The sequence below is a fragment of the Ictalurus furcatus genome, chromosome 16 (assembly GCF_023375685.1).
Source record: "Ictalurus furcatus strain D&B chromosome 16, Billie_1.0, whole genome shotgun sequence".
NCBI lineage: Eukaryota > Metazoa > Chordata > Actinopteri > Siluriformes > Ictaluridae > Ictalurus > Ictalurus furcatus.
In genome coordinates, this window is record NC_071270.1 from 12,592,754 (window position 1) to 12,705,846 (window position 113,093).

The following is a 113,093-nucleotide window of genomic DNA, read 5'->3' on the forward strand; positions in this document are numbered from 1 at the left end:
TCGACCATGGCGAGGCCTGTTCTGAGTGGAACCTGTCCTGTTAAACCGCTGTATGGTCTTGACCACCGTGCTGCAGCTCAGTGTCAGGGTCTTGGCAATCTTTTTATAGCCTAGGCCATCTTTATGTAGAGCAACAATTCTTTTTTTCAGATCCTCAGAGAGTTCTTTGCCATGAGGTGCCATGTTGAACTTCCAGTGACCAGTATGAGGGAGTGTGAAAGCGATGACACCAAATTTAACACACCTGCTCCCTATTCACACATGAGACCTTATAACACTAACAAGTCACATGACACCAGGGAGGGAAAATGGCTAATTGGGCCCAATTTGGACATTTTCACTTAGGGGTGTACTCACTTTTGTTGCCAGCGGTTTAAACATTAATGACTGTGTGTTGAGTTATTTTGAGGGGACAGCAAATTTACACTGTTGTACAAGCTGTACACTCACTACTTTACATTGTAGCAAAGTGTCATTTCTTCAGTGTTGTCACATGAAAAGATATAATCAAATATTTACAAAAATGTGAGGGGTGTACTCACTTTTGTGAGATACTCTGTGTGTGTGTGTGTGTGTGTGTGTGTGTGTGTGTGTGTGTATATATATATATATATATATATATATATATATATATATATATATATATATATATATATATACACACACACACACACAGTGAGGAAAAAAAGTATTTGATCCCCTGCTGATTTTGTACGTTTGCCCACTGACAAAGAAATGATCAGTCTATAATTTTAATGGTAGATTTATTTGAACAGTGAGAGACAGAATAACAACAAAAAAAAACCAGAAAAATGCATGTCAAAAATGTTATAAATTGATTTGCATTTTAATGAGGGAAATATTTATTTGACCCCTCTGCAAAACATGACTTAGTACTTGGTGGCAAAACCCTTGTTGGCAATCACAGAGGTCAGACGTTTCTTGTAGTTGGCCACCAGGTTTGCATACATCTCAGGAGGGATTTTGTCCCACTCCTCTTTGCAGATCTTCTCCAAGTCATTAAGGTTTTGAGGCTGACGTTTGGCAACTCGAACCTTCACTTCCCTCCACAGATTTTCTATGGGATTAAGGTCTGGAGACTGGCTAGGCCACTCCAGGACCTTAATGTGCTTCTTCTTGAGCCACTCCTTTGTTGCCTTGGCCGTGTGTTTTGGGTCATTGTCATGCTGGAATACCCATCCACGACCCATTTTCAATGCCCTGGCTGAGGGAAGGAGGTTCTCACCCAAGATTTGACGGTACATGGCCCCGTCCATCGTCCCTTTGATGCGGTGAAGTTGTCCTGTCCCCTTAGCAGAAAAACACCCCCAAAGCATAATGTTTCCACCTCCATGTTTGACGGTGGGGATGGTGTTCTTGGGGTCATAGGCAGCATTCCTCCACCTCCAAACACGGCGAGTTGAGTTGATGCCAAAGAGCTCCATTTTGGTCTCATCTGACCACAACACTTTCACCCAGTTGTCCTCTGAATCATTCAGATGTTCATTGGCAAACTTCAGACAGGCATGTATATGTGCTTTCTTGAGCAGGGGGACCTTGCGGGCGCTGCAGGATTTCAGTCCTTCACGGCGTAGTGTGTTACCAATTGTTTTCTTGGTGACTATGGTCCCAGCTGCCTTGAGATCATTGACAAGATCCTCCCGTGTAGTTCTGGGCTGATTCCTCACTGTTCTCATGATCGTTGCAACTCCACGAGGTGAGATCTTGCATGGAGCCCCAGGCCGAGGGAGATTGACAGTTCTTTTGTGTTTCTTCCATTTGCGAATAATCGCACCAACTGTTGTCACCTTCTCACCAAGCTGCTTGGCAATGGTCTTGTAGCCCATTCCAGACTTGTGTAGGTCTACAATCTTGTCCCTGACATCCTTGGAGAGCTCTTTGGTCTTGGCCATGGTGGAGAGTTTGGAATCTGATTGATTGCTTCTGTGGACAGGTGTCTTTTATACAGGTAACAAGCTGAGATTAGGAGCACTCCCTTTAAGAGTGTGCTCCTAATCTCAGCTCGTTACCTGTATAAAAGACACCTGGGAGCCAGAAATCTTTGTGATTGAGAGGGGGTCAAATACTTAATTCCCTCATTAAAATTCAAATCAATTTATAACATTTTTGACATGCGTTTTTCTGGATTTTCTTGTTGTTATTCAAATTAATCTACCATTAAAATTATAGACTGATCATTTCTTTGTCAGTGGTCAAACATACAAAATCAGCAGGGGATCAAATACTTTTTTCCTTCACTGTGTGTGTGTGTGTGAGTGTGTGTGTGTATATATATGTGTATATATATATATATATATATATATATATATATATATAATATATATATATATATAGTTATTAATGATGGCTGGTGTCTGCAGTGGTACAAAGGTGCGGTTGTGGAGTGAGGATGGTCCTGAGGTTGAGGTGGTGGGACTGGATGATCATGGCTTCCTGCAGGTGAGCTCTCAAGACCAGGGTCTGGTGTCTGTTCAGCCTGATGGAAACTCCTTCGACATGCTGAGAAACCTGGTCATCACCAAGCACAACTAGACTCTATATACGCACAATGTAAGCGCTTATTGCTGCAAGAAAGAACTCTCCACAGCAATGTCAGATTTCACTCATAACCGTTCTTCTTGTTTTGCTGTGTAATCTACTAAAAACTTGATTTGAATTGAATTAGATGTGTAAGGAGACCTCGGATTAGGATTATGGTGGGGTTTAATATAAAGCAACAGTTATAATCATTTCTAGGCAAATCTTTAATTTAAGTTGCATTTAAGAAAGCATTAGTATGATTCACGTAGATAAGAACATGTCTGGATAAGTTTTATTGTTTTTTGGGGGCTTCTGACTGTGTTGATTTGAGAGTCTTCTGTTTATTATAAAAAGGTTCAGCTTTCTAAAGAAACATTTTGCAAGTCTTTTATTCCCAGCACGCTATAATAAATATGGTGATCAGATTGTACATGTTTGCTCTGAAAAATTCCATAACAGCAAAAATTTAAAAAATCTGAAACTATTAGTAAACACAGCAGTGCACACTTGTACAACATGAATATAAATGTCATATCTGTCCCTTTTCAAAACTTTTTAGCAGTATATGTGGTTACAGTAATATGAGTCGAATTGGTTAAAGTGGTTTATTTTGAAGCCATTACATGTAAAATTGCAGCACTTATGAGAATATTTAGTTACTTGTGATGATGCATCAAAGAAAACAAGAGTACTTAATATTTTGTGATCCAGAGTTTGTATACAGATGTGAATTTCCATTCGATAAGTCTCTGAGAAGTCATTCCTGTGTTTTGTAATATTACTCATCCCAAATAAAAAGATTTTATTGACTGAATAACTCTGGAGTGTTAAGTAATCGATAGTAGCTATATTTTTTCAATTCTGCATTAGAAGACAAATATTTGAAAAGTGTGGTAGTGCAGTGAATAAGCGCTCCTCTATCTGGCACTCGCTGTAGCTCTCTCTTCACGTCTCAAATGGACTCGGCTTGGCCCAGCAAGCCAAAAACGTGTGTGTTCAGCCTAGAAATGTGTGTTCGTGAGCAGCTACAGTGTGGCCACTGTGTCCCACTGCTCCCTCTTCCTCCTCCTCGTCTTCTTTCAGGCCGAGCTGAAGTGATGAGGTGTGTTAGAGGCTGGTGGGCATGCAGGTGGACTGAGCGTGTGTGTGTTTTTGTGTATGCGTGAAGGGTTAGGTTTCCTGCGCTCAACTGGGTTCATCCTGGTCTGTTAAATATCACCTCATCTGTCTTTCACACCTCCTGTGCCTGAACCCTCCCTACGAGTCCTGCTAAACTGTCCGAGATCCTTCACCTCATTACAGGCCCGTTCACTTACTCCCACATTCTCAAATACACACACACACACACACACACACACACACACACACACACACACACACACACACACACACACACACACAGAGACAGCATGCTGTCCAGGGAGAAGTCTCTAGTAACAACACATTATATTCCTACAATTGCTTCAACATTGAGGGAAAGGAATTTTATATATCTGTGTAGTAAGTTAAAAAAGATGCTTGGCGGTAAATGCTGTCATTACAGAATGTGTAACAGTTGTAAATTATCAGTGATCCGCTGAGAGAGCTTTGTGTGTGCATGCGTGCAAGATAAAGAAGCAAATCTTTGAGCATAAACAGGGTAGATATCATATTACCCTCATCCTAATCCCCGTTTTATCCTTTCTTGTTTTTTTTGAAAGGTCATTAAGCAAATAGCTCCACTCAGATCCATAAATGCCACTTCCTCAATATCCTATTAAACAATTTCAGTGGGGAGGTCCTTACAGGTCAAACAGGATCTATCCTTTTTAATATTGGCTGCATGATTTCACATCTCAGTCTAATTCCCCCAGAGACAGCTGCCAGGGCCTCTGGCTCACCTTCAAGCACACGTATTTTCTAAAAGAAAATGCAGAAACTTCCATAAACAAATAAAGGAGCCTTCCTATACGTAGCGCACAACTGTGCTCACGCGTTGGCTTTATGATGGTTATGGAGGTTTCATAAACGCAGAAGTAAGGAAACAGACTGATGAAAATGCTTCTGGTGAAGCCGATGGACGGCTTTAATTTCATAGCTCTCTGTGCTTCAATAATAGAGGATCAGACCGATCATGTGCAGGTAGCAGAGGTGGGTGCTGGTGATCTTGCCCAGCTTCAGTGCCTTAAATGCTATAGAATAGATGCATGTCAATCACCGTTCATGTTTTAAATCCAGGGTTCTTACATTTTTATAATGGTGGATTATGATTTCCTCTGCGGTAACAAAGACAGGGTAAAAAAAAATCGCAGACCCCCTTAGTTATGTTTCACAGACCCCTGGAGGTCCCTGGACCCCACTTTGAGAACTGTTGCTTTATAAATAACCTGGAACTGTGGTAAGTTGGATGGAGTGATACAAATGGCAAAAATGAACAAACACCATCTGTCTTATTTCTTTTTTTTATTATTTTTTATTCAGACTCAAAGTACCTTTTCATCATTTCAATATCTTTTGGATGCAATTCATTTATTGCAGTTTCATTTATATTTGTCACAAATATGTCAAAGCAGTGGCAGAAATAAACATAGTATTATTTCTTTTTGATCAAGCAGAATTGGTATTTCCTGCACCTTATTGGCCACAATCTAAGGCTATATAACTTTTAAGCATGTGGGTTATTGGTTGTTCATCAACATAGATCTTGAAGCAGGAGCTGGGAAATTGCTAATATCTTCTGTCCATGAGCCAGTGAGCATATTTTAAAAAAAAAGATATTATGTTCTTTTGGTTTGTTTCAACTTAAAAATAAATCACATGGCAAAAACATTTAAATTCTTAATATCAGTACATTTTGTTTTCACTGTTCACATATCATACCCATCATGCTGTGTGTAAACTTTTTTAAAAAAATCATAATTCTTGAAAGGTTGTTAAGGTGGGGGTTAACAGTCTGTGCATCTTGACATTGATTTTAAATATAATATCAGGATTTTTATACTATTTAGGTCAAATCGAACCTACAGTTAGGTAAGTTTTCAGTTCACATTGAGCGATATGCTCTTGCATATTTAGTTGCTTGCTTTTTCAGCAACTAGGACGCCATTCAAATAAAAATCATAGATGATTATACCAGTTCTAAGCATTTTCACAAATATCACCAGCTTTGTCGTCTCACTATCGGCTATGCGGTTTGCAAAAATAGAATATATTCAGTACCTGAAGTAATGTGTTGCTCCATGCAGAGTCTAGCACTGGCTTGCATGAGTGCAGCTGTGTCTGAATCACTGTTCACTTGCAGCCTACTGGCACAAGAGTTTTAGCGTCCTTGGTATCTGACCCCTGACAACTGACCCTGAGCATGTCACCTCTCGTTGCTGATGATGACCGAGGTGCCGATGTAGTGCGGAATTTGGCTGTGGGTCTCAGGGGAAGGGCGGGAGGCAGGGCTCTGGCCCCTGTACAAATAGGGGTTGAGTTCCTCCCCCCGGTAGTTGTAGCTGTCCGTCAGGTGCCCAAGTGAATACGGCACAGCTGGGAAGGAGCTGTGCTTAGCCAGAACGTGGTGAAGGTTCAGCGAGACGTATGGAGCTTGTCCCTTCAGTACTGTCCTCTCCTCACCCCTGGTGGCATCGCAGTGCCCACGAGCCGTTTGCTGCTGCCCTTGGGGGTTGTATGATGTCTCAGTCATGTGCAACCTATGTTTCTGTTCCAGCATCATCTGCATGGGAAAGTTCTGACTAAGGTTCTGGAGTCCCTGGCACACACGTGGCTGATCATAGGTGCTCTTACTCAACAGCCGGCATGGCACTGCCATCTCGGTCCTCCCTGTGGGGTCTTTACTGAGTTTCCTAGCCTCAGTACTTCCCTGTATAGGATTGTGAAGATGGCTCTGTGGCCTGCTATGGCTGATGGAGAGATGTTCATATGGCTCCTCTTTGAAGCGGCTGCTAGGTCTGGAGGAAGACGAGCAGCTGCTGAAGTTTTCATGGAGAGACTCCCCGGGAAACCTCCTGGACACTGTAGCACAATCTGCAAGATAAAAGTACCCAAGGCAGTTAGTGAGGCACATAATAGTGAAGCACTATAGTTATAACAACACTGACATATGACCATTTTGGTGTCACTGTTGGTTCTAGAATGGTCTGAATATGGTGATGGACTAAATATGGATAAAAATGGTGGTCCCTTTCAAAGGTTCGAAGGAGTAGTGGGGGCTGACAGCACATGGCCTGTTTGGTGAATATGGTGCAGTTTTGATGCATTACAAATGGCCCAATGGTTGGATGTTTACAATGATGCTGATAGGATAGATGGCGTCTATATTATTTCAGAATGAATCCTTTACATCAGGCATAAAAAAAAATAACTTAAGAATTATAGGTCAAAACATATTGTAGAATTATCACTGACTAATTTACAAATGAAACTTGATGTTCATTCATTCAGAATTGGCAGAGTTATTTCTTATATCATTTGCAAAATGTTCAGACGCCATTCCTTTTGAAGCAAGATAGTTGATTTAGACAACGTCCTTCTCTTGTTCTTACCTGCGTAACTGTTGCCATACGATGAGGTGGTTGGGCTGCCGTTGTGCAGAGAAGATTTAGTGCTGAGTGTGTGTGGATTTATAGGGTGTTTGGGGGAGCCTGTGTTGCTCCAGTGTTCTTCTCTGTGGACCACTGGACCTGACAGGAGCTGACACTCATCCTGCTCTGGGGAACTGGTCACTGGCCGCAGCTTTCTGCAGTCCTCACGGAGGCGTGTGTGAGCTTGTGCGCACGAGTACCGCAGCGGCAGACTATAGGGCAGCATCTCGCCCGGCTCAGGGTTGGAAAGTGAGACAGGACTCTTTTCCTGGCTGGCTGAAAGGCTGCACGGAGGACTTGACTTCCAGCTACCTCCTGGAGGGGATTCCAACTTATCAGAGGACATGGAGAGCTGCAGGGGATAAATGCGCATCAATATGTAAACAGTTAAACTTTATAAAAATTGCGTTTTGGGTTTACACAGTACCTCCAGATTTATTGCAACCCGTCATGAAAATGAGCAAAATGAATATATAAAAGGAATAACACATGCACTGAGTGATACTTTGATCTCAGGGACATTCTATAGCTTGTTGCCACGAAAGTGCCATTTAACAGGTGATTTTGAAACTTGACAGCCTTAGAAATGAATTGAACTGGACCCATGAGAACATTGTACTCATGCATCTATCTGCTGCCAAACTTTCTGTTTCAGGCATATGAAACTTTTTTTGTATAATTGGACTTTTTTTTCCACATTTTTGTGCAGGTCTCCTTTGGTTTTTCCATGGTAATGGATTACAAAGGGGATTTAAAAAAAAAAAAAAATTTATTTAAAAAAAAAAAAAGTGTGCAACCTTATATTTATACCCCAGGGAAACAAGGAAAATATAATTATAAATATTATAAAATATCTAATAGTATAAAATAAATAAAACAAGTTTTTTAAGGATGACAATTTGTTTGTGTCAGTTTTGTTACATATATTTTTACAGAAGAAATAGCATGAGGGAAGAAAATTGGTTTCAATTAAAATGATTTTTTTTTATTGTTAAACCAAATATAAAGTGTTTTTTTTTCCTATAGTTTGATTAGTTTAATTGTTTTGTGTACAATTTATTTTATACAGTCATTTGTGCACATCCTTATGAAGGGTGCCTATAATTCTGGAGGGCAAAACATGTCTATGTGATTGTTTTCATGTACTTTGTTTGAATTCATATACTGGCATGTTTGTGTACAATAAGTGGCAGTGGTGTTGTACCTGTGGGTATGGGGACGTTTTGGGTTTGGTTTTGACTCTGGCTGTTTTGGTTTTGAACTGTTTGCGCAAGTCCTGTGGTGGAGAATGAGAGCTCTTATAGGACAGGACTGGTCTGGCCTTGAGCTGCTCCTGAGACAATTGCAAGTCCTTATACTCAATATCGCTGTAGAATAAATGCGTACACACTGGGGTTAGTAAAGGGGTTGAATCCAGATGTTTTTTATGCAAAATCAAAAAAGACTGCATGGCATCAAGAGAACTGCATTACGTGGCTATGGCCACATACTCGGGTCGCAGTAGAGTTCATTCAAAAAAGTATGCGTTCTGAAACATTTTACAGCCAGTGACCCCCTTTCAGTGTAAGAATTCTTAAAATCCCAGCAATACAAATATTAAACGTATAGAACAAGAAATGAACACCTTCCCATGCGAAAACCATTAGTGTCGCTGACATAATTCAAAAGTCATTTAATTCAAGTCGCAAGTCAAATTAAAATAATCAAATATGACTAAAAGCAACTTTAACAATAGTAGCTCATGAAAGTCATCTCCACGATCATCTCATATAAAAATAAATAAAATCACACACTCCAAAATGTGATCCAGAACCCCAATCATCTTTACACACAAACGAATTCCTATCATTTTAGTTTTGCAGTGGACATGCAGAAATATGAAAGAGCTAAAAGATGACATCAGGGACTCACGTGAGAACGTAGTTGACACTAACGATGCAGTGCGGCCGAGATGAGCGGCTGTTGTGCACGATGGTGGCGTAACTTTGGACCCAGACCCAGCCGCCATGCTTGGACAACATGCGGTAATACTTTGTGGTGACCTGCCCTTTCACCAGTACTGCAATGAGAGAGAGAGAGAGAGAGAGAGAGAGTTCACGATACACTGCCATCCTCTTACCGAGGACAACCTCTGCTACTCCGATTTCTCCAACCCTAGCGTGCTCATATCCCTGTTTACTTAATATCCCTGTGTCCGTGGTGACGGCATGAATCCATGGAGAACTGCATATGTCTAATAGAATACATACATTCATGCCCATATTTCACAGAAACCCAAGGACTGTATTGCTGCCGGTCATTAAAAGTGTTCCACGGTTCACTTCATTCCCATGAAGTGTTTAATGCTTCAGGGTCTATAAATATATGCATAGAACGGCACTAAACGTTTTAATCACGTTATCAGCACGCATCATATTCATACTTTTTTTCTGTCTTTACCCATGTATGCTTTATTAAGTCAACTCTATTTTTAATATGTCAACTCTCAAATTTCTAATAATGTGTTTACTGTAGTGCAGTTCATTTGATCAGGTTGTACAGGGACTCACGTAAGTGGTGTGCGTATCTCAGGTGGAACACGTCACAGCCGTGGACGTGATGGTAAAGGGTTTTCTCTATCAGGTCCTGCGGCTCATAACCGGTCAACTCAGCCACTCTGGTGTGGAGACAGAGAACATAATGAAGTCGAAGTAAAAATAAAGCAAATTGTGTGCATTTTGGAATTGGGTTACATTTGGACTTTTCCTTTAAGAATTGACTTTCTCTCCTTGCGATCACAGTTAAAAAACAAAAGTTCCAGAAACGAATATGAAAAACATCTGATTTGGGCAGTACAATTTGCTGAGTAAATGTAGCCTTTGTTTGAATATGCAAACTTTGCCTTCATGTTCAGCAACATCTTGAGAGTTGTGAACTTTTCAGGAGGCTTTGCTACATTGTTTTAACGATGTCACAGGAGGGGTCAGGATTTGATCTGGCTCTACACGTGATGATGATGATTGCCGTAGGCCTCACCTGCTGTCGAGGAAGATGAGCTTGAGGTCTAGGCTGGCGCGGAACATGAACATGTTGCTGTGGAGTTTGATCTCGGTGATGCCGCTGGGAGGCAGCGAGTGACCCACTGCCACCAGACCCACAATCTGATAGCAGGACTCGTAGAGACACACCTCCATCACATACTGCCGGATCTTTAGATAACCACTGCAGTGAATCACCTGCACGCACATGCAAAAAAAACAGACCAGGCTAAGTGCTATATGCCACAGACATAAATGCTATAAGTGTATCATTAATGTAATAATGGTAACTTTTATTAGATCCAGCTGCAGCTTAGTGTAGTGTAAAAATATGCTACACCACACTATTTTCATTAGCCATTGAAAAAAAAAACTTCGTGTAATTCCACTAACGGGATACCATGTGTATCCCACTGATATTACATTTACAAATATGCATGAAAAGTAAATATAAAAGACGTTTAACAAATTTAAACACAGGTAAAGTGTTCTTCATGGCAAACCTATGTGCATGTCTTGTATAAATAACCTAAAACCATAAAACATCTATAACACTTTGAAAACAGCGTTGTACTTGTCCCAGTCCACTATAACGACACTTAACCTTGATATAATCATTCAATTATTTTAAAATCTGTTGTTTTTTCCCCTTATTTTTTTCATTTCCATAAGTCATCCATTATAGATTAGGACAAATATACATGTTAGTCCTACAACAATGCAGAAATGCTATCTAAGCAACTAAAAATATTTTGAAAATCAATTAATATTTATCTTTATTAGCTTGTTTTCACAATTTATCTTTTTTTTACTCATTTAAAGCTTGTAATGGTCATATTCTCTTGCCACATAATTTTGCTTATTTCAAGAGTTAAGACCAGACAGAATAAGACCATTTAATGCTCGACATTAGCAAATATATCTAGAATCACTCACACACACATACACACATACATATATATATATATATATATATATATATATATATATATATATATATATATATAATTAGAATATCGTGGAAAAGTACATTTTTTCCCCGTAATTTTATTCAAAAAGTGGAACTTTCATATGTTCTAGATTCATTACACATAAAGTGAAATATTTCAAGCCTTTTTTTTTGTTTTAATCTTGATGATTGCGGCTTACTGGAACTCAAAATTCCATTATCTCATAATGTTAGAATAAAGAATTTATAATACAGAAATGTCAAAATTCTGAAAAGTATTTTAATTTATGCATTCTTGGTCGGGGCTCCTTTTTCAGAAATTACTGCATCGATGCGGCATGGCATGGAGGCAATCAGCCTGTGGCACTGCTGAGGTGTTATGGAAGCCCAGGTTGCTTTGATAGCGGCCTTCAGCTCGTCTGTATTGTTGGGTCTGATGTCTCTTATAGATTCTCTATGGGGCTCAGGTCAGGTGAGTTGGCTGGCCAATCAAGCACTGTAAAACCATGGTCAGCAAACCAGTTACTAGTAGTTTTGGCACTGTACAGGTGCCAAGTCCTGCTGGAAAAGAAATCAGCATCTCCATAAAGCTTGTCAGCAGAAGTGCTCTAAAACCTCATGGTAGACGCTGCAATGACTCTCAACTTGAGAAAACACAGTGGACCAACACCAGCAGATGAGTTAATTAGTTGATTAGAGTTCTTCTCAGGTCGACATTTCTGTATTATAAATTCTTTATTCTAATATTTTGAGATACTAGATTTTTGAGTTCCATGAGCTGTAAGCTGTAATCATCAAGATTAAGACAAAAAAAGGCTTGAAATATTTCACTTTATGTGCAATGAATCTACAATATACGAAAGTTACACTTTTTTAAGTTTTTGAGATGCACCTGTGTGTGTGTGTGTGTGTATATATATATATATATATATATATATATATATATATATATATATATGTGTATATATATATATATATATATATATATATATATATATATATATATATACACACACACACACTTATATTTGTAATATAATAAGCTCACAATAAGAAATATTAGCTAACTTTTCCCTTATTCAAGATATCCGCATTTGCTAAGACATCACTGTTTGCACGTAACACATTCGCCCCTTAAAATATTCCACAATTTACTAATGTTTCAATATTTAACATGAAGTTGCATCATCCAAATTTCCTGAAGATCACGGGAAGAAGAAACGTAAGTTCTCTCGTTCTCTATTTCTTTATTTTCAGTGATATTGTAAATATTGACTGACTAGGTACAGAAAGAAACCCGTTACCCAATTTATACTAACTATTAATAATTTAGCTAGATAAACCACATTTGTGTATTCCATAATTCTATGCTTAACTCTGCTACTTATGTAACAGCTAATTGCAGAAAAGAGAAAAAAAGGAGATATAAGATTAAAAAAAGATATTGATTCTTGACACATTTATTCATTGTTAAGTGCATGTTTTCTTTCATGTGGAAACGTGAAACTTATTCAAGTTAATATATTATTCTTTTTTTTATTTTAAATTGCATTAAAATGAAATGTTTGAGTTACAAGGGCTAAATACTGTGACGGAATCACTCTGAAACTGTGTTCAATATTTCAGTGTACATGACACTAAATCCAAATCACCTCCGTTGAGTTCACTCTCAGATACTTAATTCAAATGAAGTCAAATTAAATCTGTAAGAGTAAATTAGGTTTTTTTCTTCACAGATGTTACTGTGCATGTAGAACAAACTGTATTCATGCAGAATATTCTATCATTTAACCAGACTCAATCTAATGCATGCAACTTATTCTTGACATTTATTCTAAGTAGAAGAATGTGTGTGCTGCTGTAAGGCTATACATCACATCTCATCACATCTCACACACACACACACACACACACACACACACAAGACCAAGTACACACACTTTTCCCTACTGATCCTCTCCTCCTTCTACCTCTTCAAGCTCACCTCTTGTTGCCTGGAGAGCAGATCTTCCAGAGTGGGATATGCTGATGGATGAGGGAAGATCGTGCGGGGTGTGTGTGTGTGTGTGTGTGTGTGTGTTATGTGAGTATGTTCTGTCTGAGCTTATTTTGGTTAGATGAGCTCTGCCTAGGGTCTCGGTGCTCTTTAATAGGACACACACATGCTCTCGGCAGCAAAGATCCTATTTGGCCTCATTTATCTGGATCTGCAGCTCTGCCTCTGAATGCAGCACATGATTCATTCTCTCTTTAACATACCAAGCTTGTTTACTGCCAATGTAAATTTCAAACAAATCTCCAAAAGCAATCGGGGGGCGGGGGGTGGTAGTGGTGGGGGGGGGGGGGCGTGATTTATGAGTGAAGGAGGCAGGGAGGATTTCCCCAGCACCGCTCGTGTCCGTGCTCACACGAGCACAGAGAACAGAAACCAGCTGAAGCGATAGCTATGAGAGCTGTTACAGACACACGATCCTCATTTAATGAATGCAACTTGTCAGTTTTTCAGCATTTTCAAGATTTTCAGTGTCTTCATTTACTATCATACTTCAGACTAGGACTAGCCCCAATCTGCCTTTATATCTAACAAAGCATGAGGCCAAATACATTGTAGACAGTGTGCACAATGAACGAAGGGCTTTTTATGAGTCTTATTAGACTCCTAGGCGTGAATGGAGGAGGGAATTTTAAAAACGACACCCTTTCACATTTTAGACAGATTTTTGAGAGCGAAAAGCATTATCAGAGCAAAGGCTAATATACAGCGTGTCCTGAAAGTCTCCATACGTGGGGGAAACGAACCCTTTTTAGCTAAATGTAGCTTTATTTACAAAACATCATCTACGTGATTGCTGTTTCTTTATAAACACGCACGTCTCTTCTCCCACTCATGATGAACTCGTGTTAACACATCCCGTGTGATGCGTGTAATTGAATGTCCATTGCGACCTCGCTACAGCATCCCGATCCAGCCATGTGAATGATTTCAATATGCTTTTCTTTTGTCAAAGGCATTCTTAAAGGCTATCTGAATATAATAATAAGAAGAATAATAATAAGAAGAAGAAACAAAATATTAAACCGTTTGGAAGACATTTTGCTAAAGATTGTACGGAAACTTTTGGGGACACCTTGTAGTACTCAAAAATCGCTCTGTTTATATACGCAGAGTGTTATTACTCGCTTGCCGTTGTCAAGTTTTAAATTTGAAAGAGAATGTATGAGCCTCTTTTAGTCTTTCGACAAAGTTAATCGTGCTGATGATATTCTCAGGCCTGTAGCACGTTCATTCAGCGAAGACAGCTCTGAAATCATTTACAGTGTACATAGGCTGTTGAGTTGGGAGTGCGGTGCTTCTCAGCAAGATGTTTACAGTGAATGAGAGATTACCTTGTAACCACCGCACGTCAGCCCTGCGTTCCGCTTGGCTAATACACACTTCATCCTGAGGAAGAAGGATCGTTCCATCTCGTACTCTGACACACACACAGATATGACAGATCAGTGCTGTGTGTGTCCATATACACACAGTGTGTGTTTGGTGCCCAGTGCACAGGGATATATTTAGGTTTTTATCTGTGGGTGTATGTGTGTGTGTACTAACCTGGTAGAAGGTGCGGGTGAAGTGGCTGGTGAGCGCTCAGCACTGCAGTCATCTCGTCATGGTCAGACGGGTGGATGTATTCGAATATGCTGTTACCTGTCAACTCAACCTGTGAGAAAAGAAACAGAGAGGAGCTACAGAATACAGAGAATACAGTTTACATTTGTCAGGATTGTTGTGCTGGACGTGTTTCGGATAATAATTGCGCATTTAATTAATCAGATTACTACCATGTCTTTTTAAAATAAAATAATAATAAAAAAGAGTTAGAACCATTTTAGACAAATGTAACCAATTTTTCAGATCAGGATTAGTTGTAATCTCTGACGTTTAAGAAGATTACCTCAGCTCAGAGAAATGTCTATTTGGCGTTTGTGTGTGTGTGTGTGTGTGTGTGTGTGTGTGGTGTGATGTTGGTGGTGGGGCTAAAGCTAAGCTCCCAGTCCTCTGAAATCGATCTATGTCTCATTCAAAGAGATTCAGGCTGATTCAGTTGCGCTCTAAAAGGACACTGACACCAGCCAAAGCAAAGGGTTAACGTCTGAGGGGAGGGGGGAGAAAAAAAAGGGAGACGATTTGCATGTGAAAACAAAAGCCGAGTGCAGGCTGGACTTTGATCTATTTTGCTGCGCAAATTAGTAGGGCAGGTCGGAGACGGCGAGGGCCACCGCTCGCCACTTCAGCTACAAATTGCTTTCTAAGCAGCTGCGGCTCAGGATCTAAAGCTGAGCTTTGTGGGAGCTGCAGCTTAGTGACGCGTCCACGTACACAGCGCCCAAGCGGAAGGCACGCAAAGTACGCTGGACTACACACCCAAACTTTCTCCGATTAAGATAGCACCGATCGACTGAAGTGTGATTTCACAATTTTCACGAGACTTCACATCTGACTCTGATGCCATTTATGACATTTCTACACACTAGTCAAAAACTTCTCATAAAGAACTGCTCATAGGGGTTTCTTAATTATTATTTTTTTTTTTTTACTATTTTCTACTATATTATTTTGATTTTTTTTTATTTTATTTTATCTACTATTTTAAAAAAATAATAATGACAACATTAACACTATGAAATTATGCACATGGAATGATACAAAAGTGAAACAAATCGAAATTCTGTTATATTTTATATTCTTAACACAACTCCTGATTAATCTTTGTACACTCTTGGCATTTTCTCAGCCAGCTTCATGAGAGAGCTTCATGCAGGAGAGTTATGCCAAGCTCCTCACTGCTTCTCCTAAACAGAAATGAAAACGACTTTGTTTGTACTTTTTTTTTAAGGGAAACTATTTGATTTTAAGTAAAAAACAAACAAACAAACAAACAAAAAAAACCTTATTGAAATACACACATATTTAGAAAGACATTTGTACATGGGCATTAACATCACTATTTACTTTACATTTGCATTAGATGCAAATTTCTATCAGGTGCTTTTATCAAAATGTCTTTACAGGCCGTGAAACATGATGTATTGAATTTAATGTGTCTCATCTTTTGACTGGTAGTGCATGCTTATGAGCATGAATGTGCACCATATCATTGAATGTTCAATAGCTGGTATATGCAGGTGTTTCTACATAAACAGCGACTTGGTTATTTGCATAGTAGTGTGTGTGTGTGTGTGTGTGTGTGTGTGTGTGTGTGTGTGTGTGTGTATGTATGTGAGCCGTCTATAGGTAGTGCTAATTTGAGTAAAGTAAAAACAGCATTGTATATTAAAAGTACCTACAAAATCCCAAACTCGGTGTGTTACATGTGTATGTGTGTGAGTGAGTGAGTGTGTGGGTGACGCTCTGAGGAATCTCACCCATGTCAAACACACCCAACACATGTTCTGCATACCCCAGCTTTAATGTCTCATGATTTAATTTCATTTTAATATACAAATCGAAACAAAATTCCTCATTTGGTTTCAGTTTGTTGATTAAAAAATAAAACAGAAAAAAATCATTTAATGAAATGAAAAACACATGAAGGTTATTTTCAAAAACATGGTCTCATGATGAAGAGATACTCTTGGATGTACTTGAAAGAATATAATAATGCGTTCAAATCAAAACTGTATTACTTAATTTAAGTTTTATAGCACAGTACAACACATGGTGCGTGCTCGCTCTCTTACTCTCTTTCTCTCTCTCTCACACACACACACACATACTCACCAAATCACTTGCCTAGCAAATCTGAACAAATATAGAACAAATATATAAATATATGATTTTGCTAACTCCTAATTAACCCTCCTATTATGTTATGGGTCAAGTTGACCAATTTCCATATGTGTGATGTCTGAAATACTGATAAATATTTTGGCTCCTCATTTAGGGTCATGAACTTATATGCGATCTTTCTTCTTATGGCTTGTCTCAGACATAACAAAGTTTTACTGTTTTAAGCTGTTCTTAGCTGTTTTTGTGTGTGTGTTTAAACTGTGGAAGTCATTCTGACCCATAACATAATGGATGTAACTTCTTTTCCGCCCAAACATAATAGGAGAGTTAAAAGAAAGAAGCATTCACTTAGCATCAAACTTTTTTCCTTTTTTTTAAATTTTTTTAAAGTGAATGATATTCTAATATATATTTTGATATTCAGGTATTTCTCAGAGAGTCAAAACAATTAAAAACATGCTTTCCAGAGTCATATCTCATTGCTTTGTGCACTGTGCTGAAATACAAAAATCACTCCACAGCACACACACACACACACACACACACACACACACATATATATATATATATATATATATATATATATATATATATATATATATATATATCTACATATCGTCCATCACAATCCCAAAGACATTCATGTACAAGAATGCTAGCCGTTTTTTGGTGAATGAAACCTAGCAGTCTACACTTTTCATAATCGTCTTTGCAACACGCTCGTTAGTTACTTGGTCGATCTGTTCCTCTTTAGATTGAAACCCTGTTCGGTTGATGTCGATGGAAAATGCTCGCAGAGACGTGGACAGTATTACACATGCATGCAAATCAATTAAAAATGGCTATGCAAAGTTCATTGTATCATTGGTGAAAAGGTCTTTTGCCATTTAGATGACCTGTGCATCCTATATATATAAAAAAACGACTCATTTTTTTAATGCTGGAGGCAGGAAAGAGGGCGAGTCTTATTTCTTAAAGAAATGACCTTCAGGTGAAATGCTTTGCCTACATTTCCTTAAAGTAGTCTATTGTTTCATGCATTGGTTTTAGTTTATAGTGTGAACACAGAAATGGAAATTACTGTTAAAAAAAAACAAAAAAAACAAGATGAATTCCTAGAGTATATGGTATATTACATCATTTTAACATATTGACTATTTTAATTTGATTGTGAAATGCCATCCTAATACTAAAAACAACCCAAGAGGTTTTGCCTTAATGTATTTTATTGTAACTTTTATTGTGGACAAATCCAAATCAGAGAATAGCCTAGTATTCGTGTGCGTTTGTGTGTGCCTACATGCAGCACAAACACAATGTGTATCACTGCTCCCGCGAATAAAAACTCCTGTATCTTCTCAGAATTTCTCCGTCTCGCACGTCATCTGTTCAAACAGCAGAAAACTTCACAGCCAAACAAATCATCCCACAATTAACTGGATGGGGTTCATTTCCTCCTCCGATTGCACATCTTTCAGCTTATCTTTCGAAGCTTTAAGGAGTCCACAATTGCTTCATCTGTGTTTCCTTTTCATCAGCTAGCAGATTGAAGCTTACTCAACCAGATATACAACAGCTGAGAAATAGTGACATTTGCATGACCAAAACCTCAGTGTTTTCAGTGTGCTGAGCAAACACGCTTCGTGCTTTCACATCCCGCAAACTGGTGTATTGAACAAAACCAGACTAAAGAATCCCAGCAGGACACACACACACACACACACACACACCCCTACACACACACACACCATCAGATAATATTCTCCAGGTTAGACATTTACTTTCCATTGTTTCATTTATCACCACAGGGTAACAAATAAAATGTTTCAAAGAGCATATCAGCATGGCCCGGTTCTGAACGTGATCTCAGTTAGGTTATGAAGTTTGTTTAGAGTTTATACACAGGTTAGACGTGGACTCACCTGTGATAAGCCAAGGTGAACTGAGGCCGTCTCAGAGATATACATGATTTTGCCATCAGAGGCGACTACAAAGACAAAGCCATCCAGAGTCTAAAAAAAAACAACATTCAAAAGTATAATCAAGTCAGCTGTGATAAATCAACATAACGTATCATTACATTACGTCTCTTCATTAACTGTGACTGACTGCAGAAATGTACACTTTTATTAATACATATTTTCAGAAGCATTCATATCATTTAAATTCTTAAACTATGAACTATGTTATAGTTTGAGTTAGACCTCTCTCTCTCTCTCTCACTCTCTCTCTCTCTCTCTCTCTCTCAATATGCAACATACACACAGTCTTTCAATTAAATTCAATTGAACTCAATACGGAACAACAGCAACAACAACAACAACAACAACAACAACAACAATAATAATAATAAAAGTAATCACACGCACATGCGGGAGAAACACACCTGTGTGTGTGTGTGTGTGCGTGCGTGTGCGTGTGTGTGTGTGCACTGACCTGCAGCAGGTGCGCTCCGAGCTCTTTCGCCACAGAGTCAAGCGGACTACAGCGCGTTACCTCGTCCCATGCCTCCCCCACACCTTACACACACACACACACACACACACACACACACACACAAAAGTAAGTACTCATAGATATTCAGCGCTGACTCCGTGGTGATGACAATCAATACTTCAGGACTTTATAAAAAAAATTTTAAAACTGTAAAATATAAAATATGTAAATATAAAGCTGACTTTTATTCAGGCGACATAATCACACAGTCTATGTAGCTAGTAGTATCCACTCTTCTCATCATTGTCTAACAGGTCGGCTTTTGTTAGCTTCATCTAAATTCTGTTTCTTTTTTTTATTCATTAAATGTGCTTATCTGGTTTTAGGCTATTTCCCAAAATGCATTTTTGAAATGTGACTAGCATTTATCATAACCACGAGGCGCTGCTTGTTTAATGAAGAATATTTTTTTCCCGGTTTTGGGATTTTATTTACTGCGTGAAATATAAATTCCGCAAAGCTTTAGACATCATTTATTTTAACTGTACAACACTGTAGCGCATCATTAATGGTTTGGTCTGATGATAAATAAAACTATTTTCCACTAACGCAGCAGTAATGCAACATTACCAACCTGGGGCAACAGGAAACGCGCGAATTTCTCACAATAGACTCAATAAAATCTACACTGAGGAGATCCTAAAAAGTAGATTTTATTGAGACTATTTTGAGAAATCTGCCAATTTCCTGTTTCAACAATTGATAATGTTGCAGACACATAGATATATAGATAGATAGCTAGAGAGAAAGATAAATAGATAGATAGAAAATATGTTTTTTAAAATATAGATATTGATTTGACTTAAAAAAAAAAAGACAATTTACCTTTTTAAGTGGGTCTTAATGGTCAACAGATCTTCCGTCTTATGCACCATTTGCATACGAGTTATTTCTAAAAGGCGAATTTATTCTATTGTCAATTCTAAACAACGTATTTACTGACAGTATGCCACCCAATATCGTATTAAAAAATCATATCTAGAGTAGGCCTATAGCGATTTTTATATATATATATATATATATATATATATATATATATATATATATATATATATATATTTTTTTTTTTTTTAATATACAACTGGGCATAGGCATAAATGTATAACTTGTCTACCAGACGGGGTGTTCATGATATTTTTATGTGACTCTGTTCTTGGAAAAACACCACTGTATTTAGGCCAATAAAAAAAACCCACTAATTTGACTACAGGATTATCTTCTACTGTTTCATTGCGGGAAGCCTATAATTAACACTGTCATTGTGATTGTGAAATCTTTAACACTGCTGGCAATTTAAGTGTTAAAATGATAACACTTATCACTTGTCTATACCTTGTAAATCTTGAGAATGGACTTCTGCGAACTCAAATTAATGCGATATTTTCTAAGATTCATTAAAATGATAAAAACCTCCACATTTAAGAATATTTAACAGACATCTAAAACACCTTAAAACAACTATAATCTAATTGTAGGTTTTTAGTAACTAAAAAAAGTTTTTTTAAAGAGGCTATTAAGAAAATAAAATAAAATCATACAAATATATGCAAAATAGCTATTAAAATAGTTATAAAATCTTAGATGAAATATTTGCAGACTAGGCCTATTTCTACTACATCTTGGACTTGGACATCTCCTTTGCTTCGATGCTGAGGTTATCTTACATTTTTCAACCACCTGTAAAAAGATCGGCTTCTTACCTTTGCATATCTTCTAAGTGAAAACAAATGGAGTGGTTTTATTCTTCTGTAGCCTTCTTTCTCCTTTTTAAGTTTGGCTATTCATCTATTTTATTTATTTGTTTGTTTATTTATTTTTTTGTTCATTTGTTTGTTTATTTATTTAATATTTTCGTTTCTGGATAATAGTGTATAGCCTATTAATTTCCCGCATGTTCATTCATCCGAAGTTCATAACCTGTATCCTAACGCAAACACATTACTAAGGCGTTACAGCCAATTATAAACACAAAACTCGACAAACTCATCAAACCTACACATGTGTATCATGTGTAACATTAATGCCACAGCCTGTTACACTGTACAAACATACAGCAATCCTTTTTTAGCTTACAAACTAATAAACGCAAACAGAGATTTAAAAAAACAACTTTCTAAACATGAAGAGATGTATATCTTATGAAAATTATTTTCAACAGTTGCTATAGACTGATAACAACACTTGATTCATATCCCAGTAGTAACTAAAGCAGCGCGTGTGATGTACTATTTTACTCTGGGAATTTACTCTGTAAACGTTTCTGCTTTTGAATCAATGTAAACATGCAGGTGTTTAAACAGAAGGTGTCTATGTCTATATTCTGCTAGTGTAATAACAATGTATAGAGGCCGAGATTTCCAGTGACACGGAGTGCTGGACATAACACTATACATTATTATTATCATCATATAGGATTATATTATTATTATTATTATTATTATTATTATTTTCATTATTATTACAACACCAGTAAATCAGCTCGTACTGGCTTTTAAATCAGATAGACGTTTTTTAAATGTAAAAACGGGAATATTCGATTCAATGAAATTGTATTTGTGTAGCGCTTTTAACAGTGGTCACAGTATACATATTAAATTCAGGATATACATTTTAAATGTAGCCTATAAGTTTATGATGCTAAAAGATCTTTCTAAAATGCGCAACATAAGTAGGAATGAAGGCTAATTATTGAGGACATGGATAAGCAAAAATAAAAGCTAAATAATACTAATAATAAATACAGTAGCTCGTTTTTAGTCAAGTGAAACAGGGTAATACATTATAGCCTATATAAAATGAGGATACTGCTTTCTAAAAAAAAAAAAAAGTCATAGGCAATGTACATTGACTAATGCCGATTTGTACCAGTGAGGTGTTACCCAACAAGCCGGAATGGTAAAACGCTTTCTCTGGGTGTCTGCTGTAAATCTTACCGTCGGGAAACACGGCCCTCATCTTCAGGTAGCTGGAGGTCAGCCTGATGATGGAGGCCTTATCCAGTTGCGAGGTGATGGCCGAGGGCAAAGGCAGGAGCTTGGCAAGCTCGTAAAACTCTCCATTTTCTTTTTCTCGTCTCGTTTTTGCCGCATTCTTGGACTTTTCCTTCATCTCTGACACGTCGCAACGCCGCTTCGCATAATAAAAGCCCACCTCAAACTTCAGGGTTGTGCTGCTGCGCTCCGGTGAAACGGTGTTACAACGCGCTCTGCGTATGGAAACGGTGCCGATTTCTCCTCTTCAGCGCCTCATCACACCCAAGAGCACGTCTGATCTGTTTTACCGTCTTCTCTTTCTGAGTTACTAAACACTGCACTGTAAGTTTGCCTGCTCAGTTACCAAACTGGGGTCATTAGAGAGTAGTTCAGAAAGACTAACCATAACACAAACAGTGCGCCTTTACATGATACAAACTCCATTTTGCACTTCTATCAATAACATCAAGCCTGAATTTGCAAGCTTTTTTTTTTTCTTTTTTTTTTTTTTTACCAGGCTAAATGTTTTTAGTTTTGCAAAAAATTACACGTAGGGTATTTATATTACGCATGTAATATAATACACACTAGCTAGTTATATATAATATAACCTACCATAAGGCCTCGTTGACATATAGAATACGCCTACATGTATACTGAGAATCGACCAGAGTTTATACCATATATTAATTCTGCTGTATCATCTTTTAGGTAGACCTGCCCATGGTGGACAGAACTTCTACTGTGGTGCATGTAGTCTGTCATTTGGTCATCGCAAAGTTCTAATACTGGCAAATCCATCCAAAATACAAGTTTTTTTTATGTAAGCTGTATGAAGAAGCTCTTGTCATCCGATGTGAGACTGCACAAATCATCCATGCATCATGCGTAAATCCCACTCCTGAGGATTTCTGTTAACAACTCGTTGAAAAAGTCGTTCGGTTATCATCAGAGTGTGTATTCCTCATTCCCTCTGCGATTTCTCCACCACTGGCTGCATTGTTCCGAAGTGATAATCCTAGAAGATAGAGTGATGATATTCGGAGTGTGACCCACTAATAGACCTCTCGAGGTGTGTGTGTGTGTGTGTGTGGGAGAGAGAGAGAGAGAGAGAGAGAGAGAAGGAACATGGACTAGGAGGCAGACTCTCCGGTGACGTCACACGCTCCCAGTAATGAGCCCTTGGAGAAAGCTGCAAATGGCACAACGCGAAGTTGAATCTCTTCATTCCACACAGACTCGCGCTATCTAAGTACGGACCGTCGTATTTATGCGGAGTTTGGAATTTATGTAAGCTGTGTATGCGCAAACACCCCGTGCGCCCCCCCCCCTTGTGACTAGAAGAATGGGTGTAAAATGCTCAAATAATGGTTATGCGCCTTTGCGCATAAATGCTGCGCACCAGAAGCGCAAAACTATCTTCCACATGCAAGTGTTGACGGAATATATGCGGGGTTTAATTCGCTTTACCGTGTTCATTTGTGCTCTATTCGACTTAATCTATAAACACGATATACCAGAGCAACCCGTTTATTCACATCTCGTGCCATGTTGTTGTTGCCTTTTTTTTAATTACAATCAATTTCTGAAATTTCTCATAACGAAAAGAGTAAAGAAAGAAATATAATTCTGTGCTTTCGTAAAACAATTACAGCAGCAAAGTTATTGGAGAAGACTGTACCGCCTATAGGCCTATTCTTTCCTTGAAGTTTATAGTAAATCTGGACCTACTGGAAATCTAGAAACACTGGCATGTTGAGTACAGAATATAGAATGAATTACAAACACATATAGCCACGGAGGTAAATTCTACATAGGGTTTTAAAATAGAGTAATTCTAAAAATAAATAAATAAATAACACCTCTAATGTTTAGTATAATTTATAATTCACCAGAAACAGAATAGGGATAAAGGGAAAGTGCAGGTATTGTGGAGTGAGCAGTGTGAGATGTGTGTGTGAGTAATCAGAGTATTTATTTGAATAGGAGAGTTGGCTGTGATACTCAGGCTATCATTTTCTCTATGCCTGTCTCTACTGATGGATTATCATGGAGAGCTCAGTGTGGAAAATACGGAAACCTTGCCTCTCTCTCTCTCTCTCTCTCTCTCTCAGCATGTTGCGTGTTGCGCGCTTACAAACTGTTTAAGACAAAATCACATATATGGTTGCTAAATTTAAAAGACATTAAAACCACAATTTAAAAAAAAAAAAAGAGTGGAGAGACATAGGGTTCTGCATGATACAATTTAACAATTCACATCCTATCATGCTCTATGGCATGTATAAACAATTTGGAACAGGTCCTGTTTTCATCCAATTTTGCTCTTTTGAAAGAGGGTTCATTATTGGAGAGGAGCTTCAGCCTCAAACATTAAGCAGCTGGCTGGGTTGCAGACATCTGTATTTCTATGGGAAATGGATCAGTGCTGGAAATGGTAGTAGGAATTCCCATGATGCTCATGCATTAGTGTAAAATGAATAGAAATGAAAATCAGAAGAGTGAGCAGTCTTCAGGTGACTGGGAATGTCAGTGGAAGACGTTCAATTCAATTCAATTCAATTTTATTTGTATAGCGTTTTTTACAATGGACATTGTCTCAAAGCAGCTTTACAGAAACATATAAACACGGTATACAGATTTTAAGTGTGTGGATTAATCCCAATTGAGCGAGCAGGAGGCGGTGGAAAGGAAAAACTCCCTAAGATGTTAAGAGGAAGAAACCTTGAGAGGAACCAGACTCAGAAGGGAACCCGTCCTCATCTGGGTAACAACGGATAGTGTAAAAGTAAAGGAAAGTTCATTATAAATCAAACTGTGATCAAACTGTCAGAAAAAACATTCTGATAACACAGTGAGGAATATTATACAGTAGTAGAGCTGCAAAGCATAAACCCTTCCTTACAAAGACAAATGCACTTTTGAGAATTAAGTGGCACAAAAAACAACAACAACAACAACAACAACCCACAAGCGCTGATTACAGAAACGTGAAAAAAAGACCAATATGGTCAGACGACAGAGTTTTCACCATATTTTCGACAAGTGACCTAGTGCACGTGGCATACATCACTGCAAATCAATAGAAAGTTTTCTGACTTTATCACCTTTATCCTATGATGAAACATTTCTATCCTGAGGGGAGTGGAGCTGAACTTCCAGGATGACAATATCCCCATCCACACAGCACACAGCACAAGGGCTCACTGATTAATTTGATGAGTAAAAAGCATGTAAATCATATGCAATGGTGTTCATGCTCACCAGATCTCAACTAACTAAACACCTGTGGGAGATTATAAACAAAATTATTAGACTCCTCAGCACCATCATAAACGCACTAGTTGAGGGAATATCTTCTGGAAGACTGGTGTCCATAAATATGTTAGTAGAAACAGAAAGAATATATAACCCACTTAAAACATTTAAAACAAGGAAAAATGTATCATGGGGATGGATTAATGCTTAGAAAAAGGAGCCGAATAGAATCGTATAAAATATTTGCATAAGATACAACCAAATGAACCAAAATGAATCTTTCCACAGCCGTACATTAGGCCTAGATCCGTACCAGTGCAAGTCTGTCTTCAGTAGTTCATCAAAACCGCAGAGAAGTCAGAGAAGTTTGTTTTTGTCATTGTTCTTCTTTAAATTATATCCTTCTCGAATTTAAAAACATATTCTGTAGTTCAGTTAGGGGTCCATTATCTATCCCTTGTATAGTATAACAATAACAGTACAACAGTTGCTGATTTCCTTATCAGAGAATACTGTGAAAGATTTAAGACATTAGCACACTCGATAAAGACAGAGCGAATGAACAGGAAATGAAAGAATGAGCTGTCCCAGAAGCACAGAATGGTTTAACCTCTTATTAAGCCTAATGAGTGGAAATCGGTAACTCATTCAGATCTTCCAATTGCAACCGTGAAGCTGTGTTTTTAGGTCACTGAGCACCGTTCTCCCCCAAAACCCAGAGACACATTTAACAAGTTAACCAGTGGGTTGAGGAAGCTGATGGCCTGTTGAAGTTAATTTGTCCATCTAGTCAGAACGAATGAAAAACTGGATATTCAGGTTAGATAAGTGAGGTCTGGAATCCCACAGTGTTTGACTAAATCCACTGAGCAACATGTCGTATTTACTTTTAATGTCTGGCATGGATCAGAAGTATTTCAAATCACTGCTGGTAAAACAAATAAATAAACAAAATCAGTGTAGAAATGTAGCAGTCTTAAAGGATATGTAATTATAACAGATATATAATTAATAGCTATAATTACATAATCATAAATATGATCTGTGATTATATACAATGCCTTGGATTCATTCAATTAATTCATCTTCAGTAACTGCTTTGTTCGTTACCTGCTTTATACTCTGGATGGGATGCCAATCCATCACAGGGATGGGAGGAAACTGGAGAACCCAGAGGAAACCCCACAGAGACATGGGGAGAACATGCGAAACTCCACACAGACACTAACTCAAGCTCAGGATCGAGCCACAGACCCTCGAGTTGTGAGGTGGCAACGCTACCCTGCTGCTGTACCTCCCAAGTATTATCTATAATAATAAAACTAGCTACATTAATCTCTTCAGCCAATTCATCAACTTGCATACTAGATCCCGTACCTACATGTTTGTTTAAACAGATTTGTCCAGGAGTAATTGAACCACTTCTAAATATAATCAATTCTTCCCTAAGCACTGGCTATGTACCTAAATCACTTAAATTAGCAGTTATTAAACCCTTGATTAAAAAACCTGATCTTGACCCGTCTCAATTGTCCAGCTATAGACCAATATCAAATCTCCCCTTCATCTCTAAGATTTTAGAAAAGGTTGTAGCAAAGCAGTTATGCTCGTACTTAGATAGGAATAACATTCATGAAATGTATCAGTCAGGGTTTAGACCTCATCATAGCACAGAGACAGCATTAGTTAAAGTAGTAAATGACCTTCTACTGACCTACGATCAGGGTTGTGTCTCTCTGCTTGTGTTACTCGACCTTAGTGCAGCTTTTGATACTATAGATCACACTATTCTCCTTGATAGATTAGAAAATGTTGTTGGTATTAAGGGAACAGTCCTCTCCTGGCTCAGGTCTTATCTGACCGATCGTTATCAGTTCGTAGATGTAAATGGTGAATTCTCCATGCGTACTGAGGTTACTTTTGGAGTTCCACAGGGTTCTGTTTTAGGCCCACTGCTCTTTACTTTATATATGCTACCCCTAGGTCAAATTATTCGTAAACATGGAATTAGCTTCCACTGTTATGCTGATGATACACAGTTGTATGTTTCAGCGAAGCCAGAGGACAGACATAAGCTTAGTAAAGCTGAGGATTGTGTAAAGGACATTAGACATTGGATGTTAACTAACTTCCTTCTACTTAATTCTGATAAAACAGAAATACTTTTATTAGGCCCACGTGTAGCTAGAAGTAATCTTTCTGATCACATGGTTACTCTGGATGGTCTTTCTGTTTCATCATGTGCAGCAGTTAAAGACCTTGGAGTGATTATTGACTCCAGCCTATCATTTGATGCTCATGTAGATAATATTACTAGGATAGCCTTCTTTCATCTCAGAAATATTTCTAAAATAAGAAACATATTGTCACTACGTGATGCGGAAATACTAGTTCATGCATTCGTCACCTCTAGATTAGATTACTGTAATGCCTTACTGTCTGGATGTTCCAGTAGGAATATAAATAAGCTCCAGTTAGTCCAGAATGCAGCTGCTAGAGTCCTAACTAGAACTAGAAGGTACGACCATATCACACCGATATTATCAATACTGCATTGGCTCCCAGTAAAATCTCGCATTAACTATAAAATACTTTTATTAACCTATAAAGCACTAAATGGTCTCGCGCCACAATATCTAAGCGACCTTTTGGTTTTATATAATCCGCCACGCCTACTTAGATCAAAAGATGCAGGCTATTTGACGGTACCTCGAATAGTGAAGGCTACAGCAGGGGGAAGAGCTTTCTCTTATAGAGCCCCACAGTTATGGAACAGTCTTCCTATTAGTGTTCGGGACTCAGACACAGTCTCAGTGTTTAAGTCTAGGCTTAAAACGTATTTGTTTACTCAAGCCTACCCTGACTAGATTCTGTTCTACTACTTCGCAGTCATAATAATCTTTTTTCTCCCTCTCTCCTTTCGCCGAGCCCCACATGAATTTATGGAGATACTAGAGATCCAGATCCTTTCTGCCTCTGGATGGAGCTCAAATCTTCTTTAATTCCAGACTGCTGGGACTACGGCTGCTCCTAAGGCCATACAGACTTCATATAAATCCATAATGAACTTTTTCACACTATCTGTTGTTACCCAGATGAGGATGGGTTCCCTTCTGAGTCGGGTTCCTCTCAAGGTTTCTTCCTCTTAAAACATCTTAGGGAGTTTTTCCTTGCCACCGTCGCCACTCAGTGGCTTGCTCAGTTGGGATAAATTCGCACCTTTAATATCTGTATACCATGTTGATATTTCTGTAAAGCTGCTTTGAGACAATGTCTATTGTAAAAAGCGCTATACAAATAAAATTGAATTGAATTGAATTGAATTAATAACATAATGTACTGTATATTTATGTTAAATAAAATATATGCAATATATTTCCGAACCATAATTCAAATGTCAAATCCAAATCAGGTTCATTGAGTCTATAAAAACTGATTGTGCCTTTGAAATAATAATAATAATAATAATAATAATAATAATAATAATAATAATAATAAGCCCAGTTTTGCACTGCAATGTGTGACTTGTAAATGTTTTTCAAAAGCCTTGGTTATTTAAATATTTTATTTGTATTAATTTTAATAAATGTTTTTATTTACATATTCATCATTTCATGCTAAACATCAACTGCTGTTTTTTTTTTCGTCCTTTACTATGAGTTATGTTTAAGTGGAATGAACCATAAAACAAGTTTTAATCAAAATTCATTTAAATAAATTATGTAAAATTGCATTTTAAATTGGCATTAAATCATTAATTTATGGAAAGAGAATAATTTCTATAAAGATCAGCAAGGTTGTCTATCCTCCTTACACGTACGTGTGTGTGTGTGTGTGTGTGTGTGTGTGTGTGTATGTGTGTGTGTGCAGAGTGTAAATATACAAGGTGTCAGAGGCTGGTGATTAATGAGAGGAGAGTAGCCAAATAACCATCAGCAGGGCTGCCTCCTCCCAGAAACCATCTCTTCATCCCCTCAGAGCTCTAGCACACTCTTAAAAAAAGATCAATTTGTAGTGATAACAGAACCCTCTGGAAAGCTTTAGATCAGACGTTTAATTGGTTCCATCTGACCTGAAAGGGTTTCTTTTAAAATTGTTTTCAGAGGCTTCTTCTATAGCAACTCTAAATGTGTCTTTTCACAAGTGCTAGCTGGTGGTTCGCTAACTTAGCCAAATGCCGTTGGGGTTTCAGTAGCTTGCTCGGATAATTAGCTAGCTAGATCATGTAAATTAATATACATTTCTAGCTACATACTGTATTTAGCTACCTAGCAAAGATGCCCCTTACACATTGCCTATAGGGTTTAGCAACACTTAGATATATTTAACACAACAGGCGTTCACTACCAAACATCATAGTGACATGTTAAGTTTAATACAGAGCTTTCATGCACAAAAACATCTGCCAAGCTCACACAGTATAGCTTACGCAACTGGCTAATGGCTTACCTGTACGTTTCCACAGGTTGGATGTTGATCTGTGAAATGTTGATCTCTCCACAGGTTTTGGCTTGCATTAGTTTCAGTAAAACTGAAGATGTGTGATAAATTGGGCCAGGGATGCTCATCTGTCTTCACTATCTCAGACATTGCTGCTGCTGACTAAAGCATGTGGCACTTGAAGTGTAGACATTTAACAGGATACTGCTTTATTGTGATTGGGTCTCGAAAAATAATTATTTCAAGTTTACATATACCGTCTTTTAATTGGCATTAAATGCATTATTTTATTGTTCTACTCATCAAATATAAATGTAGCAAAGTTGAATATTTTATTTAAAAAAATTTACTACCCTGCTGAAAAGAACAATAGAAACCATCACAGAAATTCTAATAGTTTCCACAACAAATACCATTAGAAACCATCAGCTAACCATTAAAAGCATGACCATTACCATTATTGGGCCTTAATGATATCCACTAGACATAACATGCCACCAATAGAAGGCAACAGATTACCAGTAGAGACCCATAGGGACCATTACATTTTCCATTAAAACCAATACAATTCCCATTGCAAACATTAAAACCAGTACATATTCTATGAGGGATTATATTGTTTTTTCAGCGGGGTATACTCACATAAAGTAGTGTTCCAGTGAAACATATACTCAAGTACTGCAACAAGAGTGCATATAATTCATTACTTTCCACTCCTGGCTATGCTTATATCAAGCAAAGCTGTTTTACTTGATTTTTGCTGAAGGCTTAATGCCTTAAAAACGATTAAATCCTCAAACCTCTGTCAACCATCTTTCTTATAAAGCTTTATAGGATAAGAAATATACAGGCAAGAATATAGAAGATCTGATCCTCAGTTTCTGACCAACTCAGTCAATATTTTTTTTTGTTTGTTTTGGTTTGTTTTATTTATTTTTTTACTGGACTGTTTGAGACAGCTAATAGACGAGCTATGCATGTGAAAATACATATGATACCCTCATATATTTTTCTTCATCAGGACAGTCAGGAAATTGTCTGAATTGAAAATTCCATTTGTCTTACTTTTGCAGCCTTAGCAAGCTTCATTTTAAACATCTGCAATTATATAACATTATTATTCTTGCTGTTCTACTTGAACAACACAGAAATCGTTCTAACTTCCAAAATCCTTTTGTCTTCCTCTTTTTCTCAGTAAATCTGTAATAACATGACATTAAACATAATACGTATTTGCAATGGTGAACAAACTAATTAATGCAATACAGTAATAACATGGAGCAGCTGTAGCAAAATGAATAATGCTCTGAGATTATAAAATGGAAGGTTGTGGGTTCAGATCCCAGGATCACCAGACAGCCACTGAGGATGTGATTGTGCAAGACTGTTAGTAATCAGCGGTTCAGTTTGATGCCTCATTTGTGAGGTACTTTGAATAAAAAGCATAAATAATATGTGTGGCACATAAATAAAGGTAAATGTACAGCAGCAGAAAAGGGACATATGTGGAAGAAACTGGCTGTGAGTAGAAGCCCAGCTAACAGTATAAACAGATGGACTGCATGCTTCTGACTGCTCACATGCAGATGATATCAGTGTTACATTGTAATCACTGTACACTTGGCTTAGTGTACTTTTCTGTCTGTCTCCACTTCCATGCAACTTCCCCTGATTTACATGACAGTTACTGAAATAATAATTCAGCAAGAGAAAAGGAGACTTGACACTGGAAAATGAAGATGTATGAGGAAGAAACGAGAGGATATACAATACAGTATGTGAGACACTAAAAGAAAATATTTGTAACACAACCAAGAAATGTACACATGACATGAGTAAGAGCAAGAATCATGCATGTTGACCAATACAAAGCAGCTACTGTACTTTCACCTAAACATTTACAGTAGTTGATCTCTGATGACTGGTTTGAACTTATACCAAAAGTCATAGCTATGTTACTGTTACAGAAATTGAGACACATTGTAAGAATCACATTTAGACAGTAGCTATATTCAGTAAAGAACGAATAATAATGACTCACAACGAGGAAAAAAAATTCTGTATAACATGCTTTATGTAAACATAAAAATTCTAAATTAGATATTAGGATTCAGATTAATCACTTGTTTAGAATAATTATCAATTGTTCATAAAAACATAATAGTAATTATGAATAATACACCAATTGTTCAATAGGCATAATAATAATAATAATAATAATAATAATAATAATAATAATAATAATAATAATAAATGTGACTGTAATTCAAGCCATTGTAATAATCTCAGTTTCAGATCTTGGACAAATCCTTATGTGAGAGTAAAACCTTATTAGTCTGTGTCCTTAATCGTACAAAAAAATCATCAGTATTTGAAACTTTTAAAAAAATATTTGCACTATCATTTTAATATTTTATGCACAAGTCTGCCCCCTAATGGTGTGGCATAAAAAATTGTACATGCATACTTTTGATTTATTGAACGGTTTTAACTGCACTCACAAGGCCTATTTGTTTAAACTGGCCTATCTTACAGAGTCTGATGCTGATGTTTCTAAATTACGAAATGTAATAAAATTACAACACAGTACTGCTGAATCTGAAAACTAATTTTCACAGCATGGCCCTTAAAGTAGTGGCATTTAAGGCAAATCGTGGGTTTATATGCGCTCATTCTAATACCTTTCTATATAGATTTGGGACTTGGCAAATGGTGGACACTATGTAATCCAAGGTTAATAATAATGTTGTTATTTAACAAGGAAAAATGTCTAATCATTGAAATGTGTACAGTTACTGTAAGGAGGCCTTTATTGAACTTTTATGGAAGGAGTCTCCAGTGTCGGTGTCTTTAGGACGGAGGATTTTTTTTGGCTTTCTTGTTTGATTTGGAGAAGTGTGCAAATATTTTGGCACAAGGTCATTGACATAGCTGACTAAATGGAAAGACATTTTGGTAGCTATACCTACAGAATACCAGAGTTGGAGTTGATGTCAGTAATCATTTAACTAGATATTAGTTAATAATGGATAACAGCAAGAACATGGTGTCTCCTGATTTAAGCTTAGTGAGTTAAAAGTTAGCTTAACTTCACTAAGCCAACTCCATTGCTTAGGAGACTGTAGAAAACTCTTCCTTAGTATCTATTGCTTTAAAGTAGATAACTACCAGACAAGAACATACAATCCTTCCAGTCACCTATAAGGTTTCTTGTCTTTCCTCACATGTCATTTGGCTATTGTTTCCTCTGGCACACCCTCATATTGTTTTTCTCCTATGCATGCACAATAATATAACTTCATAATGGGGGGGGGGGGGGGGTAAAGCTTGTTAACAGAGTGGTACTAGTGTCCCACCTGGAACCATAACTGTGATATAACGCTTTGAATACCCTTTTAAAAGAGTGCTTAATGGCACCCTTCTACAAACTGAGCCCATTGCGGCTACTTTGGAACAAGTAAAACACATCTCACTAAGGTACTTAATCATGACCCTATTAGAGAGTCACCATCCATCTCCTGCTGCTAATGATGCTCTAATAGAGTATGTCAGGCTGTGCCGTGGCTTCAGGACTTAAGACTCTGGCTACATGTTTGTGCAGCCATACAAGCAGACCAGATTTGTTTTCAGAGCATTTAAATGGGCCATTTGGACTCATTACATAGACCTTAAGTACTTTGCTCAAAGTTGGGAGTGTGCATTTGCGAGCAGTGGCCAGTGGCTGCTCCCCAGAGACTGATCATGCTTGCTATGTGTCCTTAGTTGTGTAATTAATTGCAAAAACAGAAAAAAACCAACTGCTGGATTCCTCCGCTGCACCTGCCAGACATTAGAGTCTTTCATTTGTGCTACAGTGATAGAGGAGTGTGTGTGGTGTTTTGCATTTACATTTACATTTAGTACTAGAGTGGTCTAGTCAGTAAATAAAAAAAGGTTTAACTAAAGTGTATAAACAATAATACAAAATAAATAATCTAATAAATAGTATGAGAGTTAATGTGTGCAGCTATGTATAGAGAAATAAATAATCCTAAATGCTGCCTGAAGAATTAGGTATTTTGACTTTTGAAGAAAGAATAGAAACATGAATCTGGTCAAAATGTAAGGATAATAGGATAATTTCATTCTACAACTGAGGAGCTTGCATACTGAAACAGTAGGATCTTGCTCAGAGAAGGACATACCAGTCGCCCCAAGGTTTAAGACCTGGGTTGACATGCAGGTGTGTAGTTCTGAACCAGAGTATGTAGATAATGTGGTCCAGAGGTCTTTGATGTCTATGAAGCAAGGACAAGAGTTTTGAATTAAATTTTTTTTTTGACACAACAGGATGCCAGAGGACTGACCTCAGCAGGGGGTTACATGAGAGAGATATGGGAGGTTATAAACCAGGTGAGCAGCAGTGTTTTGAAATAATATTCCATATAGAAGATATGGCATATGAAGGTAGACCAGAACAGCAATCACGAGCTGCAGTAGTTAATTGTGTAAAGTTTGTATGAGTATTTGAGTGGATTCTGCAGTCAGAAAAAGTTGCATTCTTCTGCATGAGTCCACCGAGTCACAAGTCCACAAGTCACTTTCTCACTCTCTCCAGCATTCCCCCCTCCCCCACTATTTATCTCTTTACACACTAACATGTGTCATCAGTTTATCCCTGTTATTTACCACAGGCGCAGATCACGGCACACTCCTAAAAAAGTAGGCAATTTAGACAAACTACGGTCTCTGCAGGTGGCCTCTGCAGACTCCTTCTCATTCTCAATCGGGTTATGGAACTGCCAGTCTGCTGTCAACAAGGGTGATTTCATTCCTGTCTTTGCCACCCACTCCAACCTCAGTGTGCTGGCTCTGACTGAGACCTGGATGCACTCAGAGAACACTGCAACACCTGCTGCCCTAGCCTCCAACTTCAACTTCTCCCATACAGCGTTCCCCAACAGACAAGGGGTGGTACAGGTTTGCTTCTCTCCAAAACATGGAAATTTACATGTATCTCTCCCCCTCCCTCCAACACTTCCTTTAAATTTCATGCTGTTACAGTTACTGACCCTGCCAAAATGCGCTTTCTTATTTATCATCCTCTAGGTCAACTGGGCAAGTTCAGCGTAGAGCTTGACATGCTGCTGTCCACCATCCCGGATGACGAAACTCCTCTTGTGGTCCTTGTTGACTTCAACAATCACCTAGACAAGCCGCATGCAGCTGATTTCTTGCCCTCCTGCCCAGGTTTGACCTCAAGCAGTTTGCCACCCCAGCAACTCAGAAATCCGGAAAACAGCTCAACCTCATCCTCACATGTAACTGCACCACACAAAATCTTCTTACATTTCCATTACATTTACATTTATTCATTTAGCAGATGCTTTTATCCAAAGCAAATTACAAATTCTTATTACTCCTCTACACACCTCTGGCCATTTCTTTATCAAGTTTTCTATTTCTCTCCCCTCACCCCTTGTCTCCACCTTCTATCTCCATTGTCACAACTTCACTTCCTTCTGGTAGCCACCTCTCCTCACTGGACACCAGACCTGCTATATTCCACTCTAACATCTTCTCTTGACAGCATCTGCCCCCAAACCTTCAGGCCAACTTGCACGTCACCCCCTAGCCCTTGGCTCTCAGAAGCTCTTCGTAACAACCAAACCAAGCTAAGGGCAACTGAAAGGAAATGGTGTAAATCAAATGCGCTGACTGACCTAACCAATTACCAAACACTTCTCTCCTCTTTTTCCCATAGCATATCCACTGCTAAAGTCATATTCTACCAGGAGAAGATTGGCAGCTCTCCCAACAAAAACCTCTTCAAAACCTTTTCTTCTCTTCTCAGTAACCCTCCTCCCTTTCCCCTACCTCTCTCACTGCAGATGACTACGTCACTTTCTTTTCCAACAAGGTTACATCAATCAGGAACCAGTTCTTCAGCCCAGACACCCATAGACAGGCTCCTCCTCTGTGTAACTCTTAACTGTCCTCCTTCTCCCCTCTCTCAGAGACTGATGTCTCAAAACTCATCTCTAGACATCCTACAACCTGTCCTCTTGACCCTATCCTTTCTCACCTGCTTCAGTCCATCTCTTCCATGCTACTACCTACAGTCACACACATCTTCAACACATCCCTCTCTACTGGCACATTCCCTACCTCATTTAAGCAGGCCCGGGTTACCCCACTGCTTAAAAACCGACACTTAACCCTGCTGCAGTTGACAACTACAGACATGTGTTCCTCCTCCCTTTTCTGTCCAAAACCCTTGAAAGAGCTGTTTTTAATCAACTGTCCATATTTCTCAGACAGAACAACCTCCTGGACACCAAGCAGTTTGGCTTCAAAAGCAGTCACTCCACAGAGACTGCTCTGCTTTCTGTCAATCTAGCCTTATGACTAGGAAGATCAACCTCAAGATCATCCATCCTCATCCTACTTGACCTCTCTGCTGCTTTCGACACTGTGAATCATCAGGTCCTCCTGTCAACTCTCTCCAGCCTAGGCATCACCGGAACGACTCTGGAATCCTATCTCTCAGACAGATCCTTCAAGGTATTGTGGAGGGTGGGGTTTCTGAAACTCAGCAACTCACAACTGGGGTTCCCCAGGGGTCAGTTCTGGGTCCACTGCTCTTTTCTATTTATACTACATCTCTGGGCCCTGTGATTGAGTCTATGGCTTCTCATATCATTGCTATGCTGATGACACCCAGCTTTATTTGTCCTTCCAGCCTGATGATCCATCTGTCTCTGCACGAATCTCTGCCTGCCTGTCTGACATCTCAAACTGGATGAGGGAACTCCACCTTAAGCTCAACTTGGCAAAAACTGAGTTTCTTGTCATCCCAGCCTGTTCCTCAATCAACCACAATCTCAACATACAGTTTGGCTCAACCACACTCAAGCCAACCAGAACAGCCAGAAACCTTGGGGACTTTTGTTGACAACTTGACCTTTACAGACCACATTTCAACAACTGCACAATCCTGTAGGGTCATTGTTTATAACATCAAGAAAATCAGACCCTTTCTCAACCAACAGGCTACAAAGCTGGTCCAGGCTCTTCTTATCTCAAAACTGAACTGTTGCAACACACTACTCTCTGGCCTCCCAGTCAGCTCCATCAAACCCCTTCAGATGATTCAGAATGCAGCAGCACACCTTATCTTCAACCAGCTCAAAAGAACCCATGTCACACCCCTCTTCATCTCCCTCCACTGGTTTCCTGTAGCTGCCCACATCAAATTCAAGGCCTTGATGCTCACATACAAGACTTTGTCTGGAACAGCACCCCCCCACCTCAACACTCTCCTTAAGGCTTACGTTCCCTCCCACAACCTGCGATCGGTTGACGACCAATGCCTGGTTGTGCCTACTCAGCGAAGCACGAGGTCCCTTTCCAGAATCTTCAAACTGACTGTCCCTCATGAATGAACTTCCAACCTCAATCCAGACAGCAGAATCAGTCACTATCTTCAAAAAATGGCTAAAGACCCACCTCTTCCGTGAACATTAGAAATCTTGTATTATAGCACTACTTGTATTGTTCTCCAGTTGATATATCACTTTGCTTGTATTTCCACATTTGTAACGTCTTGTAATTTGTAATTTATCTGCTAAATGAATAAATGTAAATGACTAATATGTCACCTGGTCTTTCTTTGGTACTTGTCAATTTTCTCCAAAACTATTCAGTTTTGGTAAACCCGTGACCACTGTAGCCTCAGATTCCTGTTCATGGCTGACAGGAGTAGAACCTGATGTGGTCTTCTGCTGTTGCAGCCTGTCCACCTAATGGTTCAATGTGTTATGTGTTCTGAGATGCTATTTTGCACATCTCAACTGTAAAGAGTGGTTGTTTGAGTTACCATAGCCTTCTTGTCAGCTCAAATCAGTCTGGATATTTTCCTCTCACTTCTTTCATCAACAAGGTGTTTCTGCCCTCAGAACTACCACTCATATACTCAAACCAGCCTATATGGCATCTGCAACCATGCCATGGACAAAGTTATTTAGATCACATAGTCTCCCCGTTCAAATTTTTGATGTGAACATTGAATCTCTTGACCTCCATGTGAATATTGAATCTCTTGACCGGATTGTATGCATTGTGTTGCGGCCACATGATTGGCTGATTGGATAATTGCATGAATGAGCAGGTGTGCAGGTGTTCCTAATAAAGTAGTCGGTAAGTGTATATGTAGCAAGCATACGCTTTTAAAAATTATTGAATCCTTAAGTGTTTTTCAGATGTCCCTATGGGAGAAAAGGTTTCATGTAGAACCATACAACAAATAAGTTTCCTTGTCATAGAAGGAACACCCCTAAACCCTTAAGCATCCAAAGAACCATTTTTTGTATTACCAGGATTGTTCATTTATGCTGCTACTTATGCTGCTCCTGTATAGTTAGTATTTAAAGTGCAGTTACCATTTATCATTGTACTGGAATTGTAGTTTTATGCATTGCTCTTATCTCACACTGGCATAACATTTGTACATCATGTAATCCTGTGCACATAGACCATGGGTTCATGTAAGCACCATAATACCCACACCCAAAAAAGTGATACCAGAATAAATATACAAATCTCTCTGATTTATCTTAGTTTGGATTCTCTGTTTTGCACTGAGCAGTCTTGTCAGCCAATATGTTTGTTTGTGTGTGTGTGTGTGTGTGTGTGTGTGTGTGTAAACAATCCTCATGGTAGCATGTGGAAAGCATTTAGCATGTTGGGCTGCAGAAATGTAGTTTCTAAAGCAGTGTGAGCGCTTGTTCTGTGACCCACACACACACTATAAAGCTCCACAATTAGCCCTACTTAACCCTGCACAGCCAGGAGCGTTCCCACTAAACCAGCCTCACTAACTCAAGTGTTCTGAGATCCTTAAGATGGTTTCTGGCTTAAACATGGCAGTGGTAAGAACAGGGCAGTTGAGTCTCCAGTTTCTGGAATAAGGGGAGAAAAGAAGAGAGAGAAAGAAAAAAAGAAGAAAAATCCAGATCCAGAGGTTTAAGGTTGTTTTATTAGCTATGCCACACACAGATTGATTTCCCAAGAAAAACAATCTTCTCATTGTCACTGAGGTAAAATTGAACAACTGCTGTGTTCTAAGTCAAGAGCACTGGGGCTCTCTGTTGATGAAATCCAGACGTAAAGTGTGGTAATCAGAGTGCGGGAAGATTTGCTCTGGAAAATGTAGTTCTGCATTTATAATATTGCGGCATGTCTTTTATCCTGCGGCCAACTCTCTCATGGGACTAATAGTTCCTACTCAGTTAGGTGGCCCTTGGACCTTGTGCTCTTACTGATGGCAGACATATGGCTTCCGACTTGATGTGTGCTATACTACAGATGTCAGTGGTTTATTCACTGTTGTATGCACATGTGCAGACACATGCACATGACTCCCATTTGGTCTCAAAATAATATTACAAGGTATTTTGTTTTCTTCAGCCTTAAGGTGATGATGATGCACTTTCAACGTTGAAAAAGGGAATGTGGGAATCCTATGAAGGCATTTATAATATAAAATTTCTTTCTCTAATCAATAACTTCTAATCAATGTTATCTAATCAATGTAACTATAAGTAATATGTTTGTCCTGATTTAAGTAGTGGTTAGATCCTTTGCATTCTGTTCTGCAAAGTTTTAAAAGTAAAATGTGTGGCATGGATGTGTAAGAAATAAAGTACAACAGAAATAGAAGAAAATTGCCTATGACTCACAGGGGTCTGTGACTTTTTCTCTTTAAACGATATGAACTTAGATCACTATCAATGACTATTATTGCAGTTGTTATAGATATAATATTGTTACTATAGTTATTAGCCTAATTGACTGGTCACTGAATTGAATGTGTCTATAGGTTGTCCATTTCCTATTTAAACTTGCAATAACATAAGGACGGTATAAATAATATAAAAAATATTTGAATCTAGCATTATTTTTTTATAATAATAATAATAATAATAATAAGCCTGCAAAAAATTCATTTAATATGAAATGTTTTGAATCTACATTTTAACACAATGTAACTGGCTTGGTTTTGTGAGTAAAAAACCCCTCTGATACTTCTAATAAGTAACTAAATATGATCGTACATATTTACCTAATCTGCATAATATTTGAATTGTTGGTTTATAGACCCTGGATAAAATAATACCCCAGCTCTATGTATCCTGCATCAAGTATCAAAATTATATTCCACTAAATGCTAAAAGAGCAAACAGTGAGCATGGGTAAACAGGATATATGGAATAAATGTGTGTATGTGTTGTTTTGCTGAGTATAAGGATTTGCACTGAAACACTCAGATAGAAAGCAGTAACTGGAGAAGTTGGCAGCATTGGCTCAGACTCCATTCCATCAATCAGACTTATTTCCTATGAAATGTCCCCAACATAAAATAAACGCTGCTCGCTCTTGCTGTATTGAGAACAAGCCTCACATTAAGATTTATTAAGGTTAAAATAAACAGATAATTAACTTACACTGTTCTGTTTCCTTTGCCTGTTAGTGGGGGAAGCAGGAACAGCTCTCAGTTTCAGCTTTGTATTAATAAATGTGATAAATGTTCCTGTAATTAAAGCCATTCTTTTCCCCCCCTGCAAATCAACAATGATGTTTTATTTCAGAAAGTGTCTGTTTAAAATTATAGCTATTATCTGTGTTGGATCTGTGCAATGTTACACGCTCCCATTTTCCGTTTTGAAAGAGCCTTACAGACGTGAAGTAAGCTGAATCCGCTCAGTCCATACTTGCAGCCCCTCACACACCAGTGACCTGCACTATTACAGGGTAATTAGTTAAACAAGCTCACATTTACTCAAATTAGAGGCTATTTGTACAAAGGTGAGTTTAGACTTTAAAACTTCAGCCTTATTTTGTTTGCATAGCATTCATCACAAAGTAATACTTCTTGAACTTGCACTATACTTGATTGTAATATGTATGTACATACTCTATTAAACAAAATTCAATAATGAAAGCTAAATACACATGTTTTACGAAAAAAAAAAAAAAACTGTGTTAAAGCATATTTTGATCTCATCAGACCAAAACACATTTTGCCACATGGTGTGGCAAAATTTAGGTGAGCTTGGATGTTAGTTTAGTTAGTTTTTTTTTTTTTTTTCTTTTCTGAGAAAGGGCTTCTGTCTAGCCAGCCTACCCCTAGCTGACACATGTGAAGAATACAAGAAATTGTTGTCACATGCAGGAAGTGAGCATTACTTTCCAGATATTCTTGCAGCCTCCTTTAATGTTCCTATAGATCTTTTGGCAGTCCCCTAGAAAAGTTTTATTTTGTCCCTTTATCAATATTGAAGGATGGTCCTGTTCTTGTTACTGTCACTGTAGTGCCTGATTCTCTCCACTCGTTGATGATGGCCTTCATGTGTTTATCTAATGGTACATCTAATGTTTTGGCAATTAGCCAAAGTAGCCCTTCTCCTGATTAATACTTTTCTAACAAGAAAATGTGAAGAAAATCTTACCGAAACAGCTGATCTTTATTTCGCATTAATCAGAATCACTTTGTTGATGACAGGTGAGTGATAATTACATTTGAACATGCGTTCAATCATATATATATATATATATATATATATATATATATATATATATACACACAGTGGTGCTTAAAGTTTGTGAACCCTTTAGAATGTTCTATATATCTGCATAAGTATGACCATCAGAATTTCACACATGTCCTAAAAGTAGATAAAGAGAACCCATTTAAACAAATGAGACAGAAATATTATATGGAGGAAAATTATCCAATATTACATATATGTGAGTGGCAAAAGTATGTGAACCTTTGCTTTCAGTGTCTGGTGTGACCCAATAACTGCAGCTAAACATTTCTGGTAAATGTTGATCAGTCCTGCACATTGGCTTAGAGGAATTTTAGCCCAGTCCTGGGATGTTGGTGGGTTTCCTCAATGAACTGATTGCTTCAGGTCCTTCCACAACATTTCTATTGGATTATGGTCAGGACTTTGACTTGGCCATTCCAACACATTAACTTTATTCTTCTTTAACCGTTCTTTGGTAGAACAACTTGTGTGCTTATTGTCACTGATTTGCTGCATGACTCACTTTCTCTTGAGATTCAGATCACGGACAGATATCCTGACATTTTCCTGTAGAATTCGCTGGTATAATTCAGAACTCACTGTTCCATCAATAATGCCAAGCCGTCCTGACCCAGATACAGCAAAACACACCCAAACCATGACACTACCACCACCACATTTCACAGATGGGATAAGGTTCTTATGCTGGAATGAAGTGTTTTTCTTTTTCCAAACATAACGCTTCTCATTGAAACCAAAAATTCTATTTTAGTCTCATCTATCCAAAATATTTTTCCAGTAGCCTTCTGGCTTGTCCATGTGATCTTTAGCAAACTGCAGAAGGGCAGCAATGTTTTGGAGAGCAGTGGCTTTCTCCTTGCAAACCTGCCACACACACCATTTGTTGATCAGTGTTCTCCTGATGGTGAACTCATGAACATTAACATTAGCCAATTTGAGAGAGGCCTTTAGTTGCTTAGAAGTTTCCCTGGCTCCTTTGTGACCTTGCGGACTATTGTATTGCTCTTGGAGTGAGCTTTGTTGATTGATCACTCCTAGGGAGGGGAACAATGATCTTGAATTTCTTCCATTTGTACACAATTTGTCTGACTGTGGATTGGTGGAGTCCAAACTCTTTAGAGATAGATTTGTAAGCTTTTCCAGGCTGATGAGCATCAACAACTCTTTTTTTTTTCCTTCTTTTTGTTTTGTTTCTGAGGTCCTCAAAAATCTCCTGTGTTCATGCCATAATACACTTCCACAAACATGTGTTGTGAAGATCAGACTTTGACACATCCCTGTTCTTGAAATAAAACAGATTGCTCACTCACACCTGATTGTCATCCCATTAATTGAAAACACCTGACTCTAATTTCACCTTTAAATTAAACTGCTAATCCTAGAAGTTCACATACTTTTGCCACTCACAGATATGTAATATTGGATCACTTTCCTCAATAAATAAATGACCAAGTATAATATTTTTGTCTCATTTGTTTAATTGGGTTTGCTTTATCTACTTTTAGGACTTGTGTGAAAATCAAATGATGTTTTAAGTCATATTTATGCAGAAATAAAGAAAATTATAAAGGGTTCATAAAGGGTTCGACAGCACCACTGTATATACATACATACACACGCAACTTACAACAACAACTATATAAAAACTATACTCTAAAGTAACCTAATTTTCAAATTTGATCAAAACAATGTGGAAAACTAAATTTTGCTTGTTGTATTAATTCTTTATAAAGTGGATTGCCAGTTTAAATCTTGTCACATATTTTAGACATGCTGCACCTAGAAATGTTTTTTTTTTTTAAATTGCTTCATTCATTTTTAAAATTCCTTCATTCCTCTTCAGTAAATGGTTTATTCTGATCAGGGTTGTGGTGAATCCCAAGACTATCCTAAATCACTGGGTGCAAGACTGGGAATACACCCCGGATGGGAATCTCAGGGCACCATGCACACATGCATTCATACTTTGTGACAATTCAGAGTCATGAATCTAAAATGTTATTTAGGAGGTGGGAGGAAACCAGAGAACTAACCAACATGGATACAATGATTATACCTGGGACACTACTCTCTCTCTCACCATGCTGCCCACTTTTTTTTTTTAAATCTATATTGATATAGTATAACATTAATGACATTAATGAACTCTTTGAGATTTATTTATCAGAATTATTAAGGTATATCATACCAAAGCATTCAATCATACCATATTATAAACATGTCATATCAGTGCAATGGTCTCTACTAAGGGTCTTGTAAATAACCATGACATAGTTTCAGCAGTGAGCAGCAGAGGGAGCCAGTGCATCAGATTTGTGTCTGACCCACAAACTGCAGAGGAGACGCATTATACCTTGGAAGCTGACAACTGATCTGTCTCAGGTATGAGAATGAAGCTGGAAGCTGCTGGCGAGACAGTCCTTAAATAACCTGTAAAACGTTCTTCACCTCTAAATGGCCTGCAATTGCATTACAGGAGAAGGAAGCTCCCTTTCAGGCAATTCTATTGCCTCATTATATAATATAACACCAGCAGAATATATGTGGTGTCTGCCCTGCTGTCTGATGTGTTAAAATAATAGGTTGTTGAAAGAATATTGAGCAGTTTTTCTGTTTGGATTTTGTCACAAGACCATGGTTTCTTGAGTTGTGAGAATGCATTATTATTATTATTATTATTATTATTATTATTATTATTTTTTTTTTTTTTAAGTCTACAATTTTGGGTTGCAGGAAGACCCTGCTAAAAGAAGAAGAAAAAAAAAACCCATTAGAAACCCTCATAGAATTTGTAATGGTTTTAATGGTTATAATGGGAATTGCATTGGTTTTAATGGACACTGTAATGGGCCCTGTTAGTCTCTAATTTTTTCCCTTCTATTGGTGGCATGTCCTGTCTAGTGGATACTATTAAGGACCAATAATGGTAATGGTAATGGTTTTAATTTGTAGCTGATAGTTTAAAATGGTATTTGTAGTTGAAATCATTAGAATTTCTCTGGTGAGTTCTATTGTTTTTTTGTTTGTTTTTTCAGCTGGGTATGTGGTTTTACAGGTTTTTATTTTTTATTTTATTTGGGTACCCTGTTTAGATGTGTGTTGTGTGGTGGCTAATTTGTCAGACTTCATAACAGTACTCTGTCACTACAGGACAGTCTTTTGTTTGCAAAATTTTTACAATTAAAAGGCCTCATTTTGAAATTTTGAAAAAAAATTATTTCACACAAATATCATAAAAAATTTTTTTATTCTATTCCTTTAACTTCATAGTGTGTTCTGCAATGTATATATTATAGAGGGTATTTAAATCCATAAACTACTTCAGCTTCAGTAACCATCAGGTTTCATCCCACCAAAAAAATCTAGATTAGGTTAAACCTAAACCTGTTTAGTGCCATCATAACTTAGTCAATAATATTAATGCAAAAAAACCAAAAAACAACCTCCTCCTAACGTTCTGTGGAGTTACTTTGAAACTGACTCCTCCCTCACTTCCTCTAAAAGTCTGAACGTCCTGAACAGCATACTACCGTACTAAATAGTATGTCTAGACGGTAGGTACAGTGAAACAGCAGGTACTGTACTATTTCTACATGTAGTAGGCTAGTATGTGCTCCAGGACTCAGCCTCGATCTGGATGCACACCACGACAATACTTACCACTGGAAGCGAGTCCAGCTTTAGTGTAGACGTCCGTAGGCTGCGTTTTAGAGCCTTACACATGTAACGGAAGTTTGAAAGTAGGTTTTATATTTGTTTTTTTTGTCTATTTATTATACTCACGTGTCGTTGGTTTCTTCGACTAGAAATGGCCGGTTTGAAAAGGCAGCGGTCGTGGCATGAAGACTTCCCGAGGAACTTTTTGAGACTGTTCTCGAGGAATAAATCGTTAGAGCAAGACAAACCAGAGGACCAGTGTGGAAACCGGTAAGCTCGATTCACTTACTACAGCCTTACATTTTAAGTAATTAAGTAACTGTATTAACTGTTTTTGTTTGTTTGTTTGTTTGACAGCACTACAACGTGTGTGTGTGTGTGTGTGTGTGTGTTTACTGAACGCTGTTTGTTTTGCATGTAGCTACAAGTCTAAGAGAGTAGCGTCGTCTTTGCATCCTTTTATTCATGTTTACTATGTCGACACACTGCACAGTAATAAATGAAGAACAAACACGTGTTCACACGTATGAGTGCGACGTGTTTTTGGGGGCTACAGCACGTACATGAGCTGGGAAAAGTGCTCTGTCTGCTGAGTAACTCAATATAGTGTCTCAGCACTGAAGGGTGGGTCAGTTAGCATTGTCACTGCTTGTGTTGCATCCTTTCACACTCACTCTCCTTAGTCTGCCTTGATGGAGATCATGAAGAACCTGACACCCAGTGAACAATCCAGAGCTGGGCTCACGTCTCGGCTTTTGCAGTACACGAATTCATCTTCAATTAGGCTCCAATCCAAGTCTGTAGCTGTTAAAGGAGTCAGAAGTAATGGAAAGTCCTCTAGACCAGTGGTTTTCAAAGTGGGGGCCGCCAGGGGGCGCTCGGGGGGCCTCAACAATTTGGTGTGAAAAATAAATACATAATTTATCGTATATATGCATTACTATAACATGTTATTTGTAACAATACATCTTAAAATCACATTTGCTATACCTAACTTTCTAATTGCTAAACAGACAAAACATCAACGTAAAAAAGGGGGATATATTCAGAAGTCTGTATTTTTAATGTGTTTTAAAGACATCTTGCAAAAGGGGGGCCCTCGGTCAGATGTTAATGCCATTTGGTGGGCCTTGCCCTGGAAAAGTTTGGGAACCCCTGCTCTAGACCAATCTTTCAGCCACTGACTTTAACTAATCTTTCAGCAACTGACTGGAAACAAGTGTAACATAGTTGAAGGTGAGCCAGGTAGGATTAAAAAAAAGGATTAAAAAAAAGTCATGGCACAGTTAAAACATGAACATCATAGTTGTTTAACCCTTTCATACATACTTAAATAAGTACACCCCATGGAAATTGGTGGCTTTTTTTGGGACATATTTGGACAAGCAAACATTTGATCATCTTTGAAACAGTGTCTATTAATAGAGTTGATATACTTGAAGAAAACCACAAGGAAATTTAGCTTTTTCAATCATTTATTCAACAGAAGTATCAATAGATGTGAGATTCTTCTGTGGAAAAAGTAAGTACACCCTAGGCCTCAGAAACTAGTATTGCCCCCTTTAGCAGAAATAACTTCTTGTAAGCATTTTGCATAATTGTCTACCAGGCTTGCTGGAATTTTTTTAGCACTCTTCCATGCAATATTCTTTCAGTTGCAAGATGTTTGAGGGTTTTCTTGCATGTACTGCCTGTTTCAAATCCCCCCACAACATTTCAATGGGATTCAAATCCTGGCTTTGATTAGCCTAGGGATGTCACGATACCAAAAATCTAGTAGTCGGTACCAATACCACCAAAAGTACACTGTACTCGATACCAAAGTCGATACCACAGTGTGGTATAAAATAAAAAAAATTTTTAATAAAAAAACTCTCCTGGAGGACATCCTCCTCTGGCTGATACTGGCAGACAGAGAGGGGGGGGGGTTATTTTAGTTATCAAACACTGTCTGATAATGAGTGGACGTGCACTCCTAAACACACACACACGCATGCACACAGACGCGCGTGTGCACACACACACACCTTATACTCTTAATGCAAGCACTAGTTTAAATTCACTGATATGGTGGCAGGCCAAAAAGATTTATTAAAAGCATGAACATGTGAATAATTATTAGTGATATTAGACTACATTTTGCTGACAGGACACGGGCTGAATGGCGATGCATGGTGGCCCATTAGGAGGTAGTTTATAACACTGCAATGCGTTAGCATCGTTAACAAATAACTGGCTATCACTAACATTACATGGAGCATAACTTTAGCTGGTTTCACGGCCACAATGCCAGCTGCCTCAAACAAACATAATATAGGACCGTCTTTCAGGTGCTTTGCCAAATTCCAGGTGTTTCCTCGCTTTGTTTGAAATGAACGATAGCATCGGTTGCACACCGGAAACGTATACTAGCTTTCCTCACTTTTCCTCTCAACGAGTTGGGGCAGAACTAAACTTGTTAAGCTAAGCTAATCTTTTGTAGTTTTTCCCGTCTGCTTGTAGGGGTTCTTCTTCTTCTTCACCACTTGTGGACCGACTAAAACACTTGTGTGTATTTGCTGCCCCCATCAGGTCCGGAAGAATCGCAACCTTGGCACTTTCGTTACAACCGGTACCAACAGAAATGCAGAAAAACAAGTACCGTCACATTTTAAGAATGTTGGTACCGACTTGGTACCGAGGTATTGGTTCTCGTGACATCCCTAGATTAGCCTTTTCCATAACCCATTTCTTCTTTTTGAGCCATTCCTTGCTGGGTTTGCTTAGGATCATTATCCTGTTGAAAGTCAATAATTCACTCTCAGTTTAACTTCAACTTTTGGACAGATGGCCTCACATTATCTTTAAGCACTCTTTGAATTGATGCAGAATTCATAGTTGAATCAGTGAATGCAAGCTGTCCAGTCCCTGAGGCAGTGAAGCAACCTCAAACCATAACATTTCCACCACTGTGATTCACAGTTGGTATGAGGTGCTTCTCCTGAAAATCTGTCTTTGGTCTGCGCCAAACATGTCTCCTGCTACTGTGGCCAAACCACTCTATCTTTGATACGTCTGTCCAGAGCGCATTATTCCAAAAGGCCTGGTCTTTGCCTATATGCTCATTGGCAAACTTTCTATAAACTTTCTATATAAAAATCCTAAATTAAGTAAAAAAAAATATTTTAGTCTATTCAGACTCAAACATTTTTTAATCTCTGAAATCAGCTGCATCAAGCAATAGTCCAGAACTGCACAATTTATTTTACATGTCAAAAATATTGCTATATTTGTTAAAAAGTGATAGCAGTCCCTCCAGGATTTTGTGATTTTGAGATTGCAGAAATTAATGCAAAAATTAAGGAAACTCCGCAATATTCAGAGGAGCTTGAAATTTTTCAAAATTACCACAGATTTTCCGCAGATTTGGGCTAAGATGCATCATGTGACGTCATCACAAACGTGCATTCAGTCAAAGCCCTCTTCGATTCATGCGCATCGAGCATGAGTACAGCTAAAAGGTCTCATTTACCTATAGTCTATATGGAATGTTGCATAGTGAAAGTAGGAACATTGTTTAGGATTACACCAGAGGTCATATCTTTTTTCTATGCTAAGAAAAATCATGTGACTAGCAGCAACTCAAAATTACTTGACTAAATACAAGACCCATAAATGGCATGCACATGAAAGATTGTTTTTGGGACTTTGTTCCTTCAGACTGTGGGAGCTCTACATGAAAACAAGAGGGAAATCAGTCTCTTCTAAAATATCTTCATTTCCTCTTAGAGCAACTTCTCTCTTAAGTCTGTGTTGTGGTATTTCTCAAAGGCACACAAGTTCCTTACATAACATGAAAGTGCACATAATTTTTTTCCCTCATGTCCTTTGAGCTATTTTGCATTATACATTCATTTTCATTGTTCAAATCTGTATAACCTGTACTGTGTACTGAAGTTGTTTTTGTTTTTTTTGTTTTTTGCCAACAGTGACTGATTTTTGCAAACTCTTACACCAATAGGAGTTTGCTTGTTAAAATTCTGACTCATTCATTTATTCATGCATTCATTTGTTTCTTTGTTTTGTTCATTTGTTTGTTTTTCTTCTGCTGCACCTGGTGGGGGGTTGCATGTGCAACAGGTGAGAACAGGTGAGAAGGTCAGTACAGGCGTCTCTATCCCCAGTCACAGATTATAACTTCTAACTATGAGATCCCCAGATGTTCCATAATCAACTATGAGATCTAATCCCTCCAGCAGGTCCTGGGTCAGCCCTGGGATAACTCTTCAGTAGGATGTGCCTGATATATCACACCCTTGATGTCTGACACACACCCTAAACAGTTCTGACTTAGGGGCCTTTGACAGTGGCAGTTTGGTCTGAAACAGAGCACGGTTTGCATGAAAAATGGGTAATGTGAAAGCTCTCATGCGGACCGACCGGGAAGCGCACCACGGTAACGAACCCGAGACACCTGTAGGAGGTGGTCTGAGTTAGGTTGCACTGGAACTGTGCCACAGTTCCTGTGATTGCGAACGCAAATCGTACTCGGGTCCACACTTGTTCAGGAAGTAAAGTAACCTGCGCGTGAGTTTTAGCCAATGACAACATTGTTAAATTCCTCATCGCACGTGTACCATGAGTGGCAGGAGAACATTGTGGGACACGGAAAAGGTCCACTGTTATGCATAATAGCACCAAAATAAGAAAAAACCTGAAAATATGGTGAGTCGAGTTGTGTTCTCCATGCACATTTGTGATGAAATAAGATAAACGCAAATGCACCGGGGTTCAATAGACTGAAGTGTTCTCAAACCAGACCAGCGGTGTGGGGCACCAGGAACAATCGCAGTTGGATTCGGACCACAGCAGTCGTGCCCCAAACCACCTTAAGGCCAACTCTCATTGCACTCATACAGAGACCAGATTGCACAAAGTAGTGATCCAGATGCCCTGTACTCCTTTGTTCTCCCAGGTGGCTGAGGAGACCCTATGGTCCCCGTAAAAAAAGAAAAATAAATAAATATATATATATATATATATATATATATATATATATATATATATATATATATATATATATATGTGTGTGTGTGTGTGTGTGTGTGTATATATATATATATATATATATATATATATATATATATATATATATATATAAAGAGATCATTACTACACCAACCCTGTCCACTGTCTTCAACATCTCTGACTGAAAATCATCCACCCCTGTAGCGGTTGTGTGCACTAGCGTGTCCCAGATTTACCTCCATGCTGTCTATCAACACCCTCTTCTACATAGCTTCTTGTAGCAGACTCTATGATTTGGGATTTGACCATTATCCATTAAGACTCATTGTCCAGACCCTCACTAAGTACAAGGTAGAAATCCTTATGGAGGTTAAATGAAATTAGTATCTCATCAAAGCCTTTGCTAGAGACTCCCAAGCAACCTGGAAGGCTCTGCTGTGTTTACCAGGTATATCTGGCCGGCGCCCTCTATGACAAATTCAACATGCCACCAAGTGCAAGCCTCTCTTTAACCAAGTGTCTAAAACAACGGTATTACACAATCACAGATGACACATTCACAAAATCATTCACTGACCATTGTTTGGGGAGCTCTAGTAGCAAGTAGGGCTGAATAATGGATCGAATTGTTTTGTTATCGCGATGACTAATTTACACAATAAACATACAGCTGATATAAAACTTTTCTCCTTTACCCTGTAAGCTACACTATATTCTGAACGCTGTGGTTCTGTTGTAAGGACATGGTAGTGTTTGTATGAGTTTTCTGATTGCTGTACATCTTCTCTCCCTTTGGCCTTGCAGGGAGGAACTTGAGGACGACAGTGCTACCAGCCAGTACAGTGAGGCAGACTCACTGCTCACACCTGAATATCACCTGGATGCGTCATCACTAGCACAGGTGAAGTAGAGCAGTACATCTTTAATCAATATCATCATCTCTTCTTCCAATTTTGTTCCCATTTGGTCGAGGTAATATGACCATATAAACATGGTGATATAATAACATCAGGATATAATGTATGATATTGACTGTGATATAATAGCTTCAGGGGCATGTTGGCTTAGTGGTTAGCACATTTGCCTCAGACCTCCGTTGTTGGGGGTTCGATTCCCGCCTGTATCCTTTGTGCACAGAGTTTGCGTGTTTCCCCTGTGCTTCGGGGGTTTCCTCCAGGTACTCCAGTTTCCTCTCCCAGTCCAAAGACATGTGCTGTAGGCTGATTGCCATCTCTAAATTATCTGTAGTGTGTGAATGGGTGTGTGCGATTGCCACACCATCCAGTGTGTCCCCTGCCTTGTGCCTCTGTGATAGGCTCCAGTCTCCCCTGCGACCCTGTGTAGGATTAGTGGTATGGACAATGGATAGATGGATATAATAACCTAGTATTTCACTGTGAAACTTAACTGGAAATATATACAGTACTATGCAAAAGTCTTGCAAGAAATGCTGTAAAGCAAAGATGTCTTCAAAAATACTTAAATGAAATGTTTCTATAATAGAAAAAAATATAAGCTAAACAAAGTCAATAATTGGTGTGGCAAAAAAGAATTAGTAGTCTCGGGTACAATTTGTGCAGTTTTTACTGAGACTCTGCCACAGTTCTTCTGAACCCTGACTGTCGCTGCCTTCATGACATTGTTTTGTCTGAAAAGTGGTCTGTTATGTAATATGTTGCTTTCGACATGCACACATTTTTCTGTAAGAAAATATTGCTGATATTGACACAAATAAAATATCAAATTTGAGTGCATTTATTTTGTAATGGCAACAAATATAACCACTGCAATATCCAGATATAATTTTATTAACATGTTGTTATTTAATTATTATATTATTAACACATTATTGAATTCTTTTTCAGTGACATAAATGCATTTCATGGCAACATTATTAATATGGAACGAATGTTCGATGGTATATTGTGCCTTAAATGATTGGGCTATATAACAATTTAGTGGCACTCACATCCACCTGATATGCACGAGTGCATCACATTTACCAATTTATATGCACAGATGAGAAAAACAATCGTGATTTCATTTCGTATTCCTCATCCATCGGAAATTACAGCACATGACGTGCGCAGCACACAGGCATTTAATTTTAACCCACGTATCAGAACACGTTCAAGCCAGCCGTGGCTTGATAGAAACCCAAGTGCTTGGATATACGGCAGTTCATGTTAACGGCCCTTTGGATGGATACGCTACGGCTCTGCTGTGAATTCTGGAAAGTCTGAAAATGTTGAGAAGTAGTGTATTATGGGCTATTTCTGTGGAGTTAAGATTTAAATAAAATAATCAAATCCATAAGGAAAATATTAATGCATGTAATGAGAATCAAATCCATATTAATTTATCAGAAAGATTTCTTCTGAGATTTCTACTCTAATTTAGCTTTAATTTTCTTTCTATTTGCGAATTTTACTTATGCAGTATTTTTTTGCTTCTGGCTTTGGCACTTTTTTTTAATACAGGGAGCTGGTCTTAGAAGATACCTGCTACTTAACTGGATGTAATGAAGACACTTGTATGATAAAGAAATATGTGTGAATGTATCCACAAACAGTTCAGTAGCTACTCATGTTTTCAGTCAGTTTTTGAACGCAACTGTAATGCAGTCGTTTCCCTGATGCTGAGCGCTCGGCTCTGTTTGTTCCGTCATGCCAGAAGCAACTCCACTGTTAATGGGGTGGTCATGGCTAACTTTCAGAGTACGTCGCGCTCCAAAGTCAGTTGGCCAATAGAGATATAAGGTGAATGCCTTCTTCTAAGTCCCACCCTGTGTGACTTTTAACAAATGTGAAAAGTCAGAAGCAAAAGAAAGATTCCAGGAGCAAAAAAAATACAGCATCAGTGAAATTCGCCAACTAGAAATGATTGAAGAAAACTAGTGTGAATCAGAAGTAATCGTTTTTTGAAAAATGTATTTTGATTTGGTTCACAATACTTGCATTTGTTAAATATTTTTTGCATATGGATTTTATTATTTTATTTGAAACTTTTGGCTCAACATTAAAGCCATGTATTTAGATTATTATTTTCAAATTCAGATGTAACGAACGACACATAATGCCGTAATTCTTTCTAATTATTAGCTTTTCTTTTTGGACAAAACGGGTTGCTGGTAAGCCTGTGTCGAGCCAATTAGGTTTCCATTTGCATACATTGTGCTCTGTATGCTACTGTCTCTGGTATTGTACTGTATTATGTTATAAAGCCAAAAGTATGTGGACACCTAACCATAACAATCATACTTACTTGTTGAACATACCATTGTAGAGTTTGTCCCACCTTTCCTGCTATAACAACCTCCACTGTTCTGGGAAGTCTTTCCACTTGATTTTCGAGTGTGGATGTGGGGATTTGTGCTCATTCAGCCACAAGAGTATTAGTGAGGTCAGGCACTGGTGTTTGGTGAGGAGGCCTGGCATGTATTCAGTGTTCCAATTCAACCCTAAGGTGTTCAGTGGGGTTGAGGTCAGGGCTCTGTGCAGGCCACTTGAGTTCTTCCACTCCATCCTTGGCAAGCCAGGTCTTCATGGACATCACTTTGTACATAGGGGCATTGTGATGATGAAACAGGTTTTTGGCCCCTTAGTTCTAGTGAGGGGGAAATCTTAAAGCATACAAAGTTCTTTTTCTTCTTCGGCTCACAAGAGACAAATAACTGGGGATCTGTTTGGGGTTTTAATCTAAAAATACAGCTCTGGGGCTGCTTAAAAGCTTTGCATGCGGTCGTGTATTTGCAATTAATTTGTGGTTATGCAATTATTTTGTAAGAATACAGTAACTCTTGTGTAAGCCTTTGTATCCATGGCTATTATCTCCACTTCCATAATTAGAAAAATAATATTTGAGCTTTGTACAGTTCTAACACTGTGACTGTCAACTACAGTGAGGGAAAAAAGTATTTGATCCCCTGCTGATTTTGTACGTTTGCCCACTGACAAAGAAATGACCAGTCTATAATTTTAATGGTAGATTTATTTGAACAGTGAGAGACAGAATAACAACAAAAAAATCCAGAAAAATGCATGTCAAAAATGTTATAAATTGATTTGCATTTTAATAAGGGAAATATGTATTTGACCCCTCTGCAAAACATGACTTAGTACTTGGTGGCAAAACCCTTGATGGCAATCACAGAGGTCAGACGTTTCTTGTAGTTGGCCACCAGTTTTGCACACATCTCAGGAGGGATTTTGTCCCACTCCTCTTTGCAGATCTTCTCCAAGTCATTAAGGTTTCGAGGCTGACGTTTGGCAACTCGAACCTTCAGCTCCCTCCACAGATTTTCTATGGGATTAAGGTCTGGAGACTGGCTAGGCCACTCCAGGACCTTAATGTGCTTCTTCTTGAGCCACTCCTTTGTTGCCTTGGCCGTGTGTTTTGGGTCATTGTCATGCTGGAATACCCATCCACGACCCATTTTCAATGCCCTGGCTGAGGGAAGGAGGTTCTCACCCAAGATTTGACGGTACATGGCCCCGTCCATCGTCCCTTTGATGCGGTGAAGTTGTCCTGTCCCCTTAGCAGAAAAACACCCCCAAAGCATAATGTTTCCACCTCCATGTTTGACGGTGGGGATGGTGTTCTTGGGGTCATAGGCAGCATTCCTCCTCCTCCAAACACGGCGAGTTGAGTTGATGCCAAAGAGCTCCATTTTGGTCTCATCTGACCACAACACTTTCACCCAGTTGTCCTCTGAATCATTCAAATGTTCATTGGCAAACTTCAGACGGGCATGTATATGTGCTTTCTTGAGCAGGGGGACCTTGCGGGCTCTGCAGGATTTCAGTCCTTCACGGCGTAGTGTGTTACCAATTGTTTTCTTGGTGACTATGGTCCCAGCTGCCTTGAGATCATTGACAAGATCCTCCCGTGTAGTTCTGGGCTGATTCCTCACTGTTCTCATGATCGTTGCAACTCCACGAGGTGAGATCTTGCATGGAGCCCCAGGCCAAGGGAGATTGACAGTTCTTTTGTGTTTCTTCCATTTGCGAATAATCGCACCAACTGTTGTCACGTTCTCACCAAGCTGCTTGGCAATGGTCTTGTAGCCCATTCCAGACTTGTGTAGGTCTACAATCTTGTCCCTGACATCCTTGGAGAGCTCTTTGGTCTTGGCCATGGTGGAGAGTTTGGAATCTGATTGATTGATTGCTTCTGTGGACAGGTGTCTTTTATACAGGTAACAAGCTGAGATTAGGAGCACTCCCTTTAAGAGTGTGCTCCTAATCTCAGCTCGTTACCTGTATAAAAGACACCTGGGAGCCAGAAATCTTTGTGATTGAGAGGGGGTCAAATACTTATTTCCCTCATTAAAATGCAAATCAATTTATAACATTTTTGACATGCGTTTTTCTGGATTTTCTTGTTGTTATTCTGTCTCTCACTGTTCAAATAAAACTACCATTAAAATTATAGACTGATCATTTCTTTGTCAGTGGGCAAACGTACAAAATCAACAGTGGATCAAATACTTCTTTCCCTCACTGTAGAGCTGCTACAACTAATTGATAAAATCGATAATAATTGATCATGAAAATCGTTGTCAATGAATCTCATTATGGATTAGTTGGTCTGCGCGTGGCATGGGGTGCGTTTACTTATTATGTTACTTCTGTTCTGAAAACACGCATTATAAATACGTTGGAGAGTAAATACGTTGTGTCCCAAAAGAAGTACTTTACACTTACACCATGCACTATATACTCTACCGTCTAGTGTATGAATTTTAGAAAGGTAATATATCTTAAAAGGAACACTCGCGTATTTTTTACTAATCAGAAGTATAAGCCGCTTCCTAGTCGACGTCGCATGACGTCATTCGCATGCAATGTGACACCGCTAGCGTTAGCAGATACCCAGAGTTACAGACAATGACTTTCTTCAGTTTACTGTTTATGTTAACATTACCTTTTATAAAAAAGTAATGCATAAATACTATTATAATATAAACTTATATATAATATGAACTAATATATAAGTATTTATGCATTATTTTTATGGATGCCCCAAATAGCACTGAATTAAACTACAGTCCTAAATGAATAATATATATTCAGGTGTGTGTCTGTGTGCATTGGGTTCTTTTCAGTCTTATATAATTGTAAACTATATAAAATATAGTTGTGTAAAGTTTTAATCTGAAGTTTATATTTTTAACACTCGGTTTATGGATTTAATTTTAAATAAACAAAAGAATGGTACTGAAAGCCCCCCCCATCCGATTAATAATTTTTAAAATAAATAAATAAATAAATAAGTAATAATAATCAGCCAACTAATCGATTATTAAAATAATTGTTAAATGCAGCCCTGCTGTCAACAATGACTTTTGAAGTATGTTAATATCTTAGTAATATTCTTGTAGTATTTGTGTATATGAACATGGTTAGGAAGGGAAGGAGATGGAGGAAAGTTAATGGCTTGAGTCTATAAGGAGCACTCAGTGAGGCTTGTTTGAATTCACACATGTCTTAACCTGCAAAATTGCCACAAAGTTGTGTTTGATAAATTTTATTTCATCATACATATACTAGATTTCACAGATCATTGTTTAGTCCTGATCACTAGCAGCTGCATAGACCTTTTCTTGCACTTCAGCGCTTTTCAGTTATATATTTCAAATAAACATTAACAGTCAGTAGTAAATAATATACTACAGTAAGCAATAAGTCTTGTTCCCTTGCTTGCCCATTTTGACTTTGGTTTTTCAGATGATTAACTTGGTGAGAATTTTACACTCTTATCCAAAGTGACTTATAGCTGAGACAGGATATAATCCTGAGCAGCTGGCAGCTAAGGGTCTTGCTTAGCAGCTCAGCAGTGGTTCTCTGGCAATACTGGGATCTGAGCTCACAGTGTTACGATTGTCAGTTCAGAGCTGTAACCACTGTGTCACCACAGCCTGTAGGGATATTGAGGTCTTGTACTTGGATTTTGGAGTTATTTTAAACACTGTTCCTCCCTGTACAGACAGCTTGGTAAGTGGGCCAGCATCAGCCAAAGTTAAGCCCGTGTCTGCTTTTCCTCCAAGGTTGTTGCACTAGCAGTACAAACCGCCTGTAGATGTGTTCATCAGAGCTAAGACCACTCCGAAACACACAGACTCTGAAACACACATTTTTCCACAACTTTTTATATCCACTCTATTTGAAACCATATTTAGTCTGTTTTACCTTTCATATTTCTACTGGCTCAGCCAGATCATGTGGTTTTGTTCTTTATGATGTGAAGTAGAAGAAGTGGCTAAAATTCAGACCTCAGTAGTCTAATAAAAACTAGTGAACTTCATTTAACAGCAGTATTCAAAATACACCAGTTACACCAAAGATGACCGTTCTTAATGAACCCTAGATTATTAAAATATTTTTCAAAATGTTTCCAATTTATTAGTCATATTGCCAACCTCATTCTAATATCTTCTCTGCTGTATGGCACAGAAAGAGTTAACATTGCAGTGGGCAGGACTGGTGGGGTGCGGGGAAAGAGGGAAGGAGGGGGTGAGGGGGAACATGCTGCTGTCTCGGTTCCATTAGCATTATAGAAGCAGTGGAGGCTGGAACAGTGCAGCCAGAGTGAGCCAATGAGGTACTTTCAGCGATCACCGCTATTCACACTACCGGCTGAAAGCTGTAACCAGGAAATCTAATACGGATGCATATCCCTCTCTTTCTTTCTCTCTCTGTTTTTCTCTCTACATTAAGGCACTGGAACACTCGGAGCAGGACAGGGCACTGGAGGGAGACGGTGTGTGTGATCACGAGGACAGTGTTCAGGGGGATGCGGAGAGCGACCCTCCTACCATAACCCCCCCTGTCTTGGAGCCCTGCTCTCCTCTGCCCCCTGTAGACGGCTTCTTCAGACGCTTGGGCACCCTGTTTCTTTTCACTCGAGCTCAGCCTGGAGAGGAGGACACGCAGCATACAGTAAAGAAAGATGCAGAGACAAGTGTGGAAAAAGAAGAGCGCTCACAGTCTCTGAAGCCTCAGGAGGAGTCTCACTGTACTGCAGGTCCAGAGGTTGAAGCCACAATTCAAACGGAGCAAGACGTACAAGATACACAGTGAGTATGACCTTATACATGCCTAGACGTCTGTGATGTGTGTGAGTGATGGGAAGCGAGAAAGAGAGAGATTAAGTTTCCCTAAAGCATTGTAGCATTGGAACCTTTAAGGTTTCTGAACAGTTTTCTTAATATTTGCATTTACTGTTTTATGAGTACTGTTGTTTGTAAAAAAAAAAAAAAGAATTAAAAAAAAATTTTTTTTGGCAACTGTACTGCATTTGTAATTAATAGTTAACCGGCAATGCATAAACTGTGTGTGTGTGGGGGGGTGGGGGGGTATGGGGTGGTGGGGGTGGAGACAACTAATAGAATGGTGGTATTGCAAGCAAGTTAAGTAAGAACTTTTCAGAAGATTATTTGGGATGAGCACTCTGTCCTCGCAGTGATTAATCTAGCGTTGCAAATTTCAAGGTGAAAGATTTAGTATTATGTTAGCTAGGAACGTCATGACGGGTATCTGCAGTGGACAAATCACTCACTCAATCAGTGCATTTACATGGACAACAATAATCCACTATTAACCCGATTAAGACAATACTCTGATTAAGAAACTACCATGTAAACAGCAATTTTTTATTACCTTAATTTTTTAATACCTTGATTAAAGTCACACTCGTAAAATAAACGCAAATTGAATTAAGACATGTGGAGTACTCTTGTTTTAGTCGCATTATCGACATGCATTACAGACATATAAACACCTTAATCACATTATTAACGTCGTGTTTTCACCGCATTTTGCCACAGGACAAGATAACACACGGCAATGCTCAAACATATGGCAAACAAGAGAGCACGGCTGCGTCCGAAACCGCGTACTTACCTACTATATAGTAGGAGAAATACATGTATCTCGGCTACTATATAGTAGGTAAGTACACAGTTTGGGATGCAGCCCACAGCTTCAAGCAGTCGTCTATTTGCTCGTACAGTATGAGAAATAATTAAATGCACTTGAAGCGTTTGTTAAAATTAAAAATAAAAACACCCAAAACTGTATACTGTACCATAACGAAGACGAACTGTATGTTGATACGTCAAATTCTGGAGGGACCCTCGGACGGCATGGTGTGGGGACGTAATGACGTGTGCCGTTAATTAACCATGTTCTATAACATGTAAAACAGGAACATGAAAGGATTATTCTAAAAGCAACTCATGTAAACACCTTAATCACAATATTGTCTTATGCAGAGTAAGGTCAATAATTAGATTACTGCTGTCCATGTAAACGTAGACAATGTCTGGGCTATTAGTCTTTATTCTCAAATAACATCTTTTTAAGTAGGATCTTAACACGAAACACACGACAGCATATAGCCAAATGTTGGCCAGCAACTTGATGACTTTCTGTTGTTGGTTCAAACACGATGTGCTACCTCAGACACGTCACATTGGGATATTTTGGAGTTGTTTCAAAATGTGGGAATTCTTATACTTGTTGGTGTCTATATTAACGTACTTAACAAGCTAACAAAGTCACCATACTTTATTCTGTTATGTTCGCTGCATTTTTTTTTTAGCATTTAGCCTAATTAGGCATTTAACGTGCCTGGTGGGCTAGCTAACAAGTTTATGATATGCCACCCTCTGGTCATCATAGCAGGTAGCTAGACAAAATACACTGCAAATTTACAGAAAAAACAAGGTAGTCACAGAAAGTGTCTGAGAATGGTAGCGAGTTAGATAGGTTTGCGCACAGTAATTCCAAAAATAAAGCAAGCAAAATTGCACAGAAACACAGAAATGGTCAGATGAGAAGAAATTCATCAGGTGAGAAGAAGCTCATATTTATACCCCTGTGAAACAGGAAGTCATGGTCGAAAAATTTCCTGTTCCTAGGTACCCAGGTGTACTATATAAAAAAAATATATATCAGTGAGAATGTACTTCAAATATATTTTTCTCATATGAATTCATAGCGGTGTCAATAATTGTTGCACACCTATATTTAACAAAGATATATTTTTTGATAAACCTGTGTTGTGTTTGCAATTGTTAGATATTGATATTTGTGTGTTTTTTTTAACAAAAGATCAAAAGGTTAAACAATAAAGGACATTTTTCACAGCCTTCTTTGCTCATAATTACCAAGGGTGCCAATATTAGTGGAGGGCACTGTAAACATAAACTGGAGAAAAATGTATAGACTGAAGATGACTAAAGCCAAACAGGCAAAATGCACCTTAGCCAGTTAGATTTAGTTAAGTTACTAGAAGTTCCAGTTGTACAGGATTAACATGACTATTGAGTCTGGGAGAAAAAAAGAATACTTTATAATATAATGATCCTGAGATGTTGTGGGTCATTTTGACAGTCCTGTAAATATGTTAATGGTGTCAGCTCAGATCTGGCAGGAAATTTGTCCCCATACATCATACTCCAGCTCAGATACAGTCCCACAAAAGGTGCCAAGTTGTAAGCTGTTTAAAACATCTAGGTGTAAATATCAGGAAATGACAACTGAAATTCTGATCTATCGTCTCATATTCATCTTTTGTTCTCAAACATGTCTTCAGTGTATCACAAATGCAAAAGAATTGGCCTCGGTGTTCCAATACTTTTGGAGGGGACTGTCTGTCAAGCATTATCAAGCTCCAGCTGAAAAAGTCCAGCTATGCAGTGACAGGCAGGAAACAGAGCCATTCGGGAGTGAGAGAGTGTCAGAGCGTAAACAAACCAAACAGGAGTGAGAGACTGAAAGAGGAAAAATGATTCAGGAATAATGGCGTTTTAACTTTTGTCTTGCTTAACAGGTATGTATTTAATGATGAGTGAATTAATGATGATAATCGGCTGATTTATCTTTTGTTTTGGAGTTTGAATTAGAAGATGGCATTGAGAATGACAGCAAAGGCACAGGAGCAAGCATTTTTACTGTCATGCGAGTGGTTAGATATGAAGTTCGAGTGATAAACAAAGGCCACATTCATTAACAAGGGAATATATTGGACGATTGATTTATAGGCAAATCGCTCATGAGTATGTTTGTGTGTGTGTGTGTGTGTTTATGCATTCATTTTCAATAAACGCTTTATTCTGGTCAGGGTCGCTTTAGTTTATCCTGTGAACTGGTTTATAATTGCGGGTGAGTACAAACTAAAAATTATTGCACGAGTGGCAAGGATTGGTCATAATTCATTCTGGGAGTGAACAGGAGTGGGAATTTACAGAGTTATGAAACAAACTACAGTTGTGCACAGAACTGTTGAGATGTTTTTTAGCTGGAGAACTCCTGATAGCAGATTAGCGATAACAGGAAGTGCATTTCTCTGTATTTTTGTATTTCACACTCTGTTATATCAGGTGAGAGTGAGTGATTCGAACCCTCTGCTCGCATGATCTGTGACTTTATATCCTCTGGGTGAGTTTAGCTAGCTTGCTAATGCTATCTTGTTCATGTGAAACATTTTTGACAGACTAGAGAACATAATACACAGATTAGAAAGCAAATGTGTACATTCTGTAGCTTTAAATGAACTTCACTGAAGGGAAGGAAATAAAGGCCTGAGTGGGGAAAAAAAAAAGAAAGAGTGAGAGACTGTCATCAGTGAAGATGTCATGTCCCTGCAGTGGTTCTGGACAACCAATAAACTGCCAGTCAGCACTCAAGATATTACATTGATCCTGGTCTCTGTAAACACAAGTACCAGGGCTAAATGTAATATTTTTCTGCAATTCCTGACTGTGGTCCTGATTCCTGATCTTGTCTGTGATGGTAACCTGGCTGTGAAAGGCACTTTACTTAAAGTCCTTTCGAGTAGCTTGAACCTGTGACAAAAAAGCATATGAGGACCTATAATCCCAAACAGTATCCGCATCAAAGTGATTTCAGCTCTGAAAGATGCATAACAGACCTAACTAGAGACATGGGGAGCTGCAGCATGCCAGGCCTAGGAGTTTTAGTGAGTATGTAAATGTGTATGTGTGTGTCTTTATGTCCAAGAGCATTTCCCATATCATGTGATAACAGCTGTCTTGAAGTTTGATACAAGGTGATGCCATGTTCCTGGCAGTATGAACACTTTACAGGACTGCGGTTCATTTGTGAGGCACAGACAGACTGAAACATATACAAACACACTTGGACAGAGAGATAATATATTAAATGTGAAAAGGTTGCGTCACACGGTTCAGTTATGCCCTAAAGAAGAAGTAGAAGAAGAAGAAGAGAGGAAAAAGACAATGACATCATGTTTACATGTTGCAAGTGCTGGTTACAGTCTTATACCATGCTGAAGCCACTACAGTGTAAACATAGCTGTGAACTGGGTTATTTCACACCTCACCAATGTGGGAAATGTTGCTCCTTATGGACAGAATTACAGACCATTAATATATACAGTACTTACAATGGAGAAAGTCTACACACCCCTGTTAAAATTGTAGGTTTTTGCGATGTAAAAAATGAAAAGATAAATCATGTCAGATCTTTTCCCACCTTTAATGTGATATATCCGCCAACAAAATTCAAAAAACCCTTTTATAATTCCAAGTCATGTTGAAAGTAATTTATTGTACGTCATCAGTGAAGAGATTCTGATTAACCCAGAATAAAGATCAGCTCTTTCTCTAGAATTTTCTTGACAGCTTCTTGGTTTCTTCTGACTGCTGAAGCCATGGTATGCATAGAGCTTGCAAAAGCATATACAGGTGCAAAACAAGACATTTTATCACCCAAAGAACACCACATACCTACAGTGAAGCTTGGTGGTGGCAGCATTATGGTGGGGGATTGCTTCTCTTCAGCTAGGACTAGGGCTCTAGTCAGGATAGAGGGAATCATGGAAAGCTACAAATAGCAGTCTATTTTGGCTCAAAACCTGCAGCTGAAGATGAAGGAAAAAAATATTATGGCCCAGTCAGAGCCCAGATCTAAATCCTGTTGAAACTTGTGGAATGATTTGAAGAGGGCTGTGCACAGGAGATCAACTTACAAGTGTGGAGTGGAATAAAATTGCCAAATCAAAATGTGCTTAACTGGTAGACTCTTAACCACAAAACCACAAAGACCGAGTGCTTCAACAAAGTATTAGTTAAAACATATGTAATTATTACAACTGAAAAAATAGTTGAATAGTTGAATTTTGTTAGTTGTTATATCGCGTTAAATCGCACCTAATTTATCTTGGTTCATGTTTAACATCACAAAAACTTTTAATTTTAACAGGGGTATGTGTAGCCTTTTTATACCACTAAAACTTTAGAATGATATTCAGAACACCTTCACTTTTAGATGCCACGATTTGATATGAAATGAACTGTACAGCATTGTATCTCTGAAAGAATGCAGTTTTTTCAACTGGGAAAAAAAGGTCCTGCTGCTGTAACAATATGTTTAAAGACATTTTGGGTTATTTCACTCCACCTAAGCTCTCAGTTTCTTTCTGGCTTAGTCTGTGTGTAAGTGTTTTCTTAAAAGGATTCTGTAAGGTCATCAGTTTAACACAGTAGTCATCACACAACACAAAAACTTAAGTCTGGACATTAATCTGACACATCAGTGCCCAGTTATTCAACAACACAGTCTTTCATTCCTGGTGTGTACGCTCTCCTCAGGACCGTTTGAACATTTCTGTCTTCTTTGCATCCTTGTTTTCCGAGTTCAAGACCATAAACGCGCACCAGCAGGACTCAAAACGATCATATCACTCAAACGCAATCTATGGCAGGTATCTGTTACGCTCAAGCCCAGTATGTGTCATGTGGGAATGGTGCACATATATGCTTGTATCTGTCTCTTGGTAGAAATCACTTGCACACAGAGGAAAACCAACATCACCAGGGACTTCAAGCAAGAGTGCAGTAGTCATTACCAAGAATTCCCCCATGGGATGTGAATGTGACTCGGGAATAATCTGATAGCAGTGTTAAATAATCATCACAGAGAAACATTTGGTCTTATCAGTATTCTCGCTTGGTGTTTGTGAGCATGATTTTGCAATCTATCTTTAGACACGGCATCATTTAATCATGCATGGAGAAGCCTGAATGCCTCCATTTTCTTGTACACGCTCAAGTTACGTCAAGTGCTCTGCAAGAAAAATGCTCATCCTCGACTGTTCTCCAGCGAGTTCTTTTGGGAGAGGCATCTGTACTGAGTGGTGTGTGTGTGTGTCTGGACACAAAGGGTCCTTTAGAACTCTTGAGTGTTATACAAGGTGAGCTCTGAGTGTATGATTGTGTGATTATACCTAAGCATCTGGTCCTTGACGGTGGACACGGAGGACAAGAAAGGAAAAGGACTTGAGTCTGAGTGAAGAAAGAAAGAGTTTGAGAGCGTGCTCATTGAAGTCCAAACGGATTTCTGCTCTGCTACTAAACTAGGGCAAAGAGAGCTTCTATTCATAGCTCTACAATTAACTATAGGAACCTGACTTTATGTACATACCGAGCGAGATGAAGATGGAGACGGAAGCAGACCGGGAGCCAGGAGGAGGCCTGATTAACTGAATCATTGATGATAGGGGATGTCGGAAGTGTGTGGCGTTGTACCAGAAAGGTTCCTGGGGCATAAGAGCAGAAAATAATTAGATTTGATTGTGAGAGCAAAGTGATTCAGACTAAAATGACCGAGATAGAATTACTTTCTCTGAGGTAGAAGTGCTTCTGAGTGCAGCGCTATGCACCATTAAAGAACAGAGACAGCACTGCATAGCAAGCAGGCCGCTCCAGAGGAGAGTCATACCCATAACAATTTGTGCACATGGCACAGACAAGACTGTTTGAAGAGCACAAAATGTAAACTGTGAAATTAGTGTCCTGTAGAATGCCTGTTTTTAGAGTTTAACCTCAGGGTGAAAGTCAGTTTTGTCTGAATGAATACAGTATGCTTTTCTAAGCTTTAGAAGAACGTCTGCAGATAGGTTTGTCAACATATCTTGTCTCCTTTTAATGCTGCAAGGTCAGTTGCTCAGTTCTTTTGACTTGCACAGCCTATTTTTGAGTTGTTTGCGTTGTCTTTATGAGGAGAATATCTAAACAGTTTAAACTTGTGAGGACTGGTAACAGGTGGACTTTTATTTAAACAAAGTTATTTAGGTTTAGGTGTAGGTATAGCATTAATTAGCGGTGTTAGCTGCATAATTATGTCAGCGGAAAGTCCTCACAAGGAGGGTGTGCGTGTGCACGTGTGCGTGTGTACACGTGCATGTGTACGCGTGCGTGTGTGTACTTGCACATGAAGCTATCCCAGTTCGTCTATACAGATGGGTGGACAGCCACAGGGCCCCAGATAAACCTTGCATGGAATTTGAAACACACTCCCCCCTGTCTGAGTATTGATGACTCATGGTATGGTAATGAGGATGAAATTATGGTCCATATGCTCCTTATGTTCCATATGGTCTGTAACCCCCCCACTGGTGCCTGGAGGTGATTTTAGTAGCACACAGGGCGTAGGATGTTTTTGTCTTAATGACAGAAACAAGAGAAAATCTGTGCTTAAAAAATACAACTGGCTTCTAAATGGAGCTCCACTCAATCATTTCCAGCTTTTGCTTATATCTCATCAGGTTCAGAGAAAAACACTGTTAAACATTGTAGCTTACAAAACATTAAAGTATGTTGTTTCTTATCTAAAAAAGCAATTATAAAAAGAGTTTATAGGGAGATGTATATATGTGTTTTTGGATGCTGCTTAGGATGAGTCTTAGTTTTGCTTAGACTTGTCTGTGGAGGATGGGCTTCAGGCGCAGCCGAGAAAGCCTCGCTGCACGGCTTGCTAGGAATAGTCTGAAGAGTGACAGCGTGCCAGCTCTGTTCTGCTCTCATTCTCTCTCTCTCTCTCTCTCTCTCTCACACACACACACACACACAAACACACACTCTCACACTCACAAATTCCCACTCCCACATGAAATGCTGTGTATTTTTAACGTCTCTTCTGAGTTGTGTTTTTAAATTATTCTTTTACACTACTGAGATTTCGAACCGCATTCAGTTTTATGTCTTTTATAGGGAACACACAGAGTATCTTTCATTTGTTAAGATGAGATTTTGCTTATAATACTACTAGTAATTTTATTGTCCCTGTGATACATTTGCAATTTTAGGACTGAGTGTATATCTTGCTGTATTGAAAGGCAGCTGTTTAATTGGTTTAAAAATAGATAGAGGATAAGGCGGGATAAGGTTTAGCTTTAATATGCAGTTGTATGATCCATTAGAGTGGTTCTTGTACACTGGAGAACCAGTCACTCAGAAATCAAGGAATTAAGTGTTTAGGAAAGCATTATTTTAGCTTCTCAGTTGGCCACAGATGACTGTTTTGTAGGAAGATCGGTCGGTATGTTCATGTCAATGAGCTATAAAAGCATCCTGATAAAAACAAAACCTTTAATCCTGTTAAGGAACATTGTTAAGCCTGTGAGGTAAAGCTGCATTCTGAGTGCCTCAGCACCATGCCCCTGGGAAGACCAGGGTTTTGTGTAGCAGCTGGTTATAAATGTTTAATGAAAACCAGTCTTGAACTGCTGTTTGAGTAGGTGCTTTTACACGTCAGTTGTTGGACATGCAGGAGAGAGTCTGCTCAAAGCAGTGGATGTGTAAGGAGCCTGGTGTCAACACCAAATGAGTCACACTGGCTGTTCTGAGGTTGCTTTCCTCAGCTATGGTTCTATATTTTGTTCCTCATTTTTTAATTATCAGTATTTTGAACTTATTAATGGTATAGTAGAAGAAACCTGTCATTTTGAATTGCTAAAACCAGACCATTGTTAAAACCAAATGATTGCACTTTAAATTGGATTTGATCAGACTTATTATTATATTATTATATTGTCTTAACGGATGTCTCTGCACGTTTTTTTCCCCCAGGCTGCAGGAGGAGGCTTTGGCTGAAGAGGATGGAAATACAGCAATAGAGAACCAGTCAGCTACTGTGGAAGAAGAGAACGAGGAGAAAGAAGAAGAGCAGAAGCGGCGCCGTGCACTGGCATGCCCCCCAGTGGTAACACATGTGACATACCGTGGCCTTAGGAAGATCAGGAAGATGAGGAGGAACCAGGAAGTGCGACTTCACTCCCCAATCTCGGAGGGAGAGGAGGGGCATTATGAAGTTGATGTGGGTTTGTCTGCCTCAGAACAGGAAGAAACAGAGCAGAATGAGGCAAACACAGGCAGTCCTGTAGCAGCCTCCCCCACCGAGATCCATTCAGGACAGCCTAACCCGAAAACTTTCTTATCTTCAAACAGTGTTAGTTCTGATTATCAATGCTATGCTTCAGTGGGCTCTTCCACTGTAAACCCCAACACTTGCAATAAAGCAGAGACAGAAGGAACACAGAGCGTTTTGAGCTCAAGTGCCTTACAGACACACACCAAGGCCAAAATAAATTCTTTAGATTTTGCTCCAATGGTAACTGGTAAGATGTTGAGTGCTAATGAAAATAATGCCTGTAGGTCTACTCTTTTAGAGACGGTTATTGTTGGTGTAGCTCATACTCATAAGGTGGAGCCATCCGAGTCTGAATCTATACCTCTGACAATGGAATCAGATCATGAGACTTGTCTACATTCACAGTCTCTCTGTGCTGATGAGCTGATGTTTCGTCTTTTAGCTGAAACCCCAGATACTCCCCAAATGCAGCCAACCAACACTGATACTGCCACAAACCTAAACACTCATTTTGCTAAAATTAACACTGCCTCCAACTCGCACACAAACTTCATTGGTTTGAAAATTGCTCCTGATTCCTGTCAGGACAGCCAGCTGTCTATTTCTGGCCTAGATGGATGGGACCATAAGGAAACCCGAGCCCCAGGGTTATCATCTACAGCAGAAATTTCAGGACATGATGTCTGGCAGGCAGAGTTCATTCTGCAGGATGAAGACACACAGCAGTTGGGTGTAGATGGAGAGATGCTACAGCTAGAGTCCAAAAAGATAGTAGACAGCATTCTTACAAATGCTCTGGCTGCTCTGGAGAGGATTGACATTTCTGAGCGAGAAAGTGAGACTCTATCAAGAGGTGAGTTTATTGAGGGTACGGAGAATCTCATCTTTATGGGAGCAAAGGAGAGCATGGATGGAGCAGCCAGTCTGGGACAGGCATTGAGAGAACATTTACCTGTTCAGGGTGATGGGAATCCCCAGTCAACCATCTCAGATGGGACTTTGGGCAGCAGGATACAGGCAGATGGGAGTCGGTCAACCCCGTCCTCAGGCTACGAGTCCATTGCTGGATCAGACACAGACATCCGGAACAGTGTGGCTATTAGTGCTGATGTTACCTCCACTAGTGGACTATTTAGCATGCAGGAGCTCCAAGAAGAAGCAGTTGGTGGATGTTACCCAGATGAGCTGGAGCTGTGTATGGAGAGGAATTCTGTCTCTCAAAATAATAGACAGGACTCTCTGCTTCACAATACTTTAGTACTTGGAGTAAATATTGAAGAGAACGAAGGACCTGCCAGAACTGAGACGAACGATGAACAATTACCCAAGTATGCTCTTGGTGATAGCAGTATAACCCCTGTACAGCCAGCCACATCTGAAACTTTATGTGAGGTAAACACAGGGCAGGTACAGTGTGTTTTGGGCGAGTATGTTTGTTTTTCACAGAAAACAAATGACACAGGGCTTCAGTATTCAGCCAAAGACAATCCAGAAAGCAATAATCATGATCCTGCATTGCACTTGAACTCAGGTGATGTATTTACAATCAATAATGCTATGGAATCAAGCCAGGTAGAGGGCATTAGATATAGTTTATCTCAAGTTGGAGTTAGTAACCCAGTTTCAGAACAGCTTGCTGAAAATAATGTAGTTCCAGTACAAGATTCCTCTGAAAACGAGGACAGGCCAAATCTGTCAGTGGTCCAAAGCCATACATTTGACAATAGAGAACCTCATCTGGTCAATGGTGAGAGTTTGAACAATCCCATATTAGTTTCTCAGGATATAAAGAGCGGAGGTACACAAATGTCATCGAACTGTGCAGGCACAGTGGAGCCAAGCCTAGTCCCAGATGTGCCATCTTTAGCATATGCGGTTGAGCATGGGCCAGATGGTGAGATCCAGGAGGAGGAGAAGGCCTCTGCTGGTCTACAACCTATCTGGTTGCTCAGTTCAGCCAGATCAGCTGATTCCAGCGATGAACCTGAGTGTTTCCGAGCAGTTAAAGTCATGGTTAATGATGACCAGATCCAGGATGATGATGCATTAAAGTCAGATTCCCCAACAGGACTGAGCCTGGACAGAGCAGCTGGCAGGCTGGCAGCCTTTCCTGTCTCAGCTAGACCTCACCTGGAACTCCCTGGCACCTTTGCCATCATCAGCGAGGAGGAGGAGACTGACACAGTGTTTGTGAATGACACAGGGCCTTTGCTTAGTCCGAGCGCACGCCGGGTCAAGATATACCCCTTTTCCCTTTCCCCAATATATGAGGAAGACAGTGGAAGAGAGGACGCCTCACGGGACGATGTGCTGCATGTGCCACCGGCCACAGAGGAGGAGCAGCGGAGTGAGGAACAGCAAGCCTCCTCCATCCTTTCTCTCTTACAGTCTGTCAGTGAGAGGTTGCAATCATCCAAATTTAGCAGCTCTGAGACAGAGCAGGATGTGGAAGACAGGCCAGATGAACCAGAGTACCCACAGCAGTTTCTCAGGCCCCTTTGGGATCGCTATGATGAAAACGACAATGATACCGCAGTTGTTGGAGAGTCGAGCTTGCTGCTACACCAACAGCTCACAGGGACATCTTTTCTCAGTACAGAACCTCCAAAGGATGAGGGTTCTCCTCCCAGCCTTAGTCCACAACAGAAAACCAGTGAAACACAGGATAGAGTTTTGGAGGGAATGCATTGTGAAAGCACTCTGAGCAGTGCTGTAAGGACTGCCAATACTCCATTTTATGAGTATTTGAAATCCAATGTAGCGCCATTACTTGCTGCAGAGACACTAGAGAATAAATCTTGTCCTAATGGGGAAAGTTCATCCACTACTACCTTGGTAAGCATTTTTGTATCAAGTGTAGTTTTCACTGATCACTACAGTATGTAGTGGTGCGTCTCAGTTTGATGCCTTTATCTTTTGCCTGGCTCCACAGGTAGAGATGGGAAAGTTTGGGAAAGTCAGTCCTCGACCTACTTTGGTAAGGGCTCTGTCTCTTCTCCCAGCTATGCTCCTTTTTCCTTCTTGTCTTGCTCTTAGATCACATTCTTTCTAGTTCTTTCACTTTCTCTTATCCTAACTGCTCATCTCATTGCATGATATCGAAGTTTATTATTCTAATATCTCTCATAGTGAAATGACCCGCCTTGCGACTCCATATTCGCAACTAACATTCCTTAATGAAGATTTAAACTAGAGGATCACAACCTTTGGAGCGATTAAGCCATCTGATAGAGCCCTCTCTATCACATGGCTTAATCCCTGCAAAGCTTTGTATTGTCACAGATTTAATCCCTGTTTCATAACTGGTTATTCATTGCTGTCCTGTGTCCTTCAGCAATTAGACATCTTAGTGATTTTCAGTATTTTACTTTACAGCAACAGTGAACAATTATACACTCATGTATTGTGCTGAATGCAGATTCTTCAAGCAGGTACAATAACTTCAAAGAACACTGAACAGAGAGCTTCACATATGAGCTTTATTTAAATGCATGTTTAAATTGGCATGCATCTATATAATATAATCTCCAGTTAATTGACGCAATTGATTTTTCCCTAAAACCAAACATGATTGACACACGTAATGCTAAGCGTGATCTGAGCTGCATGGTGTAGCTGGTAAGGTTAAATGAACTATTAAATCTGGCATTCAGATGCTTCTTGGATGATTTGTTGGCACATTATCTCATTTAAGCAGCAAGTGGTGTTAAATGTTGCCTGTATTGTATTTTATTTGTTATTAATTGACTCTGATGTTATTTTCGATCATCACAAAACGAAAGTGTATAGTACCCCACTGTTTCCTAATGATGGATCTCTAATGACTGTATTCTGATGATGAATCTCTAATGACCATGCCTAATGACGCAGCTGCACATCTACGAGGGTCTGGCACCATGTGGGAAAAGGGTTGAGATCTGTGGGGACGTGGAGGATGTAGAGGGAATTTTGTTTCCACAAGAAGCCACAATCCAGGCCCAGAGAGGGTGGTAAGTATGTTTATTGGACCGTTTGTTAATATAAGACAATAAATGTAATTATGATGGGATTACGGACTAAAACAGGGCTCCGACCTAAATTTAGCTGCAGCACGACTTTTAGAAATCTCTCTTTAATTCACTCACGGTTCTGTAAATCACCCATTGCAGAAGCATTGCCAGCAGACTGCAGCTGTGTAGTAAATCTCCATTTTAAACATCATTTGCTCTGTCTTTTAGCTTGTGGTTGCCGCTTACTATAAGTATGTATATATTAATTTAACATAGGGCTATGGCTAACTTATAGTCATGTAGGCTGAGAGTGTATGGAGTGTATGGAGTGTATAGAGTGTATGGAGTGTATAGAGTTTATAGAGTTTATGGAGTGTATAGAGTGTATGGAGTGTATGGAGTTTATGGAGTGTATGGAGTGTATAGAGTGTATGGAGTTTATAGAGTGTATGGAGTGTATGGAGTTTATGGAGTGTATAGAGTGTATGGAGTTTATGGAGTGTATGGAGTTTATAGAGTGTATTGAGTCTATGGAGTGTATAGAATGTATAGAGTGTATGGAGTGTGTGGAGTGTATAGATTTTATAGAGTTTATGGAGTGTATAGAGTGTATGGAGTGTATAGAGTTTATGGAGTGTATAGAGTTTATGGAGTGTATGGAGTGTATAGAGTTTATGGAGTGTATAGAGTTTATGGAGTTTATGGAGTATATAGAGTTTATGGAGTGTATGGAGTGTATAGAGTGTATGGAGTGTATGGAGTTTATGGAGTGTATGGAGTGTATAGAATGTATGGAGTGTGTGGAGTGTATAGAGTTTATAGAGTTTATGGAGTGTATAGAGTGTATGGAGTGTACAGAGTTTACGGAGTGTATGGAGTGTATAGAGTGTATGGAGTTTATAGAGTGTATTGAGTCTATGGAGTGTATAGAATGTATAGAGTGTATAGAGTGTATGGAGTTTATAGAGTGTATGGAGTGTATAGAGTTTATGGAGTGTATGGAGTGTATGGAGTGTATAGAGTGTATAGAGTTTATGGAGTATATAGAGTTTATGGAGTGTATGGAGTTTATGGAGTGTATGGAGTTTATGGAGTTTATGGAGTGTATAGAGTGTATGGAGTGTATGGAGTGTATAGAATGTATGGAGTGTATAGAGTTTATGGAGTGTATAGAGTGTATGGAGTGTATAGAGTTTATGGAGTGTATGGAGTTTATGGAGTGTATGGAGTGTATGGAGTGTATGGAGTTTATAGAGTTTATTGAGTGTATGGAGTGTATAGAGTGTATGGAGTGTATAGAGTGTATGGAGTTTATAGAGTTTATTGAGTGTATGGAGTGTATGGAGTGTATAGAGTGTATGGAGTGTATGTCTGTGGTTCAGTTTGTGTTTATTAGATAAGAGAGTTATACCTCCATTCTACACAGCTTGTTATGCATGCTGTTCTTCTGTAAATGAGCTCACATTCAACCACACTTATGCAGTGGTTCCACACTAATGGGTGTCCATTTTCTGTTTTCCTCTTCTGGTTTCTACCTGAGCCTAACATAATGCTGGCGTGGGGTGTGGGCTTTGCATGGTGAGCAGTACCAAGAGCGATTTGCATGTTAAGCTGAAAAAAACTCCGCCTAAGCATATACAGTCCCCTTGGAAAATATTGGAACAGCATGGCCAATTCTTTTTCTTTTTTAATTTTATTTATTTATTTATTTTTGGTATACACTGAAGATATTTGGATTTGAGATCAAAAGATAAATATGAGGTGATAGACCAGAATTTCAGCTTTAATTTCCTAATATTTACATCTAGGTGTGCTACATCGTATGGTTTTCTGATTTTTTCCTCTGATGAGTGGTTTGCATCTTGTAGTATGGCCTCTATATTTCTGCTTTCGAAGTCTTCTTCAGGGGTGATACCTTCACCCCTGTCCTGTGGAGGTTGTGGGTGATGTGACTTACTGTTGTTTTTGCGATTTTCTTCACAGTTCTCATAATGTTTCTGTCTTCAACTGCTGTTCAATGTCTGGTTGTTAGTACACCAGTGGTTTCTTTCTTTTTCAGGACATGCCAAATTGTCGTATTGGCTATGCCCAATGCTTGTGCAATGGCTCTGATCAATTTAACCTCTTGTCTCATCTTGAAAATAGCTTACTTTTATCCCATAGACAGCTCTCTGGTCTTAATGTTGGTTCATACTTTTTAACAACAAATACAGTCTTCATAAGTGAAACCCAGGGATCAAACCAAGAGTAGACTTTCAGAGCTATTTGTTTAAACAGTCAATCTAACAGGGCACACCTGGGCAACAAGGAACACCTGTCAGTCACATGTTTGGTCACTTGAAAAATCTGTCAGATCAGAGATATGTTGTCTATGATCTGTCGTCCATGATCTGTCGTTTCCGATCTGTTGTTTAGGATCTGTCGTGTCTGATCTGTTGTATATGATCTGTCGTGTCCGATCTGTCGTCTATGATCTGTCGTCTATGATCTGTTGTCTCTGATCTGTCATCTACGATCTGTCATCTATGATCTGTCGAGTCCGATCTGTCATCTCCGATCTGTCGTCTATGATCTGTCGTGTCCGATCTGTCGTGTATGATCTGTTGTGTCCAATCTGTCATCTATGATCTGTCGTGTCTGATCTGTCGTGTATGATCTCTCGTCTATGATTTGTCGTGATATTCATCTTTTGATCTCAAACCCAAATGAAACCTTCAGTGTATATTAAAAAATTAAAGAATTGGGCATGCTGTTCCAGTACTTTCAGAGGGGACTGTACCTGAGCTCCTGTACAGGATCCCAATAGTCGATTGCTGACAGTTCTGGAACATGAACTCACGATTTCAAAAACCTTTTGTCCCTAACTTTCACTAACTACTGAAATACCACTGCCAAAAACCACACATATACAGTTACAGGTGATGGACTCGTGGCAATTGAATGCTAGTTATAGAGTGTTTGGTGGTTGCTAGAGCTCTTCTGTAGTTAGTGTGTGTAAGAGTCTGTTTGTCTAATCCTTTCTTTCAAACAAGCTTTTGTTGAGCTGGCTTTGCTGACAGCAGATGTGTGGTTCAGATGTGTGGTGCGGGAAATAGGATAGGAGCTAAGAACTGCATTCTAGCACTTAGTGGACTTTCTTTGAAATTTGATTTACTGGTTTTGATTCTGATTATCTCATGCCACAAGCCAAGCAAGGAGGGAGAGAGCGTTGCAGTAAACTTTTCACACAAATCGATGAGATGATTCCTGCTGTGTCACAGCAGCAAGCAGTGCTTTGATGGATTATTCATGTGCCGGAACAGTCACTACTACTTTCTTCAAGTTGGAGCTTTACTTAACCCTCATAAACCTGATATTGTTTTGGCTAAAAAAAAATTGTAACAGGTTTGCAGTTGAAAGCTGACGGTTTGCAGGCACTTTGTCAATCCTCTAAGTAGACATAGTCACACAGCAAAGCTTAATGAACTGAAAAGAATATGAAAGTGAGTGAAACAGAAGATAGGAAGGGTAATTTTAGCTTCTTTTTTCACTACTACTAAACTAACTTGTCAGTTTCTCTGGCCTGACAATGACAGCTAGCAGGGGAGGGTGTTAACTTAAAGAGACTACAACAGAAGGAGTGGTTTAGTCCCTATGGAAACTATGGTCCTTGGAGTTGTTTGAGTATCGTTATGGGCAGTATCTGGGTTGCTGTGTAGTGTTTTTTTTGTGTGTGTGTGATTGGTAATGGAAGTACAGACTGTTTGTGTGTGTCACAGCTGGCTACTGTATGTAGAACAGAGATACCAGGGGTCTTGTATCCTGCTTGAAGAGGGACAGACTATACAGACCAGTGGAGAGACTAGAGAGAGAGATGGTCCCTCTGCTCCTACCACATTGTCTATTGGCTCCATCAGGAGAGCAATGAAGGTATATCTGTCAAAACTTCTTTTTTTCTCTACCTCTGTCTATATCTGCCTTTTATATCCTAATGATCTCACTGGTCATATGATGCATCTGACATACATTTCCTGTCCAGCCAAAAATACACTCATAATTCATTAATGTAATAAACTGACTGGAAAGAAACTAGGCAAAGCATAGTGTTTGTGCATTCCCACAATGTTGTAGCATTTTGGCACACATTCTCAGTGTATTCAACTGCTTTGTAGCTGAGAGAGTTTGTGATAAATTGGTGCTTCTGCTTAAATGCAGAAGTGTAACCAGGACAAAATCATAATGCATTATATGACAGCCAATGCTGCTGGAGCTGTAACTAATTATTCAGCCCAACAGTTTCTAATACCATGAAATTCTAGACCTGGCAGCCTGGAGTCGGGCATAAGTTGTTGATGGCCCTGCTCGAACACACCCACTAAACCTGGTAATTACCAGGTGAGGAGTTTCTGCAGGATAGTCGTTAAACTGTGACTGTCCTCTGGCTTTCCAGGACTGGAATTGATGACCCATACACTAAATGATTTTTTTGGACCAGTGAGCTGTCATTAATGCCCTGTTTGGAAACTGTCAGTGAGAACAGTGTTAATGTTACAGAGAATAAACAATCAAAAACTTATGTAGTTAAAAAAAAAAATTATGCAAAGAAAATAATGGGTACAAAATTACCCAAACTAGGATGTGCAGTAATTTACTCTCTAAAATTGTATTTACTTAAAGTTCATAGTGTCTACTCAGATCACTAATTAGGTTTGAGTGTTTGCTAAGGCGATCAGATTACTGAAATCAAATCAGGGATGTACGGTCATGGGGAAAGAGAAAGTACCCCTCCTTCAATTCTATGTTTTTATTTATCAGGGCCTAAATAACAACTGTCAAGGTCCTCGTCAACATCATGTAGTCAAAGTGTAGTCATTTTTTCCCAAAAAACATTCAGAAACCAGTTGTGTGTGTGGTGGGGGGTTACACCCTTCCTACCTCCACAATTATTAAGAGAGTAATTAGCAGCCAGTTGTTACTAATGAAATGCAAAAGAATAGTTAATCAAGAAGTCTGACTACTTCTTTAAAAGCACAACTTCTGGCAGTTTGGTGTTCTGGAGCAATCATGAGTGTGTCTACATCATGCCAAGAACAAAGGACATCAGCCATGACCTCAGAGAAGCAATTGCTGCTGCTCATCAATCTGGGAAGGGTTATAAGTCCATCTCCAAACAATTAGAAATTCACCATTCACCAGTGAGAAGGATTGTTTACAATATGGAGAACCTTCAAGAAAGGAGTCCCAGGAAATTCAGTCCAAGGTCAGAACATTTAATACTGAGAGATATAAAGAAAAACCCAAGAGCTACATCATGTGACCTCCATGGCTCTGTACGCACGTTAAATGTTTATGTTCATGACCACACAATCAAAAAATAATGAACAAGTATGGCTTTCCTGGAAGGGTAGCTAGGAAAAGGCCCCTTCTCTCCAAAACGAATATGGCAGCATGACTTAGGTTTGCAAATTTACATCTGAACATACCACAAATGTTCTGGAATAATATCCTTGTGATTGATGAGACCAAGGTGGAGATGTTTGGTCATCATGCACAGTGCCATAAAACCAAACATAGCATATCAGCAACACCTCATACCAGTGAACTGAAGCAATGTTGTAAAGAAGAGTGGGCCAAAATGTCTCCAAAACAATTTGAGAAAAAGTTTGCTTCAAGTTATTGTTGCTAACGGTAGTTCTACAGATCACAGAATTATAGTGTGTACTTATTTTTCCCCCACAGGGTTTCTGAGTGTTTCTGAATGACTACATTTTGAAATCTGTTGTTTTTTGTTGTCATCTGAGGTTATTTGTTTTGTTTATAGAAGTTAGTGAGGACCGCACAATTGTTATTTAGACCCTGATAACACTCAATGTATTTTTTTAGAGCTATTTTAGGACTACACCACTGATATAATGTGTATAATGTGTATAACAAAGTAACACAAAGTAATTCTATGGTAATTCTAAAGTTATCCGCATGGTGGCTTAGTGGTTAGCATGTTCGCCTCACACCTCCAGGGTTGGGGGCTCGATTCCTACCGTGGCCCTGTTTTTGAAGGAGGGTGGACTTTAAATGACTGTAAATATCTGTGCCCACTGCAGTCCTGCTCAGCACCATAACATGATATCATTTCTTAAATTGAAGGATCTCACAAGAAAAAGGTGGTGCATTATTTATTTATTTATTTATTTTGGTCTGTAGGATGATGCTGTTCCAGAGATTCATATCTATTTAGCGAGTTCTATGAAGGAAGAGTCGGTTTGTCTCCACTCTGAAGCTGAAGACATAGGTGTACATGCCCCAGTCCACCTCTCTGACCTCAGTGTGCACTCCGGATGGTAAGGCCTGGTTTATACTTGATGTGTGACCTTGTTGCAGTCGCAACATGAATGGCATTGTTCACATACTTGCCTGCATACTTTTAAAGTAACATCAATGTACCTGTGATCAAGTTTCTAAGTGTAAAATGTTTAGTGATTTTCATACAAAGCAATATTAAACAGACTGACAAGTTTTGTTTCTTTTTAAAGCTTTTTAAAAGACATCTTGTGTACACTTAGTTGTTGTTAAAAGCAACTTAGTTGTTGTTAAAAGGATCTCCATAACATTGTGAGTCAGACATCTTGCTTTTCGTTGCCATAATAGCAACTAGACCAGCTTGAGTTAAGCTGACTTTACTGCTGCTACGTTAAATCCACTGCAGCACTGTCCGAGCTTGAAGGGGTGTCTGTGCCAACTGGCTGTGTTGCATTGTTCACTGCTGAGTCACAAGCGTGTTCTTGAAAACTGCACCTGTGGAAGGAAAGGCCACTTCCTGGTCCACTGTTCCCGTTCTCCTGCTTGTATAAGTGGGGCTTTGGGAAAGCCATCATGCTCCAACTAAAGCGGTGACTCCTCCCAGGACAAATCTAACATTCATTATGAGCATGGAGATAAGGCAGTTTCGGTAGGGAAAAGTAATTTTTCATGATTAATTACACTGTCAGTTAAAAGGCTGTAATGACCGATATTCCTGGGTGAGTCTCAGGCAGGGCTGTCAGGGTAACTGTAATACCGTGAAACCATTTAGGTGATACTTTTGTGACTATTAATGTGGTGGTTTTTTTTAAGCATAGTTTTTATGCATTTCATACCATACTAAAATTAACATGCATGTCAATGAAAAATACAACAACTAGATCTGACATTATGGAAGTTTAGACTGCCAAAAAAGCATGAATGCAACCTTATACACACTTGACTGGGTGATTGAGTTAATTACACACTGACTGTCAGTCTGTATTCCTCTTTATTGATCTCATTGTTCCATTTGGCTAAAAAAAAAAAACCCCACCGGATGCTGTGTGCTGATGTGTCTGGGTTTACATTATTATGAAGTGTAACAACAGTGTCTTAACATCTTGGAGCAGAATTTGACACCTTCAAATTACCATTGGGTATAAAATACTCACGGGTGTCCACCATGCTTTAAATATAGCTCACTTTGTTGTTACAGTCACAAAATTGAGCAGAGTTTTCCAGACTGACTTCTTTTGTGAGTGTGTCTGTCTCTTATCTGTGTTTCTCTCTCTCTGTCTGTCTGTGTCTCTCTCTCTCTCTCTCTGCCTGTGTTTCTCTCTGTCTGTCTCTCTCTCTCTGTGTCTCTGTCTCTCCCTGTCTCTCGCTTTTTTGTGTGTATGTGTATGTATATATATGTGTGTATGTATATATGTATGTATGTGTATAGGTGTGTGTGTGTATAGGTGTGTGTGTGCGTGTGCGTGTTTTTGTGTGTGGTGTGCCTCTGTAGCTGGCAGGCAAGTTTCTTTCCTGACATGAAGCCAGTTCTGGTCTTTTGTACCCATAGCTGGGTGGCCTATGATGGCGCTGGATTCACAGGAAATCACACGGTTCTGGAAGCTGGAGGCCTGACCACACCCGCTCTACAGAATGCTCTCATCTCCTGTGTGCGGTCACTACGTCCACTGAGAATGGTGCGGCTACATTAACCTCTATAGTTCAGATTACAGCACAAAAGCAATCATTGTAATCACAACAGCATTTGTGTAGTATTTAAACCAGTAATTTAGTGGTGTACCTGTGTAATAACATAGTTCGTGTAATCTGCAAGATAAGCAATGCATATGCTGTTTTTTTAAAAATGGTATTGCTATGCAGTTTTGTTAGCTGTGTATATTTTATAGGTCTGGCATTGGTTACATGCAGCCAGACACTTTATGTCCTATGTACATAAATATCTTGTATTTCCCATTTATTCTGCCTGCAGGGAGGTCTGAGAGTACGAAGACCTCTGGATCCAAAGGTAAGGAAAAGCAAGGGTTAATTCAGGAAGCCATTTAACATTTACAATTAATGTTAACAATTAAAATTAAAAGCTCATTTGTTAGCACAATTTACAATATCTCTCAATAGCTAAGGAAGAAATTGGCAACTCGGAAACCATTTATGCATTTTATTTATGTCTTACTTTGCACTATTTTAAAATGACTCATTGTGAACAGGTTTGACAAATTTAACAAAAAACTAGACTCTAGATTAGATTTGTGTATGTATAAATTTGCTTGGCTAATCACGTGTCATATGAGGTGGAAGTGAGGTAAGTAAATACTGAAATAACGTGAATTGCATACATAAATTTTCTCATTGTGTCGCGAGAGTACGGGCGAACACAGTTAGAGTTTGAGGATTGAAAAAAACAACAGTAGTCCTTCAAACAGCTCTAATGAATGTGTCCATGGTGCACAGGGCACAGAGAGCCTGGCAACACTGTTCAATGGAAAGACTTTTGGTGCTCTCAGGAACGCATTGGGTCACATTGCCATTCATACTGCAAATGTAATGTGGCCACGTGTCTCAGTGAGGATGGTTGTTCTCTTGTGTCCCTGCATAGATGGTGATGTATGAGAAGCCACTGTTTCAGGGTCAGTGCAAGGAGCTACTGGAGAACACACCCAGCCTAGAAAGTGCTGATGGAGTAGTATGCGTCTCCTCACTACGAGTCACTGGTGGAGTGTGAGTATTTTTCTCACACGCACACAAACACAGTTTTTCTGCCACCGCAAAGGTGCTAACGGCTCTGTCATAGTAAGTGATGCTCTTCACATGCTTTTTAAATGAAGGTGAAGTTTCTAAGGAAACTAATTGTGAATGAGGGCTGATACCTAGATGGATACCTGGGACTGCAATTACCACATGCAGTTTTGCACTCGGGTCTCCTTTGAACAGTGGACTAGTTCAACAAACAGACTTCATATAAAAACCATAATGAACTTTCCTTTGCTTTTACAATATCTTTTGTTACCCAGATGAGGACGGGTTCCCTTTTGAGTCTGGTTCCTCTCAAGGTTTCTTCCTCTTAACATCTTAGGGAGTTTTTCCTCACCACCGGCTTACTCAATTGGGATTAAAATCTGCACACTTAAAATCTGTATCCTGTGTTTATACGTTTCTGTAAAGCTGCTTTGAGACAATGTCCATTGTAAAAAGCGCTATACAAATACAATTGAATTGAATACCTAGTCTTCTCAGGCATAAATCACAATGTTTGTCACATGACCATACTGGATTGTTACGAAGCTAGAACCACATTACTTGTGTGTATGTGTGTGTGCGTGTATGTTTTTTATGTGCTCAATGCCATGCTAGGATTCTGCAGTGAAAATGACATGAAAATGAAAATTTTTGTATGTGTGTAAGTGTAACATTACTGCAGCAAGACACAACTTAAACAAATCCTGTTCTCCACCCTCTGCAAACAGATCAAGAACTGTTAACACACTTTAGGGCATGGTTGTGTTTAAGTGAGCATATGTGAGTGTGTATAAAAAGATTTCGTCAATGGTCTCTAATAACTGGGTGTGGAAGGAGGCTGATATGAGTTTCTTTGTTTTTCTGACGCTCCCTCTCTATCTATTACTCTTATTAAACTGAGAGTTCCTGGGACATGGCCCATTTTAGGGCAGTATGTTTTAATGATGGCCATGTTCTTTATGATTTACAAGATGTGTATGTGTGTGTGAAGGGTGTGTGATGGTGAGCTTATTCTACGTATACTGTGTGTTAGCTGGTGGGTGGGCTACTGTGGCAAGGGTTACAGTAATGTGCACTGTGATGCAGGTGGGTGGGCTACTCCTCTGAAAACTACAGAGGGCAGCAGTGTCTGCTGGAGGAGGGCGAGTACAGCGACTGTACCACGCTCTTCAGTGAACCAGGAAATGTTCTAAGATCCTGCCGCTTCCTTCAGGCTGTGAGTACATACATGCACACACATGCAGAGAAACACACTTTGATGTGTTTGACCTATGACTTTGATGCATTGCATGACTAGTAACTTTTTTACTAAGTTGATCAGTAATTCCCCAAAGCATAGTTGACTAGTTGTCTTCTACATAGTTAAGGAAAAACTTTTTCAGGACATCACTTTTTTTAGGCTGTTTTATTTGTGCAGCAAAGATTGCATCAAACTGCACTTCAGTTAACAGCCCTAGACAGGCTGCAAATAAAATTTCCAGCTTCAATGCTTTTTAGGTTACACTGTTAACAATGCACATACAATAATGTGCGAAATAATAATTCTGTGTATCATATTACGTTATTTAAGGACATACCAATTTCTTAAATGCACCTCTATACAGTAGATGAGCTAGTGGCTCAGTTGAAATTCCTGAAGTTGAGAGTGTGCATCGTGGAAGCTCCTTATAGCTTATTCATGGCTGGAGGACGAGATGCCTACAGTAGAGTATGGAATGTTTTCACGTTCAACTCCAGCCTCAGTAGCGTCTGACAACTAGATTGGCCTCATTGAGCTGGCATGCGTCGCTGATCTGACTCGTCTCTCCACTTCATGCAACGTGATATCAAAGTGTTAATGGTCTATTAAAGCAAAAAAATATATATTTAAAAAGACATTATTTTTGACTGTAGAGTTGGCTCCACCTAGTCTGAAATATTTTCAGACTAATACTGTCTGCCTACACCTTCTTATCGTCTTCCTCATTGTTTTTACCACTGCCACTTGACATCCCCACAGCAGTGACTGTAAATGTGTTAGATGACTAGTCTATGCAACCCCTGGTATATACACATGCAAGCACAGTGACTTGCACTTTAAACATGTGCCTATTATTATCATCTTTATTCTATTATCATCTCCTCTACAAGAATGAAACTATTCAAGTACTTCCAAATATGCACAGTCTCAGAGCAGTTATATATGTGCATGTGGTGGGGGCTAAAAGTAGGACAGATTTTGAATTTGAGGCTCTAAGGCTTTGACCCGGTCCGACTCGCACTTGTTTCGCCCTGAAAACAGCACGTGATGACCCATAGCAAGTATTTGCTATGGCCACCATTGATCAAATTAAGCAAGATGGGGGTACATAGTAAAAGAGAGATGGATATAGGCAAGGGGTGAGGTATAGAAGGTTCAGCCTTATTCTCTAATCTACAAACCAGACCAAAACTCTGTCTAGCAAATCTCTCGCATCATTCTGTACTTTAATAGATTATGAAAAACTGATTTATTTTCTATTTGGATCCTGAGCAGTACGAAGTGGTTTTGTTAAGTTGGACATGTTGTGGTTATTCCAGGATTTTATTGAGACTGCAGTGTTCCTTAATAATTGTGGAGAGCAGATCGAGCTTGTGGACCAGGATGTGGCAGACCTGCAGCAGACTGGGCTAGTGAATGAAGCCAACACCATTCATGTTAGAAGTGGAGTGTGAGTAAGACATTAAGGATCTTTTTATTCATTAGCAATTTCATATACTGAATTTATATCACAGGGTCTAGAGAAGAAGCTGCAATATTCTAGGCTCAGTGCCATTTGATGATATACTCCTGGTGCTCTTGAGGAAGACAGTCGAGTAGTGTTTTCACACTGCAACCCCAGTATGATTTCTTTACTGATCTGTTCGATCTTTGCGTCATTTAAACTTGCAGTCTTGCAGTAACTTGATATTCAGATTAGGGGTGCTCGGATCAGGATTTTTGCAGCCAATATCAATTACAGATTTCTTGTCATCATGATCGACCGATACCGACTCCGATAGTTCACTGTTAACTTTTTTTTTCCAGTTACGGTAATACCACATATGTTGCCTTGGTTATATTACTTACAGTAATGTTGTAGATTGTTGTTTTAATTGAGAGTCATTTTTCAATGAATTTTTCAGTGAATTTTTCATTGTTTCTTGAGACCTTGTAATAATTCCACACTGGTGATGCAGCGCTAAAGTTTAACGTCATCATGCGTTTTATGTCCTTGCATGTTTTACGATATCGAATTGTGATCGCTTCGTGAGATCGGACAAATTTAGAGACTACCGATTGAGACGAATCTAGAATGTGATTATCGGCCAATACCGCTTGGCGGCCGATCAATCTGAGCATCCCTAATTTAGATGCACATTCATCAAGCCTTGTTACACAGGCTGTGAAGTATAACACTTCCCACATATAATGAATTTGTTATAGAAAATTCAAATACACAAGAGAGTTTCTCACATGTGCATTTTTCTTAGCCATTGACTTGGTTTTCTTCTTACTGTGCAAATATTTTTAATCACCCACCAGAAAAGGTGTTAGGATGCTGTAGGATTAATAACTCTCAGGATGTCATCCTCTTTCCTGGTAATGTACTGGCTTATGCTCACACATGGGTATTTCTATCAAGTTCCCTGGAGTTGTGTTAGGTCATGTCGTAGCCAATTGATTCTTGCATTCACATTTAACTCTTGTCTTGTTTAATCATTGTTGACTTTCCATGTGTGACTTTGGCTTATACACTATAATAAGCATTAGCTGTGGTAGTAAAGCTTTAATAAGGTGGAATCCTTCTGCAGAACTGCTCAGGCTTCCAAAGCTGGAGTTGGATGTAACCAGATCATTTGAAATGTTTTTAGGTGGGTAGCCTACAGCGGGAAATATTTCACAGGAGAACAGTGTGTACTTGAGAAGGGCCAATACTCTGGATCACTAGACTGGGGTGACAGGCAGAGTTCACCTCTCTCCATCCGGTCTGTACGGAGGGTAAGTACACACTGGAATGCTGACAGTCGAGGTTCAGCAACAGACCAGTTTTTGTTGTGCCAGCAAAGACAGTGACTCTCATTTATTTAGTGTCTGAACGTCGATTCAAAACATAATGTTAAATCAGTCACTGGTCTAATCAGAAATGCTGCTAACTGATTCCAAAATAACTTTTGTCTTTTTAAGGAGCTTTGTGGAGAAAGGGACCCAAAGTTCATGGTAAGTTTGTTAAACATTATCACAAATGTATGAAAATATAGCACAGTTAGATACTGCTTAAACAGGATGAAACTACTTGTAAGATGACAATTCTGTCATAATGCCTGTCTATAATTGCACTGTCATTCTGGTTCAGTGTTCTGTACGTGTTCACTCCGTATCTCGTGTGTGTGTGTGTGTTTGTGCGTATAGCTGTGTGCCTACAACAAACCATGCTTTGCGGGAGAGGGCAGAGAATTCGAAAGTGAAGTGACAGACTGTGGCACGTTAAATCCCACGTCATTCCGAATAATTCAGGGCAGGTGAGACACTTCAATTTCCACTGACATGAACACCATGTTAAATACACCTCCACTTCTGCAGGAAGCCAGTAGATACACTTAGCATTTACAGTAAAGTCTCCCTGTGTCCCTGCCGTGCGATGTTTAGGTGGTTGCTGTATGATGAGAGGGGTTTCTGTGGTAACCAGTTTGTCCTTGAAGAGGGTCTTTATCCAGATTTCACCTCCTTTGGCTGCATGGCAACCGCCATTAAATCCTTCAAACCCATTCAATATGTAAGCTCTTGATTCATGAAACAGATGGAAACTTTCTAAAAAATTCATTTTTTTCTATTTTTGAATACTCCTGAATGTGTTCCATTTAATAATAACAACTGTTATTAAATTGAATAAGTCTTATTTCTTTATATCTTGACATTCGAATGGATTTTTAAGTGTTAGTCCTGCTCTTGACCAAATAGCTGTCAGGTGTCAGTTGGAAATCTGAAGCGGTCACAGTCAGTTACAATATGTATGCATCTAATTTATGCAGCAGTCATAACGAATGACATTTCAGAGATTTTTACATTAAGTCGTGTGAATACTAATGTAAGCCTGTCTGTGTTCCACCATGCAGAGCTTCTCAGAGCCATCTGTCAGTCTTTTTTCACTGAGCTCGTTTGAGGGGTTGGAGACCGTGACAGATTTACCCATGGAGACCATGAGCAGCTTCTTTACTCAGTCTCTTCGAGTCAACAGTGGCCTGTAAACTCCCTCAATCTTTTGTTGTGTTATATGTAAATAGATTGTGCTTGAGTCCACATGATAACGGGTTGTCTGCCGGTGGCCCTTACAGGTGGGTGGCGTATGAATTCAGCCAGTTTAAAGGGCGTCAGATGCTGCTGCAGACAGGCGAGATTCCATGTTGGAGTGATTACAGTGGCTGGGACACCATCGGCTCCCTCCACCCACTTAGACAGGTGAGCTCCAGCCAGTTTAATGGGATGCAACCTCATAGGTTGTAGGAAAGAAGTGCGAGTCTGACTTCAAGTGTAGGGAAACAGTGGGAAATAGTGTAAAATACGACAGCTATATCAAAATGGAGATTGAAATCAAATTTGGTCTGAAGTAATTACTGCTTGAGTTCTTGTTTGGCTTTCAGTGGTGAGCAGTGCTCATGCTTCTATACTAGTGCTGAAAGTAGATTCATAATGACTCTCTCAAGCTCCTACATTCTTCCTTTTTTTCATTCCTTGTATTTTTCTGACATACAAAATCTCACCCACTCGTTATCAGACTTCTGCAGTCATTTGGGACTTTGTGTGTGTGCGTGTGTGTGAGCGGTGGTCTGTAGTGCCCTGATAAAACCCACTCATTCCTAAAAAGATATTATGGATTTACATAACTAGATAGTGCTGACAGCAATGTCTGTGTATGTGTTTATGTTTAGAGACAGTAAATGTGGGAGTGAAGATGTAGGATGAGCATTTCTGGGATTTTTTTCTTTCTTTCTGTCCATCTTAATTAAAGTGTACATAGATGTGTTAAAAAAACATCTATGTACCACATTTAAAATTTTAGTCAGGTTTAGACGGGGGGTTGGAAGGTACTTCAACAAGGTCATGGCAATGATCCATGTACAACAGTGTTGGCTTTCATGAGTCTCACATCCGGTACTTGTCTTTTGCCATAGTTAGGAAGGTAGTGAATATACACTGTTATTTGATGTATGAGTAATGTTTTCTCTCTCCTCAGCGAAGGGTGTATGTGCAGGTGCAGAATCGAGCTTTGGGGATGGCACTGACTACAGAGAGAACCGGGGAACGCCCATGTCCAGCCAGACTCTCACTGCGTCCTGCTGAACACTGGCAAGACGCACAGCACTGGTTATACACACAGTCTCAGCTCAAGAGCAAGGTCAGCAGTGAAATCCTCACATAAATATAGAGAAGGATTGTTCAAAAGGTTGTTTATTCATTTGATCATTTATGGAAAAACACCTGTTACAGTGGGTCCAAAAGTCTGAGAGCACCAGTGTAATTGCTTCTGTCTTTCCAGTGTAATACAATTTTCATTACAAATTATATTATTTGCAACAACTTGAGGGAAACATAGAATCTTTTAAGTATTTACATGAATTTACATGAGTCTCTTAGTATTTGGTTTGTCCCCTTTTTTCTTTAATGACAGCGTGCACTGAAGCTGGCATGAACTCCACGTTTGTGGAAAACCTTATAATCCATTTTAGATCGAATCCTTAGGCGTGTCGTCTGAACACATGCTTCAGTAGAAGAGATTAGGCACATCTGACCTTTTGTAGAAAGTACTTAACACGGATGATACATTTAAATAGGGACCTCGAAATCCTGAATCTTGAATATTAAAGTGCACCTATTATGGTTTTTTCAGATATTACCTTTCATATAGTGTGTTATAGAGCTGTTTGTGAATGTAAAAAGTCTGTAAAGTTTCCAAAATGTAAGCGCACGACAAATATAGTTATTGACTCCCAAAAGAAGGAAGCGATTCTGAACAGCTGAAATGAGTCGTTAGTAATTCCAGACTTACTTCCTGTACTAATCTACATAGGTTTGTAACAAAAAGCCCCGCCTCTGGTTTTCATCGGCTGCTCGCGAACAGACGGAGCTGAAACTTGTTATGGTAGTGGGTGTTTCCTTTTTTGAAACATGCTGATAGCGGTAGACCAATCACAACAGACTGGGATATCTGACCAATCAGAGCAGAGTATGCTCTCTGAATGGAGGAGTTTAGAATGAATTCTTTAGAACGGATCATTTAACGAGTTGTTTGTGACACTGAGGAAACAAAGGTAATGCTGCAGTTTAAATTATGAGCACATTAAAGTGTTCTCTTGACCTTGGATGTATGTAAATATATTGTATGAGACCTTTAAAACAAAATTAGGCACGTTTCAAAACCATAATAGATGCACTTTACATATTCAAGATATTGAACATTTTAACAGATTTTCATTGTGGTCTCAGACTTTTGGACTCCACTGTAAAAAAATTAAAAAATAAAAATTAAGCACCCTTCTAAAATGCAAACATAGCACAGTGTTTTAATAATTCGAGCGCTGAGAGTTGAAGATCCAAAACACTGGTTGGTGTTTCTACCAGATGGAAGAGTCAGTGGTGTTTTCTTTTTTACTGTGGCATAGATAGTCACGTATTCTGAATTGTGAGTACTATTATAGTACTGTTATATATCTTATAATATATTTGATATTATATATATGAAAACTATATAATAAAAATATAGTTATTGTACTTTATACTTATTCAGCGTGGAAACGTGTACTATTTAAATATGTGCTAGTCATCATCATCCAAGCACAGATTCAGCTTTCCATAACAGACTATGCTGTAATTGCGTTCCTGTTACACTGTCTCGAGAACTAAAGTGCCACATGGCTAAAAATAGAGTTGTAACTATAGAGCATTATGGAAATTTAAGCCAATTGTATTGTTGCACATGTCAGCAAAACCTGAAGTACGGATCAGCATAGCTGCTATGAAATGAAGGATCTGAGCACGGTGAAATGTAATCTTGCTCGATGCAGAGATTACAGTTTTGATCAGGTTTTTTTTTCCCAGTTTAGAATGATATAGAATTATTAGGGGCAGCATTACAGTTCAGCTGAGCAAAGAAAAAAGTCGCTGTGGACAAGGGCATCTGCAAAATGCTGTAATTATTAATGTGTGTACAGGTGGGAAAAGGCTGCATGTCTGTGATTGGTGGGAAGGCCTGTGTGGGTGCCAGAGTGGCTTTGTGGGAAGAGCATGGGCGACTGAATCAAAGGTGGAGTTTAAACGAAAATGGGACGATCTCCTCTCATTTAGACCATGGCCTAGTACTGGACCAGAGAGGTAAGTTTTCTTTATGACCATTATTACCTCATATTATCATGATCAATTTTTTTTTCTTTACATAATTTGCATACAAAGCATTTAAAGCTGCAGTATCAAAATCTTTTGGTAAAATGAAAAAAAATAAATAAATTATTGAGCAAGTACATAAATATATATTTTTAAATCAGTGTTCAAAACTGTCTCCTTACGTTACCCTGATTCGCAACAGTAAGCCTATAATAACGATTTATAATTTGAGCTGTCGGGCCGGATTTCGCGGGAAACGTCATTCGTGTTTACGTGGTGTCCGTAAACAGAAAGAAGGAGACCTGGCTACTATATCGCGTGTGTGGGTGCTGAGAATGGTGAACTGTTTGTAGCTTGTTCTTACAAGAGCTGCTTAGAATTTAAACTGGTAAACTGATTGCTTTTAATCTGGAGAGTTCTAAAAGGCAATCATTGTTGACATGTGGGGAATCAGCTATGGTCCAAACCAAGAAATCTCAAACGGCAGAGAGCCTGCGGTCAAAAAGGGAAAGCCACAGAGCCCGTGCTAAAAGGTGAATAAATATCGGCATGGCTTTTGAGAGGTGATGAAAACTCTGAGATCTGAAAGTATTAAAAAGTGACGCAGAGATGGCTTTTTTCTGTTAAGACATTTCAGTGGCTCAATAGGTAGCTAGCTAACATTAGTGCACTTGTTCACTTGATTCAGCTAGGCAGAGCGTTTCCTATGTTGTTTTGTTTTTGCTATGGACAGTGTGGTAAATTGTACTTATTTTCTACTAGCCATGAGAGAGAGCAACTCGCCTCTACTCCAAGAAAACCGTATCTGCCGCAATCTCCACTGTCAAGTACTGGAGCTAATATACAACACACACTGTATTCCTCAAACCATCAGATTTATCCGCAGAGGAGCACGTTTAAAAAAAAAAAAAAAAAAAAAAACCTCAGCAAGTAACTTGCAATTTTATGTTTCGAACAGAGATGGTGATAGAGAGGCAAAAGTTCAATACTGCAGCTTTAACCATGTTTTTATTGCAAAACAGCCAGTCATTTCTGATGCTTGCACACATCACCTCACACTTTATACATTCTGGAAGCCTGACTGGAGCCTTTCCTCTGGTGGTGTTTCAGGTGGGAGTGGACTAGACAAGGACCATCTGATCCTGAATGAGTTTTGTCCTGATAGAGCCACACAATTCTGGGACATAGAGGTGCTTTAGTGCTGAGGCCAAGAATCAGTTTCCCTGAAACTATGCTAGACAATTTCAAACTAAACAGCACTGCCTCCACCCAGCTAAAGAGGAACAGGATGAAAGAAGGTCGAAACCACTGTTCTTTAAAAACCTAGCCCTAAGGAGCCTCTGCAATTCACGTTATCTTCTGCATCTTGATCCTAACACCGATTTGTTCAACCCATTAGGCAATGTTTGTTTATGAGCCAAATCAAGTGTTCGCACTTTGGCATCTGAAACCAGACATGTGAATCAGTTCTACACTTGGTGGTATTCAACAGTATCTTGGAACAAACACAGAAGCTCTAACCGAACGAGGAGGAAAGCCTGTTCAGAGAGGTGTTCTGATTTTTAAGTGCAATAGCCAAAACCACTACACATACAAGTCTATGACTATTCAAGGACAGAATACCTGAGGACAAAGGAGCTGTGTACAGTTCCTGTTTGAGGCAATATAAAGAGTATGAATTATATGCTTGCTTTTTTTTGTTCTCCAAAGCACATTTGCACTACTGAGATCCTCACTTGAACAGAAGTAGCCCTCTCGTAAGTTTAGTGCGTTCCCCCTACGCACTGCTACTGGATACAACAAACGATGTCCTCTTTCAGCCTCAAATGATGTCAAAACTCCCTTTAGACAAATACAGGCCAAATGCTTACTTCTGTTAGTTTGGCTATGTACAGAGAATTATTTAAAGCTGGTCATATCACTGGATTTATGACTGAACACTGAGTGTATGATATTCAGGAAAAGATGTATGTATTGAATGCCATGTGCAAAGCAAATAATGTGTACAGTTACTAAGCTCACTGTTTTTAAATGTTATTAATATTAAAGATATATTACATTCTGGTGTTCTCGTTGAATGAATAGATGACCTGAAAAATTTCATTTCCAGGCTTTTATCTGTAGACATCAGATCCCAGAACACAACAGAAACAATCACAGAAACAGGACGGGAGTGTGCGTGTGATTTTCCCACAATGGTACTGGGAGGATCCTTGGTACATGTCGCGCAGACCCTCTGCTAGCATCACTGCACAATAGCAGAGTATGTACCAGAAGAAAACCTCTACTGTTACACACTCATGTCATACTCTGATGTAACAATTACGTCCATCTGCTGATGTTCTTATAAGTGGTCCTGTACCGACAGTCCAAAGATGCGAAGCGGGTCAGTGTTGCTTATAAACAATATTATGAAGAGCCTGTAAGCTGTAGATCTGTAAGGTCACACACTGAACAACACTGGGAGATGAGGTCAGGAGTTTTTTTTTATTTTTCAAACATTTTCTATATTGTGAAAATATCAGTACATGACTAGTTAGTAGACCTGCAGCAATCCCTCTGTCCAGAGTCCGAGCACCAGGCCCAGTTTATCAGCATCCTGCTGCAGTGGCAGCTCAGCCACACGGAGTCGCTCTCCACTCAGGAGCTGCTGCAGAGCAGGGAGGTGTGACATGGGGAAATCCAGACCCTGCAGCAGAAATGAAGAGAAATATAAGCGTGGGAAGAACACAGTTTAAAAAAAGAAGGAGAAGTGACAGAAATGTCCCGTATGTCTAGCCAGTGAGGTAGGGATTAACAGTGTTTATAAAAAATAAAAAACACCAAGTGGTCAAATATTAAGCCGATTATAGATTCTCTCATTGCCTTTTTCAGAGCTATGAGATTTTCTTCATTAACATTCCATTCACAGAAACCAAACCACTTGTAAAATGTTTAACGTTTAAAATCAATCGTATTAACATTATTCCCCTCCCTTAATGTTATAAAAATTGCCGTCATTTTCAGAATGAGTTATTTCTATTGAAATAACAATAGAATATTATTCTATTGTTATTTCAATGTTGCTAAGATTAAACCAATTCAAGTGAACAGTCAGGCTTAGAACATGTTCATGGTACATGTCTAGACCTTACTTTGAGTGTAGTTCTACATGAATCACATTCGCTTGATCCAGTTAAACGTAATTAACAATTAGCTCCATGCAGGGGTTCAATTATTGTAGATTACAAAGCTTGCTGTTATAATCACTACACTAAACAGGTGTTTGTGCTTCATGTCACCTGTACTGTCTTCTCGTCCTCATCCTCCTCCTCATCCTCCTCCTCATCATCATCATGATGATCCCGAGGCCCCATCATGTGCGTCTCCCTTTTGTTCCTCAGCGAGTGTAGCACAAATGCCGCTAACTTCATAGCTTCATCCTAAAGAAGAAGAAGAAAAAAAATGCATATTTATTTATGTGAATAATGGCAACAAAAAAAAATGCCAGTAGACTCAACAGAAAGGGACATACCGTGTTGTCTGGACTGGGCTCCAATGTCAGAACAACATGCTCTCTGAACCTCACACACACCAAGTCCTCCAGCGTTGGCAACTTTCCAACTTGAAGAAAAAAGGGGAAATAAATCCTCCATTAGTAGGTGTACAAGTTTTACACTTACAAGCGTAGACACACACATTCTAATCCATTATCTAGTCCATTTGTGGCTTTGGAAAGGTCCAATGTAAGTTACATTTATTATCTGGAGCCAGCTGGACTTTACATCATCATCATATACATTGCACACACACACCTGGAGCGAGGTCTTCCTCTTGCAGGTGGTAAGGTGGGAGTCTGTTGGAGATGAAGTCTCTCCTCATCTCGGAGGAACGCAGATCCTGTTCGTCCTGCTCCAGTTGCTCCGCTAGATTCCTCAGAATTGTACAGACATGCTTCTTTACCTCAGAACCCATGTGTGCAGACTGACACACAAATCAAGAGAGGGGAAAGCAGAAAAGGTTGACATTAAAACCGGCTCAAGCCATACTTTATCTAACAAAATAGACACATCTCAGTACTCTGACATGTTCTAGGAAACCTGGAAATGTACACCCTAGGGTTTTCAGTCTGCAAATGAGAATATGGATCTTGGAAAAGAAATGCCCTTGTTTACCATGTCTATTTTCCCATGATGCCCATGTCTTTATAGTTCTACGTATTGTATATTGTAATGGAGTAAACGGCAGGGCTACCCATTTGTTACTGAAGATTAAGACTGTTTAAAGATTTTCACACAATGCAAAATAAAAATTCAAATGAGCATATTACTTCCCACATGTGTAACAGTGTTAGCAGCTTTGTTTTTGTCCTTCTTAACATCAGCTCTCTGTCATTTGTTTCTAACTTGACACCTCACTACAAACTGAAAACACGTGCTGTTCTAAGGGAAGTAATCCACAGTGGAGTTGTGCGACAGGGTTAAGGTGCAGAGCAGAGCCCAAGGTTATTGTTTTCCAATAACAATACATCCTAAAGTGTTTTGTTCCTGCCAACAAAGTTTAATAACGACACGTCGTGCTTTTTATCCTTTTATAGTTGCGTTAAATGTTGCCAAATGTCCACGAGACGAGCTAGTTCCCGTCATCGCTTATGTAATAGTGGCTATTTACAGTCGTTCCCTCACCAGCCTCTCTTTTCTTCTCTCTCTTGAAGTTGAAAAGATAATAAAACGCAGCATTTCATATTACTGAGAAATCAGAAAGCACTGACACTTTTACAGACTCCTTCGATCAATGTTAAACATCTACTTACAGAAATCTTCACCGCATCAACAATTTTATATGTTGTGTTTTTTTTTGTTGTTGTTATTCAAAAACGCATTTTAAAAAAAGGTGTTAATTATTAGCCTTAGATTGCTTTATGGAGCACAGGTCATACTGTCTGTTCTTGTGAACCAGGTGTTACTACAGTTACCTCATGAGAATGAGTGCATTCATTTGAATTTGTGATTTCAGCCAGCACTACTGTTAGAGCCATGCAGATCTAGAAAGTTAATCAACTTCTGACCAATCAAAATGAGAGAATTCTGCATCACTGACCACATTTACATGGACAGCAGTAATCTAATTATTGGCCTTATTCTGAATAAGACAATATTGTGATTAAGGTGTTTACATGAGTCGCTTTTAGACTACTCCTTTCATGTTCAGGTTTTACATGTTATAGAACATAGATAGATTAACAGCACACGTCATTACGTCCCCACACCACGCCGTCCGACGTTCCCTCCAGAATTTCACACATCAACGTACAGTTCGTCTTCGTTATGGTACCGTATACAGTTTTGGGTGTTTTTATTTTTAATTTTACAAAAGCTTCAAGTGCATTTAATTATTTCTCATGCTGTACGTGCAAACAGACGATTGCTTGAAGCCGTGGGCTGCGTCCGAAACCGCGTACTTACCATCTATATAGTAGCCGAGATACATGTATTTCTCCTACTATATAGTAGGTAAGTGTGCGGTTTAGGACGCAGCCGTGCTTTCGTTTGCCATCACATGGTTGAGCACAATTGCGGTGTTAAACTCCCACACAACGTTAATAGTGTGATTAAGGTGTGTACATGTCTATAATGTACTTCCATAATTCGACTAAAATACGATTACTCCACATGTCTTAATTCGATTTGTGTTTACTTCGAGTAAGACTTTTAGCAGATTAAGGTCATCAATAATCGCTGTTTACATGGTAACTTCTTTATCAGAGTATCGTCTTAATCGAGTTAATATCGGATTATTGTTGCCATGTAAACGTACTGACTGTGGCATATGGATATATAAGTCAGGAAAAATCCTACAAAACTGAAGTATTAAATAGTGTGGAAGCCTGTTAGTGAACCAGTGTGTACAGGATTTTCACTGCGGTCACCTCAAATAGTACCAATAAGGAAAACATGATGTGCTTACAGTAAGGAGGTTTCTGGGTAAACCACGGCGTAAGCTGATGTCATTCTTCATAGAGTTTAACATAAAACCAGGGAAGACGTCCAACACAAAGTCACCCCACGACCTGAAAAAGTTACCCACACAAAGGAGACATAAATATAGTTTATATGGTTAATACAAAAATATTATACTAACGTATAGAGTTAGAGATACTTCATTCACTCAGGAGGTGTGTGTGTGTGTGTGTGTGTGTGTGTATAGACATACATGATTTGATATGTGCTGAGAGTGAGGTGTGTGGAGTGCTCCACTCCCGCAGGTGTGTCTGCTTGATGAATGGTTCCTCTGGGGAAGTACAGCAGATCACCTGCCTATACACACACACACACACACACACACACACACACACACACACTGCATAATCAAAAATGATGCACATTGGAAAAACATGCAAGCTAGAATTAAGCACTGTCCATCTGAGGATTTTTTTTTTAAACCATAGGTTCACTTTTAATCACAAAATGGACAGATAAAGTGTACAAACATTTCATTCCACCATGTGCCAAAAAATGAAATTAGATGACTATTGAATATTCTTCAGTAAACTGAAGTGAAAACTTTAGTTCATTTTAATATTCCTCAGCGCACAGCTGCAGTTCCCTGTGTGATCAGCAGAGGACAGCAGAGGGAACAGTTCAGTATGTAAAGTACAGTTGAGGTCATCAGTTTACACGCGCCTTGCAGAATCTGCTAAATGTTAATAATTTAAAATAATAATAATAATAATAAAAAGAGGGATTATAAAAATTGGATTTTGTTCATTTAGTACTGCCCTGAATAAGCTATCACATATTTACATATAGTCCTCATGACACAATAACTGAATTTACACAAATGAACCAGTCCAAAAGTTTACATACACTTGATTCTTATTAATACCATGTGTTGTTACCAGGATGATCCACAACTGTTTTTTTGTTTTGTGATAGATGTTCATGAGTCCCTGTTTGTCCTGAGCAGTTAAACAGCTAAACTGCTAAAATGTCAAGGTGCAAACAATGCAAAGGTGCAAACATTCACTGATGAAGGCAACACAATACATTAAGGACCAGGGGGGTGTAAACTTGTGAACAGGATGAGCGGTGTAAATTTTGTTTAGTTTTTTAAAGATTTTCTTTCCATGTAATACTGCCCTTCCAAAGCTACATAAGACTTACAGTTACACAGATTTACATGTTTCCCAGAAGACAAAATTTACACTGATCATCCTGTTCACAAGCCCCCCCCCCCCCCCGGGATCTTAATGTATTGTGTTGCCTTCATCAGTGGATGTTTGCACCTTTTGTAATAGTTGTGTACAAGTCCCTCAGTTGTCCTCAGTGTGAAACGATGGATCTCAACATAATATAGTGACTGTTGGAAAGGGGTCAAATACACAGAATATGCTGAAAAAGTAAAGAATGTGCAAGATCTGGAGGATTTTTCTGAAGAACAGTGAGCAGTTTAACTGCACAGGACTAACAAGGGACTCATGAATAACTATCACAAAACATACACACAGTCACTGATCATACAGGTAACGACACGCAGTATTAATAATCAAGTTGTAAACTTTTTTGAACTGGTTCATTTGTGTAAATTCAATTATTGTGTCTTGTGGACTATATGTAAATATGTGAAATAGCTTATTCAGGGCAGTACTAAATAAACAAAATGCAATTTTTATAATCCCTCTTATTTATTTATTATTAATATTCTGCAGATTCTGCAAGATGTATGCGAACTTATGACCTCAACTGTATGTATCATGTTCACTGTGCCGTCAGTGTCCAGCCTCTGCGTAGTTACCTTCAGTATGATGTCATGAGTGGGCTTTCCGATGCGCTCCTCAGGCTCTGTGCTGTATTCGCGAGCCAGTGGGACGGTCGGCTCGTACAGGCGCCAGTGCTTCTGACCCTCCAACTGCAGAATAAACACCTACACTGGGGGAAAGAAAGCACTCAGAACCCAGCCATGGGTTCACACACTCACAGCAAAACATTAGAACCCAATTTACTATTCGCTGCGTTATATCTCACCCTCTAGATCCTACTTCTGTGCATCTGATCAACATTTTCTATATTACAACAGCAGATATTATAAGTATAGCTTCTCTTTGTCTAGCAGTAGCACTAACCCAATAACATGTAAGAGATTTTCCACTTTACTGAGAAATCAAAGGAACTGGTAACAAAGGCTTCTTTTTCTTATTAGCATTTAAATTGAATGACATTAACTGTAACTCTATTTACTCAGTTTTATGGTGCCACACTTAATACTGCAACAATTCCTCATGCATTTATTTGTAACGCTTGACAGAAAATAAAAGCTAGGGAAATTCTGATTCATTGACTCTCGATGTGAAAGTACCAGAGCACTTAAGAGGACCTTGGTGAAACGAGCAGGTGAACAGGTGGATATCAAAAGAGCCTGAGGTCATGCTCTTCAGTACTACCTCCACATCATCATAGTGAGGCGGAAGACCCTGAGAATCTTCGGGTGTGATGTAGACGTTGGATCCAACCAGCGCCCCGAAGAAACACTCCAGACGCTCCTGAATATGCCACAACTCATCCTGAACACACAGACACACACAAATCACAAAGCCTGATCTTGTGCTTATCCTACAGTAAACATTAAGCATTCATTCTCAGATTGAAATTCGCCACTGCTCACCTTAAACCTCTGTGGCTGGTGGAACTGGATAGTGGCTTTCTTCTGATTAAAATCCTTTCTCAGCTGGCTGTATTTCACATGGCCCTCGTTATTCATCACTGCCTTGTCACCGTTTACACAGCGTACCATGTTAAGATCTCTGGCGTACTCCAGGCCCTGGGCGCACAGCTGTTTAAGATCTGACAGCTGAAAGAGGGACCGGTAGTAAGACGCGAGTGCTGGGTCTGATCTCTGCAGCAGCAATGGTTTCTTCTCCCAGTGCTCACGGAAAAACTCGTCCACAGTCGTGGGTGCGATCAGACTCTGGAATAAGCTGGCTGGAGAGTCAAAGCACAGTGGAGATGCAGGGCTGGTGGTGTCCATCTTTCTGTGTTTAGCAGGCACTTCCATGTCCTCTTTCTTCTGCTCAGGACATTTTACTGACGATTTGCCTTTTTTAGGCATTCCTGTGCAGCAGAAGACAGATTACACTTGGTATCCTCGGTTTTGAACAGCACTCACCAACCCTCTTCCTTGAGATCAACCTTCCTGCAGGTTTCATCTCCAACCAACATCTAAGACACCTGTTTTAGTTGATAAGTTTCAGGCATGATCTCTGGGTCTCAATTCTGAAGGTCTCTAGTTTGTGTCACGATGTACCGGAACCTAATTGTTTTGTGTTTATGGAATGTGTTGTTTTTAGCATTCCTAATCACCCCGCCTTTCGTCCTCTCTCTCGGTTCTCCGCCTTCTTCTCTTATTATCTGGTAGACTAGACGTAATGTAGTTCTTATGTCACTCGAACATATGTAATAGATGTTTTGATTTGATCTGTGACCTCTTCCAACTCACATTCTTCATTCTTTATCAATATTTCTCTGTGCGTGTATATATATATATATATATATATATATATATATATATATATACACATACATACATACATACATACATATATACACACACACACACACACACACACACTATGCTTTCTGTATCATTAAACTAAGAAGATTTCAGTGAACGATGGTGTCGGTGTGACTTCTTCCCGAGCTCGGACGAGCGGAAATCAGCCAGCGCAGAGTCCAAATTCTGGTTCTGTGACTGGGATCGTACAAAGAACTTAACAATTGATCAAGAACTTCTTAAGGCGATGATTGGATGGTCAGGAGGGCATGATTATGGTTGGAGCTAAAGTCTTCAGTAAGGTAGATCTCCATGAACATGGTTTGTGACCACTGCTTTAGACTAATACAAACATAACTCTAAAATGTTGAGTCTCTGGTACTTTATCACAGACTGTCAAACCTGTGGAGTATACTGCACATTGTTTGGATTCCCTGCACTAACACACCTGATTCGGGTAATCAGCCCTCTTGAGCTGCTCCTGGAGTACAACCATCACACTGTATTAATTTTGAATTAAAAGTACCTCTTTCATTTCCACCAGTATTAATACCATTAAGCGTTTGATTTACAATCCCGACTGAGCTACATTATATTGCTTAGTTACTTTTTCGACGTGTGCACTATTTAACTAAGTCTAATTACAGTTAGCTAAACAAACAGATGGCCTAAAGTCAAGCCAAATTACCTTTGGATAACGAGGTCACTGAAGTAAATCAATGTAACGAAATTTCAATGAGCTCTAACTTGCACTGTGTCCCACGTGAAAGTCCTGTGCCACACCGCTAAGCGTCCGACTAGAAACACGTTATAACTGAAGTTCCACAGTGTGCTCGGAACAAATATCTACAGTATTACAAATGACTGTACTGTTCAATTCAATTCAGTTCAATTCAGTTTTATTGACATGACCGTTACAGCAATTACAGTACTGCCAAATAACTGACATTACATGTTTAACAAATAGAAATGGCAATAAAGTGGGGAAAAAAGAGAAACAAGAAAATAATAGTACAGAGCAAATCCACATACATATTAATAAATCACTCATTTTAGATACCCCCCTCCCTGAAATTTCCTTTCATATATACACACACACACACACACACACACACACACACACATATATATATATATATATATATATATATGTGTGTGTGTGTGTGTGTGTGTGTGTGTGTGTGTGTATTCCATTCCATAATCTGTGCTCCATTAATAGGAAGTAATAAATATATATATATATATATATATATATATATATATAAAGACAAAGTGAATTGACTTCCTATTAATGGAGCACAGATTATGGAATGTCCTTCGCAAGAATATACCATGTGTCTGCTTTTCATCAGCTGCAAAACTGTCCATATTACTCTTTCTTACAGTGCATGCGTTATTATTCCTTTTTGTGTTGTTTTTCAAAATTGTCAGTAAATTGTTTTTTTTAAAAAAACAAACAAACAAACAAAAAAAACAATAGTGTAAAGCCTTTACATTAATACATTGTCTAATTTATCTTAATATAAATGATAGAACTGTTCTGTATATGTACATAGAAAATTTGAACAAATTTATGCGAAACATGCAATATATTCGAGGAAAAAGATATTATGAGTTGTGATCAATAAGAAACTGTGCATGTAAACTTCTCTGATGTCAACATTGAATAAAACAGATGAGCTGCAGGTTTTTGGTCGTTCCACACTAGAAGCCTTAATGAATGTGATCCTGTATGTTATCATTACTGGCTGTGTTGTATATCTAGTTTGCTCAGCACGCAGGTGTGAATCTGTGTACTCTGTAATTGCACATTTGACATCAACAGCTTTGAATTTATATGGTGATGATATAAGCTGAGCTCTTATCTAGCCCCACCCGCTGAATCATTTCTTTTTCAGAACTCTTATTTATAATTTGACAATTACAACCATAACTACAGACTGATTAAAAAAAATCAAGGATTTTGTTTCTATTATTTACATTACCTCTTTATTTTCTGATTTATTTATGTAAAACACAAACACATAGAAGAGTGACCATTACACAAACACTTTTCAATTCTTGTATTTCAACACACCTCAGACCAATAATCAACCAACAAAACGTGTCTCTTTCTACTGGTTTCATAAAAAAAAAAAATCCCTGTTATTATCATCGTAATCAATCTTTGACATTTTGGTTACATTGTGTGTGTGTGAATACAACTCAAACAGATTTAATGATCCAGTAACAGTGACTGAGGCATACAGTAAGTGTTTGATTCCTTATAAAAGTTTTTAAAGAGAGCTGATGGACTGATGGACTTCTAGGAAGATACAGACCTGCAGCTTGTTATAGCTCCATTTCTGGGTTCACAGGCATCAAAAGTCTCAATGTCTGAATGCTGATCTGGGTGCATATACTGTGGTTGTAGTCAGAAAGCTGCAACAGACTGGTCCTAGATCAGCACTCTGAGGTTTGACGCGTAATCTATGGGTCACTGTGGAGACTCGGTTGGTGGCTGTTGCTCTGGGAATTCGAGTTTCTCGCACTCCATGATGGTCAGTGGTAAATGCTGAACAATCTCATTAGGTTCTGTGTACAAGGCAGGAGGAACATGCTGCAGAGAGAAAAGGAAGGGGTTTGAACACAAACAACCACAGGAAGTAGAATAAACAATAATGTGAGCATTAATCCTCAAAGGTTGGATGCAATACTATATTCTCTGAAAGATTAGAGATGTGTTATACACTAAAGATTAATGCAACGATTATCGGCCACTATAATAAGAACACTCGTACACCTGCTCATTCGTGCAATTATCCAATCAGCCAATCATGTGGCAGCAGCACAATGCATAAAATGATCATGTTAATGTTCACGTCAAACAACAGAATGGGGGGGATGGGGAGGGCGTGGTCTCTGTGACTTTGAAAGTGGCATGGTTGTTGGTGCCAGATGGGCTGGGAATTACTATTTCACAAACTGGCACAACAGTCTATAGAGTTTGGACATCTGAAGACCAGGTAATGTTTTTACAATCTTCAGCTGTTCAGTTTGGGTGAGCCTCTGCCCACTATAGCCTCTGCTTCCTGTTCTTGGCTGACAGAAAAGGAACCCATTTACCTCATTGTTTGACGTGTTGTGCATAAAATTGACATTTTGTAGTAATTGTCACAATTTAAATTCATATAAAAAAACCCCAGCTCAGTCACATGGAAAAAGTAAGTACACCCCTACATTTATCATACCTTCAAAGAAATACAATTAGAATCAGGTGTTCAATATTGGGTGCCAGTGATTAGAACCTGCTTAAGGAGTGCAGGTGGAACCTGTCTTATTTACACCCCTCTCATATCTAGTGTCTGGTGTTCCCTTTGTTATCGAGGTGTGTGGTGTCATCATGCCAAGATCTAAAGAGTTCTATAAGGCCTTCAGAAAAAATGTTGTGGATGCCTATGAGTCTTTCAAGGATTTAAAAAGATCTCCAAATTATTTGAAATACATCATTCCACTGTAAGGAAAATCATCTACAGATTTCGAATGACTGCCAAATTTGTCCAGAACTGGCCGTCCTGGAAAATTCAGCCTAAGAGCAGAACATCTGATGCAAAAAGAAATCTCCAAGAACCCCAAAATTTCAGTTTGCCAATGAGCATTTAGGCAAAGACCAGGCCTTTTGGAATAATGTGCTCTGGACAGACAAATCAAAGATAGAGTAGTTTGGCCACAGTAACAGGAGACATGTTTGGCGCTGACCAAAGACAGATTTTCAGGAGAAGCACCTCATACCAACTGTGAATCACAGTGGTGGAAATGTTATGGTTTGAGGTTGCTTCACTGCCTCAGGGACCGGACAGTTTGCATTCATTGATTCAACTATGAATTCTGCATCAAAAAGTGCTTGAAGATAACGTGAGGCCATCTGTCCGTAAGTTTAAGTTAAACTGAAAGTGGACCTTTCAACAGAATAATAGTCCTAAGCACACTATCAAATCCACCAAGGAATGGCTGAAAAAGAAGAAATGGAGGGTTATGGAATGGCCTAGTCAATGCCCGGATTTGAATCCCATTGAAATGTTGTGGGGGGATTTGAAACGGACAGTTCTTCCAAGAAAACCCGCAAACATCTTGCAAGTGAAAGTTGCAATTATGCAAATATTGCAAATATTGCATGGAAAGCATTAACTTTATTCTTCTTTAACCATTCTTTGGTAGAACAACTTGTGTGCTTAGGGTCATTGTCTTGCTGCATGACCCACTTTCTCTTGAGATTCATTTCATAGACAGATATCCTGATATTTTCGCTGGTATAATTCAGAATTCATTGTTACATCAGTGATGGCAAGCCTTCCAGGCCCAGATGCAGCAAAACAGGCCCAAACCATGATACTACCACCAGCATGTTTCACAGATGGGATGAAGTTCTTGTGCTGGAATGCAGTGTTTTCCTTTCTCCAAACACAACCCCACTCATTTAAACCAAAGATTCAATTTGGGTCTCATCCGTTCACAAAATATTGTTCCAATAGACTTCTGGCTTGTCCATGTGATCTTTAGCAAATTGCAGATGGGCAGCAACGTTCTTTTTGGAGAGCAGTGGCTTTCTCCTTACAACCCTGCCATGCACACAATTCTTGTTCATTGTTCTCCTGATGGTGAACATTGAACATGATGGTGAACATGAACATCATTAATATTAGCCAATGTGACAGAGGCCTTCAGGTGCTTAGAAGTTACCCTGGCTGCTTTGTGACCTCACGGACTATTACAGGTCTTGCTCTTAGAGTGATCTTTGCTGGTTGGCCACTCCTAGGGAGGGTAACAATGGTCTTGAATTTCCTGATATCTGTCTGACTGTGGGTTGGTGGAGTCCAAACACTTGAGATGGGTTTGTAACCTTTTCCAGCCTCATGAGTTTCAACAACTCTTTTTCTGAGGTCCTCAAAAATCTCATTTGTTCATACCACGATACACTTCCACAAACACGTGTTGTGAAGATCAGACTTTGACACATCCCTGTTCTTTAAATAAAACAGAGTGCTCACTCACACCTGATTGTCATCCCATTGATTATAAACAGCTGACTTCAAATTAACTGCTAATCTTAGAGGTTCACATACTTTTGCCACTCACAAATATGTAATATTGGATGATTGTCCTCAATAAATAAATGACCAAGTATAATATTTTTGTCTCATTTGTTTAGCTGGGTTCTCGTTGTCTACGTTTAGGACTCATGTGAAAATCTGATGATGTTCTAGGACAGTTTTATGGAGATACATAGAAAAATATTATAATTAAAAGGGTTCACAATCTTTCAAGCACCACTGTACATCAACTTTATTAACAGGCACTGTTTAAAGATGATCAAATGTTTGCTTGTCCAAATATGTCAAAAAAGCCAACAATGTCCATGGGGTGTATTTATTTTCTCATACGACTGTAAATGACAACATATCTAACAATATAAATATAATATATAGATGACAATAGAGGCATTAACGATTCTTAAAATAGTTTATGGCAGTGGTCGGGAACCTATGGCTCTTTCAGTGATTGCCTATGGCTCAACAGCAGGGAAAAAAGGAATCACAAAAATTAGTGTGTCAAGTCAATTAAAACTCTACTTATTAAATATTTTAATATACAGTGCCCTCCACTAATATTGGCACCCTTGGTAAATATGAGCAAAGAAGGCTGTGAAAAATTTTGTCTTTATTGTTTAACCCTTTGATCTTTTGTTTAAAAAAAAAAAAAGAATTCACAAAAATACTCTGCTGTCATGGATATCAAACAATTGCAAACAAAACACAGGGTTATCAAATAAAATCTTTGTTAAATATAGGTGCACAACAATTATTGGCACCATTTTAGTCAATACTTTGTGCTACCTCCCTTTGCCAATATAACAGCTCTGAGTCTTCTCCTATAATGGCTGATGAGGTTGGAGAATACATGGCAAGGGATCTGAGACCATTCCTCCATACAGAATCTCTCCAGATCTCTTTTTATAAATATAAAATTAGGGATATTATTATTAGACATAAAATGACTGCCAGATGTGGAAGGGCCAGAGAACTGAAAGGTGTCTCGTTCAGTAGTCAGTAGACTAGGGAAAAATAGGCTGCTACAAAGTCCAACATAGTAAAAATGATCTTGTTTCTAATTTGTATATTTATTGCATATTAAATGTAATGGAAATAAAATCAAATAACAGTTGTTTTTTGACAATCAGTGTAGTTGTTTCATTGGAAACAGTGGAATTGAATTTAATCTTTAAATGTGATTTTCTCCCTTTTCACTTGTGGGAGTTTTAAAATGCTAGAACTTCTGTGGAATTCATTAGTAAACAAAATGTTCGGGACCGAGGTTTTAGATTTCTGATCACTTCAAGCAAACCATGAATTAGAGCTCCAGAAATCAGAGTAAATTCCTCTCCAGCCAATGAAACTGTTCTATGTTTACCAGGTGGATGACATCATTGCTTTTAGCACATGATGAAAAGAAAAGTGTATTTAAATGCACAGATGGTTTTTAATATCAGTGCAGTAGTCTAGACTAGTAGCACATCTCTCACCTGAAGTGCTGATACTTTACTTTCTCGTGAGCTGAACTCCCGCAGCATGTAGTTTTTCCCAGCCTGCAGGACAAAACGGAATTTCTTGACAATTTTTGCACATCACTCTTTACTGTTTCTACTGTTCATACCGCTTTAAAACAAAAAATGTCTCCTCAACCCCCTGCCATCCATCCATCTTTTTGAAACACTTATGCTGCATTCATCTTTCCTCAGAACTTTCGACCTCTGTGCATTCAAGCCACAACGTGGGGGAAAAACACAGATATTTGTCTTTTGTTAGCCAGGAAGTTATATTTAATCTCTTGTCACTACTATACTTTCTACCTGGCTGCTACCCCAATAACTACTATGTCCATATTTGGTATAAGCTTATCTGCTGAATACCATGTCATAGTATGGTAGGTTTACATTCACAGAATTTTTATTATATTGTTATTCTTCTGCATGACCTGTTATATTTGACATTTCCACGCTAAAACTGTGTACTGGTCGGCACTACAGTGTCTCTTACTGTGCCTATTATCCTGTTTTAGTAGTTACTGTACTGTCTTTGTTGTCTGCACATGTTTGCACGTGCATTATATGTAAAAACGTGTAGATCTTATTTAGTTCTGTGTCGTCTCATGTGGTTAGTGTGTTGTTTTATGTAGCGAACGTTGGACGAACTGGAGGAACGTTGTTTCGTTTCACTTTGTACTGCACCAGCTGTATATGGTTAAATTGACAATAAAGCCACTCGACTTGAATTAAACTGTGATGAGAGGTTTACCTCCTCAAAACAGCGAACTACTGTATATAGTCTCATTCAAAGGTAAGGAGTATTTCTTTTTTTCTGTTGATACTGTGAGCAGCAATGTTGATTTAAAATCACTTCCTGAACTTAAGGCTGAGGAGACCATCCGAGTACATTACTAGGAATTCTGAGCTGAGGATGCTTTTTCATTTGGTATTTCCTAGTCAGAGGTCATAAATTATGAGTCGATTGCAGCATGAAAGCCTTTATAAATGGCCTTTTAAGGGGATGGGGCAGGGCTGGAAAAGCATATTAAGTCCAATTAAGGCACATTTGAACAAACTTGATTTAGCAGTTACAAAGCTTGTTAGATTCTTGGTTATCATTATTTGTGCTGGAAAATAGGTTCAAAAAGTAATGATATTCCCCCCCCCCCCCCTTTAATCTGAATACATAAACACAAAACAAAGGCAGGAGCTACATGTACAAGCCACTCTGAATAACTGGTCTAAGAAATTTGCTTGAGCCAAATTAATTAATCTGTTAATATTTTGTTTATTCTAATACATTTTTTTTTAAATCTCACTTCACACTAGTATGAACACAAGGTGCATCTCAATCAATTCCAGGGACAGAATCAGTCCTGAAATGGCAAGATTTATTAAAACAAAGGCAAACCTGTTTGTATATTGCCACGTTTTAATCAGAGAATGTTGCTGCGTAAAATAAGCTTGACTTGCCTCGTGATAGAGCCGTGTGTCGTTGATCCGAATCAAAACTCCATCCACTCTCAGGAAGAAGCGCAGCAGCGCAAAGAAACTAGTGGGCATCACTCTCTGAAACACACAACACAGCACCAAGGTCTGGATTAAAGAACTTAGAAATGAAGATCGTGTTTCTCTCTACTAACTTTTTTCTAGATCTAGACATTTATAGATATGTAGATTAGCAAATACCATCCCTGAATCTTGCATCAACGTAGACACAGAGTACACAACACAGAGTTTGCAAATGAAAACGTGGCCGTCACTCACAATTTTCACACTAATCATAGATACACCATGATCATGGAGCTCATCCTCAAACAACAACACATCCTCGAAGAACATGATCTGCTCCCGAGCTTTCAGTTTCTCCAGGTCTATCCGATCTGATGTAGCAGACACCTGAGTATCATACGCACTTCTTTTAGTATGCCCAGGAAGGTAGATACATTTTCTTAAGAATTTAGGAAAAAGAACATGATGAAGAATAATCACTTTAATGTGCCAAATTACCTTTATCTGCAGGTCTTCACCAAGCAACGTCCCTTTGTAATCTGTTGTATACGTCCAGTCATAATGCTTTACTACGTCCTTGTGCTCAGAATCGGCTCTGCAGCAAAACACAATGCCAGCACAAAGTCCAAACCAAGAGTTGCATAATAAATGTATTTGAATGCCTTTTTTGTGTTTCGTGTGTTACTTAGCAAGTCCCACCTGCTTTCCTGCCACTCCTGGGCACATGCCACTTGTACCGAGTGTTGTAAATTGTTGACGCGCTTGAGGGCGTCGATAGCATTGAACTCAATGCCGAAGCCGTCGGTGTGCTGAATGCGCAGCACGTTGTCTCCAAAAAGCATCTCTGGGAGAGACGGCATGTGCATCTCCTCAGCTAACCTTCACAAGAAGTCGTCAGAAGCAAAATCAGAGCAACAATAAACCACTGCAAGGCTGAAAATAATTCTAGCTGATGATGGTTTTAGCTGCTCGGGAAGTGCAAACAATACTCACTGCTCGATATCTTTAGATTTCATTATATGGGTTTTTGCTGAGGTGACTTTCCATGGCCCAAATGTGAAGTCTTGCTTGCTGCTTTTAAAGCCATGAGATATCATCGACATAGCTGAAGAACAAAAATCACTATGGGTGAAAGGTTTACATCCTTTTACGCCGCCATTAGTACACTAAAGCATAGGTTCCCAACCCTGGTCCTGGAGAACCCCCTGACTGCTTTCCCTACTGTAACACACCCATTGAAACTCAGTAGGTCCTGATAATGCGCTGGTTAGTTGAATCAGGTGTATTTTAGCAGGGAAAAACACTAAAATATAAAGGACGGGGGGTTACTCCAAGCCAAGGGTGAGAACCTGTGCACTAAAGTGTTAAGCAAAACCAGTGAGCTGTCTTTACACAGTGCAAGTACTGCCGATGATCACATAATGTAGATAACTAGTCTACTGCTTGCAATATCCTAATCATCTTACTTTGCGTTAAAATGCAGGCTATAAAATTAATTACAATCCAAAACAGAGATTAACCTCGTTTGAAGTTTGATGATAAATACAGCGGACTCTATGACATTTAATTCTACTGACAGTGTAGCTAAACACAGTGCTTAGCTGCTAGCACGAAGCATTATATATATAAAAGACTGCGACACTAATTACATGGTTCTGACGGATGATATAGCTACATAATGTCGCACATCATGTTAAATCTTCATTAAACGTGACATGTAATGTGTAATTAAAGCAATTAAAATCTACCTGCGGCGTCAATGTACATGAAGTACAACATGAAAAAGTTTCCGATGTGAAACTCGAGCCAGAGTTTAATGGTTCCACCTTTTGGATATGAGTTTACGTACAGTATTTCCTCTTCGCTTTCATATATATTGGGGCAGTTTCATTTAGCGGCATTTATTTTCAGGCCTGATAGGGAAAAGTCCAAACTGAAGTTACTAACTAAGCCCTTGCAGTGTATGCGCTTGATTTAAGTCGTGTTATTTCTTGGTCATGCAGTTGAACACAAGTTTGTGAACCCTTTAGAATGATTTTCACACAAGTCCTTTAGAGTCCTAAAGTAGATACAGAGAACCCAATTAAACAAATGAGACAAATATTATACTTGGTCATTTATTTAATGAGGAAAATGATCAAATATTACATATACGCAAGTGGCAAAAGTATGTTTCAGTATCTGGTGTGAGCCCCTTGTGCAGCAACAACTGCAACTAAATGTTTTCAGTAACTGTTGATAAGTCCTGCACATCGGCTTGGAGGAATTTTAGCCCATTCCTCAGTACAGAACAGCTTCATCTCTGGGATGTTGGTGGGTTTCCTCACATGAACTGCTTGCTTCAGATCCTTCCCCAACTATTAGATTAAGGTCAGGACTTTGACTTGGCCATTCCAAAACATTAACTTTATTCTTCTTTAACTGTTCTTTGGTAGAATGACTTGTGTGTTTAGGGTCATTGTCTTGCTGCATGACCCACTTTCTCTTTAGATTCAGTTCATGGGCAGATGTCCTGACATTTTCCTGTAGAATTCGCTGGTATAATTCAGAATTCATTGTTACATCAGTGATGGCAAGTTGTCTCAGCCCAGATGCAGCAAAACAGGCCCAAACCATGATACTATCACCACAATGTTTCAGACACGGGATAAGGTTTTCCTTTCTCCAAACATAACAATTTGTATTTGAACTAAAAAAAAATATTTTAGTCTCTGAATGGACTTTATTAATCTGGGGGAATTATAGATGCATTTCTTTAACAAATTGGTTATTAGTTCTGTACACTCAGACCATTTACAATTCCACTGTATCACTATGGGTGAAAGGTTTACATCTTCTGTATTTTTTTTTCCAAATAATTAGTTAATTCTGTCTGATCTCTCTAAAGTTACATTAACACATACAGTGATTTTATCACTGCAAATCACTAGTTGCTTGACTATGAAGTTGCCAGTAGGTGCTCCTACTACTGGTTGCCATATTAACATTTATCAGTGGGTGGTGCAACTAGCATTTCACTTTTGACAACAAATCAGATTTCTTGCCACTAAAATTAAACATTCTGGAGGAGAGCGCATTTCTATATAAAAGTCACCAGTGTGTGTATGTGTGTGTGTGTGTGTGTGTGTGTGTGTGTGCATTATATCCTACAAAATGAAGGAGAAGCAGCGTGTGCTGTTTGCCATTGTGGCCATCTATCTGTGGTAAAAGTACAAGCACCAGACTGTCTGGGTCCACAAAACAATTCTCACAGGCAACATGGCAGATCATGAATTACGTGCACTCTACTCTGAGTGGCTTGCTCTTGAAGGACTAGGCCTTTTTTGGAGGCTCCTTATATACTATGATTAGACGAATACTGGTTCACATCACCTTCTTATTTCAACTTGTCACATCGCTATTAGTCCTAAATTGCCCCGTCCCAACTTTTTTGGAACGTCAATCTTCAAAAAACTATGCAGTTGATTAGGCAAAACATTAAATACCTTGTCTCTATATGGTTTTTGTTTAAATACAAGTACATTCACAAGTCACTCCTCTTTGTTTTTATTAGTATTTTCCATACTGTCACAACTTTTTTGGAATTGGGGTTGTACATGTATGCACACGGTAAATGTCAAAAGCTGTTATAGAAGAAAGATTCATGCCTGCTTTGTTGTAATGACAGTTGACTGTGGTTGATATTTCATCATAAACCATCTATTACATTCAGCTTATTGCAGCATTATTAATTATATTATGTTAGTTTAGACAGCCCCCTTTCTGGTCAAAAGCTTGTCATGTTGAAGAGGCTTGTGTACTTTAGTGAACCTCAGGACTATATCACCGTGAGCTTAATGCTCTCAGTAGGGTAAACAAATCTTAAGGAATGGTCAGACTGAGCAGTCTCAGGTGGTTTTCACAATGGGTATGTTTGCTCCAATCCGAGTGTGATTGTTTCTGGCGCCCCTTGCAGCATTGGTCTGATTTCAGACTTACTTGATTCTATCAAACCCCATATTTGTTTTTTTTGTTTGTTTGTTTTTTTTTTAATTTTGTTGCTATTATGTGCAGCAAATATTTTGTGCAGCAGTGGACTTCTTCTGTGTCCCACAATGTTCTCCTGCCACTCATGGTACATGTGTGATATGGAAACTAATGATGTCTTCATCGGCTAAAACACAAGTGCAGGTTACTTTACTTCCTGAACAAGTGTGGACCATAGTATAAGCTGTATTCACATTCACATGAAATAAGGTACAGCTTCAGTGCAACTGAACTCAGACCACCTCCTACAGGTGTCTCGGGTTTGGTACCGCGGTGTCTCAGGTTTGGTACCAATTTTTCCTGCAGACCGTGCTCTGTTCTGGACTAGACTGCCAGTGTGAAAGCCCCCTTAAACTGTTTTGTGGATCTGGAGAAGGCCTATGATTGTGTGCCTCAATATTTGTTATAGGTAGTACTGCTGGTGTATAGGGTATCTAGGTCACTGCTGTGTGTGATCCATAGTATGAGGTCCACTACACTTGGTGTTAATTCAAAACCATTTAAGGTGGATGTCCCTGTGACAAGAGATAGAGAAGTCTGGGCTAACCTTCTCAGTCTGTTGCTATCAGATGCACTCTCTTTTGAATCATAATAGGACATTGCATCTGAGGTTAAACCACAGAGCAGAGAAAGTAACAGGCACCATGCACTGTACTGTACTGCACTACAGAATCTGTAAACTCTACCAGTAATAAGCTGTAAATAGAAACCGTTGAATTTCTACCACAGCACTGTAACAAGGTTAGGATATTACAAGCATTGTCTTCAAGTGATAATGTTTCTTTACATAGGACTCATATTACATATCCACTTCTCAGATCATTTCCAATATTGTGAAGCACTGGCTGTATTCTGTACATTTGAACCTACTGATTAATGTGTGCAAATACCCACTACAACATTCTTTGTATAGTAAAACAAGAGCTTCTTCCATCTCTCTTAATTTGCCATGTGACAAATGATAATACAACAAAATATAACCATAGAATGGAAGTGTGGAGGAATAAAATGAGATTGTGGAGATGAGATGAGATGGCAGCTGGGAGAAAAAGTCTCCTAGAACATCTTGGTGGAATGAGTGTTTACTTAAAGATGCTCCTGAATATTACGCAATTAAGGGAGGTGGTCAGATTTTTTAAAAGATGTTTACTTTTGCCATCCTCTGCTTTTTCACTGACTCTATCCAGTCAATAATCAGTCCTGTGAGACAGCTGGGTTTTCTAGCTTATTGAGGTGATTCCTCTGCGGTGGCTCTGCTCTTCCAGTAGACCATAGAAAAGCAAGCTGGCAACAACAGACTGACAGACTAACCTCAGCTGCACACAATGAAAGACCCGAGCCTGCTTAGAAAAAAGAGACAGTTGAGATTGTTTCTCAATTGGAGAGGCAGTATAGCATTAAAGGCATTGGAAAAGAATATGATGACTGTAGATCAGAGAGCGATTTACTTTTAGGGGACTAAACATAGAAATAAATGGGAGAAAACATGTACACCTCCATGTTTCTTATGTTAGAAAATAAGCTATCCAGCTAACTGACTAGCTTGTGTGATGTACTTTTCTCCTCGAAACAGAAAGTGGGAATCAAACCCCCAACCCTGGAGGTGCAAGGCAAACGTGCTAACTACTAAGCCACTTTGTCTGAACAAAATGTCTGTATGTGAAGTGATCTAAAGCAAATACTTGTATATACAACATAATTCATTTAAAGGTAAGAAGTTCTACTTTGTTTACTGTTGATGCTGTGTTGAACTGCAGTTGCAGTTGAATGCAGCATTAGTGTCAGCATTTTATGTGTGTGGGTGGCCTTGAAAGCACGTTCATGAAAGCACTAGAAGTGGGTGGCAGCAGGGACATGCCATAGATAATATCCTTTTTTAATTCTATTATGAAAAGAGACAAGTTCTTCTGATGTATTTACTTCAAGAGTCTGAGGGTTGGTTTAGAGAAAGTGTAAATAGGTTAAACAGTTTTGTCTCATCCAGCCTGAAAACAGGGGGGGAGGGGGGGCTCTGAGGGAGATGTGAGGCAGATCTGAGACTGTAATATAGAGAAGGTCAGAAAACGCATATACTGAGTATGTGCAGCTTGTGCACTCTAGCCAGGAAATTAGTCATTTACGCTGAATGTCATTTATGCTGTTTACTCTGTTTATGTGGTTTTCATATATGCAACAAGGAATGCAGACTGGGAAAGTCCCGTCATAGCTGATAGTCAAAAATAAATGTTTCAGAAATACAGTAAAAAAGAGAACAGGGTTGTTACATTTGTACAAGCCCCATTCCAAAAAAGTTGGGACTCTGTGTAAAATGTAAATGAAAACAGAATGCAGTGATTTGCAAATATCATAAACCCATATGTTATTCACAATAGAACATGTAAAACATATCAAATGTTTAAATTGAGTAAATGTACCATTTTAAGAAAAGAGATAATTTTGAATTCTATGGCCACAACCCGTCTCAGAAAAGTTGGGGCGGGGCAACAAAAGGTTGTAAAAGTAAGTGTTACTAAAAAGAAACAGCTGGAGGAACATTTTGCAGCTAATTAGGTTAATTGGCAACAGGTCAGTAACATGTTTGGGTATAAAAAGAGTATCTTAGAGAGACAGAGTCTTTCAG

General features: G+C 39.0%; 5 protein-coding genes across 7 annotated transcripts in view; 2 read left to right on the forward strand and 3 right to left on the reverse strand.

Annotated features, from left to right (window-relative positions):
- hlcs (holocarboxylase synthetase (biotin-(proprionyl-CoA-carboxylase (ATP-hydrolysing)) ligase)) overlaps positions 1 to 3,350 on the forward strand; it is a 39,304-nt gene extending 35,954 nt beyond the window's left edge. The window contains exon 11 of the mRNA XM_053646022.1: positions 2,382 to 3,350. Coding sequence (XP_053501997.1) covers positions 2,382 to 2,553 — 172 coding nt within the window. The 3' untranslated portion in view covers positions 2,554 to 3,350. The remainder of the gene's footprint in view (positions 1 to 2,381) is intronic.
- Positions 3,351 to 5,234: 1,884 nt separating this feature from the next.
- Positions 5,235 to 22,629, reverse strand: sim2 (SIM bHLH transcription factor 2). The gene is made up of 11 exons (XM_053646026.1): positions 22,284 to 22,629; positions 19,291 to 19,373; positions 18,777 to 18,866; positions 14,677 to 14,785; positions 14,463 to 14,548; positions 10,125 to 10,324; positions 9,659 to 9,765; positions 9,021 to 9,168; positions 8,314 to 8,476; positions 7,071 to 7,461; positions 5,235 to 6,552 (listed from the first exon to the last, which is right to left on the reverse strand). Exons 1-11 carry the CDS (start codon positions 22,456 to 22,458, stop codon positions 5,885 to 5,887), a joined length of 2,220 nt encoding a protein of 739 aa, XP_053502001.1. The 5' UTR covers positions 22,459 to 22,629; the 3' UTR covers positions 5,235 to 5,884.
- A 22,554-nt stretch (positions 22,630 to 45,183) lies between these two features.
- LOC128620757 (uncharacterized) lies at positions 45,184 to 90,913 on the forward strand. 2 transcript variants are annotated; one of them, XM_053646021.1, is made up of 23 exons: positions 45,184 to 45,334; positions 45,418 to 45,538; positions 51,080 to 51,176; positions 57,994 to 58,352; positions 67,173 to 70,308; positions 70,406 to 70,450; positions 71,344 to 71,462; positions 75,221 to 75,371; positions 77,643 to 77,779; positions 79,288 to 79,414; positions 79,708 to 79,743; positions 80,332 to 80,453; positions 81,558 to 81,687; positions 83,031 to 83,161; positions 84,345 to 84,471; positions 84,658 to 84,690; positions 84,883 to 84,992; positions 85,120 to 85,246; positions 85,587 to 85,714; positions 85,806 to 85,929; positions 86,705 to 86,866; positions 88,680 to 88,839; positions 89,959 to 90,913. In XM_053646021.1, the coding sequence occupies exons 2-23, from the start codon at positions 45,420 to 45,422 to the stop codon at positions 90,045 to 90,047; spliced, it is 5,769 nt and encodes a 1,922-aa protein (XP_053501996.1). In that variant the 5' UTR covers positions 45,184 to 45,334; positions 45,418 to 45,419; the 3' UTR covers positions 90,048 to 90,913. The 2 variants fall into 2 exon arrangements, with proteins under 2 accessions (XP_053501996.1, XP_053501995.1); XM_053646020.1 differs by having other exon boundaries at positions 45,184 to 45,538.
- Positions 90,914 to 91,316: 403 nt separating this feature from the next.
- riox2 (ribosomal oxygenase 2) lies at positions 91,317 to 99,489 on the reverse strand. 2 transcript variants are annotated; one of them, XM_053646023.1, is made up of 10 exons: positions 99,062 to 99,489; positions 97,489 to 97,934; positions 97,268 to 97,387; positions 96,622 to 96,750; positions 95,041 to 95,144; positions 94,795 to 94,897; positions 92,643 to 92,811; positions 92,363 to 92,451; positions 92,130 to 92,270; positions 91,317 to 91,537 (listed from the first exon to the last, which is right to left on the reverse strand). In XM_053646023.1, exons 2-10 carry the CDS (start codon positions 97,930 to 97,932, stop codon positions 91,385 to 91,387), a joined length of 1,452 nt encoding a protein of 483 aa, XP_053501998.1. In that variant the 5' UTR covers positions 97,933 to 97,934; positions 99,062 to 99,489; the 3' UTR covers positions 91,317 to 91,384. The 2 variants fall into 2 exon arrangements, with proteins under 2 accessions (XP_053501998.1, XP_053501999.1); XM_053646024.1 differs by lacking the exon at positions 99,062 to 99,489 and having other exon boundaries at positions 97,489 to 98,309.
- Positions 99,490 to 99,645: 156 nt separating this feature from the next.
- On the reverse strand, positions 99,646 to 108,468 carry tiprl (TIP41, TOR signaling pathway regulator-like (S. cerevisiae)). Its single transcript, XM_053646134.1, has 8 exons — positions 108,196 to 108,468; positions 107,441 to 107,552; positions 107,147 to 107,326; positions 106,946 to 107,042; positions 106,703 to 106,834; positions 106,409 to 106,504; positions 104,933 to 104,995; positions 99,646 to 100,972 (listed from the first exon to the last, which is right to left on the reverse strand). The coding sequence occupies exons 1-8, from the start codon at positions 108,224 to 108,226 to the stop codon at positions 100,850 to 100,852; spliced, it is 834 nt and encodes a 277-aa protein (XP_053502109.1). The 5' UTR covers positions 108,227 to 108,468; the 3' UTR covers positions 99,646 to 100,849.
- Between the last annotated feature and the right edge of the window lie 4,625 nt (positions 108,469 to 113,093).

Coding starts and splice junctions, on each gene's coding strand:
- tiprl (XM_053646134.1), bottom strand. CDS start 108,226: ATGTTGTACTTCATGTACATTGACGCCGCAG. Junction 107,327..107,440: donor AAATCTAAAGATATCGAGCA/GTGAGTATTGTT, acceptor CTTCTTGTGAAG/GTTAGCTGAGGAGATGCACA. Junction 106,835..106,945: donor GTGAAGACCTGCAGATAAAG/GTAATTTGGCAC, acceptor TATGATACTCAG/GTGTCTGCTACATCAGATCG.
- sim2 (XM_053646026.1), bottom strand. CDS start 22,458: ATGAAGGAAAAGTCCAAGAATGCGGCAAAAACGAGACGAGAAAAAGAA. Junction 9,766..10,124: donor CTCATCTTCCTCGACAGCAG/GTGAGGCCTACG, acceptor TCTCCACACCAG/AGTGGCTGAGTTGACCGGTT. Junction 8,477..9,020: donor AGTGTCAACTACGTTCTCAC/GTGAGTCCCTGA, acceptor TTTATTCTACAG/CGATATTGAGTATAAGGACT.
- LOC128620757 (XM_053646020.1), top strand. CDS start 45,420: ATGGCCGGTTTGAAAAGGCAGCGGTCGTGGCATGAAGACTTCCCGAGG. Junction 70,309..70,405: donor GTTCATCCACTACTACCTTG/GTAAGCATTTTT, acceptor CTGGCTCCACAG/GTAGAGATGGGAAAGTTTGG. Junction 79,415..79,707: donor CACTACGTCCACTGAGAATG/GTGCGGCTACAT, acceptor TTCTGCCTGCAG/GGAGGTCTGAGAGTACGAAG.
- riox2 (XM_053646023.1), bottom strand. CDS start 97,932: ATGCCTAAAAAAGGCAAATCGTCAGTAAAATGTCCTGAGCAGAAGAAA. Junction 95,145..96,621: donor CTCATGACATCATACTGAAG/GTAACTACGCAG, acceptor GTGTGTGTATAG/GCAGGTGATCTGCTGTACTT. Junction 92,271..92,362: donor AGCCCAGTCCAGACAACACG/GTATGTCCCTTT, acceptor CTTCTTCTTTAG/GATGAAGCTATGAAGTTAGC.